General features: G+C 46.3%; 1 pseudogene; it reads left to right on the top strand.

Annotated features, from left to right (window-relative positions):
* Positions 1 to 37404: 37404 nt before the first annotated feature.
* On the top strand, positions 37405 to 123951 carry LOC141264867 (uncharacterized; annotated as a pseudogene).
* Positions 123952 to 144179: the final 20228 nt, after the last annotated feature.

Here is a 144179-nt window from a genome sequence, read left to right as displayed (position 1 = left end):
CTTTGGACCGCCTACAAATCCGGCTCAACTTTGGACAAATTTCAAAGAACATATAATTGAAAATTACTGCTTACGTCTTCACAACAAAAGTGGAAATTGTCAAAATTGCGAATCTTATGCCATGCAAGATGTCCAAAATGTCCTACTACTGCATGGAAAACATTTTCAGACTTTAATTTGCCATAGCCTGCAAGTCAAGTTCCACAAATTCAAGAGTATGACGAAGCTTATGAATTATTGTTGGCAACAGAGAAGAAAAACTCCTTAAATCAAGAACAACGGATTGCATATGATACTATTGTGAGCGCTGTAGAAAACCAAGCCGATCCAACGCCAAAATGTTTCTTTATTGACGGTCCTGGAGGCAGCGGTAAAACATACCTGTATGAAGTTTTAATGCATCACGTTAGAGGGTTGGGAAAAGTCGTATTGCCATCGGCTACAACAGGTATTGCAGCAAACCTTTTAAGAGGAGGTCGCACTATGCATTCACTCTTTGGGATACCAGTTCCAGTCAATGAAATCTCCGTTTCCAGAATCAAACAAGACACATTTGCAGGAAAACAGTTAAACAGTGCAAATCTTTTGATACTTGATGAGTGCACCATGGCACCCAAATATGCTTTGAGCTTAATTGACAGACTTCTGCGTGAAGTTATGACTACAAATATTGCAGAAAAGAATGAAATTCCTTTTGGAGGTAAAGTTTTTGTCCTTGGCGGAGATTTTAGGCAATGCCTTCCAGTTGTACCAAATGGAACAAGAACAAATATTATCGAGTCAACCTTAAAAATGTCAGACCTTTGGAAAGAGTTTAATAAACTCCAACTAATTAACAACATGCGATCTTCTGACCCAGAGTACAGCAACTGGCTTCTTAAACTTGGTAATGGTGAACTTAGCAATGAATATAACCTTGGAGAAGACATTATTGAAATACCAGAAGACATGTTGTGCACTGACTGCATCGTAAGTGATGTTTTTGGACAACGCGTTGAAATAGATGTGAACGACCAAAGCAGTGTTGAGAGGGCCTTTTCCTATGCAATTCTCTGTCCCAAGAACAATGACGTGGCTCTGCTAAATTCCCGTGTGATGGATAGAATGCCTGGAGAGTATAAATTGTACAAAAGTGATAATTCGGTGGATGTCGACAATGAAGATGAAGGAGAGCATTATCCAGTTGAATTTTTAAATAGTGTTACGCCATCAGGAATGCCATCCCACAGACTACAACTTAAAGTTGGAGCAATCGTAATGTTGCTGCGGAATCTAAATACAAGAAAAGGTCTATGTAATGGAACTCGCCTTATTGTTACTGGACTCCATTCCCACATAATTCAAGCAACAGTGATCACTGGATCTGCAAAAGGAGACGAAGTGTTCATTAGAGATGAGCGGTGTTCGACTAGAACTGTTTGCCAATCTCAAATTCGAGCTGTTTTGGGCGGTGTTCGAGTTGTTCGACGAACCCGAACGATTTGCAAAAAATTCGGCTGTTCGAGGTTATGTTCGATAACTGTTCGTGCACCAAAAGCGTGTCCTGCATGTCTGGCGCTATTTTGAGCACCAATCATGCAGGGATTGTCTGCCACTCACTGTAATGCCACAGCCATGGTGGTTGTGGCATTACAGTGATTGCCCAAATCGATGGGAGCAGTGCTCACAGTGAAACATGAAAAGCCGGCAATTCAGCAGCGGCGTACACCGGTACCCGACAATGTAGAACAGAAAGAATAGAGCTTCACACATAGATTAGATAGATAGAAACATGTCAGCCACATATATAAGAAGTACAGTGACAGTGTTGCTTACTGTACTTGTCATTTAGTGTAAAGGATTTATCAAAAATAATAATAGTCTTTTCATGCACCGTCTCTTTAAAAAAGCCGGCCGGCAATTCAGCAGCGGTACCCGACAATTTAGAATAGAAAGAATAAAGAATCACACATAGATTAGATAGATAGAAACATGTCAGTCACATATATAAGAAGTACAGTGACAGTGTTGCTTACTGTACTTGTCATTTAGTGTAAAGGATTTATTAAAAAAAATAATAGTGTTTTCATGCACTGTCTCTTTAAAAAAGCCGGCCGGCAATTCAGCATCTGTACCCGACAATTTATAACAGACAGAATAGAGCTTCACACATAGATTAGATAGATAGAAACATGTCAGTCACATATATATGAAGTACAGTGACAGTGTTGATTACTGTACTTGTCATTTAGTGTTAAAATAAAGGATTTATTTAAAAAAAAATTGGCGTGGGGGTCCCCATAATTTTAGGCTCTAGCGGAGGTTAAGCAGACGGCTGGGGCAGATGTTTGAAGCCTGGGAAGGGGGTAATACCCACGGAGCTTCCCAGGCTACTAATATCAGCCCCCAACTGAATACCTAGCCTTTACTAGCTATTAAAATGGGGGACCACCCCAAAAAAATGACGTGGGGTCCCCCCTATTTTAATAGCTAGCAAAGGCTAGGCAGACAGCTGGGGGCTGATATTAATAGCCCAGGAAGGGTGCCATGAATATTGGCCCCCTCCCAGGCTAGAAACACCAGCCGTCAGCCGCCCCAGAAATGGCGCATCCATAGGATGCGCCAATTCTGGCACTTAGCCTCGCTCTTCCCACTGCCCTGTAGCGGTGGCAGCGGGGTAATAGGGTTGGGGTTGATGTCAGCTTATAATGCCAGCTGACATCAAGCCCATGTTAGTAATGGAGAGGCGTCTATAAGACACCCCCATTACTAACCCCATAGTCAAAGTTAAAAGAAAACACAAACACCCAGAATAAAGTCCTTTAATTGAAAAAAAGACACATTCCTTTATTGTTCTAAATTAAACCATACTTACCATCACGCCCATTCCAGCTGAAGCCAACGATCTCCTGCAATAAAAGAAAAATAATAAAGCAACCTCATCCTTACCTTTCCATGGTTCCCACGACAGCTTCAGCTCTGCTACATCGAGATGACAGGCTGGACCGCAGCAGAACGCTGCCATCCAGCCTGTCATCCCGCAGACACTGAGAAGCGCAGGCATGCTTGCGCTCTGCAGTGTCTGGCTGTGACGGCATAAAGATGAGACGAGTTCATGTCCAATGAACTCGGCTCACCTCATGCACGTCACTGACAGCGTGGGAGAATTCTCCTGCACTCAGCACTTCAGCGTGAGAATTCTCCCACGCTGTCAGTGACGTACATGAGGTCAGCTGAGTTCATTGGACATGAATGAGCTCACCTCATGCACGTTACTGACAACGTGGGAGAATTCTCACGCTGTAGCGCTGAGTGCAGGAGAATTTTCCCACGCTGTCAGTGACGTGCATGAGGTGAGCTGAGATCATTGGACATGAATGAGCTCACCTCATGCACGTCACTGACAGCGTGGGAAAATTGTCCTGCACTCAGCGCTTCAGCGTGAGAATTTTCCCACGCTGCCAGTGACGTGCATGAGGTGAGCTCATTCATGTCCAATGAACTCAGCTGACCTCATGTACGTCACTGACAGCGTGGGAGAATTCTCACGCTGAAGTGCTGAGTGCAGGAGAATTCTCCCACGCTGTCAGTGACGTGCATGAGGTGCGCTGAGTTCATTGGACATGAACTCGTCTCATCTTTATGCCGTCACAGCGAGACACTGAGGAGCGCAAGCATGCCTGCGCTTCTCAGTGTCCGCGGGATGACAGGCTGGATGGTAGCGTTCTGCTGCGGTCCAGCCTGTCATCTCGATGTAGCAGAGCTGAAGCTGTCGTGGGAACCATGGAAAGGTAAGGATGAGGTTGCTTTATTATTTTACTTTTATTGCAGAAGACATTGGCTTCAGCTGGAATGGGCATGACGGTAAGTATGGTTTAATTTAGAACAATAAAGAATTGTGTCTTTATTTCAATTAAAGGACTTTATTCTGGGTGTTGTGTTTTTTTTAAATACTTTACTAGAAATTCATGGTGGTCATGTCTAATATTGGCGTGACCCCATGAATTTCGGGCTTAGGGCCAGCTGATAATGAAAGCTGGCCCTAACCCCTTTATTACCCAGTGAGCCACCGCACCAGGGCCCTGGATGAGTTGGGTACAGCGCCAGAAGATGGCGCTTCTATGAATGCGCCATTTTCCGGGGTGGCTGCGGACTGCATTTTGCAGCGGGGGGGACCCAGATAGCTTGGGCCTCCCTGCGCTGCGGATTCCAGCCCCCAGCTGCCTAGTTGTACCTGGCTGGACACAAAAATAGGGCGAAGTCCCACGTATTTTTTTTTTTAATTATTTCATGAAATTCATGAAATAATTAAGAAAAAAAGGGCTTCCCTATATTGTTGTGTCAAACCAAGTACAAATAGGCAGCTGGTGGTTGGGGGCAGCCCGTTCCTGCCTGCTGTACCTGGCTGGACCCAAATATAATGCGAAGCTCCACGTCAATTTTTTTTTAAATTATTTCATGAAACTAGATGGTGGCCCGATTCTAACGCATCGGGTATTCTAGAATATGTATGCGGCAGACCCGGCGCAATCAGCAGAGCAGTGTTTAAATTTGGCGCCAAAATCGCTGACTGGTCGCGGCCAGCAACCGCGACCAATCAGCAAAGCGGTGTTGAAATTTGGCGACTATATCGCTGATTGGTCACGGCCGGCGGTCGCGACTAATCAGCAGAGCGGGGTTTAAATTTTGCGCCAATAATGCTGATTGGTCGCGGTCGCGACCAATCAGCAAAGCGGTGTTTAAATTTTGCGTCAATAATGCTGATTGGTTGCGGTTGCGACCAATCAGCAAAGCGGTGTTTAAATTTGGCGCCAATAATGGTGATTGGTCACGACCGCGACCATTCAGCAGAGCGGTGTTTAAATTTGGCGGCAACAATGTTGATTAGTCGCGGCCGGCGGTCGCGACCAATCAGCAGAGTGGGGTTTAAATTTGGCGCCAAAATCGCTGATTGGTCGCGGCCGGCAACTGTGACCAATCAGCAGAGCGGGTTTTAAATTTGGCGCCAATACTGCTGATTGGTCGCGGCCGGCAACCGTGACCAATCAGCCGAGCAGGGTTTAAATTTGGCGCCAATACTGCTGATTGGTCGCGGACGGCGACCGCGATCAATCAGCAGAGCGGTGTTTAAATTTGGTGCCAATAATGCTGATTAGTCGCGGCCGGCATCCGCGACCAATTAGCAGAGCGGGGTTTAAATTTGGCGCCAATACTGCTGATTGGTCGCGGCCGGCAACCGTGACCGATCAGCCGAGCAGGGTTTAAATTTGGCGCCAATACTGCTGATTGGTCGTGGACGGCGACAGCGATCAATCAGCAGAGCGGTGTTTAAATTTGGCGCCAATAATGCTGATTAGTCGCGGCCGGCATCCGCGACCAATTAGCAGAGCGTTGTTTAAATTTGGCGCCAAGCTCGCTGATTGGTCGCGGCCGCTATTTAAATGTGGCGCCCAAATCTGTGATTGGTCGCGGGCAGCGTCCGCGACCAATCAGCAGAGCGGTGTTTAACTTTAGCGCCAAGATCACTGATTGGTCGCGTGCGGAGAGCGTGACCAATCAGCGAATCGTATTGGTGAGGATCGGGGAGCGCCGCTGCCTGGTCGGATACTTCCGCTGCGAGAAGCCGGGAGATGAGCGACTGCTCGCAGCAGAAGTATCCCGACCCGCAGCGCCGCTCCCCGGTCCTCCCTTAGCACCCTAGCCGCTGATGTCCCCACAGTATCCGCATGGTGTTACAAAGATTCGGACATTTGTGTTAAAAATCGCTGATTGGTCGCTGGCGCTGCCCGCGACCAATCACCGATTTGGGCGCCAAATTTAAATATCGGCCGCAACCAATCACCGATCTTAGCTCCACATTTAAACACCGCTGTGCTGATTGGTCGCCGACGCTGGGCGCGACCAATCACCGATTTTGGCGCCACATTTAAATAGCGTCCACGACCAATCAGTACAGCGGTGTTTAAATGTGGAGCCAAGATGGGTGATTGGTCGCGGCCGATATTTAAATTTGGCGCTCAAATCGGTGATTGGTCGTGGGCAGCGCCAGCGACCAATCAGCGATTTTTAACACAAATGTCCGGACCTTTGTAACACCATGCGGATACTGTGGGGACATCAGCGGCTAGGGTGTGAAGGGAGGACCGGGGAGCGGCGCTGCGGGTCGGGATACTTCAGCTGCGAGCGCCCGCTCATGTCCCAGGTTCTCGCAGCGGAAGTATCCGCACAGGCAGCGCCGCTGACATCCATGCGGCTAGGGTGTGAAGGGAGGACCGGGGAGCGGTGCTGACATCCAATTGGTCGCGGTCGCTATTTAAATGTGCCGCACAAATCGGTGATTGGTCGCCGTCTTGACCGCGACCAATCACTGATCTTGCCGCCAAAGTTAAACACTACTGTGCTGATTGGTCGCGGACGCTGCCCGCAACCAATCACAGATTTGTGCGCCAAATTTAAATATCGGCCGCGACCAATCACCGATCTTGGATCCACATTTAAACAACACTGTGCTGATTGGTCGCGGCCGATATTTAAATGTGGCGCCCAAATCGGTGATTGGTCGCGGTCTTGGCGCGCGACCAATCACTGATCTTGCCGCCAAAGTTAAACACTACTGTGCTGATTGGTCGCGGACGCTGCCCGCGACCAATCACCGATTTGTGCGCCAAATTTAAATATCAGCCTCATGCACATCACTGACAGCGTGGGAAAATTCTCCTGCACTCAGCGCTTCAGCGTGAGAATTCTCCCACGCTGTCAGTGACGTGCATGAGGTGAGCCGAGTTCATTGGACATGACCTCGGCTCATCTTTATGCCGTCACAGCGAGACACTGAGGAGCGCAAGCATGCCTGCGCTTCTCAGTGTCTACGGCATGACAGGCTGGATGGCAGCGTTTTGTTGCGGTCCAGCCTGTCATCTTGATGTAGCAGAGCTGAAGCTGTCGTGGGAACCATGGAAAGGTAAGGATGAGGTTGCTTTATTATTTTACTTTTATTGCAGGAGATCGTTGGCTTCAGCTGGAATGGGCGTGATGGTAAGTATGGTTTAATTTAGAACAATAAAGAATTGTGTGTTTATTTCAATTAAAGGACTTTATTCTGGGTGTTTGTGTTTTTTTTTTAACTTTGACTATGGGGTTAGTAATGGGGGTGTCTTATAGACGCCTCTCCATTACTAACCTGGGCTTGATGTCAGCTGGCATTATAAGCTGACATCAACCCCAGCCCTATTACCCCACTGCCACCACTACAGGTCAGTGGGAAGAGCGAGGCTAAGTGCCAGAATTGGCGCATCCTATGGATGCGCCATTTCTGGGGCGGCTGACGGCTGGTGTTTCTAGCCTGGGAGGGGGCCAATATTCATGGCTCCCTTCCTGGGCTATTAATATCAGCCCCCAGCTGTCTGCCTAGCCTTTGCTAGCTATTAAAATAGGGGGGACCCCACGTCATTTTTTTTGGGGGGGGGGTCCCCTATTTTAATAGCTAGTAAAGGCTAGGTATTCAGCTGGGGGCTGATATTAGTAGCCTGGGAAGCTCCGTGGGTATTACCCCCTTCCCAGGCTTCAAACATCAGCCCCAGCTGTCTGCTTAACCTCCGCTAGAGACTAAAATTACGGGGACCCCCACGCCAATTTTTTTAATAATAAATCCTTTATTTTAACACTAAATGACAAGTACAGTAAGCAACACTGTCACTGTACTTCATATATATGTGACTGACATGTTTCTATCTATCTAATCTATGTGTGATGCTCTATTCTGTCTGTTATAAATTGTCGGGTACCGCTGCTGAATTGCCGGCCGGCTTTTTTAAAGAGACGGTGCATGAAAACACAATTATATTTTTTAATAAATCCTTTACACTAAATGACAAGTACAGTAACCAACACTGTCACTGTGCTTCTTATATGTGTGACTGACATGTTTCTATCTATCTAATCTATGTGTGATTCTCTATTCTTTCTGTTCTAAATTGTCGGGTACCGGTGTATGCCGCTGCTGAATTGCCGGCCGGCTTTTTTAAAGAAAGCGTCTTCTGAGCAGTTTGTGAGCTTTTGGACACCTTTGAAGGTGTTTTCTATGTGTTCCTATGTGTTTTTGTTTGCCTGCCATTGGTTTTAACGGTGTTCGACGAACAGTTCGACGAACAGTTCCTCGAACATCCCGGTGTTCGACGAACCGAACCGAACCCGAACACTACGGGGGTGGCTCAACACTAGTGTTCATTCCACGCATTGATTTATGTCCTTCAGACACCGGTCTTCCATTTAGGCTTCGACGTCGACAGTTTCCAGTAAAACCAGCATTTGCCATGACATTAAACAAGTCACAAGGTCAAACTCTACACCGTGTTGGCATATATTTACCGGAGCCCGTTTTTGGTCATGGACAACTCTATGTTGCATTTTCAAGAGTTAAAATGAGATCCAATGTCAAGGTGCAAGTTTTGGATACCCATTTACAAGGAAAGTTGCTTACAGATAGTCCAAAAGTATTCACCAAAAATGTTGTGTACAAAAATATTTTAGGTTGATATTGTTAAGAAATATATTCTAAAGTCGTACTTCTTTTGCCCGATGATTTATTGTAAAATATTGTTACATATTCATGGAATAGTTTATATATTTTGATCATCTGTTTAATAATTTTGTTCAGTTGTATTAAGTTCTATAACCAATAATAGTTAATAATAAAGTATTATTCTGTGTATTCATTGTATTATTGTTAAATCTTCATAGCCACATCTGCAGCATGTGCTACTAAAGTGAATGCAGATTTGTGCCTCTCCTGCACTTAGTCCCGGCGTGGAAAGCAGCGAATCTACAGACAGCAGCTAATCACAGCAGTATCTGAGAGCGCGTGCTGCGCCTCCGATCCTTCGAGGAGCTGCTGAAAACAGGACAGACAGCGCTGGAGCAGAGAAAGGAAACAACGGGAGGATTAGGGTTTAGTTTTTGAACTGTGCTGTAGAGATGGGGGAATGAGAAGGTCATACAAAACCAGGATAAGCAGGCCATACAAGCTAAGATGAGGAAGGCGTACAATCCAAAATAAGTCAGCCATACAAACCAGGATTAGAGGAATGACGGAGCCATACAAACCACATTGACAGACCGCGCTGTGGATGCTGGATGTGACACGATGTGGGATAACCCCGCCCACAGCCCGTCATTCACTGTGGTGCGCGGAACAGCAGACCCCCGGCTGCAGACGCAAATAGTCGTGATGTAAACGGAAGCAACAGCTGGCTGCAGGCGGGACAATTACAAGGCATTTTTATTACTTACTGTCAAAGTCAAAAGTTTCCATACATTTCATTAGTATTTGGTACCATTGCCCATTGCTTCTCGGTGTTAAAATAGTTTAGTGCAGCATTGTCGCTAGCGTTCTTTTGGGGTGATTAGGGTTAATGAATTCACAGCCCCAACTAAAGCAAAACTAAAAGGTTTGGCAAAGGAAGACATAACTGTGAATCATAATATGCTGAGACTGAGTATCACTCCTTCAAAAACTGACCAATCCGGCAAGGGATCTTGGATAGTGGTAAGAGCCGTATCAGAACCATTACGTTCGGTTAAGCTGATTAGTGATCTTGACAACATTAAACCAGCCCTGCTGTTATTTTTGTACATTCTTGTTGTTCACTTCTAACCAAGTTTGACACCATGTTCAAAAGATCTCCTTCCACGGTGGGTCGTGATCCCAAACATTAAGGAAATCGCTCTTTCCGCATGGGGGCTGCAACAAAGGCTGCTTGTGCGGTTATTATGGAGGGAGTAGCATAGGTAGATGGAGATCGAACTGCTACACCAGATACATTTGACCAGTTCTTGGTAACTAATATTTATATCCCATAGGTCGACCAAAGGATTGGATCATCAAACATTCACATATCTTCTGGGCTCTCCAAAGGGCCGAATGCTGTCCAGGGGGCCGGAGCCTTGGTTTTCAAGCAGTAGACATTCACTGGAAAGGGATACAGTGGTCGCAGGTGCTACCAGAAGTGGTCGAAATCAGCAGAAATGGTTATGGTCCAATAGTTTTAGTAATGCACTCAGGCTGTAATGATAAAGGTTTTGTTAGGCTGGGCGAACTGTTGCCCATTATGAAGACAGATTTGAAGCGTTTTAAAAGTTCTTCCCTGAATTGATCTGAAGTGGTTTGGTCTGAGCTCATCCCTAGGCTGGTATGCCGAGGTGCCAAGGGATGCTGCAGCTGTGGAACGAGCGAGGAGAACCATGAACACCCGCATTTATCGGTATATAACGACTAGAAGCGGAGTAGTTGTGACATGCAGAAGTAGTGCTGTTGCTTTAAAAGCATTCAACAAATATTAGAAGTAATAAAAACCTACACAAATAATAGAAGCAGTACAGCCAATAATCTGAAAGTTAATTATCTATTGCAACATTATTAAAAAGATTTAAAAGGGGAAACTGACTGACAAGAAAACATAAAGCCTTGTCATACCAAATAAAGACACTAGAGGGAGCTAATACTCCACAGTTAATAGATGATCAGATTACTACAAACTGATGTTTAAGGTATGTTTCAGAAAAAAATATTAAATATATATATATATATATATATATATATATATATATATATATATATATGGAAGACCTGACATACATGCACCAATCAATGACTCAATAAGAATATTGGTAATATATACTAATAAATAGCTGTGTGCAAATACATCAATAGGTAAAGTGCTTTGTGCAAAAGTGCAATTGCATCCACCTAAAATACATAGACATAATGGTTATAATTAGTATAGAACTTCAGTGGTAGTGCATAGATGCCAAGTCCAAACATAAATACAAATTATCAGGTGTAAATAATCAAATATACGAAATATAAGACATGACCTGGTTTAGATGTAACAGCCCCGATGCGCGCGTTTCGCACGTAGCTTCTTCCAAGGCAATGAGTGCTATTAGAAGTAACACAAGCACATGAGACAGGAAGTGTTGTGCTCCAGAAGCATCCAGCAACTAGAGGGGTTAACACAGTCACAGGAGAAGGGGAGTGTTTTAGCAGAGCCTCAGGGGGATTATGGGGAAGTTAGTCTGGCTGGAGCTGAAGAGAAAGGTAGTGTGTGTGTTCTGTATCTCACAGAAGCGCCCCTGCAAGTGAAAAGGATTCAAGTCAGGAGTGAAGCAAAGCACAGGTCAGGTAGAGTTCCTGAACGAGCAGTGCAGAGAATTGTCAAGCAGAAAGATAAGGACTGAAAGAAATGGTGTCACAGGGATCACCTCCCTCAGCAAACCCTCCCCCCTCCTCCATCTCACTGTGCTGTAAAGATGACACTACTGTCTGTAGATCACATTGCTGTCTATAGATGGCGCAGCTGCCTGTAGATGACACTGCAGTATGTAGATGACACTACTGTCTGTAGATGACATTGCTGTCTGTAGATGACACTGCTGTCTGTAGATGTCACTGCTGTCTGTAGATGACGCTGCAGTCTGTAGATGTCACTGCTGTCTGTAGATGACACTGCAGTCTGTAGATGTCACTGCTGTCTGTAGATGGCACTGCTGTCTGTAGATGACACTGCTGTCTGTAGATGTCACTGCTGTCTGTAGATGACGCTGCAGTCTGTAAATGGCGCTGCTGTCTGTAGATGGCGCTGCTGTCTGTAGATGACACTACTGTCTGTAGATGACACTGCTGTCTGTAGATGACGCTGCTGTCTTTAGATGACACTACTGTCTGTAGATGACACTGCTGTCTGTAGATGACACTGCTGTCTGTAGATGACGCTGCTGTCTGTAGATGGCGCTGCTGTCTGTAGATGGCACTGCTGTCTGTAGATGTCACTGCTGTCTGTAGATGACGCTGCAGTCTGTAAATGGCGCTGCTGTCTGTAGATGGCGCTGCTGTCTGTAGATGACACTACTGTCTGTAGATGACACTGCTGTCTGTAGATGACACTGCTGTCTGTAGATGACGCTGCTGTCTTTAGATGACACTACTGTCTGTAGATGACACTGCTGTCTGTAGATGACACTGCTGTCTGTAGATGACGCTGCTGTCTGTAGATGGCGCTGCTGTCTGTAGATGGCACTGCTGTCTGTAGATGACGCTGCAGTCTGTAGATGGCGCTGCTGTCTGTAGAAGGCGCTGCTGTCTTTAGATGACACTGCTGTCTGTAGATGACACTACTGTCTGTAGATGGCGCTGCTGTCTGTAGATGGCACTGCTGTCTGTAGATGGCACTGCTGTCTGTAGATGGCACTGCTGTCTGTAGATGGCGCTGCTGTCTGTAGATGTCACTGCTGTCTGTAGATGACACTGCTGTCTGTAGATGACACTACTGTCTGTAGATGGCACTGCTGTCTGTAGATGACACTACTGTCTGTAGATGACGCTGCAGTCTGTAGATGTCACTGCTGTCTGTAGATGGCACTGCTGTCTGTAGATGACACTGCTGTCTGTAGATGGTGCTGCTGTCTGTAGATGTCACTGCTGTCTGAAGATGACACTGCTGTCTGTAGATGACGCTGCTGTCTGTAGAAGGCGCTGCTGTCTGTAGATGGCACTGCTGTCTGTAGATGGCGCTGCTGTCTGTAGATGTCACTGCTGTCTGTAGATGACACTGCTGTCTGTAGATGACACTGCTGTCTGTAGATGACACTGCTGTCTGTAGATGGCACTGCTGTCTGTAGATGACACTGCTGTCTGTAGATGACACTACTGTCTGTAGATGACACTGCTGTCTGTAGATGACACTACTGTCTGTAGATGACACTGCTGTCTGTAGATGACACTGCTGTCTGTAGATGACACTGCTGTCTGTAGATGGCACTGCTGTCTGTAGATGACACTGCTGTCTGTAGATGACACTGCTGTCTGTAGATGGCGCTGCTGTCTGTAGATGACGCTGCTGTCTGTAGATGACACTGCTGTCTGTAGATGGCACTGCAGTCTGTAGATGACGCTGCTGTCCGTAGATGACACTGCTGTCCGTAGATGACGCTGCTGTCTGTAGATGACACTGCTGTCTGTAGATGTCACTGCTGTCTGTAGATGGCACTGCTGTCCGTAGATGACACTGCTGTCTGTAGATGACACTGCTGTCTGTAGATGGCGCTGCTGTCTGTAGATGACACTGCTGTCTGTAGATGTCACTGCTGTCTGTAGATGGCGCTGCTGTCTGTAGATGACACTGCTGTCTGTAGATGACACTACTGTCTGTAGATGACGCTGCTGTCTGTAGATGACACTGCTGTCTGTAGATGTCACTGCTGTCTGTAGATGGCACTGCTGTCTGTAGATGTCTCTGCTGTCCGTAGATGACGCTGCTGTCTGTAGATGACACTGCTGTCTGTAGATGTCACTGCTGTCTGTAGATGCCACTGCTGTCTGTAGATGTCTCTGCTGTCCGTAGATGACGCTGCTGTCTGTAGATGGCACTGCTGTCTGTAGATGACACTGCTGTCTGTAGATGACACTGCTGTCTGTAGATGGCGCTGCTGTCGGTAGATGGCGCTGCTGTCTGTAGATGACACCGCTGTCTGTAGATGACACTGCTGTTTGTAGATGATACTGCTGTCTGTAGATGGCGCTGCTGTCCGTAGATGGCGCAGCTGTCCGTAGATGGCGCAGCTGTCTGTAGATGACGCTGCTGTCTGTAGATGACACTGCTGTCTGTAGATGAAACTGCTGTCTGTAGATGACACTACTGTCTGTAGATGGCGCTGCTGTCTGTAGATGACGCTGCTGTCTGTAGATGAAACTGCTGTCTGTAGATGACACTACTGTCTGTAGATGGCGCTGCTGTCTGTAGATGACACTACTGTCTGTAGATGACACTGCTGTCTGTAGAAGGCGCTGCTGTCTGTAGATGACACCGCTGTCTGTAGATGACACTGCTGTCTGTAGATGACACTACTGTCTGTAGATGACACTGCTGTCTGTAGATGACACTGCTGTCTGTAGATGACACTACTGTCTGTAGATGACACTACTTTCTGTAGATGGCGCTGCTGTCTGTAGATGACACTGCTGTCTGTAGATGGCGCTGCTGTCTGTAGATGACACTACTGTCTGTAGATGGCGCTGCTGTCTGTAGATGACACTGCTGTCTGTAGATGGCGCTGCTGTCTGTAGATGACACTACTGTCTGTAGATGAAACTGCTGTCTGTAGATGACACTACTGTCTGTAGATGGCGCTGCTGTCTGTAGATGACACTACTGTCTGTAGATGACACTGCTGTCTGTAGATGACACTGCTGTCTGTAGATGACACTACTGTCTGTAGATGACACTGCTGTCTGTAGATGACACTGCTGTCTGTAGATGAAACTGCTGTCTGTAGATGACACTACTGTCTGTAGATGGCGCTGCTGTCTGTAGATGACACTGCAGTCTGTAGATGGCGCTGCTGTCTGTAGATGACACTGCTGTCTGTAGATGGCGCTGCTGTCTGTAGATGACACTGCTGTCTGTAGATGTCACTGCTGTCTGTAGATGACACTGCTGTCTGTAGATGACACTGCTGTCTGTAGATGGCGCTGCTGTCTGTAGATGACACCGCTGTCTGTAGATGACACTGCTGTCTGTAGATGACACTGCTGTCTGTAGATGATACTGCTGTCTGTAGATGGCGCTGCTGTCCGTAGATGGCGCAGCTGTCCGTAGATGGCGCAGCTGTCTGTAGATGGCGCTGCTGTCCGTAGATGACGCTGCTGTCTGTAGATGAAACTGCTGTCTGTAGATGACACTACTGTCTGTAGATGGCGCTGCTGCCTGTAGATGGCGCAGCCGTCTGTAGATGGCGCTGCTGTCTGTAGATGACGCTACTGTCTGTAGATGAAACAGCTGTCTGTAGATGGCGCTGCTGTCTGTAGATGGCGCTGCTGCCTGTAGATGACACAGCTGTCTGTAGATGGCGCTGCTGTCCGTAGATGACGCTGCTGTCCGTAGATGACGCTGCTGTCTGTAGATGGCGCTGCTGTCTGTAGATGGCGCTGCTGTCTGTAGATGACACTGCTGTCTGTAGATGATACTGCTGTCTGTAGATGACACTGCTGTCTGTAGATGACACTGCTGTCCGTAGATGACGCTGCTGTCTGTAGATGACACTACTGTCTGTAGATGGCGCTGCTGTCCGTAGATGACGCTGCTGTCTGTAGATGACACTACTGTGTGTAGATGGCACTGCTGCCTGTAGATGACACAGCTGTCTGTAGATGGCGCTGCTGTCCGTAGATGACGCTGCTGTCTGTAGATGACACTGCTGTCTGTAGATGACACAGCTGTCTGTAGATGGCGCTGCTGTCCGTAGATGACGCTGCTGTCTGTAGATGGCGCTGCTGTCTGTAGATGGCGCTGCTGTCTGTAGATGACACTGCTGTCTGTAGGTGACACTGCTGTCTGTAGATGACAATATTGTCTGTAGATGACACAGCTGTCTGTAGATGGCGCTGCTGCCTGTAGATGACACAGCTGTCTGTAGATGGCGCTGCTGTCTGTAGATGGCGCTGCTGTCTGTAGATGACACTGCTGTCTGTAGATGGCGCTGCTGTCCGTAGATGACGCTTCTGTCTGTAGATGACACTGCTGTCTGTAGATGGTGCTGTTGTCTGTAGATGGCGCTGCTGTCCGTAGATGACGCTGCTGTCTGTAGATGGCGCTGCTGTCTGTAGATGGCACTGCTGTCTGTAGATGGCACTGCTGTCTGTAGATGACACTGCTGTCTGTAGATGGCGCTGCTGTCTGTAGATGACACTACTGTCTGTAGATGACACTGCTGTCTGTAGATGACACTACTGTCTGTAGATGGCACTGCTGTCTGTAGATGGTGCTGCTGTCTGTAGATGGTGCTGCTGTCCGTAGATGACGCTGCTGTCTGTAGATGACACTGCTGTCTGTAGATGACACAGCTGTCTGTAGATGGCGCTGCTGTCCGTAGATGATGCTGCTGTCTGTAGATGACGCTGCTGTCTGTAGATGACACTGCTGTCTGTAGATGACGCTGCTGTCTGTGGATGACACTGCTGTCTGTAGATGGTGCTGCTGTCTGTAGATGGTGCTGCTGTCCGTAGATGACGCTGCTGTCTGTAGATGACACTGCTGTCTGTAGATGACACAGCTGTCTGTAGATGGCGCTGCTGTCCGTAGATGATGCTGCTGTCTGTAGATGACGCTGCTGTCTGTAGATGACACTGCTGTCTGTAGTTGACACTACTGTCTGTAGATGGCACTGCTGTCTGTAGATGACACTGCTGTCTGTAGATGACTCTGCTGTCTATAGATGACACTGCTGTCTGTAGATGACACTGCTGTCTGTAGATGGTGCTGCTGTCTGTAGATGGTGCTGCTGTCTGTAGATGGCGCTGCTGTCCGTAGATGACGCTGCTGTCTGTAGATGGCACTGCTGTCTGTAGATGACACTGCTGTCTGTAGATGACTCTGCTGTCTATAGATGACACTGCTGTCTGTAGATGACGCTGCAGTCTGTAGATGGCACTGCTGCCTGTAGATGACACAGCTGCCTGTAGATGACACAGCTGTCTGTAGATGGCACTGCTGTCTGTAGATGACACTGCTGTCTGTAGATGACTCTGCTGTCTATAGATGACACTGCTGTCTGTAGATGACGCTGCAGTCTGTAGATGGCACTGCTGCCTGTAGATGACACAGCTGTCTGTAGATGGCGCTGCTGTCTGTAGATGACACTGCAGTCTGTAGATGGCACTGCTGTCTGTAGATGACGCTGCTGTCTGTAGATGGCACTGCTGTCTGTAGATGACACTGCTGTCTGTAGATGGCGCTGCTGTCGGTAGATGGCGCTGCTGTTCGTAGATGACGCTGCTGTCTGTAGATGACACTACTGTCTGTAGATGGCGCTGCTGTCTGTAGATGACGCTGCTGTCTGTAGATGGCACTATTGTCTGTAGATGGCACTGCTGTCCGTAGATGGCACTACTGTCTGTAGATGGCACTGCTGTCTGTAGATGACGCTGCTGTCTGTAGATGTCACTGCTGTCTGTAGATGGCACTGCTGTCTGTAGATGGCTCTGCTGTCTGTAGATGGCACTACTGTCTGTAGATGACACTGCTGTCTGTAGATGACACTACTGTCTGTAGATGACACTGCTGTCTGTAGATGGCACTACTGTCTGTAGATGACACTGCTGTCTGTAGATGACACTACTGTCTGTAGATGACACTGCTGTCTGTAGATGGCACTACTGTCTGTAGATGACACTGCTGTCTGTAGATGACACTACTGTCTGTAGATGGCACTACTGTCTGTAGATGGCACTGCTGTCTGTAGATGACGCTGCTGTCTGTAGATGTCACTGCTGTCTGTAGATGGCACTGCTGTCTGTAGATGGCTCTGCTGTCTGTAGATGGCACTATTGTCTGTAGATGGCTCTGCTGTCTGTAGATGGCACTACTGTCTGTAGATGGCACTATTGTCTGTAGATGGCACTGCTGTCTGTAGATGGCTCTGCTGTCTGTAGATGGCACTACTGTCTGTAGATGACACTGCTGTCTGTAGATGACACTACTGTCTGTAGATGGCTCTGCTGTCTGTAGATGGCACTATTGTCTGTAGATGGCTCTGCTGTCTGTAGATGGCACTACTGTCTGTAGATGGCACTGCTGTCTGTAGATGACGCTGCTGTCTGTAGATGTCACTGCTGTCTGTAGATGGCACTGCTGTCTGTAGATGGCTCTGCTGTCTGTAGATGGCACTACTGTCTGTAGATGACACTGCTGTCTGTAGATGACACTACTGTCTGTAGATGTCTCTGCTGTCTGTAGATGGCACTGCTGTCTGTAGATGGCTCTGCTGTCTTTAGATGGCACTATTGTCTGTAGATGGCTCTGCTGTCTGTAGATGGCACTATTGTCTGTAGATGGCTCTGCTGTCTGTAGATGGCACTACTGTCTGTAGATGGCACTGCTGTCTGTAGATGACACTGCTGTCTGTAGATGGCACTGCTGTCTGTAGATGGCTCTGCTGTCTTTAGATGGCACTATTGTCTGTAGATGGCACTGCTGTCTGTAGATGACACTGCTGTCTGTAGATGGCACTGCTGTCTGTAGATGACCCTGCTGTCTGTAGATGGCACTGCTGTCTGTAGATGACACTGCTGTCTGTAGATGACACAGCTGTCTGTAGATGGCGCTGCTGTCTGTAGATGACACTGCAGTCTGTAGATGGCTCTGCTGTCTGTAGATGACGCTGCTGTCTGTAGATGGCACTGCTGTCTGTAGATGACCCTGCTGTCTGTAGATGACACTGCTGTCTGTAGATGACACAGCTGTCTGTAGATGGCGCTGCTGTCTGTAGATGACACTGCAGTCTGTAGATGGCTCTGCTGTCTGTAGATGACGCTGCTGTCTGTAGATGGCACTGCTGTCTGTAGATGACGCTGCTGTCTGTAGATGACACTACTGTCTGTAGATGACACTGCTGTCTGTAGATGACGCTGCTGTCTGTAGATGGCACTGCTGTCTGTAGATGACGCTGCTGTCTGTAGATGGCACTGCTGTCTGTAGATGACGCTGCTGTCTGTAGATGACACTGCTGTCTGTAGATGGCACTGCTGTCTGTAGATGGCACTGCTGTCTGTAGATGACACTGCAGTCTGTAGATGACACTGCTGTCTGTAGATGGCACTGCTGTCTATAGATGACACTGCTGTCTGTAGATGTCACTGCTGTCTGTAGATGACGCTGCTGTCTGTAGATGACACTACTGTCTGTAGATGACACTGCTGTCTGTAGATGACGCTGCTGTCTGTAGATGACACTACTGTCTGTAGATGACACTGCTGTCTGTAGATGACACTGCTGTCTGTAGATGACACTACTGTCTGTAGATGACACTGCTGTCTGTAGATGTCACTGCTGTCTGTAGATGACACTACTGTCTGTAGATGACACTGCTGTCTGTAGATGTCTCTGCTGTCTGTAGATGTCTCTGCTGTCTGTAGATGGCACTGCTGTCTGTAGATGACACTGCTGTCTGTAGATGGCACTGCTGTCTATAGATGACACAGCTGTCTGTAGATGGCGCTGCTGTCTGTAGATGACACTGCAGTCTGTAGATGGCACTGCTGTCTGTAGATGGCGCTGCTGTCTGTAGATGACGCTGCTGTCTGTAGATGGCACTGCTGTCTGTAGATGACGCTGCTGTCTGTAGATGGCACTGCTGTCTGTAGATGGCGCTGCTGTCTTTAGATGGCTCTGCTGTCTGTAGATGACACTGCAGTCTGTAGATGACACTGCTGTCTGTAGATGGCACTGCTGTCTATAGATGACACAGCTGTCTGTAGATGGCGCTGCTGTCTGTAGATGACACTGCAGTCTGTAGATGGCACTGCTGTCTGTAGATAACGCTGCTGTCTGTAGATGGCTCTGCTGTCTGTAGATGACACTGCTGTCTGTAGATGGCACTGCTGTCTGTAGATGGCGCTGCTGTCTGTAGATGACACTGCTGTCTGTAGATGGTGCTGCTGTCTGTAGATGACGCTGCTGTCTGTAGATGACACTGCTGTCTGTAGATGACACTGCTGTCTGTAGATGGCACTGCTGTCTGTAGATGGCACTGCTGTCTATAGATGACACTGCTGTCTGTAGATGTCTCTGCTGTCTGTAGATGACACTGCTGTCTGTAGATGGTGCTGCTGTCTGTAGATGTCTCTGCTGTCTGTAGATGTCACTGCTGTCTGTAGATGACACTGCTGTCTGTAGATGTCTCTGCTGTCTGTAGATGGCACTGCTGTCTATAGATGACACTACTGTCTGTAGATGACACTGCTGTCTGTAGATGGCACTGCTGTCTGTAGATGGCACTGCTGTCTATAGATGACACTGCTGTCTGTAGATGTCTCTGCTGTCTGTAGATGACACTGCTGTCTGTAGATGGTGCTGCTGTCTGTAGATGTCTCTGCTGTCTGTAGATGTCACTGCTGTCTGTAGATGACACTGCTGTCTGTAGATGTCTCTGCTGTCTGTAGATGGCACTGCTGTCTATAGATGACACTACTGTCTGTAGATGACACTGCTGTCTGTAGATGTCTCTGCTGTCTGTAGATGTCACTGCTGTCTGTAGATGACACTACTGTCTGTAGATGGCGCTGCTGTCTGTAGATGACACTGCTGTCTGTAGATGGTGCTGCTGTCTGTAGATGTCACTGCTGTCTGTAGATGACACTACTGTCTGTAGATGGCTCTGCTGTCTGTAGATGGCACTGCTGTCTGTAGATGGCTCTGCTGTCTGTAGATGGCACTGCTGTTTGTAGATGACACTGCTGTCTGTAGATGGCGCTGCTGTCTGTAGATGTCACTGCTGTCTGTAGATGACGCTGCTGTCTGTAGATGACACTGCTGTCTGTAGATGGTGCTGCAGTCTGTAGATGACACTACTGACTCGCCCCTTGGGCCGTGGGGCACTCGGATCTGGGCGATAGGGAAACGATGGGGGTAGTAGTGGCTACCCGGTTCCGTGGCTCAGGGTGGTCAGACCAGTGGTAGTCCCTTTTTAGAAGTTTTAAGTGATGTCCGACTACGCCACCCGTGGATTGCGGCTATTATGAACCACCGCTGCAAGGCAGACCGCTGGGGCTGATGGTGTATGTAGCTGAGATAGTGTAACTCCCCACGGGAAGAGTGCAGCCTCAGGGGAGTGTAGTGGATGGTGGGGGTGATGGTGCAGGGCGTCCCAGTACCGTTAGTGCTGGCGAAGTAAAAAGCACAAAAACAACATGTTGCAGTCCAGGGTCTTTTACTCACAGTTCGTATACTCCAAGCCACTGCGGTACCGGTAGTGACTGCCCGAGCCGTGCGGCGTCCACCAGGTGAGGGGCCCGGTCAACCCCCAGGCTGTTCAGGAGCATGGCACAGGACCCCCTTCCATCCTTTCTCTGGTCTGCCTCACCAGTGACCCACTTTTGTCCAGCTGCCGCGGAACTGCGCGGGTAAACGTGGGCCCCGTTCCCCACTGTCCTATATGGAGCCTTCCTACCAGGTTTGATGAGGTGTCGCTCCAATAAATGATCACGACCTCCGGTCTTTGGCTGAGGGTAGTTTCTCCTCCACCAACTTGGGATCCGGTGCCCTTAATCTGCCTGACCCTTCACCCTGTATTCTCGTGGGTTCTTAGGGTCCCTTCCACCTTCTTGTTTCTGAGCCCTTCTACACTTTGGGTACTTCTCTTTCTGTTTCTGTTCCTCGCTGTTCCTTTCTGTTCCTTTCTTCTACTCCGGCCTTCACTCTAGGCCTGTCTCGTGGAGCTGGGCCCAGACTGAGCCACAGCTCCCTGTCAGCCCTCCCTGGCTGAACTCCTTCTCTCTCTTCTCCTCCTGCTTGAACTGACCCAGAACTAAGATGGTGCCCACCTTATATACCCTTCCCTAGTGTGTGAGCTCAGGTGACCAGCAACCAATGAGCTCCTTCCTATGCTCAGAAACCGTCCCCTTCTGCTCCTACATCACTGGGTTTTCCTCCCCACTCCAGCCAGGGACATGGTCTGTCGTGCCTCCATTTATGTCTAATGGGAGCACCGTTGAACTGTCCAACTGAAATGGGGTGAGTGTGCTGTATGCAGCTAACTGAGCCCAGGTCCATACTCCATCCTTACCTGGGAGTGGAATACCACACCTCTGGCAGAGGTGCAATACCCCTGTAGCGGCCGAACCCTGTAGGTGACACTGCTGTCAGTAGATGACACTGCTGTCTGTAGATGACACTACTGTCTGTAGATGACGCTGCTGTCTGTAGGTGACGCTGCTGTCTGTAGGTGACACTGCTGTCTGTAGATGACACTGCTGTCTGTAGATGGTGCTGCAGTCTGTAGATGACACTACTGTCTGTAGATGACACTGCAGTCTGTAGATGACGCTGCTGTCTGTAGATGGTGCTGCAGTCTGTAGATGACACTACTGTCTGTAGATGACACTGCTGTCTGTAGATGGTGCTGCAGTCTGTAGATGACACTACTGTCTGTAGATGACACTGCTGTCTGTAGATGACACTGCTGTCTGTAGATGACACTGCTGTCTGTAGATGACGCTGCTGTCTGTAGATGGCGCTGCTGTCTGTAGATGACGCTGCTGTCTGTAGATGGCGCTGCTGTCTGTAGATGGCACTGCTGTCTGTAGATGACACTGCTGTCTGTAGATGACACTGCAGTCTGTAGATGACGCTGCTGTCTGTAGATGTCACTGCTGTCTGTAGATGACGCTGCAGTCTGTAGATGACGCTGCTGTCTGTAGATGACACTGCTGTCTGTAGATGGCACTGCTGTCTGTAGATGACACTACTGTCTGTAGAGGACACTGCTGTCTGTAGATGACACTGCTGTCTGTAGATGACACTACTGTCTGTAGATGACACTGCTGTCTGTAGATGACGCTGCTGTCTGTAGATGTCACTGCTGTCTGTAGATGACGCTGCTGTCTGTAGATGGCGCTGCTGTCTGTAGATGTCACTGCTGTCTGTAGATGACGCTGCTGTCTGTAGATGGCACTGCTGTCTGTAGATGGCACTGCTGTCTGTAGATGACACAGCTGTCTGTAGATGGTGCTGCTGTCTGTAGATGACACTGCTGTCTGTAGATGACACTGCAGTCTGTAGATGACACTACTGTCTGTAGATGACACTGCTGTCTGTAGATGTCTCTGCTGTCTGTAGATGATGCTGCTGTCTGTAGATGACGCTGCTGTCTGTAGATGACACTGCTGTCTGTAGATGACACTACTGTCTGTAGATGATGACGCGCCCCCTGGGCCATATTCTTTAGGGGGAATATCCGGAGCCGGATCAGATGGGAGTTGTAGTCTTCCGAGTGGCTGTGACCCGGTCCGTGCCCAGGGTGTCAAACTCAGTTGTATGTGGCAGTCCTACAGATGTTATTAAGTTCTTTATTGTCGACTACGCCACCCGTTGTATTGCGGTCACTATGGCCGCCGCTGCAGCAGGGTCCGCTGAGGCTGATGGTGTAGGTGCAGCTTTTGGTGGTATAACCCCCAACGGGTGGGGTATAGCCTCAGGGGGTCAGGTGCAGAGGATGGGGGTTGTGGTGGTGCAGCATAGATGTTAAAGGAAGACAGAGTCGGGTTGTGCAGTTTAGGGTATTTACTCACTGCTGATGTTCCGGTCACTCCAGCTTCAAGTGACCACCCGAGCCGTGCTGCGTCCACCAGGTCCTGGATCCAGCCAACCCCCAAACAAGTCCGGAGCGTGACCCTGAGCTCTCCTTCTGTCCTTTCCTCTGGCCGTCCCCACTAGTGATCCACCCAGGTCCAGCTCCCTCGGGCCTTCTGTTGGGACACCCTTGGCCTTGGGTTCCCTGACCCTCCACGTGGTATGCCTTCGGGGTGGATGTGGTGGGTGGCCGTGGCAGACGCTGCCCACGGCCTCCGGTCTCTGGCTAGGGTGTGCTTTTGCCCCCACCAGCTTGGGATCCGGTACCCTTTTGCCAACTCTTCACCCGCTGATGGACTTTGGGTTCTCAGAGTTCCTTTTCTGTTTCCCCCTCTGGGTCTTTCTTGCTTTCTCCTCTCTCTCTCTCTTACGCTTCTCTGCTCCTCTTCCTGACTCTGACAGACTGACCCTGTTCTTTGATGGTGCCCACCTTATATACACCCTCTATGTGTGAGCTCAGGCGACCAGCACCCAATGAGCTCCTATCTTTACCCAGGCTGCTCCCCCTATCTGCCCCTACACTACTTGGGATGTACCACCCCCCTCCCACTCCAGCCAGGAACAGACTCGGTCGTACCTGCACATTTCTAAGTGGGAGTACCGTCGGTCTGCTCCTCGGAAATGGGATGTGTGTAGTGCATGCAGCCTACCGAGCTCAGGTCCACACTCCATCCTTACCCGGGAGTGGAATATCACACCTCTGGGTTGAGGTGCAATACCCCTGTAGCAGCCGAATCCTCAGGGTGCTACATTCCCCCCTGGTAAATCACAGCACGTCCTCGGGCTGTAAGAACAAAACACCAAAAACATACAAATTTTTGCATAAACATATAAAACATCATATATATATATATTAATAAAACTTTTCATATAAAACTTTCTCGTCGCCTCTGGCTCCTCCTCCGGTTACTGTGCAACTTGTGACCGGGTAAAGTGCGACAGTCTCTCTAGACAAATGGTTTTCCTATAAAACCGGTAGGGGGCGCTTTAGGACGCGCAACTATATACAGGGGTAGTGGCCGCTCTCAGTCCTCGGCCAGGTATTGGGGAGGAATGACCGCTCTCAGTCCTCGGTCAGTGGGATTTAGGGAAATACGGGTAACAGTTCACACATGCTGGTCCCAACGGGGACTACATTAGCAACAGTAACAGTTTCAGTTCACGGTGCCCCGACGGGCAATTATATACAGCTTCTACTCTGCTGTACTTAACGACGGCGTCCTCCTGCTCTTTCTTTGTGGTTACCTCTAACTCTAGTTTCAGACCCGTCCGGGTCCTCTTGTTCTTCCTCCTCACACCGCAGCTCTTCCTCCGTCAGGCGATGCACATGGAGGGCGTAGGGTCCTTTGGCACACTTGTGCCGGGTGAAGGTGACCTCGTCCCCGATGTAAAGGTCACGACCTCTGTGTCCCTCCGGTAGGTGGGACTCAACGTCTCTCCTGGTCACGAAGACGTCGCCTAGGGTGCGGTGGTCTCGGATGAAGCCCCACCCATGCTGCATGTTAAACTTTATCACAGTCCCGGTGGTGCGGGGACTATGCGCTGCACGGGGGTCTCTCCTGGCCCGGCTCTTCTGCTCCGCGCTCCTTATTTGAGCTTGCTGTTCCCGGACCCGCCTCTCTCTCCGCTCCCTCTCAAAGTCCTCGAGCTGTTGGCGGCAGCACTCAGCACGCTCCGCTGCAGCTGCCCGAGTCTCTTGAGTGAACCCCATGAGATCTTCTCCGGTGGGGTCCCACTCAAACTGCGCTTCTGCTAGCGGGGGCGAGATCCTCTTTACGGGCTTTGGAGCCGGGATCAGGGGTTCATCCAGGGGTCTCTCTCTCCGGAGTCGGGGATGGTGGAACTCCGGTGGCCATATAAATGGCTGCCCATCCGGGCACGTATGCTGGGCGTACAGGTCCTCTCCCAGATGCGGCACTCTTGGTCTTATGGGCGCGGTGGTGTTAGCGCCCGGGTTGCCCGGGCCTTGCGGCCAGGCCTGGGGTATCTGGAAGGTAAAGGGCACCGTAAGGACGGCGGCACCCTGGGCTACTTGGCCCTGCGACCAGGCCGGGGGCTCCGCGGAGGTAGGGGGCGCTGTTGGTATTGCGGCGCCCGGGGGTACTAGGCCTTGCGACCAGGCTGGTGGTACTTCCTGCTTGGTCACGCCCGGGGTCGAGGCGTGTGATGTCACAGGGGTCGCGGCTCCCGTTTGAGGCCTAGTCTGCGGCGGTGACGTTGCAGCGACGGGCACGGCAGGATAGACTTCGGGCTCTGCGACGGGGAGCTGGGGCAGGTACGCGGTTTCCCGGTTTGGGGTAGAGACGTCCCCTTTACCTGCCTCCATTCGTTCGGCTCCCTTCTCGGCGCCGTCTCCGGCCTTCAATCCTCCCGCGCCATCCTCAGAGGCGGTCTGTTTCCTCGTCTCGGGTGGCGTGCTCCGCTGACAGGTCTCGGTCTGCTGGGCCATCTCACGGCTCCACTCCGCCAACGTCTCTCGCTGCACCCGGGCCATCCTCCTTGCGAGGCCCTCCAGAGTGGTCTGTGCACACTCCCGGTCTCGGGGGAGCTGTGCTAGGACCTCCACTAGGCCTAGTGGGGTCGTTGTTTCCAGCAGGCTCCTGACCAACGGGTCGGTGCTGCTCTGCTCTCCTTCAGTTGTCTCCAGCAGGCTCCTGACCAACGGGCCGGTGCTGCTCTGCTCTCCCTCTTCTGTTGTCTCCAGCAGGCTCCTGGCCAGCGGGCCGGTGCTGCTCTGCTTTCTCGCCATCTCCGGGTAAGCTCCTCCGATACTCTTCTCCAGGCTTCTTGCCTCCGGGTGCGCTCGCTCTAGACTGCTCCAAGCGACACCCATCTTTGTTCTCTCCTTTCGTCTCCTCCCCCTTCGAGGGCGGTCCCGGGGCCACTTGGTGATTGTCAGCTCCAGGGGCTGTTCTTTCACGCTGACAGACACCTCTAGCATCACAGTCTCTGTTGGTGGGGGCGGTTTCCACTTTTGGCGCCATTTTCGGTCCTGGCCCACGATGGGAGGTGGCCTCTTGCCATCCTCTGGCACGCCCATAATGGCGTCCGCTCTTCCAAGGCGGGAAACCTTTGGAAATGGCGGGAATCGTCTCCCAGTGGCGGGAAACTCTGCAGATGGCGGGAAAAAGCTGTTAATGGCGGACAACTGGCGGGAATCGACTGGTGATGGGGTCCGATGGCGGGGACCCTCCGGAACCGGCAGGAGACTTCTTTTTGAGGTAAACTCGTTCTTTTCTTCAGGCACGCAGTACCCGGGTGTTGCGGGCACGTAATCCTGCCGACTACGCCAAAGTTGACGCGCCCCCTGGGCCATATTCTTTAGGGGGAATATCCGGAGCCGGATCAGATGGGAGTTGTAGTCTTCCGAGTGGCTGTGACCCGGTCCGTGCCCAGGGTGTCAAACTCAGTTGTATGTGGCAGTCCTACAGATGTTATTAAGTTCTTTATTGTCGACTACGCCACCCGTTGTATTGCGGTCACTATGGCCGCCGCTGCAGCAGGGTCCGCTGAGGCTGATGGTGTAGGTGCAGCTTTTGGTGATATAACCCCCAACGGGTGGGGTATAGCCTCAGGGGGTCAGGTGCAGAGGATGGGGGTTGTGGTGGTGCAGCATAGATGTTAAAGGAAGACAGAGTCGGGTTGTGCAGTTTAGGGTATTTACTCACTTCTGATGTTCCGGTCACTCCAGCTTCAAGTGACCACCCGAGCCGTGCTGCGTCCACCAGGTCCTGGATCCAGCCAACCCCCAAACAAGTCCGGAGCGTGACCCTGAGCTCTCCTTCTGTCCTTTCCTCTGGCCGTCCCCACTAGTGATCCACCCAGGTCCAGCTCCCTCGGGCCTTCTGTTGGGACACCCTTGGCCTTGGGTTCCCTGACCCTCCACGTGGTATGCCTTCGGGGTGGATGTGGTGGGTGGCCGTGGCAGACGCTGCCCACGGCCTCCGGTCTCTGGCTAGGGTGTGCTTTTGCCCCCACCAGCTTGGGATCCGGTACCCTTTTGCCAACTCTTCACCCGCTGATGGACTTTGGGTTCTCAGAGTTCCTTTTCTGTTTCCCCCTCTGGGTCTTTCTTGCTTTCTCCTCTCTCTCTCTCTGGGGCTTCTCTGCTCCTCTTCCTGACTCTGACAGACTGACCCTGTTCTTTGATGGTGCCCACCTTATATACACCCTCTATGTGTGAGCTCAGGCGACCAGCACCCAATGAGCTCCTATCTTTACCCAGGCTGCTCCCCCTATCTGCCCCTACACTACTTGGGATGTACCACCCCCCTCCCACTCCAGCCAGGAACAGACTCGGTCGTACCTGCACATTTCTAAGTGGGAGTACCGTCGGTCTGCTCCTCGGAAATGGGATGTGTGTAGTGCATGCAGCCTACCGAGCTCAGGTCCACACTCCATCCTTACCCGGGAGTGGAATATCACACCTCTGGGTTGAGGTGCAATACCCCTGTAGCAGCCGAATCCTCAGGGTGCTACAATGACACTACTGTCTATAGATGACACTGCAGTCTGTAGATGACACTGCTGTCTGTAGATGGTGCTGCAGTCTGTAGATGACACTGCTGTCTGTAGATGACACTGCAGTCTGTAGATGACACTGCAGTCTGTAGATGACACTACTGTCTGTAGATGACACTGCTGTCTGTAGATGTCTCTGCTGTCTGTAGATGACACTGCTGTCTGTAGATGACACTGCAGTCTGTAGATGACACTACTGTCTGTAGATGACACTGCTGTCTGTAGATGTCTCTGCTGTCTGTAGATGACGCTGCTGTCTGTAGATGACGCTGCTGTCTGTAGATGACACTGCTGTCTGTAGATGACACTACTGTCTATAGATGACACTGCAGTCTGTAGATGACACTGCTGTCTGTAGATGGTGCTGCAGTCTGTAGATGACACTGCTGTCTGTAGATGACACTGCAGTCTGTAGATGACACTGCAGTCTGTAGATGACACTGCTGTCTGTAGATGTCTCTGCTGTCTGTAGATGACGCTGCAGTCTGTAGATGACACTGCTGTCTGTAGATGACGCTGCTGTCTGTAGATGACACTGCAGTCTGTAGATGACACTACTGTCTGTAGATGACACTGCTGTCTGTAGATGTCTCTGCTGTCTGTAGATGATGCTGCTGTCTGTAGATGACGCTGCTGTCTGTAGATGACACTGCTGTCTGTAGATGACACTGCTGTCTGTAGATGGTGCTGCAGTCTGTAGATGACACTGCTGTCTGTAGATGACGCTGCTGTCTGTAGATGGTGCTGCAGTCTGTAGATGACACTGCTGTCTGTAGATGGTGCTGCTGTCTGTAGATGACGCTGCTGTCTGTAGATGACACTGCTGTCTGTAGATGGTGCTGCAGTCTGTAGATGACACTGCTGTCTGTAGATGACACTGCTGTCTGTAGATGGTGCTGCTGTCTGTAGATGATGCTGCTGTCTGTAGATGACGCTGCTGTCTGTAGATGACACTGCTGTCTGTAGATGACACTGCTGTCTGTAGATGGTGCTGCAGTCTGTAGATGACACTGCTGTCTGTAGATGTCTCTGCTGTCTGTAGATGATGCTGCTGTCTGTAGATGACACTGCTGTCTGTAGATGGTGCTGCTGTCTGTAGATGACGCTGCTGTCTGTAGATGACACTGCAGTCTGTAGATGACACTACTGTCTGTAGATGTCTCTGCTGTCTGTAGATGACGCTGCTGTCTGTAGATGACACTGCAGTCTGTAGATGACACTACTGTCTGTAGATGTCTCTGCTGTCTGTAGATAACGCTGCTGTCTGTAGATGACACTGCTGTCTGTAGATGACACTGCTGTCTGTAGATGTCTCTGCTGTCTGTAGATGACACTACTGTCTGTAGATGACACTGCTGTCTGTAGATGGTGCTGCTGTCTGTAGATGTCACTGCTGTCTGTAGATGGCACTGCTGTCTGTAGATGGTGCTGCTGTCTGTAGATGTCACTGCTGTCTGTAGATGGCACTGCTGTCTGTAGATGGTGCTGCTGTCTGTAGATGTCACTGCTGTCTGTAGATGACACTGCTGTCTGTAGATGTCACTGCTGTCTGTAGATGGTGCTGCTGTCTGTAGATGTCACTGCTGTCTGTAGATGACACTACTGTCTGTAGATGACGCTGCTGTCTGTAGATGACGCTGCTGTCTGTAGATGACACTGCTGTCTGTAGATGGTGCTGCAGTCTGTAGATGACACTGCTGTCTGTAGATGGCGCTGCTGTCTGTAGATGTCACTGCTGTCTGTAGATGACGCTGCAGTCTGTAGATGGCGCTGCTGTCTGTAGATGTCACTGCTGTCTGTAGATGACACTGCTGTCTGTAGATGACACTACTGTCTGTAGATGACACTACTGTCTATAGATGACACTGCAGTCTGTAGATGACACTGCTGTCTGTAGATGACGCTGCTGTCTGTAGATGACACTACTGTCTGTAGATGTCACTGCTGTCTGTAGATGACACTGCTGTCTGTAGATGGCACTGCTGTCTGTAGATGACACTGCAGTCTGTAGATGACGCTGCTGTCTGTAGATGACACTACTGTCTGTAGATGGCACTGCTGTCTGTAGATGGCACTGCTGTCTGTAGATGACACTACTGTCTGTAGATGACACTACTGTCTATAGATGACACTGCAGTCTGTAGATGACACTGCTGTCTGTAGATGACGCTGCTGTCTGTAGATGACACTACTGTCTGTAGATGTCACTGCTGTCTGTAGATGACACTGCTGTCTGTAGATGGCACTGCTGTCTGTAGATGACACTGCAGTCTGTAGATGACGCTGCTGTCTGTAGATGACACTACTGTCTGTAGATGGCACTGCTGTCTGTAGATGGCACTGCTGTCTGTAGATGACACTGCTGTCTGTAGATGGTGCTGCTGTCTGTAGATGACACTGCTGTCTGTAGATGACGCTGCTGTCTGTAGATGACACTACTGTCTGTAGATGGCACTGCTGTCTGTAGATGGCACTGCTGTCTGTAGATGACACTGCTGTCTGTAGATGGCACTGCTGTCTGTAGATGACACTGCTGTCTGTAGATGACGCTGCTGTCTGTAGATGACACTGCTGTCTGTAGATGACACTGCTGTCTGTAGATGGTGCTGCAGTCTGTAGATGACGCTGCTGTCTGTAGATGGTGCTGCTGTCTGTAGATGACGCTGCTGTCTGTAGATGACACTGCTGTCTGTAGATGTCTCTGCTGTCTGTAGATGACGCTGCTGTCTGTAGATGACACTGCTGTCTGTAGATGACACTGCTGTCTGTAGATGGTGCTGCAGTCTGTAGATGACACTGCTGTCTGTAGATGGCGCTGCTGTCTGTAGATGTCACTGCTGTCTGTAGATGACACTGCTGTCTGTAGATGACACTGCTGTCTGTAGATGACGCTGCTGTCTGTAGATGACACTGCTGTCTGTAGATGACACTGCTGTCTGTAGATGTCACTGCTGTCTGTAGATGACACTGCTGTCTGTAGATGACACTGCAGTCTGTAGATGACGCTGCTGTCTGTAGATGACTCTGCTGTCTGTAGATGACACTGCAGTCTGTAGATGGCACTGCTGTCTGTAGATGACACTGCAGTCTGTAGATGACGCTGCTGTCTGTAGATGACACTGCTGTCTGTAGATGACGCTGCAGTCTGTAGATGACACTGCTGTCTGTAGATGACACTACTGTCTGTAGATGACACTGCTGTCTGTAGATGACGCTGCTGTCTGTAGATGGCACTGCTGTCTGTAGATGTCACTGCTGTCTGTAGATGACACTACTGTCTGTAGATGACACTGCTGTCTGTAGATGGCGCTGCTGTCTGTAGATGACACTGCTGTCTGTAGATGACACTGCAGTCTGTAGATGACGCTGCTGTCTGTAGATGGCACTGCTGTCTGTAGATGACACTGCAGTCTGTAGATGACGCTGCTGTCTGTAGATGACACTGCTGTCTGTAGATGACACTGCAGTCTGTAGATGACACTGCTGTCTGTAGATGACACTGCTGTCTGTAGATGACGCTGCTGTCTGTAGATGACACTGCAGTCTGTAGATGACACTGCTGTCCGTAGATGACGCTGCTGTCTGTAGATGACGCTGCTGTCTGTAGATGACACTGCTGTCTGTAGATGACACTACTGTCTGTAGATGGTGCTGCTGTCTGTAGATGACACTGCTGTCTGTAGATGACACTACTGTCTGTAGATGACACTGCTGTCTGTAGATGTCTCTGCTGTCTGTAGATGACACTGCTGTCTGTAGATGGTGCTGCAGTCTGTAGATGACACTGCTGTCTGTAGATGACACTACTGTCTGTAGATGGTGCTGCTGTCTGTAGATGACACTGCTGTCTGTAGATGACACTACTGTCTGTAGATGACACTGCTGTCTGTAGATGACACTGCTGTCTGTAGATGGTGCTGCAGTCTGTAGATGACACTGCTGTCTGTAGATGGCGCTGCTGTCTGTAGATGTCACTGCTGTCTGTAGATGACGCTGCAGTCTGTAGATGGCGCTGCTGTCTGTAGATGTCACTGCTGTCTGTAGATGACGCTGCTGTCTGTAGATGTCACTGCTGTCTGTAGATGACACTGCTGTCTGTAGATGACACTACTGTCTATAGATGACACTGCAGTCTGTAGATGACACTGCTGTCTGTAGATGACGCTGCTGTCTGTAGATGACACTACTGTCTGTAGATGGCACTGCTGTCTGTAGATGGCACTGCTGTCTGTAGATGACACTGCTGTCTGTAGATGACACTGCTGTCTGTAGATGACACTGCTGTCTGTAGATGACGCTGCTGTCTGTAGATGACACTGCTGTCTGTAGATGACGCTGCTGTCTGTAGATGACACTACTGTCTGTAGATGACACTGCTGTCTGTAGATGACGCTGCTGTCTGTAGATGACACTACTGTCTGTAGATGACACTGCTGTCTGTAGATGACGCTGCTGTCTGTAGATGACACTGCTGTCTGTAGATGACGCTGCTGTCTGTAGATGACACTGCTGTCTGTAGATGACGCTGCTGTCTGTAGATGGCACTGCTGTCTGTAGATGTCACTGCTGTCTGTAGATGGCACTGCTGTCTGTAGATGTCACTGCTGTCTGTAGATGTCTCTGCTGTCTGTAGATGGCACTGCTGTCTGTAGATGTCACTGCTGTCTGTAGATGTCTCTGCTGTCTGTAGATGACGCTGCTGTCTGTAGATGTCTCTGCTGTCTGTAGATGTCTCTGCTGTCTGTAGATGACACTGCTGTCTGTAGATGACGCTGCTGTCTGTAGATGGCACTGCTGTCTGTAGATGACGCTGCTGTCTGTAGATGGCACTGCTGTCTGTAGATGTCACTGCTGTCTGTAGATGTCTCTGCTGTCTGTAGATGTCACTGCTGTCTGTAGATGTCTCTGCTGTCTGTAGATGACACTGCTGTCTGTAGATGACGCTGCTGTCTGTAGATGGCACTGCTGTCTGTAGATGACGCTGCTGTCTGTAGATGGCACTGCTGTCTGTAGATGTCACTGCTGTCTGTAGATGTCTCTGCTGTCTGTAGATGGCACTGCTGTCTGTAGATGTCACTGCTGTCTGTAGATGTCTCTGCTGTCTGTAGATGACGCTGCTGTCTGTAGATGTCTCTGCTGTCTGTAGATGACACTGCTGTCTGTAGATGTCTCTGCTGTCTGTAGATGACACTGCTGTCTGTAGATGGCACTGCTGTCTGTAGATGTCACTGCTGTCTGTAGATGTCTCTGCTGTCTGTAGATGACGCTGCTGTCTGTAGATGTCTCTGCTGTCTGTAGATGACACTGCTGTCTGTAGATGACGCTGCTGTCTGTAGATGACACTACTGTCTGTAGATGGCACTGCTGTCTGTAGATGGCGCTGCTGTCTGTAGATGACACTACTGTCTGTAGATGGCACTGCTGTCTGTAGATGTCTCTGCTGTCTGTAGATGACGCTGCTGTCTGTAGATGTCTCTGCTGTCTGTAGATGACGCTGCTGTCTGTAGATGTCACTGCTGTCTGTAGATGTCACTGCTGTCTGTAGATGTCTCTGCTGTCTGTAGATGACGCTGCTGTCTGTAGATGACACTGCTGTCTGTAGATGACACTACTGTCTGTAGATGGCGCTGCTGTCTGTAGATGACACTGCTGTCTGTAGAAGGCGCTGCTGTCTGTAGATGTCTCTGCTGTCTGTAGATGACGCTGCTGTCTGTAGATGTCACTGCTGTCTGTAGATGTCACTGCTGTCTGTAGATGTCTCTGCTGTCTGTAGATGACGCTGCTGTCTGTAGGTGACACTGCTGTCTGTAGATGACACTACTGTCTGTAGATGGCACTGCTGTCTGTAGATGACACTGCTGTCTGTAGATGTCTCTGCTGTCTGTAGATGACGCTGCTGTCTGTAGATGTCTCTGCTGTCTGTAGATGGCACTGCTGTCTGTAGATGACGCTGCTGTCTGTAGATGTCTCTGCTGTCTGTAGATGGCGCTGCTGTCTGTAGATGACACTACTGTCTGTAGATGGCACTGCTGTCTGTAGATGGCACTGCTGTCTGTAGATGTCACTGCTGTCTGTAGATGTCTCTGCTGTCTGTAGATGACGCTGCTGTCTGTAGATGTCTCTGCTGTCTGTAGATGACGCTGCTGTCTGTAGATGTCACTGCTGTCTGTAGATGTCACTGCTGTCTGTAGATGTCTCTGCTGTCTGTAGATGACGCTGCTGTCTGTAGATGACACTGCTGTCTGTAGATGACACTACTGTCTGTAGATGGCGCTGCTGTCTGTAGATGACACTGCTGTCTGTAGAAGGCGCTGCTGTCTGTAGATGACACTGCTGTCTGTAGATGGCGCTGCTGTCTGTAGATGACGCTGCTGTCTGTAGATGTCACTGCTGTCTGTAGATGTCTCTGCTGTCTGTAGATGACGCTGCTGTCTGTAGGTGACACTGCTGTCTGTAAATGACACTGCTGTCTGTAGAAGGCGCTGCTGTCTGTAGATGGCGCTGCTGTCTGTAGATGACACTGCTGTCTGTAGAAGGCGCTGCTGTCTGTAGATGACACTGCTGTCTGTAGATGACACTGCTGTCTGTAGATGACACTACTGTCTGTAGATGGCACTGCTGTCTGTAGATGACACTGCTGTCTGTAGATGACACTACTGTCTGTAGATGACACTGCTGTCTGTAGATGACACTGCTGTCTGTAGATGACACTACTGTCTGTAGATGGCACTGCTGTCTGTAGATGGCGCTGCTGTCTGTAGATGACACTGCTGTCTGTAGATGACGCTACTGTCTGTAGATGGCGCTGCTGTCTGTAGATGACACTGCTGTCTGTAGAAGGCACTGCTGTCTGTAGAAGGCGCTGCTGTCTGTAGATGACACCGCTGTCTGTAGATGACACTGCTGTCTGTAGATGACACTACTGTCTGTAGATGACACCGCTGTCTGTAGATGACACTGCTGTCTGTAGATGGCACTGCTGTCTGTAGATGGCGCTGCTGTCTGTAGATGACACTGCTGTCTGTAGATGACGCTACTGTCTGTAGATGGCGCTGCTGTCTGTAGATGACACTGCTGTCTGTAGAAGGCACTACTGTCTGTAGATGACACTGCTGTCTGTAGATGACGCTGCTGTCTGTAGATGACACTGCTGTCTGTAGATGACACTGCTGTCTGTAGATGACACTGCTGTCTGTAGATGACACTGCTGTCTGTAGATGACACCGCTGTCTGTAGATGACACTGCTGTCTGTAGATGACACTGCTGTCTGTAGATGGCGCTGCTGTCTGTAGATGACACCGCTGTCTGTAGATGACACTGCTGTCTGTAGATGACACTACTGTCTGTAGATGACACCGCTGTCTGTAGATGACACTGCTGTCTGTAGATGACACTGCTGTCTGTAGAAGGCGCTGCTGTCTGTAGATGACACCGCTGTCTGTAGATGACACTGCTGTCTGTAGATGACACTACTGTCTGTAGATGACACCGCTGTCTGTAGATGACACTGCTGTCTGTAGATGACACTACTGTCTGTAGATGACACTGCTGTCTGTAGATGACACTGCTGTCTGTAGATGACACTGCTGTCTGTAGATGACACTACTGTCTGTAGATGGCGCTGCTGTCTGTAGATGACACTACTGTCTGTAGAAGGCGCTGCTGTCTGTAGATGACACTGCTGTCTGTAGAAGGCGCTGCTGTCTGTAGATGACACTGCTGTCTGTAGATGACACTGCTGTCTGTAGATGACACTGCTGTCTGTAGATGGCGCTGCTGTCTGTAGATGGCACTGCTGTCTGTAGATGACGCTGCTGTCTGTAGATGGCACTGCTGTCTGTAGATGACACTGCTGTCTGTAGATGACGCTGCTGTCTGTAGATGGCATTGCTGTCTGTAGATGACACTGCTGTCTGTAGATGACACTGCTGTCTGTAGATGGCGCTGCTGTCTGTAGATGACACTGCTGTCTGTAGAAGGCGCTGCTGTCTGTAGAAGGCGCTGCTGTCTGTAGAAGGCGCTGCTGTCTGTAGAAGGCGCTGCTGTCTGTAGAAGGCGCTGCTGTCTGTAGAAGGCGCTGCTGTCTGTAGAAGGCGCTGCTGTCTGTAGAAGGCACTGCTGTCTGTAGAAGGCGCTGCTGTCTGTAGAAGGCGCTGCTGTCTGTAGAAGGCGCTGCTGTCTGTAGAAGGCGCTGCTGTCTGTAGAAGGCGCTGCTGTCTGTAGAAGGCGCAGCAATCCATTGATGTCACTGCTGTCCATAGATAACTCTGCTATTTTCTGTAAATTGCCCATATAGACAAAATAACAACAGTTTATTAAAACAGTTTATTAACCCCTTCACAACATCAGCCGGACATGTATGGCGCATGTCGGAAGCAGGTGTATGGAGCGGACTCCCACAGCGAGCCCGTCCCATAACCGGCAGGTAATGGCTGTGTGTTACAGACAGGACCTGCCGCTAACAATCGCTGGTGGAGAAGTGCTCCGAATGCTATTGTTAACCTGTTAAATGCCATTGTCAATACAGCGGCATTTAACATGGGAGCCTAGATGTAATTCTGCACATGCGCCATTTTTTCAAAGACCACCGCAGTGAAAAGGATGAGAAGTGTGGTGACTCCCTACATTTTCTGAGAGCCCGGAGTGTGCCGCAGCTTCGCACCGCTGAATACCTTTCCTGCCAGCCTAGTGCATCGCCCCACTCTTGCTGCCGTCGCTAGCTTCCTGCAGCAGCATCCCCGCTCCACTGCAGTTGCTCCCCTTGGTAAGTTACATTTGGATTATAATACGCACCCCCATTTCCCAAAAAAAAATTTTTGGAGAAAAAGTGCGCCTTATAATTTGAAAGATACAGTATGTGGTATTGCTGTGTTCAGAAAAGTTCAATCTATCAAAATACGAAAAAAATAATCCCGATCGGTAAACACCATAAATAGAAAAACTTCAAGAACACCAAAGTTAAGTAGTTTTGGTCACCGCAATTCCACAAAAACTGGTACTAATAAAAACATTGTCTCACCTCGCAAACAATAAACCGTTACACAACTCCATTGAACGAAAGATAAAAATGTGACAGGTCTCGAAAATTAGTGACACAAACCCCCAAAAAAAAAGTTTTGCAAACTTTTTTTTTTTCACGACTAAAATAATAATAAAAAATTGGACATATTGGGCATCATTGTAATCGCATTGATGACGAGAGTCATATTGCAAGGTCATTTTTACCACAAAATGTACACTGTAAAAACAATTCTCAGAAAACAATGTTAGAATTGCGTTTTTTTTTTCACAATTTCACCGCAGTTGAAATTTTTTTTTTCCCATTTTCCAGTACAGTATGTGGAAAAATGAATGATGTCATTCAAAAGTACAACTCTTCCCATGTAAAACAAGCCTCATATGGCAATTTTTAAAGAAATGGTTAATTGTTTCCCTTTCACAATATTTCAGAATATATCTGAGACATGAACTTTATGTTTTGTCAAAAATTGGCCCTATGATTATCATCTGTGTCCAAGTCACATTCCTTTCTTTATTTTCTTGGAAACTCCCTAAATGTACTATCTGTGGTTTTTCTGGGAATCATCCAAAGGACAAGATGTTTAAGAAGATTTGGCAGGTTTATTTATGAGAGCCGACATCTCCCACATTATCCAGCACACCAAACTGAAAATGTTTCACAAGCAATTGTTTGTTCTAGATTTCTGCCAAAAACCAGATGTAATTTCCTTGCATTCCTTTCTTACCAAATCCTATAAAAGTCCAGCATCTGTAAGAATAAACTGAGACTCTATTGAGACATAACCCTGTGTGTGTCTTACTGATACTTCACCTCTGAGTACTCGAGCGAATCCATAGTCTACCTGAGAAAAGTAAGATCCCATCGTTAACAACTTGGAGACTCCGCAGCAGGATATATTTCCCCTTTTATTTTCATCTGAGACTGAACAACTGGTTGCCTCCATCCCAACAGAAAACTAAATCCCGGGTAAGTGAGTAGCTTTAATACTCGCATATTTCCTCTCCGGGAGAGGGGGTCTTCTGGGTCAGTCTCTGGGGATCTCAAACAGGAAACCCTCGGGAAGAAAAAGTTATTTGCTAATTGTTGTCTGTTTTATTGCTGCTAATATTGTTTCATTGCTGCTATATATATATAAAGAATTTCTAAGGCTATGTTCACACATGTTGGGTTTTTCAGCGTCACAAATCTGCAGCAAAACCTAATCTCTGGCAGGAAATCAGCTGCGTCAAAAACACATTTTTTGATGCATTTTTTGTGTAATTTTTCGGTGTTTTTTTTCACTGTCCTTCTGTCTCTATTTATGCCTGTACATAAAGTTCTGTAAAAGAAAAGAACCCCATTCTATTTTGCCATCAAAAACGCTGAATAAACACTGATGCAAATTTTGGTGCGGTTTTTTTTCAGCGTTTTTTTCACCACCCATTATTTCCTATGGGTGAAAAAAACGCTGAAAGAAGAGACATGCTCTATTTTCCAAAAACCCAAGCAAGGCACAAAATATGCAACAAAAAAACCCCCATGATGTGTGAACAGAGAATTCTGGTTTCTCATAGACTTTGCAGGTACTGCAAAACGCAGCTGAAAATTTGCATAAAAATCTGCAGCAAAAAACACTGAAAAACCCAACGTGTGTGAACATAGCCTAAGTGTCTCAAATATAACAATTGTTTGCTTGCTTTTTCTATTTGTCTTCACTGCTTTGTCTCAGCTTTATGTGTTGTCCCTGTCTGTCTGGTTTCTGCTGTGCTGTATTTCATCTGCACTTTTCTTCTTACCAGCTTCACTCTCTTTGCCCTGGTTTTGTTTAGCAACTGAAATCTATTGCTGTCTGGCCACTACTAATTGCTAGCTCTTACTGCCAGTTTTGCTCTAAATTCTCCCCATATGTTTAACCCTGAACTAATTTCGGACTATACTTTGCTATATCTGTACTGTGTTCTATAACAGGTATGAGCTATTGATAACTGCCAGAACTGCATAATAACTAGATGACTTGTGCTGAGTGCGTATCTAGTATTGTGGTCCGGAAAGATCAGAAGTCAGATCTCACTTACGTCACTCTACCTGAGAGAAGTAAGATCTAGTGATGAGCGAACATGCTCGCCACTGCTCAGTACTCGCCCGAGCTTGTGCTCGACAAGCTCGGCGCTCGGAGAGTATTTCCGGGGTTGCTCGGCGGGAACTCGGGTCTTCTCCTTGCATGTTTGGCACTTTTTAGAGAGCCAATGAACATGCAGGGATTGCCTGCCACGCACTGTAATGCCGTAGCCATGTTGGTTGTGGCTTTACAGTGATTGGCTGGCCTTACAACATGATCAGGTCTATATCAGACCTGGTGCCGCCATGCTCGTCACAGTCACTCCGGAATCAGACAGAGTAGGGAGAGGTGCTGCTGAGCTAGGGAGAGATTTGCTCGTTTGTACTTAGTATAGGTATTCCACAACATATATATATATATCCAACTGAACTAACAGTCCTTCTGAGGACTAATCCTGCTGCATATATTCAGTGGTGATAGCAGGAGTTAGGCAGGCAGGCAGGGTATGTGTCAGACTGCAGTGCATGATACAGCACAAGAGGGTCCATTGAACGTCCTGTTAGTATTGGTATTCCACAATATATATATATATGTTGTGGAATACCTACAGTATATATATATATATATATATATATATATATATATATATATATATATGTCCATCTGAACTAACAGTCCTTCTGTGGACTAATCCAGCTGCATATAATCAGTGCTAGGCAGGCAGGCAGGGTACGTGGCAGACTGCAGTGTATGATACAGGTCAAGAGGGTCAATTGAATGTCCTGTCTGCTGTAATAATTACAGATATTTGTAGACATAACCCCAGATATCAGGGGCCAGGGCAAATTTTTTTTTTATCTTAATCCTGCTTATTTTCTTAAAAAGCAATCCAGAGTACACAATTTTTCTGCTCCATTTGCTTGTTCTCACTGCAGAATAAAGCCAGATATGTTACATATTTCAGAGATAAAAATCCAGAAATTTAAACTGAACATGGAAAATATTGGCCTCCATTAAAAATGGGCAAGGTGTGTGGCAAGGGACGGGGAAGTGGACGTGATGGTGATGGTGCCTGCAGAGGCCAAGGCCGTGGCCAAGCTGAACTTGTGCCACAACAAACACCCACATCTTGTTGCTTGACCTTCCTGTCCCAATTACTAGAGGAACGCAGAACACCACTATTGAACACAGAGCAGTGTCAAAAGGTTGTTGGTTGGATAATAGATAATGCTTCCAGTCACTTAGCCACCACCACCACCACCACCCTGTCTTCCACACGATCACCCTGATCCTCCTTCCTCCCATCATGCCAAGTGCCCAGAGACAACTGATCCCACACTTGGACACTCAGAAGAGCTGTTCACTTTTCCATTTGTAGGTTCTGGCCTCTCGCCCGGCCAGCTTCAAGCGAGTCAAGAAAAGAACGGGAGTAGCAATGCCCAAATATTGGAGCAGCCACGGTCACACAAAGGTGACGATGGGAAAGTGCAATTACTGTCACAAGAGGTGGATGATGATGATGATGAGACACAATTGCCAGAAAGTCAGGAGGAGGACCCCGGGTGCGGAACTGGAAGAGGAGGTGGTGGATGATATAGTAACTGACCCAACCTGGCAGGGGGACATGCAGAACAAGGACAGCAGCACACAGGGGGAGGGAGGTGTAGCACCACAGCAGGCAGGAAGGAGCAGTGTGGTGGCCGCAGATACAAGGTGGGAAAGCGTTCCTTGTAACGCCAACACGACGGAAGTTACCAGTACAACTGTTAGGTCTTCCCGAGTCTGGTAATTTTTAAAAAGACTCTGCAGATAACCCCAAAAAGGCCATTTGCACCACCTGCCAGGCCAGCATCAGCAGGGGTAGCAAAATTAGCAGCCTGACCACCACAAGCATGATCAGGCACATCTCAGCAAAGCACCCGACTAAGTGGGCTGTACCCCAGGGTTCAGCAATAGTGTCTGCGGGTGACACCACTGCTTGTTCCGCTGTTGTGCGTGCACGCCAATCCCCAGTCCATGGTGCATGCCAAGATGCCTCCCGCCCTGCACCTGTCGCTGAACATTCTCAACTAGCACCATCAGCAAGCACGTCCACGTCCTTGTCCCATCGCAGCGTTCAGTCGTCCCTACCCAAGTCCTTGGAATGCAAGCGCAACTACGCTGCCAAAGCCCCACAGGCCACACTACTAAATTCACACATTTTGCAAATGCTTGCGCTCAAAATGTTGCCTTTTAGGCTCGTGGAGACGGAAGCTTCCGCAACCTGATGGCGACGGCCGTTCCTCGATACTCGGTCCCCAGCCGCCACTATTTCTCCTGGTGTGCTGTCCTCACATTACACGAGCACGTGTCCCACAGCATTAGATGTGCCCTCAACAACGCAAAGTCCATCTAACCAAGGACACGTGGACAAGTGCTTGTGGGCAGGGATGGTACATCTCGCTGACGGCACACTGAGTAAATATAGTGGAAGCCGGGAACCAGTTGGACCTTGGGACGGAACACATCCTCCCGACTCCGAGGATTGCGGGCCCTGGGTCAATCAGGGTTACCCTCACATTCTACAGCTCCTGTACCTCCTCCTCTTCAGCCACCATCTCCGAAAGGACCACATCAGTCGCAAGCTGGAAGCACTGCAGCATTGCCTCGGCCAAGCGGCAACAGGCTGTGCTGAAGCTAATAGGTGACAAACCACACAATTCTGAAGAGTTGTGGACAGCTCTGAAAGAGCAGGCAGATCTGTGGCTGACACCACTGACCCTACAACCAGGCATGGTCGTGTGTGACAATGGCTGGAACCTGGTGGCGGCTCTGAGACGAGGCGAGCTCACACATGTACCATGCCTGGCCCATGTGCTTAACCTCGTGGTTCAGCAGTTTCTCAAAACCTACCCGGATCTGCCGGATCTGCTTGTCAAAGTATGCCGCCTGTGTGCCCATTTTAGAAAGTCAGCTACAGCTTCCGCCGCCCTTGCCATGCTTCAGCAACGTTTACAGCTTCTAGCTCACCGACTGATCTGCGATGTCCCCACGCGTTGGAACTCTATATTGCAGATGTTGGGAAGTACTTGTGAGCAGAAGAGGGCAGTCGCTGACTATCAGCATCAGCAAGGCCGTCGGTATTCAGGTAAGACTCCACACACAAAACCTCAGGAGTGAACATGGATGTCAGACATATGTACCATCATTCAAAACTTTGAGGACACCACCAAGATGGTGAGCGGCGATGACGCCATAATTAGCATCACCATCCTGCTTCTCTGTCTTCTGAAACACTCTCTGCTCACAATTAAAGAGGATGCATTGCAGGCGGAGCACGATGAGATGGAACAAGGAACCATACAAGGTGATTCCACACAGCCAAGCCTCATCTCATCCCAACGTGGATTGGGTGACAATGAAGAAGAGGAGGAAGAAGAACAGGAGCTAGTTTTCTGTGCTATAGACGGTACTACCTGCATAACTGTCATACCGTCTGTTCAGCGTGGCTGGCCTGAGGACAGGGAGGAGGAGGAGGAGGAGAGCATGGTCAGTCGTCCTCTTGGTGAGGACATGGAAGTCTTGCCTCTTTGCAGTCTGGCATGCATGGCTGAGTTTATGTTACGCTGCCTTTCCCGAGACCCTCGTGTTGTCCAAATTTTGGGTGACAGTCATTATTGGTTGGTAATAAGATGGAGATGGGGCGCCAATAGCGCTGTTACCCAGGCAAGTAGTGGTATAAAGGAAAAAGGATGATCACCTTGGTGAGTTGTGAAATGCACAACTCATATGATGGTATAATGGAGTGCTGCAGGAGACACCAAACCTCAAGGGTCCAAGTACTATAAGTTGTGGATGCAAGAAAGTGCTAATGATTCCGCGCTCCTCCTGGACAAAGAAGGGATGCAATACCCAGTGCTTGGTTAAGAGTCCATTTATTTATAAGCTAAAATCAGACTCGTTTCGTGGACGTCCTGTCCAGTTCATCAGTGCGTAGCTTGTGTCCAGTGACACAAGCTATGCACTGATGAAGTGGACAGGACGTGGCTCAGCAGACAGTATCACACAGGATAGGATTAGATACATGGCTCAGCAGACAGTATCACACAGGATAGGGTTAGATACACGGCTCAGCAGACAGTATCACACAGGATAGGATTAGATACACGGCTCAGCAGGCAGTATCACACAGGATAGGATTAGATACATGGCTCAGCAGACAGTATCACACAGGAGAGGATTAGATACACGGCTCAGCAGACAGTATCACACAGGATAGGATTAGATACATGGCTCAGCAGACAGTATCACACAGGATAGGGTTAGATACACAGCTCAGCAGACAGTATCACACAGGAGAGGATTAGATACACGGCTCAGCAGACAGTATCACACAGGATAGGATTAGATACACGGCTCAGCAGGCAGTATCACACAGGATAGGATTAGATACATGGCTCAGCAGACAGTATCACACAGGATAGGATTAGATACACGGTTCAGCAGACAGTATCACACAGGATCGGATTAGATACACGGCTCAGCAGACAGTATCACACAGGATAGGATTAGATACACGGTTCAGCAGACAGTATCACACAGGATAGGATTAGATACACGGCTCAGCAGACAGTATCACACAGGATAGGATTAGATACACGGTTCAGCAGACGGTATCACACAGGATAGGATCAGATACACTGCTCAGCAGACAGTATCACGCAGGGTAGGATTAGATACACGGGTCAGCAGACAGTATCACACAGGATAGGATTAGATACACAGCTCAGCAGACAGTATCACACAGGATAGGATTAGATACACAGCTCAGCAGACAGTATCACGCAGGATAGGATTAGATACACGGGTCAGCAGACAGTATCACACAGGATAGGATTAGATACACAGCTCAGCAGACAGTATCACACAGAATAGGATTAGATACACAGTACAGCAGACAGTATCACACAGGATAGGATTAGATACACGGGTCAGCAGACAGTATCACACAGGATAGGATTAGATACACGGCTCAGCAGACAGTATCACACAGGATATGATTAGATACACGGCTCAGCAGACAGTATCACACAGGATAGGATTAGATACACGGCTCAACAGACAGTATCACACAGGATAGGATTAGATACACGGCTCAGCAGGCAGTATCACACAGGAGAGGATTAGATACACGGCTCAGCAGACAGTATCACACAGGATAGGATTAGATACACGGCTCAGCAGACAGTATCATACAGGGTAGGTTTAGATACACGGCTCAGCAGACAGTATCACACAGGATGGAAAATAGATATAATCCCATCTATGGTATCTATTAATCGGGCATTCATCATACAGAGCAACCAATCACAGCACAGCTCTCATCCTACAGAAGAACCAATCACAGTGCAGCTCTCATCCTACAGAGGAACCAATCACAGCACAGCTCTCATCTCATCAAAGCAGTTGCTATGGATAACGGAAAATTGTTCAGTCAGACAGTTGCTGTAAATCTGTGAGGAGAAAAAGGACGACGAGGCCGAACATCGAATGTAGGTTCAGAGCAATGGAGCCAAGGAAACGAGTGTCATCTGATCATCTCATATCTCTGTGTCTATTATCTATTATCTATCTATTATCTATTATCTATCTATTATCTATCTATCTATCTATTATCTCTCTATTATCTATTATCTATCTATCTATTATCTATCTATTGTCTATCATCTATTATCTATCTATCTATTATCTCTCTATTATCTATTATCTATCTATCTATTATCTATCTATTATCTATCATCTATCTATCATCTATCTATTATCTATTATCTATCATCTATTATCTATCTATTATCTATCTATTATCTATCTATCATCTATCAATTATCTATCTATCTATCATCTATCTATCATCTATCTATTATCTATCATCTATCTATTATCTATCTATTATCTAGTATCTATCATCTATCTATCTATTATCTATCTATCATCTATCTATCATCTATCTATTATCTATCTATCTATCATCTATCTATCATCTATCTATCATCTATCTATTATCTATCTATCTATCATCTATCTATCTATTATCTATCTATCTATCTATCATCTATCTATCATCTATCTATTATCTATCTATTATCTATCTATCATCTATCTATCATCTATCTATTATCTATCTATTATCTATTATCTCTCTATTATCTATCTATCTATCAATTATCTATCTATTATCTATCTATTATCTCTCTATTATCTATCTATCTATCAATTATCTATCTATTATCTATCTATTATCTATCTATTATCTATCTATTATCTAGTATCTATCATCTATCTATCTATTATCTAGTATCTATCATCTATCTATCTATTATCTATCTATCATCTATCTATTATCTATCTATCATCTATCTATCTATCTATTATCTATCTATTATCTATCTATCTATTATCTATCTATCATCTATCTATTATCTATCTATCTATCTATCTATTATCTAACTATCATCTACAATTGAAACCAGAAGTTTCCATCCACTATATAATAAGACACATCTGCAGGTTTTTCTCAATATCTGACATGAAATCAGAATAAACCTTTCCCGTTTTAGGACAATTAGGATTACCATCATTTATAATATTTGCCAATTGCCAGAATAATGAGAGAGAGAGAATGTTTTAAGGCATTTTTATTACTTACTGCAAAGCCAAAAGTGCATACACTAAGATTACTATGCCTTTACACAATTCTGGACTGCCCATATGATGTCATGTGTTTGGAAGCTTCTGGTAGTTTTTTTTGGCAACATCTGAGTTAATTAGAGACACACCTGTGGATGTATTTTAATGCACACCTGAAACACACTGCTTCTTTGTGTAGCATCATGAGAAAGTCTAAATAAATCAGCCAAGTTAGCAGGAAGAGAATTGTGGACTTGCACAAGTCTGTCTCATCCTTGGGTACAATTTCAAGATACCTGAAGGTGCCTCGTTCATCTGTACAATTATACACAAGCACAAACAAGATGGGAGTGTTCAGCCATCATACTGCTCAGGAAGGAGACGGGTTCTGTGTCCCAGAGATGAACGTGCTTTGGTCTGACATGTGCATATCAACCCAAGGACAAAAGCAAAAGACCTTGTGAAGATGATGGCGGAAGCTGGTAAGATTGTGTCAATAATCACAGTGAAACGAGTACTATATCAACATGGGCTAAAAGGCCACTCTGCCAGAAAGAAGCCATTACCCCAAAAGAAACATAAAAAAGCCAGATTAATGTTTGCAAATGCACACAGGAACAAAGCCCCCAGACACGTAGCTTTCACCGGTTCCCTGTCCCGCCACGGCTTAAACAAGGCGATGTGGTAGTTCTGGTAAGGCTTTCTTCTTCCTGGCATGTGGATTTTATAATTTACTTCACTCAACTTCTCGACCACCACGTACGGCCCTTGCCACTTGGCCAGAAATTTACTTTCAACCGTGGTTACTAATACTAATACCCAGTCTCCAGGGCTGAATTGTCTCAGCATTGCAACCCGATTGTAGATCCTCGTCTGGGCTTCCTGTGCCTGTAGAAGGCTCTCCGTCACAATTTGATTCACTCTCTGGATCCAGTCCTGCATTTGGGCCACATGCTCGATGACACTCTTGTGGGGTGTGATCTCTGCTTCCCAGGTCTCCTTCACTATGTCCAGAAGTCCCCGAGGGTGCCGTCTGCATAGCAGCTCAAACGGTGAGAATCCCTTAGAGCTCTGGGGAACTTCTCTAATGGAGAAAAGCAGGTATGGCAACAGACAATCCCAGTCTTGCCCATCCTTCTCTACGACCTTCTTCAGCATAGACTTCAAGGTCTTGTTGAATCTCTCCACCAGGCCGTCCGTCTGCGGATGATATACAGACTTCCGGAGTTGTGTGATCTGGAGAGCCTTCCACAACTCCCTCATCACCTTTGACATAAACGGAGTTCCCTGGTCCGTCAGGATCTCCTTTGGCAGGCCCGTCCGGGAGAAAATATGCACACGCTCTCTGGAGATACTCCTGGAAGAGAAGTTTCTCAATGGTACCGCCTCCGGATACCAAGTTGCATAGTCCAACACTACCAGGATGTATTGGTGTCCCCTGGCGGACTTGACCAGGGGCCCGACAAGGTCCATGGCAATCCAGTCAAATGGTACCTCTATAATAGGAAATGGTACTAGGGGGCTGTGGTAGTGGGTTAGTTGACATGTGGGTCAGGACCGGCAGTAATTCACAATTTCTCGGTGACATCCAGGCCAGTAGAACCTCTGCAGGACTCGTTCCCAAGTATTGTCTACCCCTAGATGTCCACCCAAGAATGGGCTAGATCTATTACCTTACGCCTATAGGGACTCGGCACCACCAACTGCTGTATCACTTCCCCTTTTGGCTTAGTGACCCGGTAAAGAAGTTCCTCATTGAGTGTAAAATATGGGATCCTGGTGTCAGCCCCTCTTGAGCAACCCCATTGATTGCACACACATTATCAAATGCATTTTTCAAGGTAAGATCCTGCATTTGCGCAGTACCAAAATTTCCCCCAGATACCCCCACATCCAGAATCTCAGCCTCCGGGGTCACCATCTCATCCTCGTCACCAGCAATGACACACAGAGGAAACTCATCTGCCTCTGGCTGCGACGGTGATGCATCATGGTGTCAGGGCCGCCATCAGGGCATTACTACTCTTACTACTGTATGGGGCCTGGTTAACAGAAGAAAAAAGGGGGGGCCCGGCCAGCCCGGGGCCCCTTCACTCTTTGCCTCTACTCACCGGGCCTCAGGGAGTCAGGGGCAACAGTTCAGACTTTAATAACCCCGGCGGCCGGGAAATGAGCGCAATACCTTTAAACCGCCGTTAGGTGCATCATGGTCAGAGCAGCAGCGTGCCACATGAGCATTGGGACCCGGGACAGGCAGGCAGACTTCAGCAGCGGTGGCAGGAGGAGGTAGGCAGACTGTGTGTCAGTGTCTGTGTCAGTGTGTGTGTGTCAGTGTCTGAGCGTGCATGTCAGTGTCTGTGTGTGTGTGTCAGTGAGGAGCAGCGGCGGCAGCAGCGGGCAGTGTATGTATGAGTACTGGGGGAGGCTTCTGGGGGTTTTCTGGCCCCGTGAGGGGCTGTTTCTGGCTCTGTGAAGGGGCTGTTTCTGGCCCTGTGAGGGGGTTATTTCAGGCCCTGTGAGGGGCCTATCTCTGGCCCGGTGATGGCCCGGTGAGGGGCTATTTCTGGCCCTGTGAGGGGGCTATTTCTGGCCCAGTGAGGGGGCTATTTCTGACGCTGTGAGGGGGCTATGAGGAGTTTATTTCTAGCCTGGTGAGGGGGCTATTTCTGGCCCGGTGATGGCCCGGTGAGGGGGCTATTTCTGGCCCTGTGAGGGGGCTATTTCTGGCCTGGCGAGGGGGCTATTTCTGACCCTGTGAGGGGGCTATTTCTGGCCCTGTGGGGGGGCTATTTCTGGCCCCGTGAAGGGGCTGTTTCTGGCCCGGTGAGGGGGCTGTTTCTGGCCATGTGAGGAGGCTATTTCTGACCCTGTGAGGGGGCTATTTCTGGCCCTGTGGTGGGCTATTTCTGGCCCTGTGAAGGGGTTGTTTCTGGCCCTGTGAGGGGGCTGTTTCTGTCCATGTGAAGGGGCTATTTCAGGCCCGGTGAGGGGGCTGTGAGGAGGCTATTTCAGGCTCGGTGAGGGGGCTGTGAAGAGGCTATTTTTGGCCCTGTGAGGGGGCAATTTCTGGCCCTGTGAGGGGGCTATTTCTGGCTGCGGAGTTGGGGGCAGAGCCTGGACGGAGTCTCAAGGGGGCCCCAAAATTTTAACAGTATGGGGCCCCGAAATTCCTAGTGGCAGCCCTGCATGGTGTAACCGGCTCCGGTTCGAGATACTTAGTACCCCCGTTTTCTGCCACAAGTCCCAGAACAGGCTGAAATCCTTGGCATCCCTGTGAATGCACCGTACATCCACATTTTTCCCAGGGATCACCTGGTGTTGGAGCGTGACCTTTATCAGAGTCACTAAACTCCCTGAGGCCAAGAGTTCTGCCACCAGTACCCCATTAACGGTCACAGGACATGACTGTGGCCCCTCAACGGGCTGATAGTCCACGCTTCAGGCGGGGTAAGCATAGTAGGAACAGCAGCATCCCAGGCTACAGTCCATCTGTTCTGTGGTCAGGGGGCAGCGGGTGGCTACATGGCCTGGGCCATGACATCTCCAGCATATAATATCACCCGCAGGGACCTTGACATTACCTCTATCAACCCTTTGGACCTTGGAAGCCCCACCCCCTTTTGGGCCTCTGCCCCCGATTTGGACCCCCAATATGGAGTGGGCTGTTTTCCCAAGGAACCATTGACCCCCTGATACCTCTCAACCAGTCCGACCAATCCATCAGCGTTCCGGGGATCACCCTGGGCCACCCAAGTCTGCATCGGCCTCGGCAGGAAATGCACAAATCGGTCCATCACCATTCGCTCTACCATCTGTGAATACATGCGTCGGGGTAGAGGACTCCGGGTGCAGCTATTTTTGGACCAGGTGCAACAGGTAAAACATTTGGGTGATCCTCGCTGGGCCCTGACAGTCATTGTTATCCCCAAGCGTGCCAAAATTTCAGTTTTTAACTTTCCATACTCTTTGGTATCCTGCAAGGTCAAGTCATAATATGCCTTCAGGTATGGCGCCAGCACCTCTGCCCATTGTTCTGACGAAAGTTTCATAAACGGTCAGAAAAGCCTCTATATCATCACCCGGGGTCATTTTTTGCACCCCACGTCATACCGCCTTCCTGACATGGGAGTCATCAGCCTGACCTGGGAGAGGGGTGGTCTGACGGCCCTGGATGACGGTCACCAAAAGCTGCATCTGCTGCTGTTGATCCTGCTGCTGTTGACGTATCTGCTGTAGCAACAGCTTGTTCGTCTCCTGCTTCTGCTGATGCATCAGGACCAGGTGTTTTATTATGTCCTACATGCTGCTGACCTTTACCCAGGACATCCACCATTCTCTGTGGCAGGTACACGTGTTCCTGGGATCTTGCAAGCACTCTCGCACCATTTGTGGTAGAGTCACTCGCTCTGCTGCTGTCACGCAAGGTGTGGAAAAGACTAAGTGGAGTGGAGACCCCTAGGCAGATCTAATATCACCCTGCCTACTCTACCATCCCTACATAGGTTCCACACCTATCACCAAGCAGGACCCTAAACCCTACATGACCTTAGAGCTTGGCCTTAGATAGGGAGGGGGAGGGGTGAGCACTGGTCAGGCCCCACTGCAAACTAAAGACAACAAGGTAGACAAACAAAAGGGATGAACTTAGCTTGAGCAAACACCAGAGGAGTAACGCCAACTGTCCTCCAAGAGCACCAGAGAAGATGCTATCCGACTGATAGTGCTCCAAGCCTGTACATAGAAGTATCACCGGCGATTCCCTGGAGCAAACTGATTGTTTTTAACTTCCAGGCAAAGGTGTGTCAATCAGCAGCAGGAGGGAGTTTGCCACTGGGTCCTAAAGGCAGAAGGATTAAGAAGGCATCTGTAATGCCAAGCGCAGTGACCTTCTACAGCCAGATCAAGAGCGACTGTTTATTACACCTGACACACCCGTAATAGTACCCCCCTTCTACGAGTGGTCTCTGGACACTCAAGACCAGGTTTCTCAGGATAAGAGGTGTGGAATGCATGAACCAACCTAGGGGCATTCACTTCTGATGCTGAAACCCACATCCTTTCCTTTGGACCATAACCCTTCTAGTGCACCAAGCACTGTAGGGAACGACGCTGGAGATGAGAATCTACAATCCTCGAAATCTGAAACTCTAAATTCCCATCAACTATGATTGGGGGCGGTGGTAGGGGAGAAGACTCAAATGGTTCTACATATTTCTTGAGCAGAGACCTGTGCAAGACATTGTGGATCTTAAGGGCCTGAGGTAGCCCAAAACAAAACGCTGCAGGGTTAATAAGGGCGGTTATTTCACAGGGACAAATAAATCTAGGTCCTAGCTTCCAGGAAGGAACCTTCAACTTGATATTTCAGGTAGACAACCACACAAAGTCATTCACACTCAGGTCGGGACCTGGCGAGCGTTTCCTGTCAGCCACTTTTTATTATAACTCATCAACATATACATTTGAACAAACAATGCCTACCAATTGTACAATATAATACAAACGCTGAAGACAATGAGGAAGTGATGATCCCTAGAGGCACTCATACAAACTTTTCCACCATTCTCATATATACTCCAGTGCACCAGATGTCCATTACCACCAACCCCTTCCTCCTGACCTAAGGATCACCAATATAAAACCAGGTGCACAATATGAACCTATAAGACTCCTAGGTCCCATAACCAACACCAGGAGGTCCAACAACCAAAATGCACCATATGTGCATCCAAAAACTCCTGTCGCCTATAAGGTGCACAAGGAGTCCTAATATTAAGGTGTTGCTGCACTAACTATATTTTAAACCTCCGTTCTCATGCCTTCCAGCCTACATTCAAGGACCCTTTATTTCACCACCGAAATCGAGATGTTTTTAAAAAATTGTTCAGCGTCAGCATAGAGACCACATGTACACACATAACAATTTATGCTGAACGTTATCTGCAAGGTACCTACTGTAACGCAAGGTGTGGAAAAGACTAAGTGCAACACGAATGGAAGAGGGGAGGAAGCCCAAACACTAGGGAAAGGGGGAGTGGAGACCCCTAGGCAGATCTAATATCACCCTGCCTACCCTACCTTCCCTATATAGGTTCCACACCTATCGCCGAACAGGACCCTAAACTCTGGTTGACCCTAGAGCTTGGTCCTAGATAGGGAGGGGGAGGGGTGAACACTGTTCAAGCCCCACTACAAACTAAAGACAACAAGGTAGACAAACAAAAGGGACGAACTTAGCTTGAGCAGACACCAGAGGAGTAATGCCAACTGTCCTCCAAGGGCACCAGAGAAGACGCTAGCCGACTGCTAGTGCTCCAAGCCTGTACATAGAAGTATTACCGGCGATTCCCTGGAGCAAACTGAGTGTTTTTAACTTCCAGGCAAAGGTGTGTCAATTAGCAGCAGGAGAGAGGTAGTCACTAGGTCCTAAAGACAGAAAGATTAAGAAGGCATCTGTAATGCCAAGTGACCTTCTACAGCCAGATCCAGAGCGACTGTTTATCACACCTGACACACACGTGACAGCTGCACTCGGAGGTAGATACAGAACGCTATCTCTTTAAATGACTTGGAGGTTTATCGTAAGAAGCAGCATAAACCACAGTCAAGTGTATAACATAAACGTAAGCTTTCTGGCGTAACAGGAAACAAAAAGGAAAAAGATACAGAAAAGTCCTTACTTCGGCCAAGGTTCGGCCACTCAGGCTTAGCAAGAGCACATGGTCCAGTTTTAGCACAAACACAAGCTCCTCTTTCTCAGGAGCTAGCTTCCACACACTGAACACCACCTGAGTGAAAAGGCTGGCTATTTAAAGCCCAGACCTCACCCTGGGGTGGAGATATGGTGGATGGCCTCCCGCCCGCACTACAGCCATCCACCTATAAAACATGCCCTTTTTAAATGGCTGTTTAACCCTCTCTGCACCTACTATGCAGGAGAATCTTCCATGTTTCACATCACTGAAGCTAACAGTCTCAGTGAAACATATCTCCCCTCCAGTATTCTGCCAGTGACTTTGTCACACTATCTATTATCTACTATCTGTCTATCTATTATCTATCATCTATCTATTATCTATCATCTATTATCTATCTATTATCTATCTATCTATTTTGAAATAGAGGGAGTAAAGATCTGAGGTTGTTGGTGGTAAGCAATCACCTAGGCAGGTTAACGATGCAACAATATTTTATTAATCACATACATGGTAATACAGCAATTCCAGGTAAATGGCCAAAATACAGTTCTCTCAGTCCTTAAGTTCCCAACCTGGGATCAGTAGTTCCACTGGCTTTGTTTCAGGCCGTACTCACTGTCTCCCAATTTTTGGTGGGCCCACGGATTTCGTATCTCCAGCCAGTATAGTCTGTAGCCACAGTTCACAATCCTCCAGATGACAGATAAAATGATGGAAGCACATGTATCCAGTAGCAACAGTCCTTCAACAAAGTTTAAATCCAAACGACATATCCACAACTGTAGCACATTTATCCAGCTTAGTTGGTAATTGATCTCCAACACTCTGTAAGCCATCCATCCACATCCACGTCCACAACCATAGATTGTCTCGCTTCGGTGTCCTTCCACCCACTCCTCACTAAAACATGTCGCTTCTCCCTCTCTGGGCTCAGCCCCCTCAAAGGTCAGGAGTGATCACACCCTCCCCCTTAAGCATTTACTGTTAGCTGAAACAATGAAGAATATTCCAGGAGCCTTCACCTTAGACTACATGTAAGACCCCATGTGGTGGCAGCTCCACTGTGTCTACAATCAACACTCACACAATGGGCTTAGTCACTATTTGGACAATGATTTTAGGCTCCTGAGATACTGATCAGATTACTGGAACACTGGACAATGTACAAGTAAAATTAGTGTTCATAAACTGACGAGCAAGCAGAGCATTAATAAAACACAACCAACAAATCTCTAATAAAACACAATAATAATATCGACGGAAACGGTGCTCCACGCTGGAAAAGTCTCTTAGTCTTTAGTAAGTGAGCAGCTCCTCACAGAGGGGTTGTGGAACAGCACCATTTAGTATTTACTCACAGTGGGTGCCAAGCCTCCCGACAAGTGTCCAATTTGTTACATAATAGATATTATAAAAAGAACGCAGCACTCCAAAAACATACAAAATTTGGTAAAAAAGTGGACTTTGTTAAGCCCAAATGGCAACGTTTCGGTTCATAGAACCTTTCTCAAGGAGGGTAAAAGTGCAAATGGTGAGGTATATATAGTTACAAGCAATGATTTGTGTAATTACATCTCATTAAATGAATTTACATCTTCATGATTAATCATAGATTATATATTCATATACAATTCATTATATAGTGAATGTACAATAGTAATGTATATATTCAGAAACATCAAATACAGTAATATGATATATATTTCATATAAAGTGCTTTGTGCCTCAAGTGGTCATAACTAATATCAGGTGCATATCTTGATTAGAGATGCGATTCACCAATCAATAATTACATTCACAGTACACACATAGTATTACCACGCCATCCTCAATGTCCTATGCTTCTCACTGCGCATGTCCGCAATGGTACGCCCGTGTTATATTCAACTGAAAATTGTAAAAACAGTTAAAATCCAGAGAACACATAGCATTGCCCACAATAGGGCTATGTCTTATCCATCCTTGCACCACAAAAAATAATAGCCAGAGCCTACTATCGGAAAACAGATATGTATATTCAAAGATATTTGACAAAGGAGAACTTCTTGCTCTTATACACAATGTCAGGGAAGACAGGGATTCGTGTACACACGACCCCGATATGTAGGTATCGGCAAGCGCCCAGTGAGCGTATGGCGTACACACCTCCATATCCCAACGCATGGAATATGTGTATACGCCCAGTACGGTCACTGCCAGCTTCACGATAGCCCACTTATTATTATTCATTGCCACCACCAACCGAGTTTGAAATATAATACAGGCCGGGTCAGACGCCTGCGTTCTGGTAGCGTATATGATATGGCTTGGGGGAGGAATGATTACAGGACAAAAGAAACAGAACTATTACATTTTATATTTAATCCAAAAAGGGAGGCAGTGTTTTTGAAAAATATACAAAAGGTTTTACAAAAGGAGACAATTACCGTACAGAATATACAGTTGCACAAATAAAACGGGATTAAAGAAGACTTACTATAAAGATCACAGAGACGACTCAGTATAGTTGGAGGGAAGCGCTCCTATGACCATTCAGCAAACGTGACCCATGTTACACATCAATATGTACTTCCAACATGAGTACTGACTCACCTTCGGCTGGGTCTTTTATGCCGAAGGGGGAGACCGGCCCACACGCCCCTTGTGCTGACATCATGTCGGCTGGGCTCCAGCCTTCATATTAATATTAGAATCTTTAACTTCTGGGATAACTTATCGCTGGTTGATCGCAGAAGCCCTAAAGTGATACTATATTTTCCATTATGAATTTACCTTTCTTTAGTGACCATGCATGACAAAGCTGTGGTCTGTTATCTGGTACTTTTGCATTAACACTAACTGGAAGGGCGTACAGCTACGGAAAATTATGCATATTGTTCCTTAGCTGACCCTGGCATTAAAAATATGGGCCCCATTGTTATCGGAAGTATAGAACTCCAGATTTTCCATATTTTGTGCCAGTGCCAGCCAGACTAAAGATTTCTGTTGAATTATTTTGAAGTTCTGGGAATACAACCTTCTCACCTAGATTTCTCACAAGCCTGTGTCACTGGAACACATACTCGCATGCTAATTGGGTTTGCCACCTCTCCTTGTACTGACATATGCCTACAAGCTACTTCCGCTGTATGGGCTAATCTGCACTGGCCAAGTGTCAGCTCTTCTCCTTTGACAAATACTATAGGGGAGGGGAGATGAGGGGTTTCAAGAGGAGTGAGAAATCCTTAATATTTCTTAATATTTTCTATGACACACAACATAAGCAAAAATACATCCAAATATGCAGCACCAGATGTAGAGACTGTGTAGGTCCACTAAAAATACTAAAGTGATGGGACACCGTACCTACCACCAATCGTTTTTAGACCCGTATACAGTGTATTGGCACCCCTGCAATTCTGTCAGATAATACTCAGTTTCTTCCTGAAAATGATTGGAATCAAAAATTCTTTGGTATTATTATCTTCATTTAATTTGTCTTCAATGAAAAAACACAAAAAGGATTGTCCTAAAGCCAAATTGGATATTATTCCACACCAAACCTAAAAAAGGGGGTGGACAAAAGTATTGGCACTGTTTGAAAAATCATGTGATGCTTCTCTAATTCGTGTAATTAACAGCACCTGTAATTTACCTGTGGCACCTAACAGGTGTTGGCAATAACTAAATCACACTTGCTGTTAGAACTCTCCTGTTGGTTTTTTTCTTGTTTGCTGGTCACATGACCTTTTTTGCCTATTTAATCCGGCTCCGCCCTCCTGGCCTTGCTGGACTTCATTGTAATTACTACTCTTGAGCTAGCTTGGTGCTCTGTTACCTTTCTCTGTTAGTTTTGCTAGGTCTTCTGACCTCTATGTTCTATGTTGTGTGTTTGTCTTTTACTGCTACAATTTCTGCTAGGAGGTGTCCAACTTTATCCCAGTCCCTAGTTCTTGTAGGGATCCCTCCCTTGCATCTATAGGTCTTCGTACAGACTAGCTGAGGACTTTAGCGGGTCTGATCGCAGGATCAGGTTCCCCGTTACATCGTAGGGATCCAGTTTAGTTCTATTGTAGGGACAGATCTCCTGTCTTTCCTTAGTGCTTGTAGCAGATCATAACACTTGCAGCCAGTAAACATGGATTAAAGTTGACTCAACCTCTGTCCTGTGTCCTTGTGTGTACCACATTGAGCATGGAGAAAAGAAAGAAGACCAAAGAACTGTCTGAGGACTTGAGAAACCAAATTGTGAGGAAGCATGAGCAATCTCAAGGCTACAAGTCCATCTCCAAAGACCTGAATGTTCCTGTGTCTTCTGTGCGCAGTGTCATCAAGAAGTTTAAAGCCCATGGCACTGTGGCTAACCTCCCTAGATGTGGACGGAAAAGAAAAATTGACAGAGATTTCAACGCAAGATTGTGCGGATGGTGGATAAAGAACCTCGACTAACATCCAAACAAGTTCAAGCTGCCCTGCAGTCCGAGGGTACAACAGTGTCAACCCGTACTATCCGTTGGCGTCTGAATGAAAAGGGACTATATGGTAGGATACCCAGGAAGACCCCACTTCTTACCCCGAGACATAAAAAAGCCAGGCTGGAGTTTGGCAAAACTTACCTGAGAAAGCCTAAAACGTTTTGGAAGAATGTTCTCTGGTCAGATGAGATAAAAGTAGAGCTTTTTGGGAAAAAGCATCAACATAGAGTGTACAGGAAAAAAAAAGAGGCATTCAAAGAAAAGAACACAGTCCCTACAGTCAAACATGGCGGAGGTTCCCTGATGTTTTGGGGTTGCTTTGCTGCCTCTGGCACTGGACTGCTTGACTGTGTGCATGGCATTATGAAGTCTGAAGACTACCAACAAATTTTGCAGCATAATGTAGGGCCCAGTGTGAGAAAGCTGGGTCTCCCTCAGAGGTCATGGGTCTTCCAGCAGGACAATGACCCAAAACACACTTCCAAAAGCACTATAAAATGGTTTGAGAGAAAGCACTGGAGACTTCTAAGGTGGCCAGCAATGAGTCCAGACCTGAATCCCATAGAACACCTGTGGAGAGATCTCAAAATGGCAGTTTGGAGAAGGTACCCTTCAAATATCAGGGACCTGGAGCAGTTTGCCAAAGAAGAATGGTCTACAATTCCAGCAGAGCATTGTAAGAAACTCATTGATGGTTACCGGAAGCGGTTGTTCGCAGTTATTTTGGCTAAAGGTTGTGCAACCAAGTATTAGGCTGAGGGTGCCAATACTTTTGTCTGGCCCATTTTTGGAGTTTTGTGTGAAATGATCAATCATTTTATTTTTGCTTCATTCTCTTTTGTGTTTTTTTCATTGAAGACAAATTAAATGAAGATAATAATACCAAAGAATTTGTGATTGCAATCATTTTCAGGAAGAAACTGAGTATTATCTGACAGAATTGCAGGGGTGCCAATACTTTTGGCCACCACTGTATAAGTGCCAAAGGAGCTGGTAATAATATACAAGAAAAAGGTGTATTGGCACCAGGTATTTACAGTTGAAACCAGAAGTTTCCATACACTATATAAAAAGACACATCTGCATGTTTTTCTCAATATCTGACATGAAATCAGAATAAACCTTTCCCATTTTAGGTCAATTAGGATTACCATCATTTTTAATATTTGCCAAATGCCAGAATAATGAGAGAGAGAGAATGTTTTAAGGCATTTTTATTACTTACTGCAAAGCCAAAAGTTTACATACATTTCATTAGTATTTGGTACCATTGCCCTTAAACTGAATGACTTGGGTCACACGTTTGGGATATCCTTCCACAAGCTTCTCACAATAGTTGATCGGAATTTGGGCCCATTCCTCCTGACAAAACTGGTGTAACTGATCCAGGTTTGTAGGTCGCCTTGCTCGCACCTGCCTTATCAGCTTTGCTCTTAAATTTTCAATAGGATTGAGTTTAGGGCTTTGTGATGGCCACTCCAAAACATTGACTTTGTTTGATGAAAAATGCAAGAGTCTGTCTGGATCCCAGAAACTCACTCAGCTTTTATGCACACACTGATTACAAGCAAGCAGGTCACAGGTGAGGATGTTACCTTTAGTAGCCATTCAAACCCATTTGTGTCAAATTCTGAGCATGTTATCAGGCCAAAATCACCAGGGTATATAAACTTTTGATCATGTTCATTTGGATGTTTTTGGTTGTCATTAAGACTTAAAAAGAGGAAACACAGTAGTTTGACAATAAATGGCTTCACCCAACCAATAACCACGAGTGGAGAAAAAGTTTTTTTTTATTATCATTCATATTCTCTGAAACAAGGCCAAGAAAGGAAAAATTCTGCCGGGGTGTGTAAACTTTTGAGCACAACTGTAGTGTATGTAAACTTCTGGTTCCAACTGTAAATAGCAGCAACCATTAATGTTCATACGGTACTAAGATCACAACCAACACACCAAACCAACACACCAAACCACAACCAACACACCATGATTCAGAAAGAGAAGAAATTCGAACTGCACCTGATGAAACAGAGGAATGGAAGCATGTGACCCAGAGAAGCAGGAGGATCGAGAGGCAGTCAGCACCCATACTGCTCAGGAACCAGTACCAGGCTCTCACGCAGGAGAACCATGAAGAAATACAGCAAAATAAGACTTTGCCAGCAATGAATAACCTTGTAAGCCCTCAGAATCCTCCTGGATGGAAAAAGAAGAATGTTGTGAAGAAAAAACGGAGAGTGGTGGTCATGGGGGATTCCCTGTTAAGAGGAACAGAGGCCGCTATCTGCAGACCAGACATAACCTCAAGAGAAATGTGCTGTCTTCCAGGAGCAAAAATTAAAGATGTGTCTGACAGGATATCAAGACTCTTCAGTCCTACAGATCACTACCCATTCCTGCTAATACATGTGGGGACAAATGACACCACAAGAAAGGACCTGGAAACCATCTGCAGTGACTTTGAAGACTTAGGCAAGAAAGTGAAAGAATTGGGAGCGCAGGTGGTCTTCTCATCCATCCTCCCAGTGGATGGCCATGGAACAATGAGGTGGAATAAGATTCTACAGGTGAACAACTGGCTACGTCGATGGTGCCGTCAACAAGGATTTGGATTTCTGGATCACGGAATGAATTACCTATACGATGGACTACTTGCTAGAGATGGGGTGCACCTTACGAAGACTGGAAAACATGTATTTGGAAGTCGCCTTGCTACACTCATCAGGAGAGCTTTAAACTAGAACAATGTGGGAAGGGAAGCAAAAGGCCAGAAAAAGCCATACAGCTGACAAATACTATTGAGATCTCTGCTACTGGAAGTGGAAAGGAAGAACAAAGACAAAACAATTTAAATAATAAAAATATGGGAGGAAGAGAAACCAATCACAAACTAAAATGTTTTTATACAAATGCACAAAGCATGGGCAACAAACAAGGAGAATTGGAACTACTAACGCAGGAAAAGGAATATGATATCATTGGAATCACTGAGACTTGGTGGGACGATACACATGATTGGAATAAAAGGCTAAAAGGATACAACTTATTTGCAAGAAACAGACTTGATAAACGAGGAGGAGGTGTCGCATTGTATGTTAGAAAAGCGTATATCTGCACAGAGATTGAAGCTTCAGAGACTGGGAGTTCTGTGGAAACTGTTTGGGTAAGAATACAAGGAGAGAACAACGGAAAGGACACGATTGTAGGCATTTACTACAGGCCACCTGGGCAAGCTGAAGATATGGATGAACTCTTTATGTATCAAATGACCAAGTTCTCCAAAAAATATGACGTAGTGGTCATGGGAGATTTCAACTATCCAGACATTTGTTGGGAATCTCTCTCAAGTAAAACTAACAGGTCAAGCAAATTCTTATCCTCTCTTGCTGACAATTTATCTTCCAAAAGGTAGGGGAGAAAACAAGGGGATCTGCTACTTTGGATCTAATCCTTATAAACAGGGAGGAAATGGTTGAGGAGGTAAAGGTGGCTGGGACCCTAGGAGGCAGCGATCATGCTATTATAGAATTTTGGATAACTAGAGGAGGAAGACATGTGAAGACTCAAACTTCAAGGTTAGATTTTATAAAGGCAGATTTTAAGAGACTCAGAAAGAGAATAGGAGGGATCCAATGGCTGGATGTCCTTAAGGACAAAAATGTCCAGGAAGGATGGGAAATTTTTAAAAATGAGATTCTCAAAGCACAATCGTTAACAATCCCGAAAAGTAGGAAGAATGGGAAGCATTTAAGGAAACCAGGATGGATTAACACAGACCTTAAACACATGCTAAAAAGAAAGAAAGAAATGTTTATTAAATGGAAAGAGGGAGGCATATCTAAAGAAGATTATAATGCAGTCTGCAGATCCTGCAGGGCACGTATCAGGTTACCTAAAGCTGACAATGAATTAAGGCTTGCAAGAGATGTCAAAATCAATAAAAAAGGATTTTGGGGGTATGTCAAAAGTAAAAGAAAAGTCAAAGATGCTATAGGATTTTTACAGGATGAAAATGGAGAAATGGTAAGAGAGGATGTTGAGAAGGCCGAACTTTTTAACTCCTATTTTGCATCTGTTTTCTCTCAGAAAGAAAATGTAACATCAACTGATCTTCACTGTCCTTTTAAAGGAATAGAGGAATCCAAGTTATCTGTAAACAGAAAGATTGTGAGGGAATATTTAGCTAACATAAATGAGTTCAAGTCTCCAGGTCCAGATGAATTACACCCCAGAGTACTGAAGGAGATCGTAGAAGAAATTTTAGAACCACTCTCCATAATCTTTGAAAATTCTTGGAGAACAGGAGAAGTCCCAGAAGACTGGAGAAGAGCAAATGTTGTTCCTATCTTTAAAAAGGGGAAGAATGTGGACCCAGGGAACTATAGGCCGGTGAGTCTGACTTCTATACCAGGAAAGATCTTTGAACAAATTATTAAACAACATGTATGTAAGTACATGGATAAGAATGAAGTGATTAACCAGAGTCAGCATGGGTTTGTAACTAACAAGTCATGTCAGACTAACTTAATTTCCTTCTATGACAGAATCACTGACTGGGTGGATCAGGGAAATGCTGTAGATATAGTATATCTTGACTTCAGCAAAGCATTTGACAAAGTATCTCACACCATCCTTATTGAAAAAATGACCAAATATGCAATGGACCAGGCAACTGTTAGGTGGATTCATAACTGGCTTAGTGATCGGACTCAAAGGGTGGCTGTAAATGGCTTCACATCCAGCTGGATGAATGTCTCAAGTGGGGTACCACAGGGCTCCGTCCTGGGACCTGTATTGTTCAACATCTTTATCAATGATTTAGCTGAAGGAATTGAGGGTAAACTGATTAAATTTGCTGATGACACAAAGCTAGGAGGGATAGCTAATACTAGAGAAGAGAGAGAGAGGATTCAAAAAGACCTAAATAAACTGGAGCAGTGGGCAGCAACCAACAGAATGGTTTTTAACAGGGAAAAATGCAAAGTACTAAATCTGGGCAATAAAAATGAAAAAAGCATATACAGAATGGGAGGAATAGAGCTAAGCAACAGTACGTGTGAAAAAGACTTAGGTATACTAATAGATCATAGACTGAACATGAGTCAACAGTGTGATGCAGCAGCAAAAAAGGCAAATACAATTCTGGGATGTATTAACAGAAGCATACAGTCTAGATCACGTGAAGTCATTATCGGTCTCTACTCCTCTTTGGTCAGACCGCATCTGGAATACTGTGTACAGTTTTGGGCACCACATTTTAAAAAAGACATAGACAAACTGGAGCAAGTTCAGAGAAGAGCGACCAGAATGGTGACTGGTCTGCAAACCATGTCCTATGAGGAACGGTTGCAGGATTTGGGAATGTTTAGCTTGCAAAAAAGAAGACTGAGAGGAGACTTAATAACTGTCTACAAATATGTCAAGGGCTGTCACATTGTAGAAGGATCATCTTTATTCTCATTTGCACAAGGAAAGACTAGAAGCAATGGGATGAAACTAAATGGGAGGAGACACAGATTAGATATTAGAAAAAACTTTTTGACAGTTAGGGTGATTAATGAGTGGAACAGGCTGCCACGAGAGGTGGTGAGTTCCCCTTCAATGGACGTCTTCAAACAGAGGCTGGACAGACATCTGTCTGAGATGATTTAGTGAATCCTGCTTTGAGCAGGGGGTTGGACCAGATGACCCAGGAGGTCCCTTCCAACTCTACCATTCTATGATTCTATGAAACAGAAGCTGAAAAGACAGATTAACGTGATGCAATAATCCAGAAAGAATCCCACTCCCAATGATAAAGTCCTCAATACAACCTGGGGCTCAAATGCGAGGGAAAGGAAAAAGATAGGACACAGACTGTGCCAACGCTTGTCGCTACGGAGTGGCTTCCTGTACAGGCCCATGAAGAAGCCTGTACAGGCTATTGTGTGTGTTTTTGAGTGCATAATAAAAAATGTTCATATTTATCTCTTGGTGATTCCTGATTTCATGCATGTCTTCTTTTCTTGATCCTGCTTTAGTTTTTTTGAGCATATATCAGGTTGATCCCAGTATATTGACGGTGCCCTCTACTTTGATTTGTTGCCAATCTGTAATATGGTGCTGACAGCCTCAAAGGGGAGAAGATGCATGCCGTCATTGAAAGCAATGTAAATCCCTCTTTCAAGATGGCGATCGCAGCGTTGCGAGTGTTGCACGATTCAGATATAATGTGAGCAGGCTTCCCCACATTTGGAGTGCTGCCTGCTTTTCTTAAAAAAATATTTATATGATAAGGGGATAGTTGTTTGGGAGGCCTTGCACTCATTTTCTGCATATTTGGTGCTGTTCTGGTATTTTTCATCATATATCTATCATCTATCCATTATTTTATTAACTTATATAGCACCATTAATTCCACAGCGCCTTACAGACATTATCATCACTGTCCCCATTGGGGCTCACAATCTACATTCCCTATCAGTATGTGACTCGCCCCCTGGGCCGTGGGGCACCCGGAACCGGGCTTCAGTGCGATGATGGGGGTAGTAGTGGCAACCCGATCCCGTGGCTCAGGGTGGTCAGACCAAATGCTGTGGCAGTCTATTTGTAGAGTTATGAATGTCCGACTACGCCACCCGTGGATTGCGGTCAGGAATGACCGCCGCTGCTAGGCAGACCGCTGAGGCTGATGTTGGTGTGCTGCACAGGGGTAGGATAACTCCCCACGGGAAAAGTGTAGCCTCAGGGCAGCGTATGTGAATGCTGGGGGTGATAGTGCAGGCCGCAATAATAAGAGTTCAGAATCCGCTTCAAACAGTCCAGGGTCTTTATTGTTGGTATTACTAATGACCCAACAGGAGTACCGGGCAGGAATGGGCCTGGGTGTCTGAGGGCATTCGGACGAGCCCCACTGGTCAGGGTGAGTGTGAAGGCCTACCGTTCTCTCTCTGCCCTTGCTGACTATCCCCCTTTTCGTGGTGCAATAGCCCACGTCCCTGAGCTGGCCGTGTACTTCGCCTGTATGGCTTGCGACTCGGGCCTTAGGTACCTTTTGCTTCTCCGTGTTGTACTGGTCCCTCTGTGTGGCGGAGCCTCCAAGCTTCTTAGGCCAAGGGACCTGAAATGCCTCGCTGGATGGTTCTCTGCTGCTGGGCTTGCAACCCTCACAGCCTCGGACCCCAATGTCTGGTAGTGTAGTTCCCTCAGCCAGGACTGGCTCTCGTCGCCTCTGTCCCTGGCTCGCAGCTTCTCCTCTGCCTCATGGACTCCTCAGCTACAGCTGAACTGTCCCTCTTCTCTGGGACTAGTCTCAGTCCTGAGCTAGGTCGTCCAGTTCTCTCTAACCCTGCCCTCAGTTCCAGCTTTTATAGGGGCTGCCAGCTCTCCCTACTGGCCTGGGACAGGAGGTGCTGCATGCTAATTGTCCCTGACCAGGGAACCTCCCTCCTGCTCTCAGACACAGCCTTTAATATTTGTGGCATCCAGGCCTGGGGTGACACATATGTCTTTGGAGTGTGGGAGGAAACTGGAGAACCCAGAGGAAACCCATGCAAACATGGGGAGAACATACAAACTCCTTGTAGATGTTGTCCTTGGTGGAAATTGAACCCTGGACCCCAGCACTGCAAGGCTGCAGTGCTAACCACTGAGCCACCGTGCTGCCCGTCATCTATCTATTATCTATCTCTATATATTGCTGGTGGGGTTGGACCTCTGGTCACGGATGGTCTCCTCCATATCACAGTGGTTCTTTCTTTCCTAATTTCTTGTCCCCCCGCAAAGAGTTGATGCTATTTCATTGTCCCTCATCTAAACGCTTCAGACAGAGGCACTATCACCCTCATCATCCTCAGTTGTGGTGGTATCATACTGTGGGGTCATTATAGGGGCACCGCACTGTGTGGGAACACTAGTGGGCGTTACTAGGAGAATATTTCTGTGTGGGTGCTTATAAAGGACTGGGTGAGGTTGACGAAGGGACTTAGCGTAAAATAAAAATGGCAGCGGTGCAATACGCAGCTTGTGTCCTTCTTTCCTCACTTTGAAAATTGGCAGTTATGTTTTATATAGATAAACAAGAATAAAATCACCAGCATAAAAAATGTCAGAAAAGACGTAAAAAAAAAGAGACACGACTGGTGGTTTCCCGAGTCGTCTTCTGCTGGAAAAACTCAACAGTTTGCACCGGTGTTTGCACTGATGAGGAGCAGTACCCTGAAACACAGTGTCTGCAAATTGAGTTTCTGGTTCTGTCTTTTATCCTAAGTCATGTGATAAGGCTCGTTAAAGGGTCGATATTGGCTATTAGGATTGATATTTCCTATAGGTGGCGCTAGAGTTCTAGTTCTCTTCCTCTCTGAAGAGACAATTTGCTTATAACACAATTGAACGACATGAAAAAAAATTGTTAAATACGCCCCTAACCTCCCCCCGAATAAAACCAATAATACACTATAAGTATCTTAAAAAATACAGTATATAAAATAAGAGTTAGGGCATCCGAATTGTGAAGACAAATAATGAAGGAAATCCCAACGCCATAATGTGCCGCACTCAGTGGACCCTGCCCCTGCGATGTCGGCCCCTAACGCTGCCGCACTGACTCTGCGGGCAGCTCTGGCGATATAGGAGGTGACGATGCCGGCGTAGACTGGCATCTCAGGTGCCACACGGCTCTTGTAACAGATGCATCCATCTAGAACATTCCACATGACTTTTCCTTCCGTCTGTGACTTTTACATTATTTCTTTCACAGCTTTGAAAAGATCTGCAGAATAATAACGCTGCAGCCATGATGGATAAAGAAGAAAGCAATGTGCGGGGTGATGAGCGGAGTATAGGGGACGTTCCCACAGGTAACCACCTCGGTGAGGAGTCACCATTACATACTGTAGAGATGAGCCGCATTCTCCACATTCACTGGACAGTTCTGGGCTGGAGGTTTTATGTTTGTGTTTTAATTCATTTTTTCAGCTGTAGATTCCCCCAATCAGATAAAATACAGATGATATCTAGTGATAATGTGACAGCGCTGTATGTGATAACACCGCTGTGCATCTATAACATGAATGTAAGATACAACGGGAATATGGAGGTGAAATTGAAGTGTGAATGGGGTCGATATCTGCATCATCTGTTGTCATTATTGATGAGGGGAAATTATTTGACCAATTTTAGGACTAAGGGGCCGTTAGTTGAGATTAGACTTTACACAGCACAGAACATGGAGACAGGAACCCAAATAATGGGAGGATATAAGGATGGACGATGAGAGCTAAGAATGTAGCTAGGGACCGAGATGACAGATCATCAATAACATATAACAAAGCTCAAGGAGAAATTAATATTGTACAGTGTCCATTTTAGGACATGATCAGATATCAAAATCAAACATCAGAATGATGTCACTTTGAGGCTAAATACCCTGTCTGACAAGTGATCCTCACAAGTGATTTTGACAAGTGATTCTGACATTGACAAGTGATTCTGACAAGTGATTTTGACAAGTGATTCTGACAAGTGATTCTAACAAGTGACTTTGATAAGTGACTTTTACAACTGTAATAACAATAAAAAAGTCACTGTTCGGGGCGTGGCCAGCTATGGATCTGTGAGGACACACACACCAGAGCTCCTCCACATCAGTTGTGAAAAGATCTGATTAACCGGCTCTACAAGGCATGGGAAAAGCCAAAAAAGGCAGGAGTACTGTCTCTGCATCACCAACAGCCATTGTGCAGGGAAATATCCAAGCTTATCTCCTGCGCAGCAGCTTATCAGCACCTGTAACAGCTACCACAACAACAGAGACCTGGACACACGGAGGTAATATGCAATCAGTTCCTGCCTCCCCCTCCCAAATGCTTGCTTTGGAGACTCACTCCAGCCACAGTATGAACTCTGCTGAAGATCGTGGCTTCTGCAGGGTAATCACTACTGCAGTTACATCTCCTACAAGTTAGTGATGGGTAGCTCCTGAACGAGCCGGCTCTAAGAGCCGGCTCTTTATAGTGAATCATATGAGTCGGCTCCTGGCAGGGAGCCAATTGAAATTTAAACGGCTCTTTGCCAGTTCAGGTTCCACAGTCAGTCCCCTCTTGCCCCGCCCCTCCCGGCCCCTCCCTCCCCTCTTGCCCCGCCCCTCCCGGCCCCTCCCTCCCGGCAGTAGTCACTCTGATCTTATCCAGGAGACTGAGAATGCCTGCTCCTCCTGCTGCCGCACATAGCACTGACTCACAGCCCCGCCCCCCTCCAATCTGTGACAAGCAAGCAGCAGTCAGGCAGTCAGGCACTTTATTAAATTACTGACATCTGGATTTAGCCTGATTATAGTTATTTACCGCCAGCTTGTAAATCCTCGCTGAGCGAGGGAGAAACAGCGGATGTAAATGTGCGTCCCTTGTTCTCTCTCATTCACTTGAATGGAAGAGAACAAATGATCCAGCGATGCATATGGGCAGGGCAGATAAGGATCTCCTCTGCAAACATACCATCGCTGGATTGAGCATCACTGGATCGCAGGCTCGGGTGCTGCATGGTCCATGCGGTCAGTCAGCGAGCGCTGCCCGACAACATGGTCGCATCCTGTGTGTCTTTTGCTGAATAGGTCTCCGGCACAGGACAACTTCCATGGAAACCCATGTAAACAGTTACATAGGTTTTTATGGAATACCAGCAGGATTGAAGCAGAATTTTTAAAATAAGTATATGGAGAATATACCTATTTTAAAAAGTTCTCTTCAATTAATGGCACTAATGCCCATGTGATCCAACCCCTTTAATGACATTATATTAGTGATGGCAAAAGACATTGGTCCTTGATGGGACACCAAAAAAACAGTCTTTTCCAAAACAGATAATAACAGAAGAAATAAACTGAATCAGTCCATCCAAGCTATGGCACTTAGTTTATCTATCCAATGGGCCCTAAAGACAATTTTAGGCTGCCTTCACACTTTGTGGATTTGCAGCGGAGTTTCCATGCAGATCATCAGCGTGGAAATTCCATGGCATTTACAGAAACCAACAGTGGCAATGGTTTTTATCCAAAATACATTCTCACTTCGTGGAAAAATTCAGAATCTGACATGAGGTGTGAAATTGGCTTCAGCAGCAGCATGTGAATATGTGCAGAATATCCGATATGCGAAATTCATTGCAGTCAATGGACGGGTGAATTCCGCAGCAAATTCCTTATCTAAATCCGCCTGGATGCAGATGCCACATTTGACACTGCAGTTTTGCTGCAGACTGTTTGCAGCAGACAGCCCACAGCGAACCTGCCAAGTGTGAAGGTAGCTTTAAAATGTGGCACTGATAATTAGTATCTTGTTGGTATTTTGCATGTTCATTTTGTGTTTGTTAAAGTTTTTACAGCAAATAATATAAAATCTGGTTATTCTGGAAACTATTCTGTTTTATGTCATAAATTGGCACATGTGTAGATTTTTACTAAAAGGTATACAATCATGGGTTAAAACATACCAGAATTTGGCTTCAAATTTAAAGCCAAAGGTAATAGGAAATGAAGAGCCATTTTCGGAGCCAAAAGAGCCGGCTCTTTTTGGTGAGCCGATCCAAAAGAGCCGGCTCACCAAAAAATCGCATTTTACCCATCACTACTACAAGTACACATGTTATGTCCAAGATGGCGCTGGCCTCCTGTGTGGAGTCAGAGACAGACAGGCACAGAGGGGGCAGGGCACAGGAGGGAGTGAATGCAGACCAGCCCCTACACAGAGATACAGTGGAAAGTGAAAGTGGAGTCTGTGCATCTGAAACAGAACAGGATCTGGCAGCTCCTCATAGAAGATTAATTAACCCTATCCCTCCTGATAACATACCTCCACAGAGGGCCTTTTTGAGTCAACTATCCACACAGGGAAATACAGCTGGCTTAGAAAAAGCATTTAATCACAGCTCACTGTGTGCTCAGGATCATATATTAACCCCTTTGGAGCCTGCTCAGAATCTCATGGATCTCTCTTCAGAGCCTCTAACAGGGGTTCCACAACTTCTAAGAACACAAACCGAACAATCCATGGTTGATGCCACTAAATATCCTACTTCCACAGAACCCTCAATTGCACCACAACCAGCACCATCATGGGCCGCGAGCTCACGACCAGTGACTTTGGCTGACATTCAAACACTTTTGCAATCTTTTCCAACTAAAGAGGATATGACCTCATTTGCAAAATACATTGTTGAAGAGTGCAAACAGGAATTTGCAAAACTGCAATCTGATGTGGTTACCCTGACAACGAGAGTGGACACCATAGAACAGAACATGACTATTACCTCTGCTACTATCACAGCGCTCCAGGATACAATACACGTCCAATCTGCCCATATCATCAACCTCCAATCTCACCTGGACGACTTGGAGAACCGCGGAAGACGAAACAATCTACGCATCAGGGGCTTGCCGGAATCGGTGGTTACTGCGGACTTACCCTCCACTCTTAATCACATATTCAATAAAATACTAGGGGCCCCTCCTTCCTCCGTGATAGAGCTAGACAGAGCTCACAGGGCATTACGCCCTATGGATTTAGACCCCAATAAACCAAGAGATGTCATCTGTCGAGTCCACTACTACAAAGCTAAGGAGGAGATCCTGCTCAAATCCAGGGACAGCTCTGCAACAATGTACAAAGGCAAGCAGTTGATGATCCTCCCTGACTTGTCTAGGCGGACATTATCAATGAGAGCAGCTTTGAAACCACTCACAGACGCACTCAGGGAACGGGATGCGGGATATCCCCTACCGTTGGGGTTTCCCCGTCTCCCTTCAAGTTAGACACAATGGACGCTCGGCGAGACTACTCACCCCGGGAGACCTGCCGGAGTTTTTAAAACAACTCAATCTCCCACAAATATCGATCCCACAGTGGTTCCAGTTTTTCACACTGTCTTCGGCTTTAGAGGACGGCAGAACTTGCCGTGGGCGGGATAGAGAGGCTTCATCTTCTATTAATCTCCCCCAGAGAGTCACCAAGCGCTCCCAGCGACTGCCGCAGATGCCCAGAAAAGGACCCTGAACCTGGAGGCCTATGTTTAGTGGTGTACTTCATTTGAACTGCCTGTTAGTCTTAAGATAGCCTAACGTCTTCTCCTGAAAGGAGTCAGGAGGGAAAAACGGGTAGCTCCACTGGGGAGCACATACAAATATCTGATTAAATGTATAGGTCTTAATGTCTTAACTTTGCTAGCACCTATCAACAGAATATTCACCTATATTTGTTGACCCCACTGTAACCCCGTGGGAGTTTAATGGTTTTGCCTTTCAGTAAGTTTCAGTAATGTTTTTCATAGTCGGTTGGTTAGTCTTTTTTCCTGCAACGCAATTCTCAAAAGGAGTGTTAGTGTTCACGATGCTTAGCTGTCACTTTCCCCCTGAAGGGACACCGCCAGGCGATCGGGTACCCCCATACGCTTGGTTCTACTTAAAATGGTTACTTATACCCCGAACAGTAGTTCTTTACTTACTGTTTCTTTTGTTATGTTTGTTTCACCCTGTTGTCTTTTTCCCACAGTTGCTTCAAATGTCCATCGATGCTTGCAATCATTTTACTCTGAGGGGAGCGGACCGCCAAGAGATTCAACCCAATGGCGACACTTAAGTATGCCTCCTTCAATGTGAAGGGGTTTAACATCCCGGAAAAAGGGCCCAAATTCTTAGACTACTTCACAAAAAAAAGGTACAGATTGCGTGCTTACAGGAAACACACTTTAAAAAACATCATACCCCTACCCCTAAAAACAAATATTATACCCACTGGCACCTGTGTAATAACACCCAATCTAAGAGTAAGGGAGTTGCTATCCTCATTCACAAAAGCCTGACACACGAGTTTGTCGAATGCATTAAAGATCCAAATGCAAGGTATATGCTCCTAATTTTAAAAATTGAAGGCAGACTTTTCACATTCATCAATGCTTATACCCCTAACCAGGGTCAAACTCAGTTCATTCTCGACCTAATAGACAAAGCCATTCCCATTGTCCAGGGTACCGTCATTCTGTGTGGAGACCTCAATTTAACACTAGATCCTACATTAGATAATTCAACAGGAAAAGCATCTCTATCTTATTCAGCTATCAAAAAAGTAAAGAGGGCATTTCTCCAACTACAGCTCTGTGACGTTTGGCGCCTCACACACCCGACTGTCAAAGATTATACCTTTTATTCCTCCCCTCATGATTCTTACAGCAGAATTGACTTTATCCTGGTGCAACACCGAGCCCTATCTTGGCAGCCGGAGACGGAGATAGGGACTATGCTTTGGTCTGACCATGCTCCCATATTCTGTTCTCTCGTTATTCCCAATCTACTCAAGCTTTCAGGGTCGTGGAAACTAAACGAATCCTTGTTACTGGACCCGGTGTGCACCCAGGATGTAACCAACACAATATCAAACTTTGAGGAAGACCACAAATTTGACGTATCTCCCCCCACAATCAAATGGGAGGCACTGAAATGCGTTCTTAGGGGTCTATTTATTAAACATGGCTCCCGATTGAAGCGAGAGAAGGCACATAACGTCAATCTCGCTCTGCGTAAAGTAGAAACCCTTGAGGTAGCCCACAAACATGCCGTCTCCACAGCAACACTCCGAGACCTATTAGCAGCCAGACAGGAAGCCAAAAAACTATTAGACTTGGGATATAGACGCTATCTCCAGGTCTGTAGCAGTAAGTTCTATGAATATAGCAATAAATGTGGACGCATGCTAGCGAGAGCTCTAAAATCCCAACAAGCCCAAAATCACATCCCAAAAATAAAAGACAACTCGGGTCAAATGCTAAACAAAACGGAAGATATTACAACTGAATTCGATAAATATTATACTCAACTATACAATCTCGATGGTATACCAAACAACACATCCCCTGTTAATACTTCCTTGATTGGGACCGACACGCCTGAAACACAAGCACAGAACCCTTTAAAAATGTCTCCCGCCACATCTCTAGATGAACCCTTAACAGAGTCCGAATTGCAGTTAGCTACCCAGTCGTTAGCGAGTGGAAAAAGTCCAGGCCCAGATGGATATACAGTCAAATTCTATAAAACATTCCTTCCGCTCCTTTCACCTCTCCTGCTGGGAGGATTTAATCACGCATCCTGCACAAACCCCTTCCCTCCCCAAACTACAGAGGCACATATCACTGTTCTCCCAAAAAAGGGTGGGGACCCACACTTATGTTCTAGCTATAGACCAATCTCTCTGCTGAACGTGGATCTGAAGATCTACGCGAAAATATTGGCGAATAGGCTGCAACCTTTCTTAACCGCACACATACACTTGGATCAGGTTGGATTCCTCCCTGGGCGGGAAGCTCGGGACAACACTTTAAAGACAATTGACATTATTCATCATGCCCAATCAAGAGGTATCCCTCTACTGATACTCTCTTTGGATGCTGAGAAAGCATTCGATAGAGTCTCCTGGCACGCCATATATTACTCTCTTAAAAAGCTTGGGGTAGGGGACCCTTTTATAGCCAAAATCATGGCCCTGTATCGCAATCCGTCAGCTAGGCTGAAGATAAATGGAACATTATCATCACCTTTCATAATAACCAATGGGACAAGACAGGGATGTCCTCTGTCCCCTCTCTTATACATCCTAGTGACGGAGCACCTGCTCTCATCAATCCGCGATAATCCCAATATTAGGGGGATTGGGGTGGGAGGCACCGAGTACAAGTGCTCTGCATTTGCTGATGATGTCCTGCTATATATCACTCAACCACATATATCCATCCCTGCTGTTATGGCTGAAATAGATCACTTTGGTACATGGTCAAATTTTAAAATCAATGCAGCGAAGTCTGAGGCCCTCGGTGTTTCCCTCCCCAAATCCATACAGGATTCCATCCAGTCCAACTTTCCCTTTGCCTGGCCCTCACAGGGTATCAAATACTTAGGAATTCGTATTCATAGAGACCTCTCCCGTCTATTTTATCTTAATTTTGGGCCCTTTATTGAACAACTCCATAGAGATCTTACTTCTTGGACGGTGAAGGATTTTTCCTGGTTCGGCAGAATAAATATACTAAAAATGAACGTCCTACCTAAACTCTTATACCTCTTCCAAACCATTCCCGTGGTAATTCCCTCAAATTTTTGGAAAAGACTGTGCAGTAGCTTTTGCAGATTTATCTGGGCAAGTGGGCGTCCACGCATTCGGGGAGATGTTCTGATCAGACGCTCCCTCTCTCTCTATCTTTCATATGGAAAAATATATGCTTGATCTGGATATTGATGGAAAACCCTCCCTGTACCCGCCCAATGTACTGTAGTTATGCATAGATTTATAGTTACGTTACCCCTTTTACTATGTATATTGTATTTTCTTGTACTTTCTTGTACTTTTTCAACACAAAAAATAAAAAAACTTGAATTTGAAAAAAAGTCACTGTTCGACGATGGGACTTGAACCCAAAATTCTGTGTCCAGAAGCCAGTGCAATAACCACTGAGCTATTAACTCAGTTGAAGAAGCCAATCAGTTCTATTTGATTATATTATTTTCAGTGCAAACCTGATTGAAACTCATTTGGGACTTATGCCAGTTCTTGGGTGGATGGAAAGAAAAATTAACAATAAAGACATTTTATCATTAGATCCCTTTAAGAAATTATGCAAATGTACAGTCACTTGGAAATAGATATGTAGTAAATTAGTGCCTCCCAATTTACTTTGGCTATGTAATTTATCATGCAAATAGACAGCGTGTCTGAAACTCTTAACACGTCAGGATGGCAATCAGAATGTCAGATATTAAAAGTAAAACACCCCTGTAGTTTGTGTGCTAAACAGGCATAATTGAAAAAAAATAATAATAATAATCCTAATGGGATTTGAACCATGACACTGTAGTTTCAGAGGCTGATGCCTTACCATTGAGCTTTAAAGTCAAGTGATAGTAGCTGGCAGCTTTTCTTGTCTTATGAGATCAACCATGAAAATACTCAGGGTGACAAAAAGTCATAGTGATTCAGATTCTGATGTTTGAAGAAAGTCACACATCAGACTCACACATCAGACTCACACATCAAAATCAAACATCATTTGAATTTGGCTTGCTTGCAGTCTGTGCATAAGTCCCAATGAGTTTCAATCAGGTTTGCACTGAAAATCACATAACCTTGGTTTCTTCAACTGAGTTAATAGCTCAGTGGTTAGTATACTGGTTTCTGTACACATAATTGTGGGTTCAAGTCCCATCAGCAAACAGTGACATTTTTTTTATTACTATTTTTACAGTTGTCAAAGTCACTTGTCAGAATCACTTGTCAGGATCACTTGTCACAGGGTAACTAGAAGGTATATAAAGCGCACACAGGGTCTTATCCGAGATAAAAGGAATATTCGTGAGAGATAATTCAAATTCACTCACCTATTAGGGTTGTGTAAGACACAACCACTGTACTTAGCATTGGCGGCTGCTGCAAACTCTGAAGCAATGATCCTTCATTGGGTGAAGAGAATGGGGCATCAGACTGCGCTGCTCGCCTGTCAGAATTATGTACCAGAGGAATCCAAGTCGATGTAATGATGAAATAAAGTCTATTTCATTATTACATCGACTTGGATTCCTCTGGTACATAATTCTGACAGGCGAGCAGCGCAGTCTGATGCCCCATTCTATTCACCCACTTGTCAGGATCACTTGTCAGAATCACTTGTCAAAATCACTTGTCAGAATCACTTGTCAGGATCACTTGTCAGAATCACTTGTCAAAATCACCTGTCAGAATCACTTGTCAAGATCACTTGTCAGGATCACTTGTCAGAATCACTTGCCAGAATCACTTGTCAAAATCACTTGTCAGAATTACTTGTCAAGATCACTTGTCAGGATCACTTGTCAAAATCACTTGTCAGAATCACTTGTCAGGATCACTTGTCAGAATCACTTGTCAAAATCACTTGTCAGAATTACTTGTCAAGATCACTTGTCAGGATCACTTGTCAAGATCACTTGTCAGGATCACTTGTCAGAATCACTTGTCAAAATCACTTGTCAGAATTACTTGTCAGAATCACTTGTCAGGATCACTTGTCAGAATCACTTGTCAAAATCACTTGTCAGAATTACTTGTCAAGATCACTTGTCAGGATCACTTGTCAAGATCACTTGTCAGGATCACTTGTCAGAATCACTTGTCAAAATCACTTGTCAGAATCACTTGTCAGAATCACTTGTCAGACAGGGTATTTAGCCTGAAACTGACATCATTCTGATGTTTGATTTTGATATCTGATCATGTCCTAAAATGGACACTGTAATATTGTTTAGTGTTTTATCAATCGCTGCTCCAAATTATTAGTTAACTAGATGAAGATTCAGTAAAATCCCATAAAAAGGCAATTGTCTCATTGTCCCGGCAGTTTATAACAGAAAGAAGAATATTGCAACACCATATTGAAATATTGTTTTTTTTTTCTGGATTTACATTTTTTTTGTCACTTTAATTAACCCCTTTCTGACGTGGTACGTAATAATATGTCCCTGCTCCCTGGTACTTATGGGCCAGGTACGTATTATTACAACATGGCAATCGCGCCCGCACACAGGCTGTGCGTGCGTGATCGAAGCCGGGTGTCAGCTGATCCTGACAGCTGACACCCGACACTCAGTGCCAGGAGCGATGCCAAACACATGACATCATCATATGGGCAGTCCAGAATTGCTTAAAGGCATAGGAATCTTAGTGTATTTAAACTTTTGACTTTGCAGTAAGTAATAAAAATACCGTAAAACATTCTCTCTCTCTCATTATTCTGGCATTTGGCAAATATTAAAAATGATGGTAATCCTAATTGACCTAAAACGGGAAAGGTTTATTCTGATTTCATCTCAGATATTGAGAAAAACATGCAAATGTGTCTTTTTATATAGTGTACTAGCTATTGAACCCGTTCTACGCCCGGGTGGCGAGCATTTTTATTGGTATATGGTCTACCATGCTGGTACTGTATGTGCTGCCCTCATCCTGGTATTTGTGCTGCCCTCATCCTGTCCCCACCATCCTATCCTGGTATGCATGGCACCCCTCATCCCAATCCTGGTATGCATGGCACCCCTCATCCCCATCCTGGTATGCATGGCACCCCTCATCCCTATCCTGGTATGCATGGCACCCCTCACCCCCAATCCTGGTATGCATGGCACCCCTCACCCCCAATCCTAGTATGCATGGCACCCCTCAACCCCAATCCAGGAAGGAATGGCACCCCTCACCCCCAATCCTGGTATGCGTGGCAACCCTCATCCCCAATCCTGGTATGCATGGCACCCCTCATCCCCAATCCTGGTATGCATGGCACCCCTCACCCCCAATCCTAGTATGCATGGCACCCCTCAACCCCAATCCTGGAAGGAATGGCACCCCTCACTCCCAATCCTGGTATGCGTGGCACCCCTCATCCCCAATCCTGGTATGCGTGGCACTCCTCATCCCCAATCCTGGTATGCGTGGCACCCCTCATCCCCAATCCTGGTATGTGTGGTACTCCTCATTCCTATCCTGGTATGTGTGGTACTCCTCATCCCTATCCTGGTATGCATGGTACCCCATCCCTCATCCCTATCCTGGTATGTATGGTATCCCTCATCCTGGTTTGCATGGGCCCCTCACTAACATCCTGGTATGCATGGCACCCCTCACCCCCATCCTGGTATACATGGCACTCTTCATCCCTATCCCGGTATGCATGGCACCCCTCATACCCATCTGGGTATGCATGGCACCCCTCATCCCCAATCCCGGTATGCATGGCACCCCTCATCCCCAATCCCGGTATGCATGGCACCCCTCATCTCCAATCCCGGTATGCATGGCACCCCTCATCCCCAATCCTGGTATGCATGGCACCCTTCATCCCCAATCCCGGTATGCATGGCACCCTTCATCCCCAATCCCGGTATGCATGGCACCCCTCATCCCCAATCCCGGTATGCATGGCTCCCTCATCCCCAATCCCGGTATGCATGGCACCCCTCATCCCCAATCCCGGTATGCATGTCACCCCTCATCCCCAAACCTGGTATGAATGGCACCCCTCATCCCCAATCCCGGTATGCATGGCACCCCTCATCCCCAATCCTGGTATGCATGGCACCCCTCATCCCCAATCCTGGTATGCATAGCACCCCTCATCCCCAACCTGGTATGCATGGCACCCCTCATTCCCAATCCCGGTATGCATGGCACCCCTCATCCCCAATCCTGGTATGCATGGCACCTCTCATCCCCAATCCTGGTATGCATGGCACCCCTCTTCCCCAATCCTGGTATGCATGGCACTCCTCATCCCTAATCCCGGTATGCATGGCACCCTTCATCCCCAATCCTGGTATGCATGGCACCCCTCATCCCCAATCATGGTATGCATGGCATCCCTCATTGCCAATCCCGGTATGCATGGCACCCCTCATCCCCAATCCTGGTATGCATGGCTCCCTCATCCCCAATCCTGGTATGCATGGCTCCCTCATCCCCAATCCTGGTATGCATGGCACCCCTCATCCCCAATCCTGGTATGCATGGCTCCCTCATCCTTAATCCTGGTATGCGTGGCTCCCTCATCCCCAATCCTAGTATGCATGGCTTCCTCATCCCCAATCCTAGTATGCATGACTCCCTCATCCCCAATCCTGGTATGCATGGCACCCCTCATCCCCAATCCAGGTATGCATGGTACCCATCATCCCCAATCCTGATATATATGGCTCCCTCATCACCAATCCTGGTATGCATAGCTCCCTCATCCCCAATCCTGGTATACATGGCTCCCTCATCCCTAATCCTGGTATGCATGGCACCCCTCATGCCCAATCCTGGTATGCATGGCTCCCTCATCCCCAACCCTGGTATGCATGGCACCCCTCATCCCCAATCCTGGTATGCATGGATCCCTCATCACCAATCCTGGTATGCATGGCTCCCTCATCTCTAATCCTGGTATGCATTGCTCCCTCATCCCCAATCCTGGTATGCATGGCTCCCTCATCCCCAATACTGGTATGCATGGCACCCCTCATCCCCAATCCTGGTATGTGTGGTACTCCTCATTCCTATCCTGGTATGTGTGGTACTCCTCATCCCTATCCTGGTATGCATGGTACCCCATCCCTCATCCCTATCCTGGTATGTATGGTATCCCTCATCCTGGTATGCATGGGCCCCTCACCCACATCCTGGTATGCATGGCACCCATCACCCCCATCCTGGTATACATGGCACTCCTCATCCCTATCCCGGTATGCATGGCACCCCTTATACCCATCTGGGTATGCATGGCACCCCTCATCCCCAATCCCGGTATGCATGGCACCCCTCATCCCCAATCCCGGTATGCATGGCACCCCTGATCCCCAATCCCGGTATGCAAGGCACCCTTCATCCCCAATCCCGGTATGCATGGCACCCTTCATCCCCAATCCCAGTATGCATGGAACCCCTCATCCCCAATCCCGGTATGCATGGCTCCCTCATCCCCAATCCCGGTATGCATGACACCCCTCATCCCCAATCCCGGTATGCATGGCACCCCTCATCCCCATTCCCGGTATGCATGGCACCCCTCATCCCCAATCCTGGTATGCATGGCACCCCTCATCCCCAATTCCAGTATGCATGGCTCCCCTCATCCCCAATACCAGTATGCATGGCACCCCTCATTCCCAATCCCGGTATGCATGGCACCCCTCATCACCAATCCTGGTATGCATGGCACCCCTCATCCCCAATCCCGGTATGCATGGCTCCCTCATCCCCAATCCTGGTATGCATGGGTCCCTCATCCCCAATCCTGGTATGCATGGCTCCCTCATCCCCAATCCTGGTATGCATGGCACCCCTCATCCCCAATCCTGGTATGCATGGCTCCCTCATCCCCAATCCTGGTATGCATGGCTCCCTCATCCCCAATCCTGGTATGCATGACTCCCTCATCCCCAATCCTAGTATGCATGGCTCCCTCATCCCCAATCCTGGTATGCATGGCACCCCTCATCCCCAATCCTGGTATACATGGCTCCCTCATCCCCAATCCTAGTATGCATGGCTCCCTCATCCCCAATCCTGGTATGCATGGCACCCCTCATCCCCAATCCTGGTATACATGGTACCCATCATCCACAATCCTGGTATGTATGGCTCCCTCATCACCAATCCTGGTATGCATCGCTCCCTCATCCCCAATCCTGGTATGCATGGCTCCCTCATCCCTAATCCTGGTATGCATGGCACCCCTCATGCCCAATCCTGGTATGCATGGCTCCCTCATCCCTAATCCTGGTATGCATGGCAGCCCTCATCCCTAATCCTGGTATGCATGGCTCCCTCATCCCCAATCCTGGTATGCATGGCAGCCCTCATCCCTAATCCTGGTATGCATGGCTCCCTCATCACCAATCCTGGTATGCATGGCTCCCTCATCCCTAATCCTGGTATGCATGGCTCCCTCATCCCCAATCCTGGTATGCATGGCTCCCTCATCCCCAATCCGGGTATGCATGGCACCCCTCATCCCCAATCCTGGTATGCATGGCACTCCTCATCCCCAATCCTGGTATGCATGGCTCCCTCATCCCCAATCCTGTTATGCATGGCTCCCTCAACCCCAATCCTGGTATACATGGTACCCCTCATCCTTAATCCTGGTATGCATGGCACCCCTCATCCCCAATACTGGTATGTATGGCTCCCTCATCCCCAATCCTGGTATGCATGGCACCCCTCATCCCCAATCCTGGTATGCATGGCACCCCTCATCCCCAATCCTGGTATGCATGGCTCCGTCATCCCCAATCCTGGTATGTATGGCACTCCTCATCCACAATCCTGGTATGCATGGCACCCCTCACCCCCCAATCCTGGTATGCATGGTCCCCTCACCCCCCAATCCTGGTATGCATGGTACCCCTCATCCTGGTATGCATAGTCCCCTCACCCCCCAATCCTGGTATGCATGGTACCCCTCATCCTGGTATGCATAGTCCCCTCACCCCCCAATCCTGGTATGCATGGTACCCCTCATCCTGGAATGCATGGTCCCCTCACCCCCTCAATCTTGGTATGTGTGGTACCCCTCACCCCCCAATCCTGGTATGCATGGTCCCCTCACCCCCCAATCCTGGTATGTGTGGTACCCCTCATCCCACAATCCTGGTATGTGTTGCCCACTCACCCCTCAATGCTTGTATGTGTGGCCCCCTCACCCCCCAATCCTGGTATGTGTGGCCCCCTCATCCCTTTCATGCTGTACACACATACAAAAAATAAACACTTATACTCACCTTTCTTTCCTGTGCTCCAGCGCTGCGGTGTCCTGTTCTGCCGAAGGCAGGGGGAGGAGTGTGGCGCCGGAGTACGCGAGTGCCCATACCGCACTGTCCGGCGACATTTTGCTGAAGACACACTGCAAATGTGTCTTCAGTAAAATGGCACCGGATAGCGCTATGCGCATGCGCCGTTCCAACCCCTCACTCCTGCCCCGGTCTCCGGCGAAGAGAGGCGCCGCGGCAACGCTCCTCCCGGTCAGGTAAGTATGTAAGTATGGCGCCGAGATCGCGGTATGTGTTCAGTGCCTACGCATACCACGATCTCCGGCGCCATATACAACTTTTACCTGTAATGGCTGGATGCGGTCTTCTGTCTGGAGCCAGACTGCGCGTCGCGCATGCTCAGTCTATAAAGGCTTCAGACAGAGACATGCATCCTCGGTTATATTATAGATGTAAACTTCTGGTTTCAACTGTATATATACTGCATATATATATATTGTACCCATAAATAAATATTATGGAAAAAAAAACAAAAAACAATGAGAGTACACATATTTGGTATCGCCACATCCGGAACGACCTGACCTATAAAACTGTCCCAGTAGTTAGCCCCTTTAGTGAAAACGGTTAAAAAAAAATAAAAAATGAAGCAAAAAACATTGCTTTATCATCATACCGCCGAACAAAAAGTGGAATAAAACGCGATCAAAAAGACGAATGTAAATAAAAATGGTACTACTGAAAACGTCATCTCGTCCCGCAAAAAACAAGCCACCATACAGCTCCATCAGCCAAAAAATTAAAAAGTTATAGCTCTCAGAATAAAGCGATGCAAAAAATGTATTTTTCTATAAAATAGTTTTTATTGTGTAAAAACGCCAAAACATAAAAAAAACTATATAAATGTACTATCGCGGTAAACGTACTCAAAGAATAAAGCTGCCTTATCAATTTTACCACATGCGTAACGGCATTAAAAAAAAAAAAAAACAATTACTGAATTGTTGGTTTTTGTGTATTCTGCCAAACAAAAATCGGAATAGAAAGCGATCAAAAAATGTCATGTGCCTGAAAATGGTACCAAGAAAAACGTCAACTTGTCCCGCAAAAAACAAGCCCTTACATGACTCTGTTGGCCGAAATATGGAAAAATTATAGCTCTCAAAATTTAGCGATGCAAAAACTAGTCTTTGCAAAAAAAAAGCGTCTTTAGTGTGTGACAGCAGTCAAACATAAAAACCCGATATAAATCTGGTATCGCTGTAGTCGCACCGACCTGAAGAATAAAGTCGCCTAATCACTTATACTGCACGAGGAACGGCATAAAAAATAAATAAAACTAATTCTTCACCTGCTGCTGATTTGTTCATTCTTCCTCCCTAAGATCGCAGTATGGATCGGCTCACATTTACCCTGCACTCTGCGCTGAGCGCTTATAAGGGGGTTTCCATGTAAATCTCTGAAATACGTGATTCAGACGGAACCTGTGGCGGAACATTCCTTGTAATGAGGCAGATGGAGGCACCATGGACGCCTTCTGGCCTGTGATCTCACGGTGTCCGTCTTTATTAGGCGTGCATAAAAGTGCCGTTGACCACAGTTTTGTGAACCTCTGAAAAAATGGACATCGCTAAACAAAGGCCAAACGGAGTCCAGAGTAACTCTGCTGCCTCATTATAGTGAATGGATCCCTCGGGATAGGGTTAGGGTTGTGTTAGGTGTAACATACCTGGCGGCGCCCTTGCATGGTGGTCCATCTCCCACTGTGCAAGAGCGCGCACTTGATCTCCAGTCCAGAATGTCTCTCTGGCTTCCCTCCATGCTGTCTGTTTGTGTCTGTTTCTGCTGCTTAAGGGCGGCGCCCGATCATTTCCTGCTTTTTGTACCTGCTGTGGGTCACACCCCTTGTGCGTCCTCAGCCTATTGCTGTCTGTCACCTGGTATATAACCCAGCTGCTCCAATCAATCCCCGCCTGAGCATTGTGTTTCATTCAGTGTGTGCTTGCACTCTGAAGGTGCCAGGTCCCGTTCTGTATTCTCTTGTCTGCCTATCCTGGAGGCTGTATTTCCAGGCCTGTCTGAACACGCTCCTAGCCTGTTCCTCCTGCCTTCTAGGGGCCGATTACCTAGACCCGCTCCTGTATCTTGTCTGTCCTGTCTGAACATGCTCCTAGCCTGTTCCTCCCGCCCTCTAGGGGCCGATTACCTAGACCTGCTCCTGTATCTTGTCTGTCCTGTCTGAACACGCTCCTTGCCTGTTCGTCCCGCCTCTCTGGGGGCCGTATTCCCAGACCCGCTCCTGTATCCCGCTGCAGTGTCGGTCTCTTCCGTACACTCAGTTCCAGTCTGAACTCTCTCCTATCCTTTACCTGTTTTGCCTCTATGACCGTTCCTTTCCTTTTTCTGCAGAGTCTGAACTCGTACCTAACTCCTGCTTGTTGTCTCTGTACTCCCGTTTGTGAGTTTGTGGTCCACTCGCTACTTCACTGCAAGTACCCTGTGGGTATCTGACTCTGCCTTTCCCTTCCTGTCTGTTCCGTGTGAACAGAGCCCTGTCCGTCCTGCTCTGCTCTTGCTCACCGCTCCAGGCGGTCTCGTCCTGCTCTGCTCTTGCTCACCGCTCCAGGCGGTCTCGTCCTGCTCTGCTCTTGCTCACCGCTCCAGGCGGTCTCGTCCTGCTCTGCTCTTGCTCACCGCTCCAGGCGGTCTCGTCCTGCTCTGCTCTTGCTCACCGCTCCAGGCGGTCTCGTCCTGCTCTGCTCTTGCTCACCGCTCCAGGCGGTCTCGTCCTGCTCTGCTCTTGCTCACCGCTCCAGGCGGTCTCGTCCTGCTCTGCTCTTGCTCACCGCTCCAGGCGGTCTCGTCCTGCTCTGCTCTTGCTCACCGCTCCTGGCGGTCTCGTCCTGCTCTGCTCTTGCTCACCGCTCCAGGCGGCCTCGTCCTGCTCTGCTCTTGCTCACCGCTCCTGGCGGTCTCGTCCTGCTCTGCTCTTGCTCACCGCTCCAGGCGGTCTCGTCCTGCTCTGCTCTTGCTCACCGCTCCAGGCGGTCTCGTCCTGCTCTGCTCTTGCTCACCGCTCCAGGCGGTCTTGTCCTGCTCTGCTCTTGCTCACCGCTCCGGGCGGTCTCGTCCTGCCCTGCTCTTGCTCACCACTCCGGGCGGTCTCGTCCTGCCCTGCTCTTGCTCACCGCTCCGGGCGGTCTCGTCCTGCCCTGCTCTTGTTCACCGCTCCGGGCGGTCTCGTCCTGCCCTGCTCTCGCTCACCTCTCTGGGCGGCCTCACTCTGCTGTGTTTGTCCGCCACATCTGTGGTTCTGTTCCTGAGTCCCAGTGTGTACTGGGTCCTGTCCCGCCTGTGTTCCTACCTGCTAGTGCCTTCCTGTCTGCATTCTAGCCGTGCTTGCCTGTACCCCCCTGCCTGCATACCCACCTGCCTGCATACCAGTCGTGCCTGCCTATTCCCACCAGTCTGTGTGCCAGCCTAACCAGTCTGTTCCTGTATTCCCCTGTGTGGGTCAACAGCCGTGTCCGGAGTCTGTCCTGGAGTAGCACCTGGTCCCTCTGCTCGGTTCCTCCTTGGTGCACTGGCGTCGTATGCCGTCGTGCGACCCTGGTCGGATCGGGTGAATACCTAGTTACGCCCCTCCAGGCATTCACTCTCCGGCACGGTCCAGTGGAATCACACGCACATGCCGCTCAGCCCGGGCGTGTGCATTACAGCATGCTCAGGCCATGGTTCCCGTTGAGCCCCACGGCCTTCGCTCTCTGAGACGTTTTCCAGCGAATACGTGCATTAAAAATAAATAAATAAAAAAAATTTTCCTTAGCTGAGTTCCAGGCGAATTACGCACCCGTCCAGATGGATCTATCAGCTCTCGTTCCTGCGGATCCGCCACGTTACTATGGGGATCCAAGACAAAGTCGTGCATTTGTCGAGCAATGCATGCTACACTTCAAGTTCTACCCTTTATGTTTTCCCACCGATCGGGTTAAGGTGGCATTCATTATGTCTAACCTAGCGGGTGATGCCTTGGAATGGATCAACCCCCTATGGGAAACACAGGATCCTATCGTCCTGGACATAATGGCCTTCCTGGTGGCCTTTCTAATGGTCTTCGATGATCCTAACCCGGAGGCTCCTGCTGAAGCTTCACTTCCCAATATCCCGGAGCAGCCCCGATGGGTAATGTGTGTGGGTAGCGCAATAGTCCTCCAGCCCAATGAGACTACTGCCCACCCAGAATCCTCACAGGGTGACTACGCTCTCCGGAATACTTCTCCCAACCTCAAGAGGCAGTCCAGACGTGCTAGACATAGAGGCAAGCCGTCACGCCAGGGTCTGTCCTCCCTGAGACCTCCTGACCCCAACCTTGAAGTCCCTACTGAAGCTTCATCTCCCTGTATCCCGGAGAAGCCCCAACGGGTAATGTGCGTGGGTAGTGCACCAGTTCTCCTGCCCGAAGAGACTACTGCCCATCCAGACTCCACACAGGAGAACTTCCTGCACCCGGCATCAGATGCTTCACCCACTTTAACCGGTGTGCATGTCCAAGGATGCTCCGAAGCTGTGATTACCTCAGAGTCTGTGCACCTCTACTACCTGGCGGAGGACCCCCAGTTGCCTCCTGAATTCTCCGGGATACCACTCGATGACAAATGGAGAGAGACTTCTCTACACCTGGTACTCGATACTTTGTCCGCTCCGTCCTGTGAGCCTGACAATGGGTACCCCAAAGTGGTAGTTACCCCCGAGTCTCTACACCCCTCCGACCAGGCGGAGGACCTCCAGTTGTCTCCAGAACCCTTCGGGGTGCTACCTGGTAGCGAAAGGACAGAGACTCTCCTATACTCTGTACCTGATACCTCGCTCGCTTCGTCCAGTGAGTCCAACCTAGTGTACTCTGAAGCAGAGGTTACCCATGAGTCTCTACACCCCTCCGACCAGGCGGAGGACCTCCAGTTGTCTCCAGAACCCTTCGGGGTGCTACCTGGTAGCAAAAGGACAGAGACTCTCCTATACTCTGTACCTGATACCTCGCTCGCTTCGTCCAGTGAGTCCAACCTAGTGTACTCTGAAGCAGAGGTTACCCATGAGTCTCTACACCCCTCTGACCAGGCGGAGGACCTCCAGTTGTCTCCAGAACCCTTCGGGGTGCTACCTGGTAGCGAAAGGACAGAGACTCTCCTATACTCTGTACCTGATACCTCGCTCGCTTCGTCCAGTAAGTCCAACCTAGTGTACTCCGAAGCAGAGGTTACTCCCGAGTCTCTACACCCCTCCGACCGGGCGGAGGACCTCCAGTTGTCTCCAGAACCCTTCGGGGTGCCACCTGGTGGTGAATGGACAGAGACTTTCCTATACTCGGTACCCGATACCTCGCCTGCTTCGTCCAGTGAGTCCGACCTAGTGTACTCTGAAGCAGATGTTTTCTCCGAGCCTCTGCACTCTTCTGACCCGGCGGAGGACCTCCAGTTGTTTCCTGAATCCTCCGGGGTACCACCAGATAACAAAGAGACAGTGATTTTTCCTCATCCTGTACCTGATAACCCGTCTATTTCTTCCTGTGAGCTTGACAAGATGTACCTCGAAGCAGAGTTTACCCCCAAGTCTCTGCTCCCCTCCAACCTGGTGGAGGACTTCCAGTTGTCTCCTGTACCCTCTGGGGTGCCACCTGAAAATATGTGGAGAGAGACTTCCTTGTGTGCTGTTCCTGGTACTCCACCCGTTTCGTCTGTTGCTGAGGATGGCTGGATAGGAGGTAGCATCCTAGCTAACCAGATGAGACCAGTTTTTCCTGTGGACAGTGGGAGTGATCTCCTTGAAGTGAAGGATTGGCCCTCGAATTCCCTGCGGAAGATTCTGGCAGGCCTGAAGAAGAGGGGGCGTAAGGGGGGGGTTACTGTAACATACCTGGCGGTGCCCTTGCATGGTGGTCCATCTCCCACTGTGCAAGAGCGCGCACTTGATCTCCAGTCCAGAATGTCTCTCTGGCTTCCCTCCATGCTGTCTGTTTGTGTCTGTTTCTGCTGCTTAAGGGCGGCGCCCGATCACTTCCTGCTTTTTGTACCTGCTGTGGGTCACACCCCTTGTGCGTCCTCAGCCTATTGCTGTCTGTCACCTGGTATATAACCCAGCTGCTCCAATCAATCCCCGCCTGAGCATTGTGTTTCATTCAGTGTGTGCTTGCACTCTGAAGGTGCCAGGTCCCTTCTGTGTTCTCTTGTCTGCCTATCCTGGAGGCTGTATTTCCAGGCCTGTCTGAACACGCTCCTAGCCTGTTCCTCCCGCCTTCTAGGGGCCGATTACCTAGACCCGCTCCTGTATCTTGTCTGTCCTGTCTGAACACGCTCCTAGCCTGTTCCTCCCACCTTCTAGGGGCCGATTACCTAGACCTGCTCCTGTATCTTGTCTGTCCTGTCTGAACACGCTCCTTGCCTGTTCGTCCCGCCTCTCTGGGGGCCGTATTCCCAGACCCGCTCCTGTATCCCGCTGCAGTGTCGGTCTCTTCCGTACACTCAGTTCCAGTCTGAACTCTCTCCTATCCTTTACCTGTTTTGCCTCTATGACCGTTCCTTTCCTTTTTCTGCAGAGTCTGAACTCGTACCTAACTCCTGCTTGTTGTCTCTGTACTCCCGTTTGTGAGTTTGTGGTCCATTCGCTACTTCACTGCAAGTACCCTGTGGGTATCTGGCTCTGCCTTTCCCTTCCTGTCTGTTCCTTGTGAACAGAGCCCTGTCCGTCCTGCTCTGCTCTTGCTCACCGCTCCAGGCGGTCTCGTCCTGCTCTGCTCTTGCTCACCACTCCAGGCGGTCTCGTCCTGCTCTGCTCTTGCTCACCGCTCCAGGCGGTCTCGTCCTGCTCTGCTCTTGCTCACCGCTCCAGGCGGTCTCGTACTGCTCTGCTCTTGCTCACCGCTCCAGGCGGTCTCGTCCTGCTCTGCTCTTGCTCACCGCTCCAGGTGGTCTCGTCCTGCTCTGCTCTTGCTCACCGCTCCTGGCGGTCTCGTCCTGCTCTGCTCTTGCTCACCGCTCCTGGCGGCTTCGTCCTGCTCTGCTCTTGCTCACCGCTCCTGGCGGTCTCGTCCTGCTCTGCTCTTGCTCACCGCTCCTGGCGGTCTCGTCCTGCTCTGCTCTTGCTCACCGCTCCTGGCGGTCTCGTCCTGCTCTGCTCTTGCTCACCGCTCCAGGCGGTCTCGTCCTGCTCTGCTCTTGCTCACCGCTCCAGGCGGTCTCGTCCTGCTCTGCTCTTGCTCACCACTCCAGGCGGTCTCGTCCTGCTCTGCTCTTGCTCACCGCTTCGGGCGGCCTCGTCCTGCCCTGCTCTTGGTCACCGCTCCGGGCGGTCTCGTCCTGCCCTGCTCTTGCTCACCGCTCCATGCGGTCTCGTCCTGCCCTGCTCTTGCTCACCGCTCCGGGCGGTCTCGTCCTGCCCTGCTCTCGCTCACCACTCTGGGCGGCCTCACTCTGCTGTGTTTGTCCGCCACATCTGTGGTTCTGTTCCTGAGTCCCAGTGTGTACTGGGTCCTGTCCCGCCTGTGTTCCTACCTGCTAGTGCCTTCCTGTCTGCACTCTAGCCGTGCTTGCCTGTACCCCCCTGCCTGCATACCCACCTGCCTGCATACCAGTCGTGCCTGCCTATTCCCACCAGTCTGTGTGCCAGCCTAACCAGTCTGTTCCTGTATTCCCCTGTGTGGGTCAACAGCCGTGTCCGGGGTCTGTCCTGGAGTAGCACCTGGTCCCTCTGCTCGGTTCCTCCTTGGTGCACTGGCGTCGTATGCCGTCGTGCGACCCTGGTCGGATCGGGTGAATACCTAGTTACGCCCCTCCAGGCATTCACTCTCCGACACGGTCCAGTGGAATCACACGCACACGCCGCTCAGCCCGGGCGTGTGCATTACATTAGGACTAGGGTTGTGTTAGAGTTAGGATGAGGGTTAGGCTTACGGTTGTATTAGGGTTGGGGTTAGGTTTGTTTTTTTAGGGTTAGTGTTGTGCTAAGGTTGTGTTAGGGTTGGGGTTGTATTAGGGTTGGGGTTAGGGTTGTGTTGGAGTTGGGATTTTTTCAAAAGTAAAGAAAAAAAAATGATGATATAGCGACTAGTGCTGAGTGCAAGTGCTCGCTACTTGAGTTTACATCGGGTGAGTTTGCTCAAACCTTGCGTTTTCATCGGGTGCTCGGGTATGCACCGAGTTTCGCGGGTGCTCGAATGACATGCTCGAGTCTCCGCCCCATATGTTTTGCGGCTGTTATACAGCCAAAAAAAACACGTGGGGATTGCTTGCCATACACGAGCAATCTCTGCATGTATTTTTTTGGGTGTCTAACAACCGTGAAACATGTGGGGCAGGGACTGGAGGATGTCACTCGGGTACCCTCAATACTTGGTGCATACCCGAGTACCAGATGCAAACTTAAATAGCGAGCACTTGCACTCAAGACTAATGACAACATATTCAATATGATGACCTAATGTTATCAAAATCCTTGAGGGATGTAGTTACCAAAATGGTGTCACTTGTGGGGGGGGGGGATTTCCACCATTTAGGTGCATCAGAGGCTCTCTAAATGTGACATGGCATCCGCTCTCGATTCCAGCCAATTTTGCGTTCAAAAAGTCACACAGTGCTCCTTCCCTTCTGAACCCTACTGTGCGTCCAAACAGTGGTTTCCCCCACATATGGGGTATCGACTTACCCAAGAGAAATTGCACAAATGGTTTGGTGCAATTTGTCCTGTTACCCTTATGAAAACGCAAAATTTGGGGCTGAAAAACATTTTTGTGGGAAAAATATGAAAATTTTATTTTTATGGCTCAATTTTATAAACTTCTGTGAAGCACCAGGGGGTTCAAGGTGCTCATCACACATCTAGATAAGTTCCATAAGGGTGTAGTTTCCAAAAAGGGGTCACTTGCGGGGGGTTTCCACTGTTTGGGCACTTCAGGGACTCTGCAAATGCGACATGCCATCCGCTAATTATTCAAGCAAATTTTACATTCAAAAAGTCCAATGGCGCTCCTTCCCTTCTAAGCCCTGCCGTGCGCCCAAACAGTGGTTTTCCCCCACATATGGGGTATCGGCTTACTCAGGAGAAATTGCAAATGGTTTGGTGCAATTTCTCCTGTTACCCTTATAAAAAGCAAAATTTGAGGCTGAAAAACATTTTTGTGGGAAAAATGTGTTTTATTATCAAAACATCCTCTTATTCCACATAGGGAAGTGCTGTTTGTATAAAACATACGATCGAATGACAAATTACAAATGTTTATTTTATATATTGGGCAATGATGAAGAATGAACATTAGTACAATTGATTGTTTTCCCTGTTATCTCCACATGTAAATTCTATTATTTAGTCAGTTAATAATAGAACTTTGCTACATACCTTGCAATTCGCATGGAATCTTTTAGATTTTTTTCTATTTACAGTATATATATATTGTTGACAATAAACATTATTCAAAACTCATAATATCAGATTTATTTATGGCAGATGACGATATCAGCAGCACAGAAGGACATGTGAGATCTTCCGATTTTAAATCAGATGATACTTTTAAAAAAGTACTATCTCCCATTTCAGAACAGAATGTTAAGAAAAATGAAAGTCACAAAGAAAGTGTGGAAGAACAAAGATGTCCCAGAAGCAAGAAACCGTTTTCACATTCAGAAAGTGAGAAATGTTTTACAGATAAATTACAACTTATCACACATGAGATAATTCACACAGGAGAGAAGCGATATTCATGCTCAGAGTGTGGGAAATGTTTTGCTCTGAAATCAAGTCTTATTAGACATGAGAGAACTCACACAGGAGAGAAACCATATTCCTGTTCAGAATGTGAAAAATGTTTTGCTCATAAATCACATCTTGTTACACACAAAAGAATTCACACAGGAGAGAAACCATTTTCCTGTTCAGAATGTGAGAAATGTTTTACTGAGAAAGCACAACTTGTTAGTCATGAGAGAATTCACACAGGAGAGAAGCCATATTCATGTTCAGAATGTGAAAAATGTTTTACTGAGAAAGCACAGCTTGTTAGTCATGAGAGAATTCACACAGGAGAGAAGCCATATTCATGTTCAGAATGTGGGAAATGTTTTGCTCAGAAGCCAACTCTTATTAGACACGAAAGAACTCACACAGGAGAGAAGCCATATTCATGTTCAGAATGTGAAAAATGTTTTACTGTGAAAGCAAAACTTGTTAGTCATGAGAGAATTCACACAGGAGAGAAGCCATATTCATGTTCAGAATGTGAAAAATGTTTTACTGAGAAAGCAAAACTTGTTAGTCATGAGAGAATTCACACAGGAGAAAAGCCATTTTCCTGTTTAGAATGTGGGAAATGTTTTACTGTGAAAAAATACCTTTTTAGTCATGAGAGAATTCACACAGGAGAGAAGCCATTTTCCTGTTCAGAATGTGAAAAATGTTTTACTGTGAAAACAAAACTTGTTAGTCATGAGAGAATTCACACAGGAGAGAAGCCATTTTCCTGTTCAAAATGTAAAAAATGTTTCACTGAGAAATCAAACCTTGTTAGTCACGAGAGAATTCACACAGGAGAGAAGCCATTTTCCTGTTCAGAATGTGGGAAATGTTTTACTGCAAAAAAATACCTTGTTAGTCATGAGAGAATTCACACAGGAGAGAAGCCATTTTCCTGTTCAGAATGTGAAAAATGTTTTACTGAGAAATCAAACCTTGTTAGTCACGAGAGAATTCACACAGGAGAGAAGCCATTTTCCTGTTCAGAATGTGGGAAATGTTTTACTGTGAAAGCACTTCTTGTTAGTCATGAGAGAATTCACACAGGACACACAAGAGAGAAGCCATACTCATGTTCAGATTGTGGGAAATATTTTGTTTGGAAATCACACCTTATTACACACGAAAGAATTCACACAGGAGAGAAGCCATACTCATGTTCAGAATGTGGGAAGTGTTTTGCTAGGAAATCATTTCTTACTACACATGAGAGAATTCACACAGGAGAGAAGCCATACTCATGTTTAAAATGTGGGAAATGTTTTGTTCAGAAATCAGCTCTTGTTCAACATCAAAGAATTCACATTAGAGAGAAGCCATAGTCATGTCTAGACTGTCTCCTTTAGTAAATATTAACCCCTTTCTGACATTGTCAGTAATATTACGACCCTGTGCCCTGCTAGTTATGGACCAGGTACGTACTATTACGACATGGCAATTGCGTCTGCACACAAGCTATGTGGGCGCGACTGATTCTGACAGCTGACACCCAACACTGTTTGCCCGGCACTTTAACCCCCTAAATGCAGCAATCGGTGCAATCGCAGCATTTAGTGAGCAAGCGGAGGGTTAGAAGCCCCCCTGCTCTTGGATCAGAGACCCCGCACCGTCAGCACAGGGTCCTGATCTTTGCCATGGTGACCCAATGTCATCATGACGACTTCCAAGTTATGAGACACCAGCAAGTAACTTTGATCATGGGCAGTGCATGAGGGGTGCAGTTTTTAGAATGGTGTCTAGGGTTGGGCGAGCGTGCTCGGTTAACCCTTTCACTGAGCATGCTTGGGTGCTGCCCAAGTATTTTCGGTGTGCTCCGCATCTATGCTCGAGCCCCCGCGGCTGCATATGTCGCGGCTGTGTGAAACATGCAGGGATTTCCTGTTTATTAGGCAAACGGAGGCAAATAAAGCCCTGTGGCAAAGAGAAAGCCCAGGATTGAGGATCTCCTTGTAACAGTGAGATCACAATCTCCACTCGCTGCTCCTCATCTCCAGAAGAGTAAGGTCGAAGCTTAAAGTATAATTTAGAAGCTAAAAACTTGCCCTCCCTCTACCTGCAGAGTCCTCAATATTAGGAGTTTGCTGCTACTGCTGTTGCTGCTGAACAGTTGATCGAAGGTCAGCTACCTCCAGTGACAAACTCCGAAGCCGCTCCACCAGCACTGAAACGGGATCCATAATAACACACAAAAAAAACCCCCGAAAGTCAGTTGTTTTTTTCAACTGGCTGGTGATAATGTCATGATAGGTATGGGAAGAACCCAGCGTGTAACGACGGGAAAAGGGGAGGGTGCCCTACAACTAGGGAAAGGGAGAGTGGAGACCCCTAAACAGATCTAAAGACAAACCCTGACTCCCCTATAGACCCCAAATAGGTTCTGTACCTATCGCCGAGCAGGAAACCTGGTCCTAGCTGACCCTAAGGCTAGGCCCTAGGTAGGGAGCGGGAGGGGTGAGCACTGCAAGCTAAAGTGCACACAGGGGAAACAAACAGGGGAATTCACTTAGCTCTAAGATGACACCTGAGAAAGCACGGCAACAAACGATGAAGGAACTCCAAGGTAATTCTGATTGACTACTAGAATCCCAGGCCTGAATAGGTATACACAGTATCTCCAGTAACTCTCTGAGGATCTGAGTGTATTTAAGGACAGAGCAAGGAAGTGCTGATAAACAGCAGAAAGGTGAGGATACTTCAGAGTCCTAAAGGGAAAGGTATAATCCCCAAGGCCAAACACAGCAACTTTCTACAGCTGGACACCATATGACTGTCTGTTAACCCTATTTCCCTTTCATTATCTAAACTATGAGCCCTATACTCTACCTTACGTCCTAAACCTATCTCTATTCTTTCCCTATACACTACACATTAATAACATTGTACATTAATTACCATACTTTAGAAGAACCGCACACATTAGTGCCTATAAGGTTCTATGCATTTTACATTACATTTTACACATTCCACAGTATACAATAAAATGCACTAAAACCCAAGTCACTACAATTGCTGTCTTCAGGGGAAGGTATATCACAGTCCCTGTCACACCCTTACAATCTCACTTAGTCTTGTCTGTCTTATAGAGTTGTCACTGACAATACAATCGATCCTATGAAATTGTGATCAAGGTAATGACTGTTTGGTGGCTCAGGGATGACTACTAGTGCACATCTGTTAAATATACTTATTTCTGTATATTTTTTATATACAGTATGTAGGACTGATTACCAGATGTGATTCTTCAAGAGAACATCACGAAATCTTATAGAAAAATGTAGCGGTTTATTCTTGGATTGTCCATTAAAAAGAATAATTGCAGTAGTTACAAAAAATAGGTGAAATAGTTACACAATGATTGATTCATGAGTGTTCATCTTTCCTTGCCTTGTCAAGGACATGTCAGGATGGAGCACATGCGCCCAGGCCTTGTCAGCTGTTTTCCTCAGCGCGTAGATCCTCCGTCTGATGTAGTGTGAAGTGGCAAGAGAGCCCCCTTCCTGTGACTTACAGGGGTTATATAGGCCCCACATAGCACCTGTTCTTCACATATGGCACTAACTTACACTGAGCTAAATGTATAAGAATAGCCTAAATGTCTTGTCAGCAAAACCTAAAACGTGCAATCTATGTACTTCAGAATTGAGAATAAAAAATGAATATCCATAATTAATATTTAACAATTCCCCCTTTTGAGGGTGACAGACATCAACTGGAATCCTCAAAGTAGATAGGTTCATCATTAGGATAACAGGATCATCTTTCTTCTTTTCTTCTTCTTTGACTATATAATTTAATGTCGATAATAATAATAATATTAATAAAAAAAATAATAATAATATCAATATCAGGTTATTGTTATATTTATTCAATAGCATAATGGTGTGAATTCATGGTATGGTAAGTTGTGACTAACATTCAGATAAAATGTATAATTATACTTCCCTAAATCTAAATTGAAGCAATCACAGGTCCAATCGTCATCATCTGATATCATCTGCTCTTCGTCTCGTCTTCTTCTTGGTTCTTTTAAAACACAGTCTTTAGATGAAAGCTCCTTTGAAATAAATTATAGCGTGTAGATATAGTACAGTCCATAATTGTATTCATTATTGTTCAGTCCATAAACTGTGCTCTTTATTAAAAAGATCACGTGTCAATCAGAGTCCATAAATTAAATGTTGATAAGAAAACAAAGTCCATAGATGAAATGTATGACTTACATGCCTTGGATAATTCTGAAATCCTCCGTGTCATCTGCACTGGTTTCCTGTCACTTTTGTGACTTCTTTGTTCAGCATAGCAAGGGTTAACGTGACACTTCCCTGCTTTATATAGCACCATAACCAGTACTTAGTCCTTAATGCACAAGACATATGTCAGGGTGGCAGGGCCCTGACACTCCTTCAGTATTCACCAGCTTTCATTGAAGCTTTGCAGGTGAAAGGAAACCACTGGAACGTGATGAAACCTTGAACACAACACATTTCATTTAGGATCATCGTCCTCTGCAGTCGCGGTTATCGGTGGTGAGAGTGTATTGTAATTGACACAGTCTATTATCACTCAGCATTCACACCTGTTACCTTCTGCGACTTCTGGATAGCAGCTGTTTCTTCTTGTAACTTTTGAGAATTTCTTGAATTTAAAAATATAAAAAGTCTTTATTAAGATAGAATTCATAATTGCGATATTTTGATTGAAGTCTTCATTCCCTAATCTGATACCAAATCTGGCAATTTCATAACCTATAATATCACAGCGTACCATAGCAATCAGTAATATTCATCTAATTATTATCAAAATATTAAAATAAATGATGTTTGGAATAATAAAACAATAATAGATAATAATTCATTATTAATCAAGTTCTTCATGTGATAGAACATTTTTATATCATAGGTGTAATTACTTTTTCCAACCCATAGGTGTCAGTGTGTTTTGATGTAACAAGTGTTTATGTCTTTATTATTCAAACTTTATTAAGTAGATATATTTATTAAACCAATAATACCAAAGAATGTATACTCATGAAACTAAATTAATAAATATATGAATGAATGACTTGTTATATTTACTCAGAAAATCGAAACAGTTTTCTTCTTATATTGGAACCATATCATTATATTTAATGAAGCAATATTCTTGTACTAGACAATACTTTATTAAATATTGATGTGTTTTCTCAATTGAGATGTTGAATTGAAATAAAATAAAAAATGAGAATTAAAACTAAAAATGAAAAAAATAAAAAGAAAGAATAAAATTTAAAAATGAAAGATAAAAATAAGAATAAAAATAAGAATAAGTCTTATTTGTATTTGTTTGATGTGTTACTGTAAAAATGTAAAAAGCGAAGGGACAAATGGACATGAATAGTATTATACTCCCCCTGCGTGGGGTAATTGTCACCGAATTTATTAGCCCTTTTCAAATAAAACAATATGAAACTAAAAATAAGAATAAGGCCTTTATATCTTGATGACAAATGCAATGTAATTATGTTCTCAGTAACAAATACCTTAATATTCCCATTATCTGGATGATTTCATATTTGTCATAACTTTTTATTACCAAAATAATTAAATTATGCAACTTTGCATGTAATATCCTTCTTAGTTATACCTTATTAATACTTTTCCTTTATTAAAATGTGTGAAAAGTAAGTATTGATCAAAAGTGATTATATAATCAGGATCAAAAACACATTTTCCCCCTTAATGACAAAAAATATTATTATTTTATGAAATAATTTATATATCAGAACCAAAATTGAAAATAATTAATTTATAAATATTTAGTATAAATTTCATATCAATTTGTAGCATGTATTTATCTGAAGATGTGTGTGCTCATCTAGGTAACCATTAAAAAAATAACCTTGAATACTATAAAATTATCATTGGAAAAATTATTCTAAATGTAAATTTCCTTAATAAATCACTTTGACGTGTGGTTGCACTTATTCATAATTAAATAAATCAAGATCAAGAAGTAATAATTATTAAACAAATATAGAAATATATATTATGTAGATAATACTTATGCATCATAATATTTTTGGAATTAAACCTATTTCCATTACTTCATAAAAAAACAGGGTTTTTTTTTCCTCGCACACATTTGGCCTGACATTCTGACATTCAGTCTCACTTAGCAGCTGCTCATTTACTCATCTGTCATTTCACTCTGACTGTCACAGATCTGTTCAAACCATACATTCAACATACCAAAGTATGAATACATATATATATATATATATATATATATATATATATATATATATATATATATATACAGTACAGACCGAAAGTTTGGACACACCTTCTCATTTAAAGATTTTTCTGTATTTTCAAGACTATTAAATTGTTCATTCACACGGAAGGCATCAAGACTATGAATTAACACATGTGGAATTATATACTTAACAAAAAAGTGTGAAACAACTGAAAATATGTCTGATATTATTATTTTATTATTATTTATTATTATAGCGCCATTTATTCCATGGCACTTTACATGTGAAAAAGGGGTATACATGCAAGAACAATTACGATAATCTTGAACACAATGTGACGGCGGCTTGTACAGGGGGAGCTAGGACCCTGTCCGTGAGGGCTCACAGTCTACAAGGAATGGGTGAGGATACAGTAGGTGAGGGTAGAGCTGGTCGTGCAGCGATATTGGTGGAGTGGTGGTTACTGCAGGTTGTAGGCTTGTCGGAATAGGTGGGTCTTCAGGATCTTTTTGAAGGTTTCCACGGTTGACGAGAGTCTAATGTGTTGGGGTAGAGAGTTCCAGAGAAGGGGGGAAGCACGGGAGAAATCTTGTATGTGATTGTGGGAGGAGGAGATTAGAGGGGAGTAGAGAAGGAGATCTTGTGAGGATCGGAGGTTGCGTGCGGGTATGTAGCGGGAGACTAGGTCAGAGATATATGGAGGAGACAGGTTGTGAATGGCTTTGTATGTCATGGTTAGGGTTTTGAACTGGAGTCTCTGGGCAATGGGGAGCCAGTGAAGAGATTGACAGAGAGGAGAGGCCGGGGAATAGCGGGAGGAGAGGTGGATTAGTCGGGCAGCAGAGTTTAGGATGGATTGGAGGGGTGTGAGAGTGTTGGAAGGGAGGCCACAGAGCAGGAGGTTGCAGTAGTCAAGGCGGGAGATGATGAGAGCATGCACTAGTGTTTTTGCAGATTCATGGTTGAGGAATGTGCGGATCCGGGAGATATGTTTGAGTTGGAGTCGGCAGGAAGTGGAAAGGGCTTGGATATGTGGTTTGAAGGAGACTTCAGAATCCAGGGTTACCCCAAGGCAGCGAGCCTGAGGAACTGGGGAGAGTGGGCAGCCATTGACGTTGATAGATAGGTCAGTTAGGGGGGTTGAATGAGATGGCGGAAAGATGATGAATTCTGTTTTGTCCATATTAAGTTTTAGAAATCTAGCAGAGAAGAAGGATGAAATAGCAGACAGACATTGTGGGATTTTGGTTAGTAAGGAGGTGATATCGGGTCCAGAGAGGTAGCTCTGTGTGTCATCAGCATAGAGGTGATAATGAAAGTCATGAGACTCTATGAGCTGTCCCAGGCCTAAGATGTAGATGGAGAAGAGCAGGGTTCCTAGAACTGAACCTTGGGGGACACCGACAGATAGGGGGCGAGATGAGGAGGTAGTCTGTGAGTGAGAGACACTGAATGTCCTGTCTGTTACGTATGAGGAGATCCAGGATAGGGCTAAGTCTGTGATGCCGAGAGATGAGAGAGTTTGTAGTAAGAGGGAATGGTCCACTGTGTCGAAGGCAGATGACAGGTCTAGGAGGAGGAGGACAGAGTAGTGTGGCTTAGATTTGGCAGTTAGTAGGTCGTTGGTGACTTTAGTCAGTGCAGTTTCAGTAGAATGGTGCGGTCGGGAACCAGATTGTAGGCGGTCGAAGAGGGAGCAGGAGGAGAGGTGGGAGGACAGCTCAGAATGGACGTGTTGTTCCAGTAGTTTTGAGGCATAGGGGAGAAGTGATATGGGGCGATAGCTGATATTCTAGGTTCTTCAAAGTAGCCACCTTTTGCTTTGATGACTGCTTTGCACACTTTTGGCATTCTCTTGTTGAGCTTCAAGAGGAAGTCACCGGAAATGGTTTTCACTTCACAGGTGTGCCCTGTCAGGTTTAATAAGTGGGATTTCTTGCATTATAAATGGGGTTGGGACCATCAGTTGTGTTGTGCAGAAGCCTGGTGGATACACAGCTGATAGTCCTACTGAATAGACTGTTAGAATTTATATTATGGCAAGAAAAAAGCAGCTAAGTAAAGAAAAACGAGTGGCCATCATTACTTTAAGAAATGAATGTCAGTCAGTCCGAAAAATTGGGAAAACTTTGAAAGTGTCCCCAAGTGCAGTTGCAAAAACCATCAAGCGCTACAAAGAAAATGGCTCACATGAGGACCGCCCCAGGAAAGGAAGACCAAGAGTCACCTCTGCTTCTGAGGTTAAGTTTATCCGAGTCACCAGCCTCAGAAATCGCAAGTTAACAGCAGCTCAGATTAGAGACCAGGTCAATGCCACACAGAGTTCTAGCAGCAGACACATCTCTACAACAACTGTTAAGAGGAGACATTATGCAGCAGGCCTTCATGGTAAAATAGCTGCTAGGAAACCACTGGTAAGTACAGGCAACAAGCAGAAGAGACTTGTTTGGGCTAAAGAACACAAGGAATGGACATTAGACCAGTGGAAATCTGTGCTTTGGTCTGATGAGTCCAAATTTGAGATCTTTGGTTCCAACCACCGTGTCTTTGTGCGACGCATAAAAGGTGAACGGATGGACTCTACATGCCTGGTTCCCACCGTGAAGCATGGAGGAGGAGGTGTGATGGTGTGGGGGTGACACTGTTGGGGGTTTATTCAAAATTGAAGGCATACTGAACCAGCATGGCTACCACAGCATCTTGCAGCGGCATGCTATTCCATCTGGTTTTCGTTTAGTTGGACCATGATTTATTTTTCAACAGGACAATGACCCCAAACACACCTCCAAGCTGTGTAAGGGCTATTTGACCAAGAAGGAGAGTGATGGGGTGCTACGCCAGATGACCTGGCCTCCACAGTCACCAGACCTGAACCCAATCGAGATGGTTTGGGGTGAGCTGGACCGCAGAGTGAAGGCAAACGGGCCAACAAGTGCTAAGCATCTCTGGGAACTCCTTCAAGATTGTTGGAAGACCATCTTGGTCAAATAGCCCTTACACAGCCTGGAGGTGTGTTTGGGGTCATTGTACTGTTGAAAAATAAATGATGGTCCAACTAAACGCAAACCGGATGCCAAGAGTACTTTGAAGAACCTAGAATATAAGACATATTTTCAGTTGTTTCACACTTTTTTGTTAAATATATAATTCCACATGTGTTAATGCATAGTTTTGATGCCTTCAGTGTGAATGTACAATTTTCATAGTCAAGATAATACAGAAAAATCTTTAAATGAGAAGGTATGTCCAAACTTTTGGTCTGTACTGTATTTTTTTTTAACCCAAAATCATTGTATCCTAATTATAAATGCACATTGTAAAATATTAAATTTAATATCTTAATATTTCTTTGAATGTTCCCCAAATACATATAATATAAGATTTTTTTTTGCTTTACTGAAACTTAGGATGTTTAAAACATTTCTTTGACTTGCAAAGATAGAAATGTATTAGAAATGCTTTCTACTAGGCTACAAGCTTTAAGTTACACAAACTAAAAATAGGCTGAGACACATGTCATGCTGTAAGGTTACTTTTGCCATGCAAACAAAAACGACTGTGCAAAGAAAATATTAGCAGCACCAAAGAATTATTAAATGTTCACATAATATAGTTCAATTAATTATATATTGTTATTATTTTAAAATGTTATACACATAAAATCATGCAGTTATTACAACATCTGGTGTAACTAAAGAAATAAAACCATTTTAGAGTTTTTTCCAAGTCTTGCTTTGAAATGAAAATGCTAAGGAAACGTAAAAGATAAGATTAAATATCAAATTCGTACAGAAACAGAATAATTTAAATATTTTATACATATATTGGCTCTAATGTAATTCAAAATGTTGTTACTTTAATTTATATATGAAGTTCTAATTTATTAATGAATTCAATTTTAATTATATGACTATTAATATGTACAGTATATATAAATACAGTTATATACTATCTCTACTTAGGCAAGTATAATATATACTGTAGGTATCAATTTTACTGTATAAGATTATAAATAACTAATGATACATTGTATAACACTTTTTATACAACATATAATTATAGTTTTTTTTTCTTAGCCACTCCCTAAACCAAATCTTATTTCTCAATCAAAAATGTCACGAAAAGCTCTATTTACAAAAGACTCCTTGAAGGTATCAGAAAACTGATTCTTCAGTTTACATTTCATTATGTCACTCTGAGCTGGTCGTCCCACCTGTTTGTCAATCCGACATTTGTCTTTTTATGGAGAGAAGGTCTGAGCTTTGAAATTTTAACTCTTTCTGTGAAGAAATTGACTTTTGAATCATCTCATACGGCTTATAAAATATATGAAATCTTATGCGTATTTCATAGATTTCATTAAGGGGATGACTCAGTTTAGGAGAGTTTGATATTAGCTTCATATAAGATTTTACCTTTTCTGGTTTTACAAAATTAGCTCGATTTATTTTCTTTTCACGATTCTCATGTTTTCTAGCAAAATCAAGCGACAGCGCACATTTAAATAAAGATTCTTTTTGCGACGCAATAACGCGACAGGCCAAATTTAAGAATCTGAATTTTTTTTCAAAATGTATCATTTGTTGTAATTTCCCATTTTGATGAGAGTTTTGTACAACCGTTCATATATGGACATGAATGTAAACGTACATTCTTTTCAACCAATCCTTAATTTTTGAAGAATCTCTATGTCTGGGAAATTCTTTGTTGCACAGTAAATCAGATATTTTAATCTGTCAGAATCATTTATCCATTGAAGTGACTCACTTCCACAAGAAATTAAAATTAGGCGTCTGGAGAATGTCACAGGAATCCACGTTTTAAATAATTGATTCCTCTTCTCATTGGTTAAATCAAACTTATCAGCAAAACTCTCAAATATCTCTGAATTTCTACCAACATGGATTTTGACATTATATTTTGGCATGATTTTGTATAATTTTAACAATTTTTTCCTAACTTTAATTTGGAGTTGGGCCTCTGTAGCTTCTAAATTTTCTTATATTTTTAGTGGCCTTTGTATGTCAGATCCTCCTACGTCAAGCATGTCTCCTCCCATATCATCTAATATATCAGTTTCTCGAATCACAGTTTTTTGTATGTCTGTCTCTTTGTCATCAGACACAAGGTCACCTTCAATAGCTGTTACAGACAAGTGTCTTACATCTTGTTCAATTTCCACATTACTGTCAAAATCAGTAACATCATTAGTATCCTTTGACACTATCTCTACACAGTTGTCCTTAGACTTCTCTGACACAAGCTTGTGAAACACGTCAAACAACTGTAAAATATTGTTCAACTTGTCTTTTTCTCTATGAAAGGAAACCAGCTTAGAATCTAACTTTAGTTTCTCCATTTCACATTCTGCATATAAGCTAAGCCACAAATTGTCTAAACTGGACTTCCCTACAGGCTTCAATTTTACTTTACTTTGGTTAGAAAAAGAATTAATAATATCCATTTTTTTCTTACCTTTCTCAGCTTGTCCTTCACGCTGGGCTTTGGTCATCAGCACGTCTGATACTTGTAGTACTTTAATTCATCTGGCACATCTTAGTCCTCCCTCATGTAGGTTCTTTCTGATACTTGTGACAAAGTTAGTGTATTTTCCTGAGCCTTGGACAATAGGTGTTCAGAAAAGCTCTCCTCCCCCCTTCCTTGTATAAGGAGAAGGAACCCACTTACACAAAACATCAGGACTGGCTGAAGCTCGCCAATGTTAAATATACTTATTTTTGTACATTTTTTATAAATATATAGGACTGTTTACCAGATGTGATTCCAAAGACTTGTCACGAAAATCTTATAGAAAAATGTAGTGGTTTATTCTTGGATTGTCCATTAGAAAGAATAATTGCAGCTGTTACATAAAATAGATGAAATAGTTACAAAGTGATTGATTCATGAGTGTCCATCTGTCCTTGAATCCTGAATGGTAGTTTCCATCTCTCCTTGCCAAGCACATGTCTGGACCTACATGCCATCTGTTTTCTTCAGCATGGGGATCCTCTGTCTGATGTAGTGTGTAGTGCAAAAGAGAGAGAGAGAGACCCCTCCCTGTGTCTCACTTGGGTTATATAGGCCCCTCATAGCATCTGTTCTTCACATATGGCACTGACTATATACCCTGAGCTAAATGTATAAGAATAGCCTGAATGTCCTGTCAGCTAAAATCTTCCATGTGACTAATGCAATCTAATGCACTACAGAATTGAGAATAACTATAATTATTATTTAACAATCTGCAATGCATTTTGAGAAATAATGTGCATAAGCAAAGCCACAGTTTAGGCCACTGAAGGTCATTAAGCGAAACTCATACAGCTTTCCCACAGACTGAAAGAGGGGTATGAAGACTTCCAAGACAGCCAAGAGTTCCCTGTCCTCACCAAGAGTACGACTGTCCATGTTCTCCTCCTCATCCTCCTCCTTCTCATTATCACCCAATCCGCGTTGAGATGAGATGAGGCTGGGCTGTATAGTTTCTTGCTCCACCTGCAATGCCTCCTCTTAAACTGTGAGCACCGAGCATTTCAGTAGACAGAGAAGCGGGATGGTGACGCTAATTATGGTGTCACCGCCGCTCACCATCTTGGTGGAGTCCTCAAAGTTTTGGAGGATGGTACAGATATCAGACATCCATGCCCACTCATCAGCTCTTATGTGCGGAGGCTGATCTGAATGTCGATGGGCGTGTTGAAGCTGGTACTCAAAAACTGCCCTGTGCTGATGCCAAATCCTTCTCAACATCTGCAACATTGCTTTCCATTATGTGGTGACATCGCACAACAGTCGGTGAGCAGGAAGCTGCAAACACTGCTGAAGCACTGCCAGGGTGGCGGAAGCTATAGCTGACTTTCTGACATGTGCACACACGCGTTGTAATTTCACAAGCAGCTCTGGCAGATTTGGGTAGGTTTTGAGAAACCGATGAAACACTAAGTTGAGCACATTTTGTGCCCTCTCATTACTAATGTGTACCCCTGCATGGAGAACAATATCAGCACCGAAGAATTAAAAGATGAAATATAGCCTGCTTTATATACCACAGTACTAAGAAAACCAATTTCGATTATATCTTGTGTACCCCTGTGACAAAAATATCTGCACCAAAGAATTAATTTCAGTAGAGTAGAACTAGTATAATGGTGACTGACAACTCTTCCACTAAAGCCAACCCAGCAGATGGACACCCAATCAGGATTCTCCACATTTTCAAAAATTAGTGGCAAACACCTGCAAAGTGGCCTCAATTTCAGTACAGTAGAAATTGTAGAATTAGGAACGACATTTCTTACCCTACAGCCAACCCACTAGATGGAGACCCAATCAGAATTCCCCACATTTCCAAAAATTAGTGGCAGACACCAGCAAAGTGGCATCAATTTCACTAGAGTAAAAATAGTGTAATTAGAACTGACACCTTTTCCAGTACAGCCAACCCAGTAGATGGAGACTCAATCAGAAGTGTTTACATTTCCCTAAATTAGGGCCTAACACCACCAAAGTGGCATCAATTTCACCAGAGTAGAAAGTAGTTTAATGGAGACTGAAACCTCTTCCACTACAGCCAACACAATAGATGGAGACTAGTGTTGAGCGAGCACTAAAATGCTCGGGTACTCGAAGCTCGGGCCGAGCTCGCCGTGATACTCGGGTGCTCGACCCGAGCAACGAGCCCAATGTTAGTCTATGGGAGACTCGAGCATTTTTGCGGTGGCACCCCCGGCAGTCTTTTAAAAGCCTAACAAGTGCCCAAAACGATAGTGACAGTGCTCAAATGACATGGGGACAGCATGGGGATCGCCCCAGGAAGCATTTCTGACCCCCAGGTCACTGCTGTCAACAACGTGGTCAGAGGTATTAAGCCACTTTTACGGGCTCACAATAAAACGTTCAAAAACGAAAGTGAAACTTTTTTCCAGTGAAATACGTTAAGGAACATCCTTTCCAGGGAAAAGACTTGTGTATAAGTTAAAATAAATGACCAAAAACAAAAATACTCCTCCACACCTTCGGCTATGTTCACAAGTAGCATTTTTTATGCGTTTTTGCACTTTTGTATTGCTTTCAACTATGACAAATGCATTCACCGGGAAATGTCATTTTAACATTTTACAACCTTATCTGGCCATGTGCTGTGTGACACATGCATAAAGTGCTGAAAAGACATGGGAACAGCATGGGGAAGACCCCTGGAAGCATCTCTGACTCCCAGGTCACTGTCTAAAAGTGTGCCCATCATAAGTGATCCTTGCCGCACCAGAAGAGGCAGACTTGCAACTATCCCCATGCAAGTTCTAGTCCCAGGGCAGTGTTCAATTGTACCTCCCCCATTCCTTGCAATACAAGCGCAAGTATGCAGCCTGCCACCCACCCACCCCCAGGCTGCAATACCATACTGCTTGCTTGCTTGAACTTGAAATTGGGCCTTTTAGGCATGTGGAGGCGGAATCTGGCCACCACGTCATAGCTGTGTTGGCGGCCTGGAATCCATACTCAGTCCCCAGCCGCCCGGCGGCCGGGTGTCCATACTCGGTCCCCAGCTGCCCCGCGGCCGGGTGTCCACACATGGTCCCCAGCCGCCTGGGGGCAGCCGGGTGTCCATAAACGGTCCCCAGCTGCCCCTATTTCTCCTTGGAACATCCCCCCACACACTTTTCTTAGCCCGGCCTGCTTTAGGCAGCATTGGACGAGCCCACCAGAGAACCAGACTCCTCCGGTGGGCCCTGACTTCTCCATCGGTGGAGTTGAGAGTGCCAAGGTGAGGAGCATGATGATGATGACAGAAGTTAGCATCTGCTATGTTTTCTTTCAATGCAAGTGTAAGTGTGCAGCCTGCCACCCACCCACCCCCAGACTGCAATTCCATACTGCTAGCTTGCACTTGAAATGGGGCCTTTTAGTTAGGAGGAGGCCGAAGCTGGCCACTACCTCATGGCTGCTTCGGCAGCGAGGTATCCATACTCAGTCCCCAGCCGCCCCTATTTGTCCTGGTGTGCCTTATACATAAGATTAAGCGTGTATACCAAAACATGACCTGAGCCCTCCCCAGTGCATTTAGTGGGAAGGAGAGCCTATTCCGCTGTAGTGTGTGCATGCCAAACCCCTATTCATGGTACATGCGAAGATGCCTCCCACCTTGCACCTGTCATTGCAGACTTGCAACTATCCCCATTCAAGTCCTTGTCCCAGGGCAGTGTTCAATTGTACCTCTCCCATTCCTTGCAATGCAAGCGCAAGTATGCAGCCTGCCACCCACCCACCCCCAGGCTGCAATACCATACTGCTTGCTTGCTTGCACTTTAAATTGGGCCTTTTAGGCATGTGGAGGTGGAATCTGGCCACCACGCCATGGCTGTGTCGGCGGCCTGGTATCCATACTCAGTCCCCAGCCGCCTGGTGGCCGGGTGTCCCCGCTTGCTCCCCAGCCTCCAGGGGGTGGCCGGGTGTCCATACTCGGTCCCCAGCCACCCCTATTTGTCCCGGTAACCTTTCCCACACTTTTCTTAGCCTGGCCTGCTTTAGGGCAGCATTGGCCGAGCCCACCGGACTATCAGACTCCTCCGGTGGGCCCTGGCTTCTCCATCAGGGGAGTTGAGAGTGCCAAGGTGAGGAGCATGATGAGGATGATAGAAGTTAGCATCTGCTTTGTTTTGTTGTAATGCAAGCGCATGTATGTAGTAGCGGCTAGGCCTGAGGTGGTCAGCGTTTTGGCGCATATCCTACCTCCTCCGAGGATTGCTGGATGTTTTCCTGCTACTATCCAAGTTCTATGACTCCCGTTAAAACAAAGCTTCAGGTGATAAATGATGGATGAGGTAGTGGCAAAGGAGAAAGAGCAGGAGGAACAGGGACCATTCACATCAATATCAGGCCAGTCAACCAGATATGTCTTGTAGTATATGTTTCTGTAACAAAAGGAGCGGTTCGGCTACACAGTTATAGGGCATACAGTGAGTGCAATGCCTACCAAAAATTTCGAGGCACTCCAATGCCCCTTGGAAATGACATGGAGGTCAGAGGGCATTAACTAAACCTTTTTTTCCATTTATAGCAACTGGGTCTCCTGTGCACTGTTGGCCTAAGCAGTGAATGGAAGGCTTTCCAAAAATTATGAGGAACTGCAATGCCCCTTACAAGAGCCATGTGTGGCACCCCAGGAGTCTGGTCACCACAGTAATAGAGATATTACGTCGGAGAGCAAGTGGGAGGTTTCCTGGTCAGGATCCCTTAAACATGCAACATCCTCCTGCCCCAGTCCTGGGAGGAGAGAATTCTGCCCTTATAAACTGAATCTGGGGCGGGGTTGAGTGAGTCAGAGAACAGTCAGAGTCAGAGTGAGAGCAAGGGAAAGTAACAGCAAGGAGCTCTGTAGGAGCTAGGAGCTAAAGACCAGGGTCTGGAAGCTGAGCAGAGCTCGCCCTGGCAGAAGACAATAGGAACCGGACACAGGAGTCCGAGGCTGTGAGGACTTATATATCCAGCAGCAGAAACCAGCCGGCAGGGGATTTCAGGTCCTCTGGCCATAGAAGCCCGGAGGCTCAGTCACAAGCTAGGGACCAGCACCGCCGTCGTGGAGCGGAGGCTAACAGAAGGCCCCAAGTCACCAGCCATATGGGTGAGCACTACACGGTACACTCAGGGACGTGGGCTACTTCTACCCGCTTACAGAAGGTAGCCAGGAAGAGTGCAGACAGACGGGGAGGCCTACAACTCCACCTGGCCAGGGGAACTCCTGCTTGCTCACAGACTGACCAGGCCTCTTATGCTAGCCAGTACTCCCGGGAGGGTCTACCTTATAATCATCAGTAAAGACCCTGAACTGCACTGCAAAGACTCTGAGTCGTTCCTGCTGCGCTCGTGCACCATCACCCCCATCATCCACACTCACTGCCCTGAGGCTATACTCCTCCCGTGGGGAGTTATCCCATTCTCTGCTGCGCACACAACACCAGCCTTAGCGGTCTGCCTCGCAGCGGTTGTACTCCCTGACCGCAATCCACGGGTGGCGCAGTCGGACAATTAACCTCAAAACCTAAGAAAGACTGCCACTGGTTTGACCAGCCTGAGCCACGGGACCGGGTCACCGCCACGGAGACTACAGACCCCAGAGACCCGGCACCGGGTATCCCACACACGTGTACACACGGCCCAGGGGGCGCGTCACATGCAGTACAGCATATTACAAACATAAGTCCCATTATTGGGGAGTAGGTCTCCCATAGTATTTGCTTATGCCTTGCAAGCAAAAGCTGCCAAAAATTAGGACGGAGCAACTTGCAATGCCCCTAACAAGAGCCATGCAGTACAGCATATTACAAACATAAGTTCCATTATTGGGGAGTGGGTCTCCCATAGTATTTGCTTATGCTTTCCAAGCAAAAGCTGCCAAAAATTAGGACAGAGCAACTTGCAATGCCCCTTACAAGAGCCATGCAGTACAGCATATTACAAACATAAATCCCATTATTGGGGAGTGGGTGTCCCATAGTATTTGCTTATGCCTTGCAAGCAAAAGCTGCCAAAAATTAGGACGGAGCAACTTGCAATGCCCCTTACAAGAGCCATGCAGTACAGCATATTACAAACTTAAGTCCCATTATTGGGGAGTGGGTGTCCCATAGTATTTGCTTATTCCTTGCAAGCAAAAGCTGCCAAAAATTAGGACGGAGCAACTTGCAATGCCCCTTACAAGAGCCATGCAGTACAGCATATTACAAACATAAGTCCCATTATTGGGGAGTGGGTCTCCCATAGTATTTGCTTATGCTTTCCAAGCAAAAGCTGCCAAAAATTAGGACGGAGCAACTTGCAATGCCCCTTACAAGAGCCATGCAGTACAGCATATTACAAACATAAGTCCCATTATTGGGGAGTGGGTGTCCCATAGTATTTGCTTATGCTTTCCAAGCAAAAGCTGCCAAAAATTAGGACGGAGCAACTTGCAATGCCCCTTACAAGAGCCATGCAGTACAGCATATTACAAACATAAGTCCCATTATTGGGGAGTGGGTCTCCCATAGTATTTGCTTATGCCTTGCAAGCAAAAGCTGCCAAAAATTAGGACGGAGCAACTTGCAATGCCCCTTACAAGAGCCATGCAGTACAGCATATTACAAACATAAGTCCCATTATTGGGGAGTGGGTGTCCCATAGTATTTGCTTATGCCTTGCAAGCAAAAGCTGCCAAAAATTAGGACGGAGCAACTTGCAATGCCCCTTACAAGAGCCATGCAGTACAGCATATTACAAAAATAAGTCCCATTATTGGGGAGTGGGTGTCCCATAGTATTTGCTTATGCCTTGCAAGCAAAAGCTGCCAAAAATGAGGATGGAGCAACTTGCAATGCCCCTTACAAGAGCCATGCAGTACAGCATATTACATACATAAGTCCCATTATTGGGGAGTGGGTCTCCCATAGTATTTGCTTATGCTTACCAAGCAAAAGCTGCCAAAAATTAGGACGGAGCAACTTGCAATGCCCCTTACAAGAGCCATGCAGTACAGCATATTACAAACATAAGTCCCATTATTGGGGAGTGGGTGTCCCATAGTATTTGCTTATGCCTTGCAAGCAAAAGCTGCCAGAAATGAGGATGGAGGAACTTGCAATGCTGGCACCCTGGTGGTATAGTGGTGGTGGAGGCTGAGGACAAGGAGAAGATAAAACAGCCGAAACGAGGAAGCGTATACCCATGTGTGGGTGTGAAGTGGTGAATGTGAATACACCTCCCGAAATAACACAGTGGATTTCACTTTATGTTACTCTGCTGTCATTTGGTGGTGATGAGAAGTCTGGCCCAATCCAGCCCTTGTTCATTTTGATAAGGGTCAGCTTGTCAGCATTGTCAGTTGACAGGCGAGTGCGCTTATCAGTTATAATTCCCCCAGCGGCACTAAAAACACGCTCCGATAACACGCTAGCGGCAGGGCAGGCCAGGACCTCCAAGGCGTACAGAGCGAGTTCATTCCAAGTGTCCAGCTTGGATACCCAATAATTAAAAGGCACAGAGGAATCACGGAGGACGCTGGTATGGTCGGCAAGGTACTCCCTCACCATCTTTTGAAACTTTCCACTCCTTGTGAGAGTACCCCGCGCCTCAGGGCCTGTAAGCTGGGTGGGTGTCAGAAAACTGTCCCAGAACGTTGACAGTGTTCCCCTGCCTCTGCTGGATTGGAGTTGCATCTCTCTCGCCTGTACGCCTTGGTTGGGCAACGAACTGTGACCTCTGCCGCTAGCGTGTTCAGATGGGAATTTTTTTAAGAGTTCTGCAGCAAGGGCCTTCTGGTACTGCCCCATTTTTGTAGACCTCTCCACCTCAGGAATAAGAGAGTGAAAGTTCTCCTTGTAGCGGGGGTCTACAAGTGTCACCAACCAGTAATGACTGTCACCCAACATTTTGACAACGCGAGGGTCACGGTTAAGGCAGCGTAACATAAAGTCAGCCATGCGTGCCAGACTGGTAACGGGCAAGATTTCCGTGTCCTCACCAAGATGACGACTGACCATGCTCTCCTCCTCCTCCTCTTCCTCCTCCCCCCTGTCCTCAGGCCACCCATGCTGAACCGACTGTATGACACTTGTACAGGTACTACCGTCTACAACGCATGATAGCAGCTCCTGTTCTTCCTCCTCCTCCTCCTCCTCCTCTCCCTCATTGTCCCCCAATGCACATTGGGATGAGATGAGGCTGGGCTGTGTGTAATCGCCCGCTACGGCTTATTGATCCATCTCATCACATTCTGGCTGCAATGCCTCCTCTTTAATTCTCTGCAGAGAGCGTTGCAAAAGACAGACAAGTGGGATGCTGACACTAATGATGGCGTCATCGCCACTCACCATCTTGGTGGCCTCCTCAAAGTTTGTCAGGATGGTACATATGTCAGACATCCAGGTCCACTCCTGAGGTCTTATGTGTGGAGTCTGACCTGAATATCGACGGCCTTGTTGCAGCTGGTACTCCACAACTGCTCTCTTCTGCTCACAAATCCTTTGCAACATGTGGAGGGTAGAGTTCCAACGTGTGGGGACATCACACACCAGTCGGTGTGCCGGAAGCTGCAAACGCTGCTGCAACACAGCAAGGGCGGCGGAAGCTGTAGCCGACTTGCGAAAATGAGCTGACAGGCGGCGTACTTTCACGAGCAGATCTGGCAACTCGGGGTACGATTTAAGAAACCGCTGAACCACGAGGTTAAGCACATGAGCCAGGCATGGTACGTGTGTGATCTCACCTCGCTTCAGAGCCGCCACCAGGTTATGGCCATTGTCACACACGACCATGCCGGGATGTAGGTTCAGTGGTCTCAGCCACAGATCTGCCTGCTCTTTCACAGCTGTCCACAACTCACAAGCAGTGTTAGGTTTATCACCTAAGCTTATGAGTTTCAGCACAGCCTGTTGCCGCTTGGCGGAGGCAGTACTGCAATGCTTCCAGCTTGTAACTGATGTGGTGATATCTGAGATGGAGGCTGAACATGAGGAGGAGGAGGATGCGCAGGAGCTGTACACTGTGGGGGCAACTCTGACAGACATAGGGCCCGCAATCCTCGGTGTGGGGAGGATGTGTTCCGTCCCAAGGTCCGACTGGGTCCCGGCTTCCACTATGTTTACCCAGTGTGCCGTCAGAGAGATGTACCGTCCCTGGCCACAAGCACTTGTCCATGTGTCCGTTGTCAGGTGGACTCTCCCAGTAACTGCGTTGTTAAGGGCACGGCAGATGCTTTGGGACACGTGCTTGTGTAGTGCGGGGATGGCACACCGGGCAAAATAGTGTCGGCTGGGGACCGAGTACCGAGGGACAGCAACCGCCATAAGATTGCGGAAGGATTCCGTCTCCACCAGCCTAAAAGGCAGCATTTCCAACGCAAGCAGTCGTGAAATGTGCGAATTTAGGACTGTGGCCTGTGGGGCGTTAGCTGCGAATTTCCACTTTCGTTCAAAGGTCTGGGATATGGACAATTGAACGCTGCGTTGGGACGTTTAGGTGGACGTTGATGCTGTTTCTTGAGAAACTGCCATAACAAGTGAAGACTGAGTGGAGGGGGCATCTTTACATGCAGTATGGACAGGGGATTGCCTTGCACACACAGCAGGGGGTTCTATTGCATGCACAACAGTGGAAGAAGCAGTGGTGACACCCGCTGACACTGGTCGTGGACCCTGGGTTTTGCCCCACAAAGTCGGGTGCTTTGCTGCTATGTGCCTGATCATGCTGGTGGTGGTCAGGCTGGTAGTTTTGTCACCCCTGCTGATGCTGGCATGGCAGGTGGAACATATGGCCTTTTTGGGGTTATCAGCAGAGTCTTTAAAAAAATTCCAGACTCTGGAAGACCTACAGCTTGTACTGGCAACGTCCCTCGTGTTGGTGTTACGGGGAACGGTTACCTGCCTTCTGTCTGCGGCCACCACACTGCTTCTTCCTGCCTGTTGGGGTACTCTGCCTCCCTCCCCCTGTGTGCTGCTGGCCTCACTCTGCATGTCCTCCTTCCACGTTGGGTCAGTTACTAGATCATCCACCACCTCCTCCTCTTCCACTTGCGCACCACGATCCTCCTCCTCACTTCCTGGCAATTGTGTTTCGTCATCGTCCACCTCTTGTGACAGATTTCCAACGTCGACTTCCTGTGGCCGTGGCTGTTCAAATATTTGGGCATCACAACATGGTATTTCCTCTTCCACCACTTCAAGCGTATCAGACGAGGGGCCCAAATATGGAAATGGACCAGTGAACAGCTCTTCAGAGTGTTCAAGTGTGGGATCACTTGCTGTCTGACGACACTCGGCATGGTGGGAGGAAGGAGCATCAGGGTGAGGAGGAGTATGCGGTCGAGACTCACGGCTACTAAGAGTTGACCATGTGGAAGACAGACCGGAGGTGGTGGTGCCCAGGTAACTGGAAGTATTATCTGCTATCCAATTAATAACCTGTTCACACTGATCAGTTCTCAATGCTGGTGTTGTTCTGTGCTTCCCTAGTAATTCGGTCAAGAAGTGGGAGCGAGAAGATGTGGCTGTTGGTTGTGGCACATTTTCACCTTGGCCACGGCCCCGTCCTCTGCACGAACCATCACCAGAACGTCCACTTCCACGTCCCTTGCCACGCGCCTTGCCCATTGTAAATGAAGTAAAATAGCTTACACTTGCACTATCAATGAAAAAAGGGTAATAAAGAGTAGATTAGAACCGTGGAAGAGGAAAAGCACAGTTATTGTTTACTGGGGTATACCACACTTTTTTAAATAGAGATATTTGCGGCTGAACAGTGAGCGACACACTCAAACTGCTTTTTTTTTAGATACCAAAGGCCCAAAACTGGATAGTACAGCGATTTGACCCGTGGAACTGCGAAACCACACTGGGATGTCGGGCCTACACAAGACTATTTTCAACAGATATATTTTTGTGTCACAACAGTCAGGAGACACTACTGTTTTTCTTTATGGAAAAAACTACCAAAAGCTGAATAATAGAGATTTTTTACCGTGGGATGGCAAAACCACAGTTATTGTTTACTGGGGTATGCCACACTTTTTTAAATAGAGATATTTGCGGCTGAACAGTGAGCGACACACTCAAACTGCTTTTTTTTTAGATACCAAAGGCCCAAAACTGGATAGTACAGCGATTTGACCCGTGGAACTGCGAAACCACACTGGGATGTCGGGCCTACACAAGACTATTTTCAACAGATATATTTTTGTGTCACAACAGTCAGGAGACACTACTGTTTTTCTTTATGGAAAAAACTACCAAAAGCTGAATAATAGAGATTTTTTACCGTGGGATGGCAAAACCACAGTTATTGTTTACTGGGGTATGCCACACTTTTTTAAATAGAGATATTTGCGGCTGAACAGTGAGCGACACACTCAAACTGCTTTTTTTTTAGATACCAAAGGCCCAAAACTGGATAGTACAGCGATTTGACCCATGGAACTGCGAAACCACACTGGGATGTCGGGCCTACACAAGACTATTTTCAACAGATTTATTTTTGTGTCACAACAGTCAGGAGACACTACTGTTTTTCTTTATGGAAAAAACTACCAAAAGCTGAATAATAGAGATTTTTTACCGTGGGATGGCAAAACCACAGTTATTGTTTACTGGGGTATGCCACACTTTTTTAAATAGAGATATTTGCGGCTGAACAGTGAGCGACACACTCAAACTGCTTTTTTTTTAGATACCAAAGGCCCAAAACTGGATAGTACAGCGATTTGACCCATGGAACTGCGAAACCACACTGGGATGTCGGGCCTACACAAGACTATTTTCAACAGATATATTTTTGTGTCACAACAGTCAGGAGACACTACTGTTTTTCTTTACGGAAAAAACTACCAAAAGCTGAATAATAGAGATTTTTTACCGTGGGATGGCAAAACCACAGTTATTGTTTACTGGGGTATACCACACTTTTTTAAATAGAGATATTTGCGGCTGAACAGTGAGCGACACACTCAAACTGCTTTTTTTTAGATACCAAAGGCCCAAAACTGAATAGTACAGCGATTTGACCCATGGAACTGCGAAACCACACTGGGATGTCGGGTCTACACAAGACTATTTTCAACAGATATATTTTTGTGTCACAACAGTCCGGAGACACTACTGTTTTTCTTTATGGAAAATATACCAAAACCTGAATAATAGAGATTTTTTACCGTGGGATGGCAAAACCACAGTTATTGTTTACTGGGGTATACCATACTTTTTTAAATAGAGATATTTGCGGCTGAACAGTGAGCGACACACTCAAACTGCTTTTTTTTTAGATACCAAAGGTCAAAAACTGGATAGTACAGCGATTTGACCCATGGAACTGCGAAACCACACTGGGATGTCGGGCCTACACAAGACTATTTTCAACAGATATATTTTTGTGTCACAACAGTCAGGAGACACTACTGTTTTTCTTTACGGAAAATATACCAAAACCTGAATAATAGAGACTTTTTACCGTGGGATGGCAAAACCACAGTTATTGTTTACTGGGGTATACCAGACTTTTTTAAATATATAGATTTGCGGCTGAACAGTGAGCGACACACTCAAACTGTTTTTTTTTTTAGATACAAATGGCCCAACATGGATAATACAGAGGTTTGAACCGTGGAAGTGCAAAACAACACTTCTGTTTCTCTAGCCTACGCCAGATTATTTTCAACAGTTATATTTGTGTCTGAAAAATCAGAGACACGCTTTTTTTGGGGGGGGGGAGGGGACACACCAAAAGGTTAATAAGACGGGTATTTGTACAGTGTGAAGGAGGAAAAAAAATGGAGGATTTAGATGAAAAAAAAAGGATTTTTCCTGGCCCCCGACACCTGGTGCTAAGTCCAGCAATTTCAGCAACAGGAGCACACAGGACTGTAATGCAGCGTTTGCTGGTATAACCACTGTGTTTCCTATACAGCCTGCCAGCCTGGTATCTGGGATGGATATTAGTCCTGAAAAGGACTGTTTGTTTGTTCTGGCAGCCTTTACAGACCCTACACTACACTTTCGCAGTTTATATCTCTCCCTAAATCAGCAGCGCTGTCCCTACACTGTCTAATCCGGAGCGACTGTGTCCAAGATGGCGGCGCCCGGTTTTAAATACTCGAGGTGACGCTGTGCGGCCAGCCAATCACTGCAATGCCCACAACCAACATGGCTGCAGCATTACAGTGACTGGCTGGCAATCCCTGCATGTTCATTGGCTCTGTAAAGAGCGCCAAACATGCAGGGCGGAGACCCGAGCTCCCGCCCGAGTAACCCGGAAATGCTCGGTGCTCGCCGAACATCCCGAGTAGCGTGATGCTCGGGCGAGTACCGAGCAGTGTTGAGCATGTTCGCTCAACACTAATGGAGACCCAATCAGGATTTTCCACATTTCCAAAAATTTGTGGCAGACACCAGCAAAGTGGCATCAATTTCAGTACAGTAGAAATTGTAGAATGAGGAACGACATCTCTTCCATTATAGCCAACCCAGTAGATGGAGACTCAATCAGGAGTGTTCACATTTCCCTAAATTAGGGCCTAATACCACCAAAGTGGCATCAATTTCAACAGAGTAGAAGTAGTTTAATGGAGACAGAAACCTCTTCCACTACAGCCAAACCCAATAGATGGAGACCTAATCAGGATTCTCCACATTTCCAAATATTAGTGGCAGACACCAGTAAAGTGGCATCAATTTCAGTACAGTACAAATTGTAAAATTGGGATGACACCTCTTCCATTATAGCCAACCCAGTAGATGGAGACTCAATCAGAAGTGCTTACATTTCCCTAAATTAGGGCTTAACACCACCAAAGTGGCATCAATTTCACCAGCGTAAAAGTAGTTTAAGGGAGACCGAAATCTCTTCCACTACAGCCAACACAATAGATGGAGACCCAATCAGGATTCTCCACATTTCCAAAAATTAGTGGCAGACACCAGCAAAGTGGCATTAAGTTCACTACAGTAGAAATAGTGTAATTAGGACTAACACCCCTTCCAGTACAGCCAACCCAGTAGATGGAGACTCAATCAGAAGGGTTTACATTTCACTAAATTAGGAGCACCACCAAAGTGGCATCATTTTCACCAGAGTAGAAGTAGTTTAATGGAGACAGAAACATCTTCCACTACAGCCAACACAGTAAATGGAGATCTAATCAGGACTCTCAACATTTCCAAAAATTAGTGGCAGACAGCAGCAAAGTGGCATCAATTTCACTAGAAATTTCCAAAAACCAAAACCTCTTCCACTACAACCAACGCAGCAGATGGAGACTCAATAACAGGTGCACCATCCTTTCAAGTCATTCACCATGTGTCAGACTTGTACTCTGTTGTGCAGGTGCACGAGCTTGTCTAAAAAATGTGTGAAAGGACTCACAGAAATTGCTTCTGCCACTTACACTACTGCTGCTGCTAATATTTTGACGTTGACAAATTGACGTGCTGGAGGTTGGAAGTGTAGAGCTGCGATGAACTCTGTGTGCCTCACTGCTGGCTTGGGGAAAACCTATGTTAAGGTTGTGTAAAAACGTGTTTCGATACTCCAGCATTTGCGGGTCCCTTTCCAGGGCGGGAAGCATCTGCAAAATTTACTATTTTAACGTGGATCTAACAGAGTGGCAACCCATAAATCAGCACTTTTTCGAATCATAACTATACAGGGATCATGTTGCAGATAGTGCAGCAAGAAAGCATTCATATGTCGGGCTCTTTCATGAGGTTCAAGCCTATGCTGTGTTGGTGGCTGGGTAATTCGGATGCTTGTTTCCGCCATTCCCCCCTGCCAAACACAAAAAGAGAGGGGATGATTATCCTCTTCATGTTCTGACTGTTGCTCGCCCATCACCTCTTCCTCTTCCATTTGTTCCTCTCCTTCACTAACACCTTCACTAACAGTTTTTCTGGTATCGCTAACCCCCCTTCATCATAATGAACCACCCTCCCTTGGCACCCTAAGATGTCCCCTAGTATATGACAATAGTAACAGAAGAAAGTATTTTTTTAGTGTGGATGAGGCCTGTATAACATAGGAGATATGCTACGAACAATTTCAAACTGAGATCTCCCCTGCTGTATTATGTTAGGAATCGAAGAAAGTATTTTTTGACTGTGGATGAGGCCTGTATAACATAGAATATATGCTCCAAGATACAGTACAGACCAAAAGTTTGGATACACCTTCTCATTTAAAGATTTTTCTGTATTTTCATTACTTTGAAAATTGTACATTCTCACTGAAGGCATCAAAACTATGAATTAACACATGTGGAATTATATACTTAACAAAAAAGTGTGAAACAACTGAAAATATGTCTTATATTCTAGGTTCTTCAAAGTAGCCACCTTTTGCTTTGATGACTGCTTTGCACACTCTTGGCATTCTCTTGATGAGCTTCAAGAGGTAGTCACCGGAAATGGTTTTCACTTCACAGATGTGCCCTGTCAGATTTAATAAGTGGGATTTCTTGCCTTATAAATGGGGTTGGGACCATCAGTTGTGTTGTGCAGAAGTCAGGTGGATACACAGCTGATAGTCCTACTGAATAGACTGTTAGAATTTGTATTATGGCAAGAAAAAAGCAGCTAAGTAAAGAAAAACAAGGGGCCATCATTACTTTTAGAAATGAAGGTCAGTCAGTGCGAAAAATTGGGAAAACTTTGAAAGTGTCCCCAAGTGAAGTTGCAAAAACCATCAAGCGCTACAAAGAAACTGGCTCACATGAGCACCGCCCCATGAAAGGAAGACCAAAAGTCACCTCTGCTTCTGAGAATAAGTTTATCCGAGTCACCAGCCTCAGAAATCGCAGGTTAACAGCAGCTCAGATTAGAGACCAGGTCAATGCCATACAGAGTTCTAGCAGCAGACATATCTCTACAACAACTGTAAAGAGGAGACTTTGTGCAGCAGGCCTTCATGGTAAAATAGCTGCTAGGAAACCACTGCTAAGGACAGGTAACAAGCAGAAGAGACTTGTTTGGGCTAAAGAACACAAGGAATAGACATTAGACCAGTGGAAATCTGTGCTTTGGTCTGATGAGTCCACATTTGAGATCTTTGGTTCCAACCACCGTGTCTTTGTGCAACGCTGAAAAGGTGAACGGATGGACTCTACATGCCTGGTTCCCACCGTGAAGCATGGAGGAGGAGGTGTGATGGTGTAGGGGTGCTTTGCTGGTGACACTGTTGGGGATTTATTCAAAATTGAAGGCTTACTGAACCCTCATGGCTACCACAGCATCTTACAGCGGCATGCTATTCCATCCGGTTTGCGTTTAGTTGGACCATCATTTATTTTTCAACAGGACAATGACCCCAAACACACCTCCAGGCTGTGTAAGGGCTATTTGACCAAGAAAGAGAGTGATGGGGTGCTACGCCAGATGACCTGGCCTCCACAGTCACCAGACCTGAACCCAATCGAGATGGTTTGGGGTGAGCTGGACCGCAGAGTGAAGGCAAAAGGGCCAACAAGTGTTAATCATCTCTGGGAGCTCCTTCAAGATTGTTGGAAGACCATTTCCGGTGACTACCTCTTGAAGCTCATCAAGAGAATGCCAAGAGTGTGCAAAGCAGTCATCAAAGCAAAAGGTGGCTACTTTGAAGAACCTAGAATGTAAGACATATTTTCAGTTGTTTCACACTTTTTTGTTAAGTATATAATTCCATGTGTGTTAATTCATAGTTTTGATGCCTTCAGTGTGAATGTACAATTTTCATAGTCATGAAAATACAGAAAAATCTTTAAATGAGAAGGTGTGTCCAAACTTTTGGTCTGTACTGTATTTCAAACTCAGATCTAGCCTGCTGCATCACGTTAGTCACAGTAAAAAATAGATTTTTTTACTCTGCATGAGCTCTGTATACAGCTGAATCTCACCGTCACTAAAATAGTAGGTGGCTTTTAGCAGAGTGTATCATGTTTGCGACACCAAAAAATATTTTGTGGACTCTGCCTAGCAAGACAAAAAAAATATTTTTTTTACTTTGGAAACAGGTGAAGTTCACCGCCACTAAAATAGTAGGTGGCATTTAGCAGAATGTATCACATTTGCGACACAAAAAAATCTTTTGTGGGCTCTGCCTAGCAAGACAAAAAACAATTTTTTTACTCTGAAAACAGCTGAACTTCAACGCCACTATCGTAGCAGGTGGCTTTTAGCAGAATGTATCATGCTTGTGACACAAAAAAATCTTTTGTGGACTCTGCCTGCCAACAGAAAAAATATATTTGTTTTACTGTGCATAAAGCTGAAGTTCAAGTACCAAAAAAATTACAAACTGGGCTAACACAGCTTGCATTATCATATTAATAAATTTAAAAAAAAAGGTTTTTGTGCTCTGCACTCAGAAGCTCTGCGCTGACAAGCTCTGCAGATAGCTGAATTTCAACCCCACATAATCAAAAAGTGGCCTAATAAGGGCTTGCTTGCTTTATAACATTAGCAAGTGCAAAACTAGATTGAAGGTATACTCGTGCATGTTGCACAATACAACCGATGAACAACACTGTTTTATGGCCTGGGCCCTGCTCTTTCTGTCAGAATCTCAGTAATTGCACAAGAAAAAAAAAGTGCTGCAAGGTCGATTGAATAGGTGCACAGCAGAGAACTTATCTACACTATCTGACTTCCAAACAAGCGCCCATCTATCCAGCTAATATCTCTCATTACACAGGATCAGCGTCTGTTTCCAGCAGTGACAGGCATAAAATGGCGCTAAGGGAACATGGCTGCTTTTTATATAGAGAGGACATGTGATTTCAGCAGCCAATTGCAGAATCACTTTTGTCTGGACAGTGTGGATGCTTCTTGCTCTCTGATTGGCTAGCCGCACTTTCCTGACATAAAGTTACCGCCTACAGGAAGAAAAAAAAATTACAAGCGTGCCGTTGATCTGACCTGTTCTGAGCTATCACCAGCCCCCCCACTCATCTATCACGTCCCTCCGCTTATCATACACAAGCCCTATGCTAGAAAACTTAAAAATGCTGTAGTTGCCTCGCAATTATGTTTACGCACTTATTTGCCTAACGTTGCCGATTTTTCCAGAATTTAAGAAATTTTGCTTGCATTTCCGATCACGAATCCAAATGTGCCATATTCGTGTTGAATTTAAGTTGTAAGTTCAGATTTCGAACAAATTCGCTCATCACAATTTATGAATAATACTTATAAAGCTGATATTAAAATACAAAATTATCAAAGATATTGTGAAGACCCGGGGTCTTCGGTGGGCGTAACACTATTCAGACAACACAGGGTAAGGGTAAAACAGCATGACAATACTTTATTGAACCACAAAGTGGACAATAAACACACAGAACAGTCCCAGCAAATACCCAAGATGGTACAACATTACACAGTCTCACCCTTCCTTCTCCACCCGCCTGGGATAGAACAGCTGCAACTTTGGAGACTTACAGGGCCAACTACCTCAACCAGTGGCCCCCCACTTCTGGCGGGACCCACAGAGAGAAGGTAGTGGCAAGCTTAGGAAGCTTACAGTCCATCGAGGTACAAGGCCAAGAGACCCGAGGGTCCCAGCCTGGCCTCTCCGAGAGTTTCCATGGGGCCAGATGACCGTTGGGTCCCAATCTGGCTTTTCCGAATGTCTCCGTGGGTTGCAGGCGACCGGTGGGTCCCTCCTAGCAACCCCAAACAACATATTCATGGTCTCTCTGATGGTCAAATAGAGCAAATCCGTATCTTTCCAGTCAGGGCCGATACCCTTAAACTAGAATCATGTATAATACAAATCTGTGTCTCTTTGGGTAATGCCATGCAATCCATCTGCTGTCCTGAAGGATGTCTCTCATTCGTGTAAAGTCTTTATGGTGCTCCTTGATTCTGCTTTGCTACATACTGTAATTCACACGCCCGGACAGACTGGCGTGTTCGTGTTTAGTAGTTCCACTGGACCATGAACCGGAGAGTGCCTGGAGGGGCGTAACTAAGTATCTGCCCGATCCGACCAAGGTCGCACGACGGCATACGACGCCAGTGCACCAGGGAGGAACCGAGCAGAGGGACCAGGGTCTACTCCAGGTCAGACTCCGGACACGGCTGTTGGCCCACACAGGGGAATACAGGAACTGGTAGGTTAGACTGGCACACAGACTGGGGGGTATTGGCAGACACGGCTGGCATGCAGACGGGTGGATGCTGGCAAGCACGACTGGTATGCAGGCAGGGAGGTACTGGCAGGTACGACAGGTTGGAGCACAGAGTGGATAGGACCCAGTACAGACTGGGACTCAGGAACAGAACCGCAGATGCGGTAGACAAACACAGCAGAGTGAGACCGCCCGGAGCGGCGGGCAAGAGCAGAGAGAGACTGCCGAAACAGAGAGCAAGGCAGAGCAGAGCGGGAACCGCAAGAGCGGTGAGCAAGGCAGAGCAGAGCGGGAACCGCAAGAGCGGTGACCAAGGCAGAGCAGAGCGGGAACCGCAAGAGCGGTGACCAAGGCAGGGCAGAGCGGGAACCGCAAGAGCGGTGAGCAAGGCAGAGCAGAGCGGGAACCGCAAGAGCGGTAAGCAAGGCAGAGCAGAGCGGGAACCGCAAGAGCGGTGAGCAAGGCAGAGCAGAGCGGAAACCGCAAGAGCGGTGAGCAAGGCAGAACAGAGCGGAAACCGCAAGAGCGGTGAGCAAGGCAGAGCAGAGCGGAAACCGCAAGAGCGGTGAGCAAGGCAGAGCAGGCTAGAACCGCCGGAGCGGTAAGCAAGGCAGAGCAAAGCGGAAACCGCAGAAGCGGTGAGCAAGGCAGAGCAGGCTAGAACCGCCGGAACAGTAAGCAAGGCAGAGCTGAGCGGAAACCGCAGAAGCGGTGAGCAAGGCAGAACAGAGCGGAAACCGCAAGAGCGGTGAGCAAGGCAGAGCAGAGCGGAAACCGCAAGAGCGGTGAGCGAGGCAGAGCAGAGCGGAAACCGCAAGAGCGGTCAGCGAGGCAGAGCAGGCTAGAACCGCCGGAGCGGTAAGCAAGGCAGAGCGGAAACCGCAGAAGAGGTGAGCAAGGCAGGGCAGGGGGGACAGGGCTCTGTTCACACGGAACAGACAGAAAGGGAAAGGCAGAACCAGATACACACTAGATACTTGCAATGAGGTAACGAGTGGACTATAAACTCACAAACGGAAGTACAGCGACAACGAGTAGGAGTTAGGAGCAGGTTCAGACTCTGCAGAAAAAGGGAGGGTACGGACATAGAGAAAAACAGGAAGCAGGTTTAGGAGACAGTTCAGACAGGAACTGTTACTGCAACAAAATACAGGAACGAGCCAAGGTAAAGCCAAGTGCTGGTTCAGACAATGCAGGAGAAAGAGAAGGTACGGACATAGAGAGAAACAGGAAGCAGGTTTAGGAGATAGTTCAGACAGGAACTGTACTGAAACAAATACAGGAGCGAGTCTGGATATGCGGCCCCCAGAGGGCGAGATGAACAGGCAAAGAGCGTGTTCACACGGGCCTGGAAATACAGCCTTCAGGAAAGGCAGCTGGCAAGAGAACACAGACAGGACTCAGTTCAGACACAGGAACTGATACCGCAAGGCAGGAAACATGGACAGGACCTGGCATGTCAGTGACCAGAAGCCAACTGACAGAACACAATGCTCAGGCAAGGATTCCAGGGAGGAGCTGGGTTAAATACCAGGTGACAGACAGCAATAGGCTGAGGGCGCATCAGGGGTGTGTCTGCAGCAGCTACAAGAAACAGGAAGTTCGGCGGGTGTCGCCCTAAACAGACAGAGCAAAGCAAAGCAGACAACATGGAAAGAAGCCAAAGTGGTAGTCTGGACTGGAGATCAAGTGCGCGGTCTTGCACAGTGGGAGATGGACCACTATGCAAGGACGCCGCCAGGTATGTAACACATACCTTGCAATTCATTTGGAATCTTTTCTATTTTTTCCTATTTACAGTATATATATTGTTGACAGTAAACATTATTCAAAACTCATAACATCAGATTTATGGCAGATAACGATACCAGAAGCTCAGAAGAACATGTGAGATCTTCAGATTTTAAATCAGATGATTCTTTTAAAAAAGTACTATCTCTCATTTCAGCATGGGATGTTAAGAAAAATGAAATTCACAAAGAAAGTATGGAAGAACAAAGTTGTCCCAGAAGCAAGAAACCGTTTTTACATTCAGAAAGTGAGAAATGTTTTACAGATAAATTATAACTTATCACACATGAGATAATTCACACAGGAGAGAAACCATATTCCTGTTCAGAATGTGAAAAATGTTTTACTGAGAAATCAAACCTTGTTAGTCATGAGAAAATTCACACAGGAGAGAAGCCATTTTCCTGTTCAGAATGTGAAAAATGTTTTGCTCATAAATCACATCTTGCTACACAATAAAGAATTCACACAGGAGAGAAGCCATATTCATGTTCAGAATGTGGGAAATGTTTTGCTCAGAAGCCCACTTTTATTAGACACAAAATAATTCACACAGGAGAGAAGCCATATTCATGTTCAGAATGGGAAAAATGTTTTAATGAGAAAGCAAAACTTGTTACTCATGAGAGAATTCAAACAGGAGAGAAGCCATTTTCCTGTTCAAAATGTGAGAAATGTTTTACTGTGAAAAAATATCTTGCTAGTCATGAGAGAATTCACACAGGAGAGGAGCCATTTTCCTGTTCAGAATGTGGGAAATGTTTTACTGTGAAAGTGTGGCGCCCCTGAGGGTTCAGTCGCCACAGAGGTACTGCATCTCACCCAGAGGTGTGGTATCTCACTCTCAGGTAAGGATAGAGTGCTGCCCGGGACCCTAACACCTGCATCCAACACTACACTACTCCAGACCAGCAGGAAGGGCAAGATGCGTTGCTTTCCTGCTGAGCCCTGTCCCTGGCTGGAGTGGGGGGTACCAAGAGAGGGGGATCCATGTAGTGGGTGTTGGTGGAGGAAGTAAATCAGGGGAGCATTGGAAGAAGTGATATAAATAGAGAAGCCATCTTGAAAGGACAGTTCAGTCTGGGAGGAGAAGTAGAGGGAGCAGGAGCTTTGCAGGAGCTCAGCTCAGGAGGAGGAGGGCCTAGCCAGGGAGGCCCAGGACAGACTGAGGAGGAGAGGAGCAGGAGGAAGGCTCCAGGAGTGAAGAAGGGATCCCAGGGGTACGGGCAGTGCTGGAGGCCACCCGTACACCCAAATCTGCCAGGCCGTGGAGGAATCGAGCCGCAGAGGGGACCGGCCCCTAATCAGTGAGAATTACAAAGTTCAACTGGAAACCGGAGGCTTCTGTACTTTCAGGGTGCAGTTGCCACATTTGCACTCAAGTCGCCAAAAAGGTAACCACATAGGATCCAGGGAACTCCAGGTTGCCCAGAAAGATCCGAGGATACCAGCTTGGGACATTGTTTGGTGAGGCGCAGGGCAAGAAGGGTGAGGGCCAGCACAGGAAGACGGCTGAGAAGGGCATATAGAACAGGGTCCTGTAAGGCACTCTTGAAACACCTGGGAGTTTGTTGAACCCATGCCTGGTGAACGCAGCGCAACGTGGGAGGTCGTAATCCGGAAAGTGCAACCTGAGGAACTTAATAACTGTGAGTAAACTCTGAAGACTGCACCCCACTATCTCTGTCGATTATTACTGCCGCGCCATCACCCCCTGCACTACACAGCTACATCTTTAACATCTACACAGCCCTGGAGCTTAGCTCTACCTGTGGAGAGCTAAACAAACTCTGCTGCATTAACAACAGCTCCAGAGGACCTTCTCCGCAGCGGCGGCTCCCTTTAGCCGCATACCACAGGTGGCGTCACGAACTGTATATAAAAACTATACATCCCCTGTAAATATTCCCCTTTTGATTGACCGCCCTGGGCCACGGACCGGGTCACCATCACTGTGACATCTCCCCTAGCAACGACCGGCCCAGCATCGAGTACCCCATGGCCCAGGGGGCGCGTCAAAAGCACTTCTCATTAGCCATGAGAGAATTCACACAGGAGAAAAGCAATTTTCCTGTTCAAAATGTGAAAAATGTTTTACTCAGAAAGCACAACTTGTTAGTCATGAGAGAATTCACAAAGGAGAGAAGCCATACTCATGTTCAGAATGTGGGAAGTGTTTTGCTAGGAAATCATTTCTTACTACACACGAGAGAATTCACACAGTAGAGAAGCCATACTCATGTTTAAAATGTGGGAAATGTTTTGTTCAGAAATCAGCTCTTCTTCAAGATTAAAGAATTCACATTAGAGAGAAGCCATAGTCATGTCTAGAATGTCTTCTTCAGTAAATATTAACCCCTTTCTGACATTGTCAGTAATAGTACATCCTTGTGCCCTGTTACTTATGGACCAGGTACGTCCTATTACGACATGGCGATCGTGCCCGCACACAAGCTGTGAGGGCGCGATCGCCACCAGTTGTCAGCTGATTCTGACAGCTGACACCCGACACTCAGTGCAGGAGCAGTGCTTAAAACCCCTAACTGCTGCGATCGGTGCGATTGCAGCATTTAGTGAGCGAACGGAAAACCGGAAACCCTGCGCCATCAGTGTGGGGTCCTGATCGTTGCCATGGTGACCCAATGTCGTCATGACGACATCCGGATCACCAAACACCAGCAAGTTACTTTGATCATGCGCAGTGCATGATCAAAGTAACTTGTGTCTGCAGCACTGACAGGTTATAATGTTTAGTGATTCTGCACTGCTATACATTATAACTGCCATCAGCCTGCAGAAAGTGAAAGTGTCATAGTGGGACTAAGTAAACAAGTGAAAAAAAAGTTGTAAAAATAGTTTTTAGAAATAAAAAAATAATACTAAAATATATATAAATATATATATATATATATATATATATATATATATATACAGTGGGTACGGAAAGTATTCAGACCCCTTTAAATTTTTCACTCTTTGTTTCATTGCAGCCATTTCGTAAATTCTAAAAAGTTCATTTTTTTCTCATTAAAGTACACTCTGCACCCCATTTTGACTGAAAAAAACAGAGATGTAGATATTTTTGCAAATTTATTTAAAAAGAAAAACTGAAATATCACATGGTCATAAGTATTCAGACCTTTTGCTCAGTATTGAGTAGTGTTGGAATAATACATATTAATCTGTATGTGTATTGCAACAACTACTGTGTGCTGTTTCATATGTTGTGCATATTGTGAGGTTGTTAACAAAGTTGTATTTTAAAAAAAAAAAAAAAAACTCACACAGACAGGATGCCCCCTCCTTCTCTTCCTGTATTGTTGTTTTATGTTTTGTTTCTCCTCATGCTGCAGTAACACCAGACTCCATGCTGTGCCTATGCTGGATATGAATAAACCTACATTCTGTGTCCTAAACTCTGGATGTCACGCGGATTAATCCTCTGCTAACAGGTTATGGGCCCAGATGTACCAGATGTACCAGAGTCCCAGAGTCACAGATCCCCAGAACACAGAGGAAAGAAAAGAAAGAAAGACAGCAAACTGAGAAGAAGCAAAGATGGCCACCACCAGCAGCTCCATGAAATTTACAGTGCCAAGTCTCACTAACCAGAATTATCAATCCTGGAAATTCAAAGTGAAAATGCTGCTGATAAGAGAAGGTACGTGGAAATACACACAGGAGTTTAAACCTGACCCAGTGCCACAGGAGTGGACAGAGATGGATCAGAAAGCACAAAGTACCATATCACTCAGTATAGATGATGACCAGATTGTGCATGTGTGTAAATGTAATACTGCAAAGGAAATGTGGGAGCAGTTGCAAAAGGTACATGAGAGGATAAATTTAAGCAATAAGCTCTATCTCATGAGAAAGCTGTACCAGTCTAAGCTACAGAAAGGTCAGGATATGCAGGATTACATAAGAAGTGTTCTGGAAGTTGTAGAACGCCTGAGAGGCATTGGGGAAGATCTAAAGGACTTTCATGTGGCCGCATTACTGCTTAGTGGCCTTCCAGAGAACTATGATACGCTTGTAACCGCACTAGATGCGCGTCCAGATGATGAGCTTACACTGGAGTATGTCAGGGGGAAGCTCATAGATGAATATAAGCGAAAGGCAGAAGGTATAAACAGTAGGATATGCAACACAGAATCTGCTTTACAGACACAAAACCTAACTGATAACAGGGAGCACATAAAAGAAACACGTGAATGTTTTGTTTGCAAGAAATCAGGACATTTGAAAGCTGACTGCAGAGTCTGGAAAGCTAGAATGAATCAGCTGAAAAAGCAAAGCAGTCATCAAAGGGTTAAAAGTGCTGCATCTGGAGAAAATGATTCTGTGAATACTGAAACTGCATTTACTGTCAGTGCAAATACATCAAAGCATGCATGGTGTATAGACTCTGGAGCAACTAGTCACATGACTAATAACAGAGACTTCTTTTCTAAGCTTGACCAAAGTAAATCAGAGAAAGTGATTATGGCTAATGGTCAGTACATGACTTCAGAAGGCATAGGAGATGGTTATATTGATTGTCAAATCTCACCAAAACAAAGCAGGAAGATCCCAGTAAAGGATGTGCTGTATGTGCCTAGTCTTGAAAGTAATCTACTATCTGTGAAGAAACTCACAAAACAAGGAAATTAAGTTACATTTAAGCATGATAACTGCATCATCTCAAAGGAAGGTCACACACTAGCAGAGGGAAACATCACAGATGAACTTTATCAGCTGAAATGCAAAGAGTGTGTGTATACAGCGCAACAAGAAGAGCATAAAAACTGTATTCATGTGTGGCATAGGCGTCTGGCACACAGAGACCCAGAAGCAATAAGAAAGTTAGTCCAAAAGCAACTAGCTGAGGATATTACAATTGATCTATGTAACCAGACAATGAAGTGTACTAGCTGCATCAAAGGGAAAATGTCTAGGAAAGCTTTTCCTAAGAGAATTAGTACAACAACAGAACAGCCACTAGATTTAATACACACAGATGTCTGTGGTCCAATGAGCACTCTGACTCCAGGGAAGAAGAGATATTTTCTCACATTTATTGATGATCATTCAAGATATACAGTTGTCCACCTGCTTCACAGCAAGAAGGAAGTTCCAGAGAAACTTGAAATATACCTAGCTGAAGTATATAATAAATTTGGAAGAATGCCAAAGATTCTACGTGCAGATAATGGGATTGAATATACAAGTAATGAGACACAGAGCATTTTAAAGAAAAATGGAATCCTATTTCAGACCACTGTACCGTACAACCCAGAGCTAAATGGTGTCGCGGAAAGAAGGAACCGAACACTATGTGAAAGTGGAAGAAGCATGTTATTTGATGCAAATCTGCCCACAGCATATTGGGGTGAAGCAATCATGACAGCTTGCTATCTTCAGAACAGACTACCAGGTAAAGCTACAGAGAAAACTCCATTTGAGCAATGGAATAGCAGAAAGCCAAAACTACATCACATAAGAATATTCGGAAGTAAAGCATTTGTACATGTTCCCAAAGAAAAGCGAACTAAGTGGGAATCTCACGCTAAGGAAGGTATCCTGGTAGGCTACAGCGAAACCCAGAAAGGTTATAGGATTCTACACCCAGAAACAAACAAGGTCACAATAAGTAGAGATGTAGTGATTGATGAGAACTTTGTATCACCCAAGTTTTGTGACATCACGCCAGTAGTCCAGCTGAAGTCACAATTACAAGACAGCAACAAGGAGGATGTAGAGGTCTGGCTGGATTCTTCAACTAATGAAGGAACAACAGAAAAATCAGGTGAATCTGAAATCAGGAGATCGTCAAGATCAAACAAAGGTATACCAGCTAAACATCTATCCTACATTGTCAAGACACTACCTGAATCAGAGCCGCAGTCATGGGATGAAATGCAAGCACTACCTGTCCATGAAAGAACAAAGTGGATCGATGCCGCTAATGAGGAAATCAAATCGCTTCATCAACTCCAAACTTGGAAACTCACCAAGCTACCACAGGGCAAAAAGGCAATCAAGTGCAAGTGGGTCTTCAAAACCAAATATGACTCTGAAGGTAAAGTCCACAGATTCAAAGCAAGGTTGGTCGCAAAAGGATATTCTCAAAAGTATGGCGAAGATTACGATGCTACATTTGCTCCAGTCGCTAAACAGACCACGTTCAGAGCTTTGTTAGCTGTAGCTGCTGTACAAAAGATGTATGTCAGACATTTGGATATAAAAACTGCCTTTTTAAATGGTGACATTGAGGAGGACTTATACATGACTCAACCTGAAGGTTATGTAAAAAGAGGTGAAGAGAATCTTGTTTGCAAACTACAAAAATCTCTCTATGGTCTTAAGCAATCAGCAAGAGCATGGAACACCAAGATGAATAAAGTCTTGTTGGAAGAAGGATTTAAAAGAGGTCAAGCAGATCCGTGCTTATACACAAAATATACAGATGGAAAGTGGATGTATATTCTCTTATATGTGGACGACGTGATTGTTGTTCATCAAGACGACGCAGAAATTGGAAAAATGACTGAAATTCTGAATCAGCACTTTGAAACAAAAGACCTTGGAAGTGTGACATATTATCTAGGAATCCAAATCCAGAGAGAGATAGATGGAAGTTTTCTTCTAAACCAAAGTGAAAAAATTAATTTGATTCTGAATCAGTTTAAAATGTCAGAGGCCAAAGGTATATCAACCCCAATGGAACCATCCTACCTGAAGCTGGAAGGAGAAGATGACCTGTTGCCTAACAATGAGAAATATCGTCAGGCAGTGGGGGCACTTCTATACATATCAACTATGACTCGACCGGATATCACAACAACAGTTGGAATCCTTTGCAGATATGTGGAAAAACCGTGCCAAAGAGACTGGAATGCTGTTAAGAGACTTCTCCGATATTTGAAAGAAACGCAAGATGTTAATTTAAAACTATCTGCAGCAGGTGATCTAGAACTTACCGGCTATGTAGATGCGGATTGGGCTGGTGATTCGCGTGATCGTAAATCCACAAGTGGATACTTGTTTAAAGTTGGAGAAAGTTCAATCTCCTGGTCTAGTAGGAAACAAGTGTCTGTAGCCTTGTCATCTACAGAAGCGGAGTATGTGTCCGCAGCCTATGCAAGCCAGGAGGTTGTTTGGCTAAGACAATTGATGGATGATCTTGGCAAACCGTCAACTCAGCCGACGGTAATTTATGAGGACAACCAAGGATGCATTAAACTTGCATGCAGTGAAAAGATCAGTGCTAGAACCAAGCACATTGACGTCAGACATCATCATCTACGTGATTTGATAGATCGTGGCATAATTCAGTTTGTCTATTGTGAAACTGATAAGATGGTAGCTGACATTATGACAAAGCCATTGCCACGAGCTAGGTTCCAAGAATTGAGAACCACAATGGGACTAAGAGGATAAGTAGTTGTTGAGTGGGGGTGTTGGAATAATACATATTAATCTGTATGTGTATTGCAACAACTACTGTGTGCTGTTTCATATGTTGTGCATATTGTGAGGTTGTTAACAAAGTTGTATTTAAAAAAAAAAAAAAAAAACTCACACAGACAGGATGCCCCCTCCTTCTCTTCCTGTATTGTTGTTTTATGTTTTGTTTCTCCTCATGCTGCAGTAACACCAGACTCCATGCTGTGCCTATGCTGGATATGAATAAACCTACATTCTGTGTTCTAAACTGTGGATGTCACGCGGATTAATCCTCTGCTAACAAGTAGAAGCACCCTTTTGATCTAGTACAGCCATGAGTCTTCTTGGGAATGATGCAACAAGTTTTTCACACCTGGATTTGGGGATCCTCTGCCATTCTTCCTTGCAGATCCTCTCCTGTTCCATCAGGTTGGATGGTGAACGTTGGTGAACAGCCATTTTCAGGTCTCTCCAGAGATGCTCAATTGGGTTCAGGTCAGGGCTCTGGCCGGGCCAGTCAAGAATGGTCACAGAGTTGTTCTGAAGCCACTCCTTTGTTATTTTAGCTGTGTGCTTAGGGTCATTGTCTTGTTGGAAGGTGAACCTTCAGCCATGTCTGAGGTCTAGAGCACTCTGGAAGAGGTTTTCATCCAGGATATCTCTGTACTTGGCCGCACTCATGTTTCCTTCAATTGCAACCAGTCGTCCTGTCCCTGCAGCTGAAAAGCACCTCCATAGCATGACGCTGCCACCACCATGTTTCACTGTTGGGATTGTATTGGGCAGGTGATAAGCAGTGCTTGGTTGTCTCCACACATGCCGCTTAGAATTATCACCAAAAAGTTCTATATTTGTCTCATCAGACCAGAGAATCTTATTTCTCATAGTCTGGGAGTCCTTCATGTGTTTTTGGGCAAACTCTATGCGGGTTTTCATATGTCTTGCACTGAGGAGAGGCTTCTGTCTGGCCACTCTGCCATAAAGGCCCGATGGGTGGGGGGCTGCAGTGATAGTTGACTTTGTGGAACTTTCTCCCATCTCCCTACTGCATCTCTGGAGCTCAGCCACAGTGATCTTGGGGTTCTTCTTTACCTCTCTCACCAAGGCTCTTCTCCCACGATTGCTCAGTTTGGCTGGACGCCCAGGTCTAGGAAGACTTCTGGTGGTCCCAAACTTATTCCATTTAAGGATTATGGAGGCCTCTGTGCTCCAAGGAACCTTGAGTAATGCAGAAATTCTTTTGTAACCTTGGCCAGTTCTGTGCCTTGCCACAATTCTGTCTCTGAGCTCCTTGGGCAGTTCCTTTGAGCTCATGATTCTCATTTGGTCTGACATGCACTGTGAGCTGTGAGGTCTTATATAGACAGGTGTGTGCCTTTCCAAATCAAGTCCTATCAGTTTAATTAAACACAGCTGGACTCCAATGAAGGAGTAGAACCATCTCAAAGAGGATCACAAGGAAATGGACAGCATGTGACTTAAATATGAGTGTCTGAGCAAAGGGTCTGATTACTTATGACCATGTGATATTTCAGTTTTTCTTTTTTAATAAATTTGCAAAAATTTCTACTTTTCTGTTTTTTTTTTCAGTCAAGATGGGGTGCAGAGTGTACTTTAATGAGAAAAAATGAACTTTTTAGAATTTACCAAATGGCTGCAATGAAACAAAGAGTGAAAAATGTATAGGGGTCTGAATACTTTCTGTACCCACTGTATATATATATATACAGTACAGACCAAAAGTTTGGACACACCTTCTCATTTAAAGATTTTTCTGTATTTTCATGACTTTGAAAATTGTACATTCACACTGAAGGCATCAAAACTATGCATTAACACATGTGGAATTATATATTTAACAAAAAAGTGTGAAACAACTGAAAATATGTCTTATATTCTAGGTTCTTCAAAGTACTCTTGGCATCCAGTTTGCGTTTAGTTGGACCATCATTTATTTTTCAACAGTACAATGACCCCAAACACACCTCCAGGCTGTGTAAGGGCTATTTGACCAAGAAGGAGAGTGATGGGGGGCTACGCCAGATGACCTGGCCTCCACAGTCACCAGACCTGAACCCAATCGAGATGGTTTGGGGTAAGTTGGACCGCAGAGTGAAGGCAAAAGGGCCAACAAGTGCTAAGCATCTCTGGGAATTCCTTCAAGATTGTTGGAAGACCATTTCCGGTGACTACCTGTTGAAGCTCATCAAGAGAATGCCAAGAGTGTGCAAAGCAGTCATCAAAGAAAAAGGTGGCTACTTTGAAGAACCTAGAATATAAGACATATTTTCAGTTGTTTCACACTTTTTTGTTAAGTATATAATTCCACATGTGTTAATTCATAGTTTTGATGCCTTCAGTGTGAATGTACAATTTTCAAAGTCATGAAAATACAGAAAAATCTTTAAACGAGAAGGTGTGTCCAAACTTTTGGTCTGTACTGTATATATATATATATATATATATATACAGTATATATACAGTGCGGCCCATTTAAATTGTAGGTGTTTCAGCCCAGAAGTGACATGCTCTGTCCAGAGTTATAGGCTTGTAGCCCAAGAGAGGCATGTAGGCAGAGTAGTACCCATCAGATGGGAGATCACCTTGCACACATGAATTGGCCAATTTATGCGCTAAGAATCTCCGTTTTTTGTAAGTAAAGTTCATTGAGTAATAACACAGTTTAAATCAAACGTTTTATTGTCTTTATGTATTTTGGCCATAATGGAGTGCTGCTGTGCTTTCTTTATATTTATATATATATATATATATATATATATATATATATATTTTTTTTTTACCCATAAATGAATATTTATTATGAAACAAAACAAAACAATGAAAGTACACATATTTGGTATCACCGCGTCCGGAACGACTTGACCTATAAAACTGCCCCACTAGTTAACCCCTTTAGTGAACACGGTAAAAAAAAAAAAACGAAGCAAAAATGGTGGTTTATCATCATACTGCCAAACAAAAAGTGGAATAAAATGCAAGAAATTATACTGCTGAAAAAGTCATCTTGTCCGGCAAAAAACAAGCCGCCATACAGCTCCATCAGCCGAAATATAAAAAAGTTTTAGCTCTCAGAATAAAGCGATACCAAAAAAATAGTTTTTATTGTTTAAAAGCGCCAAAACAGAAAAAAACAATATAAATGTAGTATAGCTGTAAATGTACTGACTCGAAGAATAAAGCTACCTTTTCAATTTTACCACATGCGGAATAGCATTAAAAGCAAACAAAAAAAAAAACAATTCCTGAATTGTTGGCTTTTGTTTATTCTGCCTCCCAAAAATCAGAATAGAAAGCGATCAAAAAATGTCACATGCCCGAAAATGGGACCGATAAAAATGTCAACTTGTCCCGCAAAAAACAAGCCCTTACATGACTCTGTCGGCCGAAATATGGAAAAATTATAGCTCTCAAAATATGGCGATGCAACAACTAGTCTTTGCAAAAAAAAAAGCGTCTTTTAGTGTGTGACAGCTGCCAAACATAAAAATCCGATATAAATCTGGTATCGCTGTAATTGCATCAACCCGAAGAATAGAGTCGTTTAATCACTTACACCAAACGAGAAACAGCGTGAAAAATAAATAAAACCAATTCTTCACCTGCTGCTGATTTGTTCATTCTTCCTCCCTAAGATCGCAGTATGGCTTGGCTCACATTTTTCTTGCTCTCTGCGCTGAGCGTTTGCACCGGGGTTTCTGTGTAAATCTCTGAAATATGTGATTCACACGGAACCCCCGGCGGAAGATTCTCTTTAATGAGGCAGATGTGGGCACCGTTGACGCCGTCTGGCCTGTTATCCCACGGTGTCCGTCTTTTTATTAGGCGTGCATAAAAGTGCAGACGGACACAGTTTTGTGAACTGCAGAAAAAAGGACACCGCTAAACAGAGGCCAGACGGAGTCCAGAGAAACTCTGCTGCCTCATTATAGTGAATGGAACCCTCAGGATAGGGTTATGTCAGGGTTGTGTTAGGGTTAAGGTTGTGTTATGTTTAGGATTAGGGTTAGGAGTAAGGTTAGGGTTGTGTTAGAGTTAGGATTAGGGTTAGGGTTGTGTTAGAGTTAGGATTAGTGTTGTGTTGGGGTTAGGGTTGTATTAGGGTTAGGGTTGTGTTGGGGTTAGGGTTGTGTTAGGGTTAGGGCTGTGTTGGGGTTAGGGTTGCATTAGGGTTATGGTTGTGTTAGGGTTAGGATTAGGGTTGTTTTAGGGTCAGGATTAGGGTTACACTTAGGATTAGGGTTGTGTTGGGTTAGGGTTTTGTTAAGGTTGGGGTTGGGATTTTTTCAAAAGTAAAGAAAAAAAAAATGATGATGATATGGGGACTAGTGTTCAGTGCAAGTGTTTGCTACTTGAGTTTGCATTGGGTGCTTGGGTATGCACCGAGTATCGTGGGTGCGATAAAAAATTTGGGGCTAAAAGATCATTTTTGTGGAAAAAGTTTGATTTTTTTATTTTCAGGGCTCTACATTATAAACTTCTGTGAAGCACCCTGGGGGTTCAGGGTGCTCATCACACATCTAGATAAGTTCCTTGAGGGGTCTAGTTTCCAAAATGGGGTTACTTGTGTGGGTGGTTTCCACTGTTAAGGCACATCAGGGGCTCCCCAGACCTGACATTGCGTCCGCTAATTATTCAAGCACATTTTACATTCAAAAAGTCAAATGGCGCTCCTTCCCTTCCGAACCCTGTCGTACGCCCAAACAGTGGTTTTCCCCCACATATGGGGTATTGGCTTGCTCAGAAATTGCACAACAAATGGTATGGTGCAATTTATCCTGTTACCCTTATGAAAATGCAAAATTGGGGGCTAAAAAACATTTTTGTGGGAAAAATTAGAACATTTTATATTTACGGCTCAATGTTATAAACTTCTGTGAAGCACCTTGGGGTTCAAGGTGCTCACCAGACATCTAGATAAATTCCCTGAGGGGTCTAGTTTCCAAAATGGTGTTACTTCCACCGTTTAGGCACATCAGGGGCTCCCCAAAAGTGACATGGCGTCCACTAATTATTTACATTCAAAAAGTCACATGGCGCTCCTTCCCTTCTGAGCCCTGCCGTGTGGCCAAACAGTGGTTTCCGCCCACATATGGGGTATCGGCGTGCTCAGGAGAAATTGCACAAGAAATTTTGTGGTCCATTTTTTTCTGCTACCCTTGTGAAAATAAAACATTTTGGGTCTAAAGTAACATTTTTGTGAAAAAAAGTTTAAATGTTCATTGTTTTCTTCCACATTCCAAAAATTCTTGTGAAGCACCTGAAGGGTTAATAAACTTCTTGAATGTGGTTTTGGGCAGCTTGAGGGTTGTAGCTTTTAGAATGGTGTCTAGTGTTGCGCGAGCATGCTCGGCTACCCCTTTAACCGAGCACGCTCAAGTGTTGCCTGAGTATATTCGGCTTGCTCGGCATCTATGCTCGAGCCACCGGGGCTGCATGTGTCGCGGCTGTTAGACAGCTGTGACACATGCAGGGATTGCCTGTCTGTTTTTTTCAATGTTTTCGCCAATGTTACTCTTTGGAGTTTTGTTTTGTCTGAAATGAGTTGAAGTTTGCTACGATTGCATCTATTTATTGTTATTGTATTTTCTTTTAATTTAGCAGGAATTTAAAAGAAAAAAAAAACAAAACAAAAACAACCTAATAAAACCACCAGCAATTCTGCCTTTTTTGTGTTTGTATCTCTACTAGTGTTGAGCGAGCATGCTCGACACTGCTCGGTACTCGCCCGAGTATCTCACTACTCGGGATGTTCGGCGAGCACCGAGCATTTCCGGGTTACTCGGGCGGGAGCTCGGGTCTCCGCCCTGCACGTTTGGCGCTCTTTACAGAGCCAATGAACATGCAGGGATTGCCAGCCAGTCACTGTAATGCCGCAGCCATGTTGTTTGTGGGCATTACAGTGATTGGCTGGCCGCACAGCGTCACCTCAAGTATTTAAAACCGGGCGCCGCCATCTTGGACACAGTCGCCCAGGATCAGACAGTGTAGGGAGAATGCTGCAGAGTTAGGGAGAGATATATAGTGCGAAATAGTTAGTGTAGGGTCTGTAAAGGCTGCCAGATCAAACAAACAGTCCTTCTCAGGACTAATATCCATCCCATATATCAACAAGGCAGGCAGGCAGGCTGTATAGGAGATGCAGTGGTTATACCAGCAAATGCTGCATTACAGTCCTGTGTGCTCCTGTTGGTCAAATTGCTAGACTTATCCCCCGGGCTCACGGGCCAGGAAAAATTCTTTTTTTTTCATCTAAATCCTGTATTTTTTTTCCCTCAGTCAGACTGTACAAATACGCGTCTTATTAACCTTTTGGTATCACTCCCCCAAAAAAAAAAAATTGAGTGTGTCTGTGACTGTTCAGACACCAATATATCTGTTTTAAAGAGTCTGGTGTAGGCCAGAGAAATAGAACTGTGGTTTTGCAGTTCCACGGGTCAAATCTCTGTATTATCCTGCTTTTGGCATTTTTTGCCGTAAAAAAAAACTGTAATAGTGTCTCCCTGACTGGTCAGACACCAATATATCTGTTTAAAAGAGTCTGGTGTAGGCCAGAGAAATAGAGCTGTGGTTTTCCTCTTCCACGGTTCTAATCTCCTTTTTATTACCCTTTTTCTATTGATAGTGCGAGTGTAAGTTATTTTACTTCCTTTACAATGGGCAAGGCGCCTGGCAAGGGACGTGGAACTGGACGTTCTGGTGATGGTGCGTGTAGAGGACGGGGCCGTGGCCAAGGTGAAAATGTGCCACAACCAACAGCCACATCTTCTCGCTCCCACTTCTTGACCGAATTACAAGGGAAGCACACTACAACACCAGAATTGCGAACTGATCAGTGTGAACATGTTATTAATTGGATAGCAGATAATACTTCCAGTTACCTGGGCACCACCACCTCCGGTCTGTCTTCCACACGGTCAAGTTTTAGTAGCCGTGAGTCTCGACCGCATACTCCTCCTCACCCTGATGCTCCTTCCTCCCATCATGCCGTGTCGTCAGACAGCAACTGATCCCACACTTGGACACTGAAGAGCTGTTCACTGGTCCATTTCCATATTTGTGCCCCTCGCCTGCTCCGCTTGAAGTGGCGGAAGAGGAGATCCCATGTAGCGATGCTCATATATTTGAACAGCCACGGCCACAGGAAGTCGACGCTGGCAATTTGTCACAAGAGGTGGACGATGACAAGACACAATTGCCACGAAGTGAGGAGGAGGATCGTGGTGCGCAAGTGGAAGAGGAGGAGGTGGTGGATGATCTAGTAACTGACCCAACATGGCAGGAGGACACGCAGAGCGAGGCCAGCAGCACACAGGGGGAGGGAGGCAGAGTACCTCAACAGGCAGGAAGAAGCAGTGTGGTGGCCGCACACAGAAGGCGGGCAACAGTTTCCCGTAACACCAACACGAGGGATGTTGCCAGTACAACCGGTAGGTCTTCCAGAGTCTGGAATTTTTTTAAAGACTCTGCTGATAACCCCAAAAAGGCCATTTGTACCACCTGCCATGCCAGCATCAGCAGGGGTGACAAAACTACCAGCCTGACTACCACCAGCATGATCAGGCACATGGCAGCGAAGCACCCGACTTTGTGGGGCGAACCCCAGGGTCCACGACCAGTGTCAGCGGGTGTCACCACTGCTTCTTCCAATGTGGTGCGTGTAATAGAACCCCCTGTTGTGCGTGCAAGGCAATCCCCTGTCCATACTGCATGCAAATATGCCCCCTCCTCTCAGTCTTCACTTGTTATGGCAGTTTCTCAAGAAACAGCATCAACGTCCACGTCCACATCCCACCGCAGCGTTCAATTGTCTATATCCTAGAGCTTTGAATGAAAGCGCAAATTCGCCGCCAACGCCCCACAGGCCACAGTCCTAAATTTGCACATTTCACGACTGCTTGCATTGGAAATGCTGCCTTTTAGGCTGGTGGAGACGGAATCCTTCCACCTTATGGCGGTGGCTGTCCCTCGGTACTCGGTCCCCAGCCGACACTATTTTGCCCGGTGTGCCATTCCCGCACTACACAAGCACGTGTCCCAAAACATGTGCCGTGCCCTCAACAACACAGTTACTGGGAGAGTCCACCTGACAAGGGACACGTGGACAAGTGCTTGTGGCCAGGGACGGTACATCTCCCTGACGGCACACTGGGTAAACATAGTGGAAGCCGGGACCCAGTCGGACCTTGGGACGGAACACATCCTCCCCACACCGAGGATTGCGGGCCCTATGTCAGTCAGAGTTGCTCCCACAGTGTACAGCTCCTGCGCATCATCCTCCTCCTCCTCATGTTCAGCCTCCATCTCAGATATCACCACATCAATTACAAGCTGGAAGCACTGCAGTACTGCCTCAGCCAAGCGGCAACAGGCTGTGCTGAAACTCATAAGCTTAGGTGAGAAACCTCACACTGCTTGTGAGTTGTGGAAAGCTGTGAAAGAGGAGGCAGATCTGTGGCTGAGACCTCTGAACCTACATCCAGGCATGGTCGTGTGTGACAATGGCTGTAACCTGGTGGCGGCTCTGAGGCGAGGCGAGATCACACACGTACCATGCCTGGCTCATGTGCTTAACCTAGTGGTTCAGAGGTTTCTTAAATCGTACCCCGAGTTGCCAGATCTGCTCGCCAAAGTACGCCGCCTGTCAGCTCATTTTCGCAAGTTGGCTACAGCTTCCGCCGCCCTTGCTGTGTTGCAGCAGCGTTTGCAGCTTCCGGCACACCGACTGGTGTGTGATGTCCCCCACACGTTGGAACTCTACCCTCCACATGTTGCAAAGGATTTGTGAGCAGAAGAGAGCAGTTGTGGAGTACCAGCTGCAACAAGGCTGTCGATATTCAGGTTAGACTCCACACATAAGACCTCAGGAGTGGACCTGGATGTCTGACATATGTACCATCCTGACAAACTTTGAGGAGTCCACCAAGATGGTGAGTGGCGATGACGCCATCATTAGTGTCAGCATCCCACTTGTCTGTCTTTTGCAACGCTCTCTGCAGAGAATTAAAGAGGAGGCATTGCAGCCAGAGTATGAAGAGATGGATCAAGCACCCGTAATGGGCGATTACACACAGCCCAGCCTCATCTCATCCCAACGTGCATTGGGGGACAATGAGGGAGAGGAGGAGGAGGAGGAAGAACAGGAGCTGGTATCATGGGCTGTAGACGGTAGTACCTGTACAACTGTCATACAGTCGGTTCAGCGTGGGTGGCCTGAGGACAGGGGGGAGGAGGAGGAGAGCATGGTCAGTCGTCATCTTGGTGAGGACACGGAAGTCTTGCCCGTTACCAGCCTTGCACGCATGGCTGACTTTATGTTACGCTGCCTTAACCGTGACCCTCGCGTTGTCAAAATGTTGGGTGACAGTCATTACTAGTTGGTGACACTTTTAGACCCCCGCTACAAGGAGAACTTTCACTCTCTTATTCCTGAGGTGGAGAGGTCTACAAAAATGTAGCAGTACCAGAAGGCCCTAGCTGCAGAACTGTTAAAAAAATTCCCATCTGAACACGCTAGCGGCAGAGGTCACAGTTCGTTGACCAACCAAGGCGTACAGGCGAGAGAGATGCAACTCCAATCCAGCAGAGGCAGGGGAACACTGTCAACATTCTGGGACAGTTTTCTGAGACCCGCCCAGCTTACAGGCCCTGAGGCGCGGGGTACTCTCACAAGGAGTGGAAAGTTTCAAAAGATGGTGAGGGAGTACCTTGCCGACCGTACCAGCGTCCTCCGTGATTCCTCTGTGCCTTTTAATTATTGGGTATCCAAGCTGGACACTTGGAATGAACTCGCTCTGTACGCCTTGGAGGTCCTGGCCTGCCCTGCCGCTAGCGTGTTATCGGAGCGTGTTTTTAGTGCCGCTGGGGGAATTATAACTGATAAGCGCACTCGCCTGTCAACTGACAATGCTGACAAGCTGACCCTTATCAAAATGAACAAGGGCTGGTTTGGGCCAGACTTCTCATCACCACCAAATTACAGCAGAGTAACATAAAGTCAAATCCACTGTGTTATTTCAGGAGGTGTATTCCCATGCACCACTTCACACCCACACATGGGTATACGTTTCCTCATTTCGGCTGTATTTTGCTCTTCTCCTTATCCTCAGCCTCCACCACCGCTATACCACAAGGGTGACTGTGGTCCGTGTTGCCAGCATTGCAAGTTCCTCCGTCCTAATTTTTGGCAGCTTTTGCTTGGAATGCATAGGCAAAGACTATGGGAGACCCACTCCCCGATAATGGGAATAATGTTTTTAATATGCTGTACTGCATGGCTCTTGTAAGGGGCATGAAAACTGTCTTGTTAAGCTACTGCGACCTCCACCACTTTTCCAAAGGGCATCTCCACCACTTTTCCAAGGGGCATTGATATTGTCTTTTTATTCCACTGCGACCTCCACCATTCTTCCAAGGGGCATTAAAACCGTCTTGTTAAGCTACTATGACCTCCACCACTTTTCCAAGGGGCATTAAAACCATCTTGTTAAGCTACTGCGACCTCCACCACTTTTACAAGGGGCATTGATATTGTCTTTTTATTCCACTGCGACCTCAACGTCTCTTCCAAGAGGCATTAAAACCGTCTTGTTAAGCTACTGCGACCTCCACCACTTTTCCAAGGGGCATTAAAACCGTCTTGTTAAGCTACTGCGACCTCCACGTCTCTTGCAATGGGCATTAAAACCGTCTTGTTAAGCTACTGCGACCTCCACCACTTTTCCAAGGGGCATTGATATTGTCTTTTTATTCCACTGCGACCTCCACCATTCTTCCAAGGGGCATTAAAACCGTCTTGTTAAGGTACTGCGACCTCCACCACATTTCCAAGGGGCATTAAAACCGTCTTGTTAAGCTACTGCGACCTCCACGTCTCTTCCTAGGGGCATTAAAACCGCCTTGTTAAGCTACTGCGACCTCCACCACTTTTCCAAGGGGCATTGATATTGTCTTTTTATTCCACTGCGACCTCCACCATTCTTCCAAGGGGCATTAAAACCGTCTTGTTAAGGTACTGCGACCTCCACCACATTTCCAAGGGGCATTAAAACCGTCTTCTTAAGCTACTGCGACCTCCACGTCTCTTCCTAGGGGCATTAAAACCGCCTTGTTAAGCTACTGCGACCTCCACCACTTTTCCAAGGGGCATTGATATTGTCTTTTTAATCCACTGCGACCTCCATGTCTCTTCCAAGGGGCATTAAAACCGTCTTGTTAAGCTACTGCGAACTGCACTTCTCTTCCGAGGGGCATTAAAACCATCTTGTTAAGCTACTGCGACCTCCACGTCTCTTCCAAGGGGCAATAAAACCGTCTTGTTAAGCTACTGCGACCTCCACCACTTTTCCAAAGGGCATCTCCACCACTTTTCCTAGGGGCATTGATATTGTCTTTTTATTCCACTGCGACCTCCACATCTCTTCCAAGGGGCATTAAAACCATCTTGTTAAGCTACTGTGACCTCCACCACTTTTCCAAGGGGCATTGATATTGTCTTTTTATTCCACTGTGACCTCCACCATTCTTCCAAGGGGCATTAAAACTGTCTTGTTAAGCTACTGCGACCTCCACCACTTTTCCAACGGGCATTGATATTGTCTTTTTATTCCACTGCGACCTCCTTGTCTCTTCCAAGGGGCATTAAAACCGTCTTGTTAAGCTACTGCGACCTCCACCACTTTTCCAAGGGGCATTAAAACCGTCTTGTTAAGCTACTGCGACCTCCACCACTTTTCCAAGGGCATTAAAACCATCTTGTTAAGCTACTGCGACCTCCACCACTTTTCCAAGGGGCATTGATATTGTCTTTTTATTCCACTGCGACCTCCACCATTCTTCCAAGGGGCATTAAAACCGTCTTGTTAAGGTACTGCGACCTCCACCACTTTTCCAAGGGGCATTAAAACCGTCTTGTTAAGCTACTGCGACCTCCACCACTTTTCCAAGGGGCATTGATATTGTCTTTTTATTCCACTGCGACCTCCACGTCTCTTCCAAGGGGCATTAAAACCGTCTTGTAAAGCTACTGCGAACTCCACTTCTCTTCCGAGGGGCATTAAAACCATCTTGTTAAGCTACTGCGACCTCCACATCTCTTCCAAGGGGCATCAAAACCGTCTTGTTAAGCTACTGCGACCTCCACCACTTTTCCAAGGGGCATTGATATTGTCTTTTTATTCCACTGCGACCTCCACCATTCTTCCAAGGGGCATTAAAACCGTCTTGTTAAGCTACTGCGACCTCCACGTCTCTTCCTAGGGGCATTAAAATTGTCTTGTTAAGCTACTGCGACCTCCACCACTTTTCCAAGGGGCATTGATATTGTCTTTTTATTCCACTGCAACCTCCACGTCTCTTCCAAGGGGCATTAAAACCGTCTTGTTAAGCTACTGCGAACTCCACTTCTCTTCCGAGGGGCATTAAAACCATCTTGTTAAGCTACTGCGACCTCCACGTCTCTTCCAAGGGGCATTAAAACCGTCTTGTTAAGCTACTGCGACCTCCACCACTTTTCCAAGGGGCATTGATATTGTCTTTTTATTCCACTGTGACCTCCAAGTCTCTTCCAAGGGGCATTAAAACCGTCTTGTTAAGCTACTGTGACCTCCACCACTTTTCCATGGGGCATTGATATTGTCTTTTTATTCCACTGCGACCTCCACCATTCTTCCAAGGGGCATTAAAACTGTCTAGTTAAGCTACTGCGACCTCCACCACTTTTCCAAGGGGCATTGATATTGTCTTTTTATTCCACTGCGACCTCCTTGTCTCTTCCAAGGGGCATTAAAACCGTCTTGTTAAGCTACTGCGACCTCCACCACTTTTCCAAGGGGCATTAAAACCGTCTTGTTAAGCTACTGCGACCTCCACCACTTTTACAAGGGCATTAAAACCATCTTGTTAAGCTATTGCGACCTCCACCACTTTTCCAAGGGGCATTGATATTGTCTTTTTATTCCACTGCGACCTCCTTGTCTCTTCCAAGGGGCATTAAAACCGTCTTGTTAAGCTACTGCGACCTCCACGTCTCTTCCAAGGGGCATTAAAACCGTTTTGTTAAGCTACTGCGACCTCCACCACTTTTCCAAGGGGCATTAATATTGTCTTTTTATTCCACTGCGACCTCCACGTCTCTTCCAAGGGGCATTAAAACCATCTTGTTAAGCTACTGCGACCTCCACCATTTTCCAAGGGGCATTAAAACCGTCTTGTTAAGCTACTGCGACCTTCAAGTCTCTTCAAGTTGCATTAAAACCATCTTCTTAAGCTACTGCGACCTCCACCACTTTTCCAAGGGGCATTGATATTGTCTTTTTATTCCACTGCGACCTCCACCATTCTTCCAAGGGGCATTAAAACCGTCTTGTTAAGCTACTGCAACCTCCACCACTTTTGTAAGGGGCATTAAAACCGTCTTGTTAAGCTACTGCGACCTCCACGTCTCTTCCAAGGGGCATTAAAACTGTCTTGTTAAGCTACTGCGACCTCCACGTCTCTTCCAAGGGGCATTAAAACCGTCTTGTTAAGCTACTGCGACCTCCACCACTTTTCCAAGGGGCATTGATATTGTCTTTTTATTCCACTGCGACCTCCACCATTCTTCCAACGGGCATTGCATTTCCTCCTAATTTTAGTCAGCTTTTGCTTTTCAATGCATAGGCGAACACTAAGGGAGACCCACTCCCCAATAATGGGTAGAAGGTTTTTAGTATGCTGTAATACACATCTGTTTCATGGGGCATTGCAGTTCCTCATAATTTTTGGAAAGCCTTCCATTCACTGCTTAGGCCAACAGTGCACAGGAGACCCAGTGGCTATAAATGGAAAAAACGGTTTAGCTAAAGCCCTCTGACCTCCATGTCACTTCCAAGGGGCATTGGAGTGCCTCGAAATTTTTGGTAGGCATTGCACTCACTGCATGCCCTATAACTCTGTAGCCTTTTGGTACAGAAACATATCCTACAAGACATGTGTGGTTGACTGGCCTGATATTGATGTGAATCGTCCCTGTTCCTCCTGCTCTTTTTCCTTTGCCACCATCTCATCCATCATTCATCTCCTGAAGCTTTGTTTTAATGGGAGTCATAGAACTGGGATAGTAGCAGGAAAACATCCAGCAATCCTCGGAGGAGGTAGGATATGCGCCAAAACGCTGACCACCTCAGGCCTAGCCGCTACTACATACATGCGCTTGCATTCCAAGAAAACAAAGCAGATGCTAACTTCTATCATCATCATCGTGCGCCTCACCTTGGCACTCTCAACTCCCCTGATGGAGAAGTCAGGGCCCACCGGAGGAGTCTGGTTCTCTGGTGGGCTCGTCCAATGCTTCCCTCAAGCAGGCCGGGCTAAGAAAAGTGTGGGGGAAGTTCCAAGGAGAAATAGGGGCGGCTGGGGACCGTTTATGGACACCCGGCTGCCCCCAGGCGGCTGGGGACCGTGTGTGGACACCCGGCCGCGGGGCG

Source organism: Phyllobates terribilis, unplaced genomic scaffold, assembly GCF_046119375.1.
Source record: "Phyllobates terribilis strain yellow unplaced genomic scaffold, ASM4611937v1 Scaffold_4__5_contigs__length_816908805, whole genome shotgun sequence".
Classification (NCBI taxonomy): domain Eukaryota; kingdom Metazoa; phylum Chordata; class Amphibia; order Anura; family Dendrobatidae; genus Phyllobates; species Phyllobates terribilis.
This window is presented reverse-complemented; position numbering and strand designations above follow the sequence as displayed.